The sequence below is a fragment of the Dasypus novemcinctus genome, chromosome 24 (assembly GCF_030445035.2).
Source record: "Dasypus novemcinctus isolate mDasNov1 chromosome 24, mDasNov1.1.hap2, whole genome shotgun sequence".
In the NCBI taxonomy this organism is placed as follows: Eukaryota; Metazoa; Chordata; class Mammalia; order Cingulata; family Dasypodidae; genus Dasypus; species Dasypus novemcinctus.
This window is the reverse complement of record NC_080696.1, coordinates 65390053-65510021: the sequence shown is the minus strand read 5'-3', so window position 1 is coordinate 65510021 and position 119969 is coordinate 65390053. Positions and strand designations below refer to the sequence as shown.

The following is a 119969-nucleotide window of genomic DNA, read 5'->3' as shown; positions in this document are numbered from 1 at the left end:
TTTATTTCTCTCCCCTTCCCCCCCTACCCCAGCTGTCTGTTCTCTGTGTCTATTTCCTGCATCTTCTTTGTCCGCTTCTGTTGTTGTCAGCAGCACGGGAATCTGTGTTTCTTTTTGTTGTGTCATCTTGTTGCGTCAGCTCTCTGTGTATGTGGCACAATTCCTGGGCAGGCTGCACTTTCTTTCAGGCTAGGTGGCTCTTCTTATGGGGTGCTCTCCTTGCATGTGGGGTTCCCCTACGCAGGGGACACCCCTGCATGGCATGGCACTCCTTGCACGCATCAGCACTGCGCATGGGCCAGCTCCACACGGGTCAAGGAGGCCCGGGGTTTGAACCACGGGCCTCCCATGTGGTAGGCGGACACCCTAACCACTGGGCCAAGTCCACCACCCAATAAGAAAGTCCTGGGAAACGGACTTTGGCCCAGTGGTTAGGGCGTCCGTCTACCACATGGGAGGTCTGCGGTTCAAGCCCCGGGCCTCCTTGACCCGTGTGGAGCTGGCCCATGGGCAGTGCTGATGCGCGCAAGGAGTGCCATGCTACAGAGGGGTGTCCCCCGCGTAGGGGAGCCCCATGTGCAAGGAGTGCACCCATAAGGAGAGCCGCCCAGCGTGAAGGAGGGAGCAGCCTGCCGAGGAATGGCGCCACCCACACTTCCCGTGCTGCTGACGACAACAGAAGCGGACAAAGAAACAAGACGCAGCAAGAAGACACAGAAAACAGACAACCAGGGGAGGGGAATTAAATAAATAAAAATAAATCTTTAAAAAAAAAAAAAAAAAAGAAAGTCTTAAGCAAGCAAGAACAAGGGGAATAGGTTCTGGGCCTCAGGCCTTCCAGAGCATTCAGGTTGATTACACTGAAACGCCCCCGATGGGTCGGCTAAAGCATGTTCTGGTTTTGTAGATCATCTGACAGAATGGGTGGAGGTCTATCCTCTGGCCTCGGCTACAGCATCAGGAACTTCTAGAATTGTCCTTGAACAAATCATTTCTCATTACAGTTAGTGGAAAAGATAGACGCAGACAACGGTAGCCACTTTACCTCCCGTGAGCTACAGAATGTTATATGAAGCCTGGGTGTCTCAGGAACTTCCATACACCTTGGCACCTGCCATCCTCAGGAAGAGTGGAGAGAATGAATCAGACTTTAAAGAAGCATCTTTCTAAGTTGGTCTTAGAAGCAAAGTTACCCTGGATTAAGTGCTTACCCATAGCCCTACTGAGGATTAGAACTGCCCCTAGGAAAGAGCCGGAATCTCTCCTTGCGAAATGCTTTCTGGCTTGCCTTTTCCTAGGAGGACTGGAGAACTCCCTTAGAGTCAAAGGCTCTCTTCCTTAAGATTATATACTGGCTTTGTCCTCTACTTTGTCATCCCTCAGGAATCATGGTTTGCTGGCCCAGACCCCGCCTCTTGGACTCATCAACACCAACTCAGTGGTTGGGAACTAATCGAGTCGTGGCAGGAGTCCACACTTCAGCCACCTGGGAAGGACCCTGTCCAGTTTTGTTGACAACTGAGGCTGCAGTCCAGACAGCACAAAGAGGCTGGACCCACTACACCAGAGTAGAAGGACCAGTGCCCGACCTGGACGATAAGTACCAACGACACCGCCAAGTCCCGGGAAGTAACTCCAACCTCGGATCCCTTAAGGATCACTCTGAGAAGGCGTAGCTGGGAGGGCACAGCAGAAAGGGGGAGGGACTGCGCGGACGCTGTATCAGTGGACTTTGTGGGAAGACGCCCCTCCACTTAGAGGGCAGGCTGTTACCCACAGCCACCTTGTCTAGTGTCTTGGGAGACTGACCGATGAAGGGTTAAAGCTCAGCCTGAGAGGGAGAATAATCATACTGGCTATGATGTTCCAGGCTCGCTGCAAGACAAGCCCCATCAAACTGGCAGGAAATGTAACCGAAGGCCTGGAGTCCCAGGACGTGCAGTTCGACGCTGGCCAAGTGATAAAACATGGGGATTTAGGACGTCAGCGGTGGCTGAGTGGGGAAAATAACTGTCTTTGCCCAGAGACACCGAGAGGTTATCTCAACATCCCCCCACCCCCGTGTCACTTGGTACCAAGGGGTGGATCACCAGGAACGGAAGAGGCCAAACTCACTGGAAATGATTGGGGGATAAAATATCCTTTTATAAAGGTAATACCCCACCAGACTGCAGAGACCTCCAGTGTCACACGGTGGTAATAACCACTAGAAAGGCAGACAAACTCAGCAACAACAACCGTTATCCTTGCCCTGACAGAGTCTAGGGGAGGGGGTGGACGTTACAGGTAAAGCTCCTCTGGGGAGGTTCCCTATTCAAATCCTTCCTCCCCCTGTGGATATGACGTCAGCAACATCCCCTCCAGCCAACCCTTCAGAGATGCCAAGGGAAAACCCTCCAAAGGCAAGTTCCCCAATGCAGAATGACCCCAAAGCAGTCAGGATACTTGAGGCAGAGGATTTAAAGCAGACCACAGAAACAGAGACAGGATATGGAGATGCAAATGCCTGGGTAAATGGGCCAAATATACAGTCCAGAGTCTGAACAAAAGCAGCTGTTATGCCTGTGCAACAGGCCGGCCCACTGCTCATGTCGTGCCCTTTCTGTTCAGTATGAAAGAGCATGAACGGGAGTGTAAGTGCATGGTGCTGCTCTTCCAGAATGCTACTGGTGAAAATTGTAGTGTGTTGTCCTCTCTCTTCCCTGCTGTCAAAAAGGGAAACATCAAAGCCATACCAGCTTCCTGCCTTGGTCCAGGAATTCCCTCTGCCTGTCTATCTAGATGGGGAAAGGGGATCCAGGACCTTGGGACCTTGGCCTTGGGTACACGAGTATGAAACTTGAGTGAGGACAGTACTGCAATTTCTCCAGTTTGGCCACACCCCGAGCAGATCTTTGGTGGTACTGGGGAAAGGGCGTCCTCTGACCAGTGTTACCTGAGAAGTGGGGAGCAACCTGTGCTCTGGTTCAAGTGGCCATTCCATAAACTCTGGCATTTGAAAAAGAGGAAGAGACAAAGCCAGGGAAAGAGAAAGGAAAGAAGTTTACCTGGTTTCTTTGATGACTGAATTTATCTAGACTGTACAGGAGTTCCCCGGGGAATCCCAAATGAGTTTAAACCTAGAAACCAGGTAGCTGCAGGATTTGAGTTATTCTTGCTCTGGTGGGTTACCATTAACAAAAATGTAAATTGGATTAATTATATATTATAATCAACAAAGATTTATCAGTTACAATAGGGATGCAGTTAAGGGAATAGCAGAGTGGTTGGATGCTACTGGCTGACTGGCCTGGGAAAATAGCATAGCCATTGTATTAATCAGCCAAAGGGGTCGTGATGCAAAATACCAGAAATTGGTTGGTTTTTATAAAGGGTATTTATGTGGAGAAGGAGCTTACAGATACCAGGCCATAAAGCCTAAGTTACTTCCCTCACCAAAGTCTATTTTCACATGTTGGAGCAGATGGCTGCTGATGTCTGCAAGGGTTCAGGCTCCTGGGTTCCTCTGGGCTCAGCTCCTCTGGTTCCTCCACAAGGGCAGCTGTGGACTAGGAGGCAAACGGCCCTGTCTCTTTCCCTGGGGCTCCAGCTTAAGACTTTAGCGTCAAACTCCAACATCAGAACTCCAACATTAAGAATCGTCAACTCTGTCCCTTGCCATGCCTTTTATCTGTGAGTCCCACCCACCAAGGGGCGGGGATTCAGCACCTTAATGATGTAGCCCAATGAAGCCCTAATCATGACTCAATCACGCCCAGGGACAGACCAGATTACTAACATAATCCAATATCTATTCTTGGAATTCATAACCATGTCAAACTGCTATCGTCATGGACATGATGCTGGCAGAGAAAGGAGGTGTATTATGATTGGAGGTAGTTGCTGTACCTTTATCCCCAATAATATGGCCCCAGATGGGACTATAGCTAAAGTCTTGCAAGGCTTAACAGCCTTATTTGAAGAGTTGGCAGAAAATTCTGACATTGACAATCCACTCATGGGATGGTTAGAGAGCTGGTTCGGAAAATGGAAAGGAGTGGCCCTGTCTGTCCTGACCTCCCTTATCATTGTGGCTGGGGTACCAACAGCAGTTGGATGTTGCATCATCCCATGTGCCTGACGGTTAGCTCAGAAATGCTTTGAAATGGCCCCAACCAACCAGAGGCTCAAAAAGTACAAGCAAAACCACGTGTACCCCTCAAAGAGGAAGATCTCTATGATGAAGAATGTGAGGAGGCTCTTAGGAGATTTGAGAAACTAAATTGCGAAAACTAAAAAGAATCTAAAAGAAAGAGGTAGGATTTGTAAGAGAAAGTGTTAGGTTTAGTTTTCACAAGAAGGTGAAGCCAAAGCTGGCTCTGCAGTTGAAGAAGGGAGGGAAAGGGGTGACTCAGAGTGGGAAACCACGTAAGTGAGTTAGATCTCTCAGATAGGGTGACCCCTGAAGTACTCAATCAATGGATAACGGGGAGGGGCCTGCGTGGTGGATTAGGGCATACATGCACTGTTTCTTATTGTTTGGCACGTCAGCCATTTTATCCAGGTTGTGCGCCCTTTCTTGCAAGATCATTAATAAAATTATTTTCTCCACAATTGGGTGAGCTTTTGTTCTCTTACAGGTACCGCTTTCTTTTTAAACTATATTAATATGATTATTTGTCAGAAGGTCTACCTTTGTACTACTGATTTTATGATCTGTTCCCTGTAAAATTTCCTCCTTTCCTTCCTTCTTTTAGATTACTTGAATATTTTTGGCATTGTTTTACCTGTACTTTTCTCTTTCATTCTTTCTTTCTCCTTCCTTCCCTCCCTCCTTCCTTCTTTTGTGGTTTTTTACTGATCGCAATATACATCCTTAACTTTTCAATCTTCTTAGAGTTAATATTTACCACTTCACTTAAAATACAGGAACCTTGCAATCTCATAAGTCCATTTACCTTCCCTCTCCCATTTATGCTAGAATTGTGCATGTTATAACTATTGCATCAAAACCCCACAATACAAAGTTACACATTTTGCTTTAAGTAGGCTTATGTATTTCAAAGAAAATAAGAGGAAAATAGTCTATATTTATCCAGGTATTTAACATTTCTGATGCTTTATATTCTTTCCTGCTGATGGAATTTCTCTCCCTGGTGTCATTTTCCTTTACTCTGAAGAGCTCCCTTTAGCATTTATTATTATTATAATACCAGTCTGCTGGTGATGAATTCTCTTAGTTTTCTCTTAGATGAACATGTCTTTATCTTCATTCTTGAAGGATATTTTTACATTCGACTGTAATGGGTTGCCAGGCTTTTCTCTCAATACTTTAAAGGTGTTGTTCTACTCTCTTATGGCTTCCATAGTCTCTGATGAGAAGTCAGCAATATCTCAACTCATTGTTCTCTGTGTTGGTTTTCTCTGGCTATGGGTAAGAGTTTTACCTTTGTACTTATTTTTCAGTAATTGGACTATGATGTGCTCAGGTGTGGCTTTCTTATTTATCCTGGTTGGGGAACATGGAACTCATTAAATATGTAAATTATGTCTCTCCAAATATTGAAAATTATAGCCATTATTTCTTCAAATGCTTTTTTTCTCCCTCCATTGCCTCTCTCCTCTTCTTTTGAGGTTTCATTTACACATATGTAGATATTTTTACTTTAGTCTCACAATTTCCTGAGGCTCTATTTTTTTCTCTCCCCTTCCTTCACCAGATTAGATAAATTTATTGATATAGCTTCATGTTCACTGATTTTTTCCTAACTCTGCTCTTATGTTCATTCGGTGAACTTTGTATTTAGGAGATTTTATTTTTCAGTTGTAGAATCTCCATTTTTAAAATATAGTTTGTAGTTCTCTATTGAGATTTCCTATCTTTTAATTCATTCAATGCATATTTTTCTTTACATTGCTGAGTATAATGATAACAGCTGCTTAACAATTCTCCTTTGCTAATTCCATCATCTGGGTCATATGGAGCTCAGTCTCCATTATTTACTTTTTTTGTTGAGATCGGTAACATTTCCCTGTTTCCTTGTCTGCTGAGTAACTTTGAATTGTCTCCTAGATATTGTGACTATTATTTTGTGGAGACATTGGATTCTCTTATAGTACCTCAAATAGTATTGATTTAAAAAAAAATTGTTTTAGCAGGCAGTTGACTTGGTTGGATTCAAACTGCAAATTCTCCCCCTAGGGTGACAGCTCAAACATCATTTCAGTGCTCTTAATCTTAGCGAAGCTGCTTGGAGTTAGCCCTATGAAAATGGTTTATCGGTCAGTCATAAATTTAGGCAAAATTTCTACATCGAATTTGGGTTCGTCCATCTCTAGCTCTCTCTTTTCTGGGATGTCCTCTCATTTTCTGGTATTTGTCATCGCCCCAACTCTACCTTCTACTTACTCAGGTCAGAAAGACTGCTTTTTTTTTTAAGGTTAATTAATTAATTTCTGCACCACCTCCCTTGTTGTTTGTGCTCGTCTTCTTCTAGGAGGCACTGAGAACTGAACCTGGGACCTCACATGTGGGAAGGAAGTGCCCAATTGCTTGTGCCACATCTGCTCTCTGCTTATTGTGTTTCCTTGTGTGTCTCCTCATTGGGTCATCTTCTTGGATCAGCTTATTATCTTGCTCGTCTTCTTTAGGAGGCACCAGGAACTAAACCTGGGACCTCCCATGTGCTAGGTGGGTGCCCAACTGCTTGAGTAACACCCACTTCCCAAGACTGCTGATTTTTTACGGTAGTTTTATCTGGCTTGCGTGGCATGGACTGTGGTGGGCCCTCAGTCAGAAGCTTCTCCCTCCTTCCAGATCCTAGATTCTCTCCAGAATCTGCCTGCTTGTGCTTCTTCTCTGGTGACTTCGGGTTGTTGTGGTTTTGTCTTTTGATCAGTTTATACTGCTATCTCTGGGAGGTAAACTCAAAAGACATGTACTACACTGGAAAAGGAAGCCCACCTTGTTTATTTCTGCAAAAATGTAACTCTGCTGGGATTTTTTTTTTTTTTAAAGATTTATTTTTATTTATTTAATTCCCCTCCCCTCCCCCGGTTGTCTGTTTTCTGTGTCTTTTTGCTGCGTCTTGTTTCTTTGTCCGCTTCTGTTGTCGTCAGCGGCACGGGAAGTGTGGGCGGCGCCATTCCTCGGCAGGCTGCTCCCTCCTTCGCGCTGGGCGGCTCTCCTTATGGGTGCACTCCTTGCGCGTGGGGTTCCCCTACGCAGGGGACACCCCTGTGTGGCACGGCACTCCTTGCGCGCATCAGCACTGCGCATGGGCCAGCTCCACACGGGTCAAGGAGGCCCGGGGCTTGAACCTCGGGCCTCCCATGTGGTAGACGGATGCCCTAACCACTGGGCCAAAGTCCGTTTCCCCGGATTTTTTTTTTTGAGGTACCTGGGACTGAGGATTGAACCCAGGACCTTGTGTGTGGGAAGCTGGCCCTCAACCACTGAGCTATATCAGCTTCCCCGAGTTGCTTTTATTGTTTGTTTTGCTTGTTATTTTTGTTTTATTCAGAAGGCACCAGGAACTGAAACTAGGGCCTCCCATGTGGTAGGTGGGTGCTCAACTGTTTGAGCCCCATTTGCTCCCCTGTGGGGATTTTAATACTCATTTTGCGTTAAATCTGTAGATCAGTTTGGGGAGAACTGACATTGAATCTTGTGGTTATTGATCTTGGTGTGGCCCTCCAATTATTTGTTTATTCTAATTTCTCTCAAAATCGTTTTACAATTTTCAGCTTAGTCTTGTACTTTTTATTAGCTTTATGTCAAAGAATTTGATTTTTTGATGTCTTGTAAATGGCCTCATTTTATGTTTCATTGTTTGCTTTTTAATTGACGTTTAATGGCCAGTCTCACAGCTTTATATATCCTGTTCAAGCAATTAACACTTACTAAACAACCTTTACTGAGGATGAAACTTAGGTTTGATGCGTCTTCCAAACCATCTGCAAGGAAGCCCAAGATCTGCAGGAAGGTGGGTTTTCCTGGATCGGGGCTTGGGCCTTATAAACCCAACGTGTGAGCTGAAGAGGGGCTAGTTATGTTAGGACTTAATGACAGCAACGAGCAGTTCTAAGAAACGACCCAATGGGCACTGTGCTTAGAGAGCAGAGGCCAGCCGGTGCACCTTCCAGGTAAGGGAGGGCAAGAGGCCCTCGGGTGCCTCTCCTTCGAGGCCATTCCTGGCTTGCTTTTGGGATGGAGAAGGAGACAGCATGGAAAGGTGGACCTGTCGGAGCACGGTCAGGCAGGGCAGCTCCTCTCCTGAACTCTGAAACAAGCTCTCCTCTGTGTTCAGCTGCTCAGGTCCTCTGCCCTGACTCTAGTTAGCCACTTGTGCGAGTTGGCCAACACAGTGTTGTGAGTCACCAGAGAGTGTGCAAACACCTACAGCCCCACCAAAGAGATGTCTGAGAGGGGCAAGCCTGCCTCGGGTGGGAATGCAGCGGGGACATCTCATCAGCAGGTCCTCCCATGCCTGGAGGGGCTGTGGACACAGGAGGAGGTCGGCCATCGCAGCCCGAAAGCACTTTAGAGTCTGAGTCCCTGCGTTTTTTCCCTCCTCAAAGATTTCTTTTACTTTATTTTTCTTTCTTTACCCCCCTCCCCCAGGTGGATCCTTTGTCTGGCTGCTCACTGTCTGCTCACCTCCTCCAGGAGGCACCGGAATCGAACCTGGGACCTCCCACACGAGAGGGGAGTGCCCAGCGGCCTGAGCCATGTCCACTCCCTCCCTGGGCTCTTCAAAGCCAGCTCTGCCCCACCAGGAATGAGCCCTTGGGCCATTTACTTCGCCTTTCCAAGCTCGGGTGCCTCACCTGTGGAACGCATGGGGAGTGTCCAGTGCCTTATTTTTGATTGTTATCACCAGCTGCCCAGGCACTGACCCTGGCCGAGGGGGTCTAGAACACACCGATTTGAGCATCGTCCCTTTCTTGGCAAGGCAGGACCAGGGGAGGGGCTTCCCGGGTCAGTGGCTCCACTCCGGGCTTCCCCTGCTTATGTTCCCGGTAAAAGGGCAGGCCAGGCCGACGGGTACCCTGTGATTTCGTTGGAAGGGCTTCTCTCCGCCGGTCTGGAGGTTTTGTCCGCTAGGGGTGAGGGCACAGCGTCCGTGCCCAGAGATGGTGACCAGATCAGAGGCAAACCTGTGGCGGAGGAGAGAATGCAGGCTGGAGGCAGCTTTCTGCAGTGTGCGCCTGAGGGCGAGTCCGGCCTGCCAGGCCTGGGACGGGCCCATACTGGAGGGTTCCTGGGGACCCTTTAGGCAATGTGGGGAGCCACACACTGACTTCTCTACTGCAGCCAATCCCTGGTGTAAATCTGGGGAGCAAGAGCCTTTGGCCTGGGGGCCTCAGCATCTGGGCCTGCCCCTCAGCATGCAGGGTCAAGCCTCGCGCGGCACAGCTGCTGGCGCTCCTCTACCCGAGGCCAGCCGGGGTGTTGTGGGTGTAGACGACTTTATCCACGCTCACAGTTCCTACACCAGATGTTGCAAACCGGCACGTAGGTGGCCTGTTGCTGATGGTTTTGCTTGGTCTGCTTAAAATTTTTCTAATTAGTTCTTAACGTGAGTTGAGAGATTTTACATAAATTCCAAATTCCTGCTATCTCTTGAAAAATCAGACCATGCAGGCACACTGAGCTACTTTGCGCAAGGCTGCCCCTTGAGACAGGGCACAGGCTTCTGAGCACCCAGTCCCTGCCGGGCTGACGCCTCCTAACACTTAGCTGGTTTTGTCTACTTTCCTACCTGTGCTTTTCACATTGGGGCTTCAAAATATTTAATGAATTAATCAGTGGGGGGGAAGGCTAAGATTTCAGTTTTCTTCCTTCTTTTTTTCAAGTGTCAGGCTAATTTCCACTATAGCTTCGCTCTCTGGGGGCCAAATTCAGGTATAAAATACAATGTTAATAGGATTTCCCCAAAATGCTCTTTTCTCTTAGGGGAGACACCTTCCTTGGTTCCAAACACCCCTGCTGATAATCTGCTTTTTCAAGAGGAAAAACCGTGTGTATGTGTGGGAGGGCACATATTCCAGTTATGAATAAGTGAAAGCTGGATGGGATAACACGCAGACACACAAAGGCCACTGAGGCGGCTTCTGAGAGCTGAGCAGTCTCTTTTGTTAAGCAGTTTAAAAAATAATTTACTATGTCAACAACTTCATTCACTTTGCTGAGATTTGTGCTTATTGTAGTGCTTTCTCTTCAGCATTAAAGATAACCCTGGGAGCTCATGTTGTGAGGTCTGAGAAGGGGTGCTGTTTCTCTACGGAAATTGTTTCTGGGCTTTTTCAAACAAAAATAAAAAAAAAGAGAAAGGAAACGATAAGGATATGATTAGCAATAGCCTGTAACACCATCCTTGGGTTAAAACAAAACAAGAAAACATCCAGAAAGAGGAAACCTTAAGTGAAATTTTCTACAAAGCAGGTGTTTGTCAACATCATTTTGGATAAATTACTTTGCCAAAAAAAAGTGGAAATAAACAACAGGAAACTACTTTTGGATGAGACTGCTTGGTACTCGTTTTATTTTGTCCTGACAGGCAGCGTCCACGTAGGTGAGAATTTATAAGCCCTTCTTGTCTAGCACGGCTGTCTAGAGCCAGACGACATGCCAAGTACCCTGGAGCCTGAGTTTTTTGGTATCTGAGAAAACTTCATCTACTGACCTAAAGTTGAGGCAAAAAGGCCCAAGGCCAGTTCGTCAAAATTACGGGGTAAACAGAGGTAACTGGGCCCAGCACTGGGCACTCGCCTGACGCGCGCCACCCCCGCCCCCAGCCACCTGCGGCCGGCGGCTCCAGCGTTTGCCACCAACCCGGGAAGGCGCAGAGGAATCCCGGGGGAAGCCGCGCGCGCCCGGGGTGCTCCCAATTTTAACGCGCAGGAAACACATCCCGAGGCCGCGCGACCCCTCCCCGCCGCGGGGTGACCGGCCGAGGCCTGGCGCCCCGCGCGCCTCCCCCAGCGCCGGGCTGCGTCCCCGAAGCCGCCACCGCGGCCTCCTCTGCGGCGCCCGCTGGCGGCGCGCCTGGGGGTCCGGGCCCTCCGGGCGGCGGCGGGCGAGCGGGGAGCCCGGGGACAACGGCAGCCCCGCGCCCGCGCGAGCCCGCCCCCGGCTCCTGCCGCCCGGGATCTCCCGACGCGGGGCGTTCCCCGGCCCGCAGGGGGGGCGGCCGCCGCCACCCCAGGCCCGGGGCTCCCCGGCCGCCGCCTCCCGCCGTGCCGCGCACAGGGCCGGGCGGCTGTGGCGGCCGGCACCGAGGGGGCCGCTCCCCGCCGCCCCGCGGACCTCGGCTCCCGCCCTTCCCGGGGGCGCGCGGCGGGGAAGGCGCCCTCGGTGCGGCCGGCGGCCTCCGCGGCCCTCGCCGCCCGCCCAGGTCGGCCCCGGCCGCAGCCATTTTGGAGCGCGCCGAGACAAAGAGCCCGCCGCCGCCGCCCCCGGCCGCCCGCGTCCCCCGTCCCCGGCCTCGCCCGGGCCCCGCGCCCGCCGCCGGCCGCCGCGCCCGCCGCCCGCCGCCCCGGCCGCCTCCCCGCGCCCGCGCCGCCGCGCTCCCCCGCGGCCCGGCCGCTCGCCCTCGCCCCGGCCTCTAGCGCTCGCAGCCATTTGCCGCGCCTTTTAAGCGCGCGCGGCAGCCAATGGCGCGGCGCCGGGCGCGCGGGCGCGCCTGCGCACTGGCGCCGCCGCCCGCCGCGCGCCGCCGCCCGCCGCGCCCCGCCCCCGCCGCGCGCCGCCCCCGCCCCGCCCGCCGCCCGCCCCGCGCAGAACCTCCTCCTCGCCCAGCGCCCTCGGCCGGAGCGGCGGCGGCGGCGGCGGCGGCCGAGGAGAGAAGATGGCGGCGGGCTCGGATCTGCTGGACGAGGTCTTCTTCAACAGCGAGGTGGACGAGAAAGTGGTGAGCGACCTGGTGGGCTCGCTCGAGTCGCAGCTGGCGGCCAGCGCGGCCCACCACCACCACCTCCCGGCGCGGCCGCCCGAGGCCCGGGCCGCGGCCGCCGCCGGCGCGCTCGGGAACCATGTTGTGAGCGGCAGCCCCGCGGCCGCCGCCGCCGCCCCGCCCGAGGGCGCCCCGCCGGGACCGGGACCCGCGCCGGAGCGGCCCCCCGCAGGTAGAGCGGCGCGCGGGCCGGGCCCCGGGCGGGCGCTGTCAGGCGGGCGGCGGGCGGCGGCGGGCGGGCGCGTCCTCACGCCGCGCTCTCGTTGTTCTTGCAGGGCCCGGAGCGGCGCCGGGGGCCGTGACCAACCACAGCGCGGCGCGGACGCCGCCCGAGGCCGCCGCCGCCCCCGCCCCGGGCGGCCCGGGCGCGGGCCCCGAGCCCCCCGCCCCCGCCGCCGCCGCCGCCGCCGCCGCCGCCGCCGCGCCGGGCAAGCCGGTGGTCCTCGGCTCCTCCATGGCAACCGCGCTGGCCGCGCGCAACGGCAAGCTGGGGCCGCCCGGCGCCGTGCAAACTTTGAATGGGAGCAGCGTGGTGGTGAACTCGCACCTGGCCGGGGGCGCCTTCGCCGCCGCGCCCGCCGCCGCCGCACCTGCCGTCGCCCTGCTCAACAACGGGCCCGCGTCCGTGCTGCTGCCGCTGGCCAAGGCGGGCGCCGGCCCCGCGCCCCCCGCCGCCGCCGGCACCGTCATCCAGAGCGCCGCCTTCCTGGGCGCCGCGGCCGCCCCCGCCGCCTCGGCGCCCACCGTCATCGCCGCCGCCCCCGCCGCCCCCGCCGCGGCGCCCGCGCGCCCGCCGGGCCCCCCGGCCGCCGCCCCCGGGCCGCCCGCCGCCGCGGCGCAGAACGGGAGCAGCCCGGTGGTCCACGCGCCGCCGGCCGCCGGGGGCCCCGGGGCGCCGCTCGCCGCGCCCGCCCCGCTGGTGAACAGTCAGCCGGCGCCCCCCGCGGCGCCCGCGGCCCCCGCGCCGGCCGGCAAGGCCGAGTCGCCCAAGACCGTGGCGCCGCCGCCGCCGCCGCCGCCACCCAGCCTGGCAGCCGGCTGCCCGGGGGGCGCGGGGCCCGGCGCGCCCGGGGGGCCCGCCCTGCCGGGGGCGCTGCCGCCGCCGCCCGCGCCCGGGACCCCCACGGGGCTGCCCAAGGGCCCGGCCAACGCCGCCACCCAGAGCCTGCCCCGGCCGCCCGCGGCGCCCTCCGCCGGGATCCGGGCCACCCTGACGCCCACCGTTCTGGCCCCCCGCCTGCCGCAGCCGCCTCCGAACCCCACCAACATCCAGAACTTTCAACTGCCCCCAGGTAAGCGGGGCGCGCGCGGGAGGAAGGGGCGGGCAGGGGTGCCTGGCGGGATTTCCAGGAAGTTGTCGCCACCCGCGGTGGCGCTCAGGTCACCGGGCCCGGGGCGTGTGCTGACCGGGGGGCGGGTCTCCAGCGGGTGGCACCGCGCCCAGGTGGTGTGGCCCGGAGCGGTGCGTGGGCACGTGTGTGTGCGTGCTTGTGTGTGTGCGTGTGTACGCGGAGCTACGCCCTCTGGAGCAGCGTGGGTTTTCCAGCCGTGACGTCACGGGCTTGTTACCTGGGGCGGCGCGGACTGGTCCTGCTGCCAGGGTGCTTCGTCAGGGCGCCCTCCCGCCTCGCCTGTGCCCGGGCGCCTGGCGCTGGCGGTGGACTTTGCGGGGGGGCACGGGCTCTCCTTGTGCCCTGTGCATGTACCTGACCCCGAGCCCACGTCTCGGGTGCCACCAGCTTTTCCTTGCCTGTCTCCTGGCCTTGGGCGTGTGGCCTGTCCTCGGCCGTGGTGGGTGTTCCGCAGCCCCTAAGGGTTCAGACCGCCCTTCTGAAGTGCACTCAAGGTGGGGCAGCGTCCCCTCTCTCAGAGTGGGCGGTTTCCCTCCCAGCACCTGCTGGCAGAGAGCACCCGGCCTGTGCAGGACCTTGGAGGGGTGGTCTCGGGTAGCATCCTCCATGGCCACCGTCCTGGCCTTAAGTGACCTTAGCACCCTCTGGCCTGGCGGGGTCCTCAGCACAGGACCACCGCCCGCGGCGCCCACGCGCTTGGTTTTTGCCTGACCTCCTGAGGAGGACAGCGGAGGGTCTCCCTGTGGCCCAGACCCTGTGGGTGGAACCTGGCCCTGCTGTGTCCGGACTTTGGATTTGCGACGCCGGCCTCTAGCCTGCCACCTCCGGGAGGCCCGGCCCTGGTGCGGCAGCGCGCCGGCCACGCTGGAGTCCCACGGGGAGGAAGGCTCGCCCCCCCGGCCACTCCCCTTGCGACCCCCACCTCGCCCTCCGGCCGCCTCTGGAGGGAAACCGGGAAGCCTTCCTGGCCGCGGGCCCACGTGCCCCACAGCTGCCCCGTAGCCTCAGGCGACCTGGGTGTCCTTTCGGGCTTTTGGAAAAGAGCGGTCGGTCCCTCCAAGGCTTTTCCACGGTGCGGAGAGGCCGGCTTTCCTGTCAGCGAGACCTCAGGAGTGGCCGTCGGCTCGTCAACAGCTTGGAAAGCTGTGTCGGGGTGCTGCGGGGCCACCGTGCTCCGAAGAGGGAAGGATAATGTAAGAGATGACCCGAGAGGTCCTGAGGTGCCGAGTTTCGGTGGTCCCGAGGCCTTGTGGGGCACTTTATCGGAAGCTCTGCTCTGCTCTTGCATGCACTGCGGTGGAAACGGGGTACCCTTTCTGATCTTCATTTACCCCGGAAAGGTCATCTGTGGGCACAGCAGATCATGTGAAACGTTGAAGTAACTCACCTCCTTGTAAAAGTCTCTTCAGGGGTCCTGCTGGTTCTAGCACTTTCCTTACACTTAGCCAGGACGTGCCCCCCATGCTGCACTTTCGTACTTAGAACCCGCGTGTGTCCTGTCGGGCGTGAAGTCTGCCAGGCCTGGAGCCGTGACCCCACTGGCAGCCTCCGCCCCGGGGTCCTCGAGGGTGGGCAGGCCACCTGGGGCGGGCGCGCCGCCTTATTTCTGGTGAGGAGGTGTCGGGGTCTTCGTCGTTTGCTCCTGTTCTAATGGCAGCTGTAGGGGTGTCTTTCTGATGAGTGGACAAGTCCTTGAGAAGAGCCTGTGGTTGCTTCTCCGTCAGAGTCCCCACCTGCTCGGGGGCAGGTGGCAAATGGGGGCTGTGCTTCCAGGGGGCCAGGTGCTTTCTAGAAGGTGGAAGGCTTCCATCCTCTTGCTCCCCTTCACTTGAGTTACCGATGAGGAATCCTGACCACTTCAGAGGGGAAAGAAGCAGAGCTCAGACCACCACCAGTGCCCCAAGCTGAAGTCCTTACTTTAAACAGAGTAGTTTAATTATGTAAATCAAAACGATACATAAAAAATTCCCTGGTTATATCTTATAACTGGGTGATTAGGGAATATTAAGTTCTCCTACCTGATGTTTTCTCTCTCTCGAACTCTTTGATCATAAAAACGTGTAAAACTGAAGTGGAAGTTACTTAAAAAAATTCTTGCTTGCTTGAGAACTCATTCTTGTGAGAGCTCAGTGCTGTCACTTCTGAGGGGACCCCAGAGCCTGCAGGCCCGGGAGGGGCAGGCGGGACGGGCCCCACAGTGACACGTGGCCGAGCCGCGGCTGGCCCGCGCGTCCTGCTCCCGGTGGAAGGCGAGCTCCTGAGGCGCCGTCCAGCGCGGCTCCCGCACCGCAGCCTCGGCGTTCGCTGGGCGTCCTGTCAGGATGGCCTTGAGAAGCGACCGTCTGTAGTCTCGTCTGTGCCTGCGTGAAGGTGACAGACTGAACTTCACCGCCTGTGGGACAAGAGCGCACGGGAGCCTCCAGAGAGGGCTGAGGCGTGGGAAGAGTGGTCAGCTGGGGTGACGCTGCGCCCGACCCCAGGGAGCCGCTGGACAAACGCCTCGACCCGTCCCCTCGGGCCCCTGCCGGTGCTCAGGCGGGCAGGCCCGCCCTTTCGCCAGGGACCGTCTCCTCTGCCGGTGGAGTACGCTCCTGGGGTGCTGTCGAGCATGGGCCAGGGTGTGGGTGCTCGTTCCGGGATGAAACTGCCCGCCGGCCTGGGCGCCTCGGCCCAGGAGGCGCTGGCGTGTTGCTCCCAAAAGCACGGTTTCCGAGGCATGTCTGGGGCTTGGCCCCCGCCGTGGCGTACTGGGGGGGACGGAAGACGGCAGCCCGCTGGCAGCCGAGCACGTGGGGTGCGGCTTGTGTGCCCGGCGCCGGGCGGGTCGGCGCTGCCGGTGCGTGAGTGCAGAGAGCTGGGCGCCGGCGGCCGGCTTGGGCGGCGAGTGCTCCGGCACCAGGGGCGTTCTTAGAAGGTCGGGTTTTGTTACCTGAAGGCCTTTTGCTGTTTGGCTTGTGACGCATTATGCTGTTCCTGGAGCCTCAGTTTCCCCAGCTGTGAAGAGGGGTTCTTCACCGTCAGGCACGGTGGCATCCCGCTGGGGTGAAGGGCGTGTTTTACTCACGACTTGTCCACACCGTCCGCCGTTTCCCGGGCATTTCGCTGCCTCAGGAGCAGCCGAGTCCTCTCAGGGTCGCGTTACGCCAACAAGCCGCCTCCAGGAGGGGCCCTGGCTCCCGGGTGGGATTCTGGCGAGGGTGCTGAGAAGGACGGCAGCGGGGCCGGCCTGCGGAGAAGGGGGCGCAGGAGATTGGGGGGGGGCGCGCAGCAGACTGGAGCCTTAACTGCGTTCACTCTTGACAGGCTTAGGTGATGGCGCCGCTGGAAAAGAACGGCGAAGTCCCTTTAAGCCGGGACGAGGGTAGCAGGGGCAGCTCCTGTAGCGTGGGGCAGCGGCCGCTTCTGTGCGTCTCCCTGGCACCCGGCCGGGGCCTGGGGGCTGTGCCCCCGTGAGCAGGCTGCTCCACCCTCCCTGTCCCTCTGTGCTGGGGTCGCCCGTGGGGCATCGCCACTCTGGGGCGCTCCGCCTGGGCGACTGGCGCTGGGCTGGGTGCTCCGGCAGCTGTGACCGGGTGTCCTTTGGAGCTGGCGGTGAGTCAGGGGAGGGCCCCCCTGGCCCAGGGAGTTGTCCCAGCGCCTGCCAGGCCTGGGGTGCCCAGTGCTGTCTTGGGCGGAATGGGCCGCGCCCCCCAGCCCTCTAGGTCCGCCCTGCGAGGGGTGGGGCCAGCTTTGCCAGGGAGGCCGTGCGGGACCCCGATGCAGCTGACCGGCGGCCGCCACCTCGTCCTCGTGGTGAGCAGCCCGGGCAGGCAGGGTGGCCAAGGCCTGGCGCCTCGCAGGACGGGTCTGAGCAGCGGGGCTCCCCCCGAAATCCTGCACAGGAGTCCTGGGGGGGTGCCGCCCGCCTCTGGCAGCCCTGACCCGGGTGAGACCCCGCCCTCGAATGAAGCTGCTTGCGGAATAGGGCATAGGGCGTGTGTGCGTGCCTGTGCATCCCCTTCTTCAAAATGAATCAGGGTGTTTCCTGGGATGCTTCTCAAGCTCTTTCAGCATGTAAACTTAAACTTTTCTTCGTTTAAATGGTGTATTTGAAAAAATCTTTTATAAATAGCTAGTTATATGTGAGTTGATCAAAACATAATTAACAACTGTTTTTGAAAATCTTGAAGTGGCGATTTTTACAGGGACCTGGGGGAACTTGCCTGAGATTTGGGGTAATTTGCATAGGTCAGAAGAAAAGCGGTTTTACCTTCCTTCATGTCCTTCATGTTCTTGACAAGCAGGCGTCTCGGGCGCTTTTGATTTCCTGGGAAATGGTTACTGTTGAGAGCTCTCACCTTTGGAACTTGTCTTGAGCTGGAGGTTGGGAGCCTTTTATTTAATCAGGCCACTGATAGTAATAAAACAGTTAAATTAAGTACAAAAAAAAAGAAGAGCTTTTTGCAGGAGGACCTTCTGCTCCGGGTGTGGTGCACCTGCTGCTTTTCTTTGCTGCCTGAGGTTGCTTGTGGCCTGTGGCGTTGTCAATTACAAACACGTATGCAGGAATTATTCCAGAATTTCTTACTTAGAATGATCTTTCTGTAACATCCCTGTGAAGAAGATCAAATGCCTTAAAGTTACGTTTGGAAACTGAGAACTTGATGTTTATATGATAGGACTGTGTGAGCCCGGAATTAAAAAAAGTTTGATTTATCTATTTATTTTTAAAGTTTTTATCTCTCTCCCCTTCCCCCGTTGTCTGCTCTCTCTCTCCATTTGCTGTGTTCTTCTGTGTCTGCTTGCATTATCAGGCGGCACCGGGAAACTGCAACTCTTTTTGTTGCGTCATCTTGCTGCGTCAGCTCTCTGTGTGTGCAGCACCACTCCTGGGCAGGTTGTGCTCTTTTCGCACTGGGCGGCTCTCCTTGCAGGGTGCACTCCTTGCGCGTGGGGCATCCCTGTGCGGGGGTGCCCGTGTGGCAGGGCACTCCTTGTGTGCGGCAGCACTGCACGTGGGCCAGCTCACCGCACAGGTCAGGAGGCCCTGGGGATCGAACCCTGGACCCTCCATATGGTAGGCGGATGCTCTATCGGTTGAGCCACGTCTACTTCCCTGACTTTTATGTCTTTGAATATCAGCATCAAGGGATTAAAACTTTTAATAAACAGAAGAGATAAGGACGTTGTTGACGACTTAGAAAACCCCGTGGACTTGCACAGAGCCTCGCCTCCTTCCCCATCCTGCGGGCTGTTCTGCCTCGCTCCTCGGCCTCGGCGCCACGCGGTGCCCGGCTGTGGCGAGCGGTGCTTGTGAGCCTGTTCGGCCCCGCTGAGTGCGCGTCGGTTGGTGAAGGCGAAGGGTCCGGCAGTGGGGGTGCACTTGAGGAGGGGGCGGGGCGCCCGCAGAGCTCGGCGCCGTCTGGTGGCCTTGCTGCCCGTGGGCCTCCGCCTGACCCTGGTTCTCCCGTCCTGAAGTTCGATTTTCCCTGGGACCTTCTGTCCTTGGCACGTTGTGCTGTTGGGAGGCGCGGTCTGCGAGGAAGGTGGGTGCTTCCTTCCTCTGGCTCAGGGTGCATGTTGGGGCCACGGGTGGGGGTCTGCCGCTCCCACGGCTAGAAGAGCCTCAGGTAGGTCTCGACGAGCGCCTCGAAGTGGGCGTTGGACTTCAGAGCCCGAGGGCCGGTGACCAGGGTGCTGCGGCCTGGTGGGCAGAGCACAGGGCTCATTGCCGCGGGAGGGGCCCCGGCCCGTGCCCACCCGACGCTCAGACAGGGACCCTCACCTGGACACGCGCCGCGGCGCGGGGCGTTCCGCGGTCCAGCCCACAAGCGCGTTTGCAGAGCGAGCGGAAGGGGCGGAGGAAGGCGTCGTTTCTCAGCTGTGAGACCTCGCGTTGGCTCAAGGCTGTGGGGCGGTTCGCGGAAAGAGAAATCCGCAGATGAGGTTATTAGTGTAATAACATATGCACAGATTTATTGCAGATAGAGCTCTGAATATTAGTCAACATACCTAATGAACAGGAACCTTCCTCGAATGAAACTTTGTGTAGAGATGCTACAAAATTTTCGTATCTTAAACAGGAAAGCATCCTTAAGTTTTTTTAGAAAAAACATGTTTATTAAATAATAAAGTGCTTATTTCATCAGACAGTGGTTTTTTTTGATTTTTGGTTTTTAGGAGGTATCGGGGATTGAACCCAGGACCTCATATGGGAAGTCGGCACTCAGCCACTGAGCTGCATCTGCCCCCCAGTGAGAGCTGATTTTCTCATTTGTTTTTAGGAGGTACCTGGGATTGAACCTAGGACCTTGTACGTGGAAAGCAGGCGCTCAACCACTCGAACTACATCTGCTCCCCTTGACTTGGTTTTTAAATATAACTATAAGTGTTTTAAAAATGAGGGCTTGAAAAGGATTTGTTTTCCACATTCTTTTTTGTGGAAAAAATTAATTCATATTCACGATAGGAAGTTTGGAAAGTAAACTATGAAAAAGTCACTTGTCATCTCAACCCCTGCGACTTGGCGCTGTGGGGTGTCGTTAAGCCTTGTTCCTTGCCTGTGTTCTTTTTTTTTGAAGGTACTGGGGGTTGAGCCCTGAGCCTCGTACTTGGGAAGCAGATGCTCAGCCACCGCGCTGTCCCGCTCCCTTTGTGTTCTCACGTCCCCATCAGGGCTGCCCCGTGCCCTGCCACGTGCGGCCTGCTGCTGCCCCGCACACCTCCTGAGTCCTGGTGCTTCCCTGCGTGCCCGGCTCCCCGGTGTGAGCTGCCACTTAACGGGCCTGTTACGGGGTGCCCGTGGTGACAGCCCTTCTCTGTGATAGGTACCCTTTCGGCGAATGCCATTTTATGGGCTGCCTGGGGGCTGGGAGCACCCTCGAGGCTGTGACGCAGACGCTTGCGGAGGCTCAGGCCCTTTGCGCTTTGAACAGCACGGGCTCCGGCCCCGGCCCCCAGGGGGGCGTCCAAGGAACCGTGACCCAGGCCTGCCTGCTGCCTCCGTGCTGAGCCGGCCCCGGCCGACGGAGCCCTGCTCTCAGGGAGCTCCTGTTCTGGTCGGGGAGCCGGGCATTTGCACCATACGGAGTGCGCGGTGCCCTGGGCAGGTGGTCAGGAGGCCTCGAGCGGTTGCTGGGTGAGAAGGGAGCCGGCCACGGGGCGGGGGTTAGAGCAAGGGCAGAGGCCCTGAGGGTGGCTGAGGCTGGGGGATCCCCACAGCTGGAACCACAGGGGTCCAGGTGGGTCCCCGTGTGCACGTGGCCACCTGGCGTGTCGGTGCCCAGCTGTTGGAATTTATTCCAGGTGTGTTGGGGAGCCGTGGGGGGGGCGGTAGGCTGTGCTTTGAGGGCACCCTGAGCCGTGACTCTGGAACGCAGGGGTGGTGGCGGCCAGGGCAGGACAGGGGACGGCGAGCTAGTTAGGTGACAGCTCCAGGCGGGAGGCGGGTGTCGTGGGGCCTGGCCAGAGGCGTGGACGGGCAGAGGTGCGGGCTTCTTCCTGGACTTGGGCTGGAGGGCAGTTGGGCGACTTGGGGTGGGGGCTGGGGTGCCGACGACGGTGGAGCCGTTCCCTGGGGGAGGGGGCGGGGTGCCCGATGCATCTGTCTGGACCTGCTGTGGTGGAGACACCGTTCCTGAGAGGAGGCCTCAGAGGGACTCGCTGCTGGGCAGGAGCTCCTGGTGGCCGTCAGAGCGTGTGGCAGCCGTGGTGCCCGCCGTGACGGTCGCGGGCCTGGCGAGATCCTGCGGCAGTGCCAGCGGGTGGAAGAGACGACAGGTGACGGCTGCCCCGGCTGCCCGGTGGTGCAGGGCCTGGCACGGGCGCTGTGGGGGCCGCGAGAGCCCAGCTTCCCGGGCAGCCGTGGCCCCTGCTGGGGGGTGCCAGGGAAAGGGGGCCCCTCTCGGGGGAGAGAGAGGGAGGCAGGGAGGAGGAGGGAGGAAGCCGAGGGGCTCGTTGGCGAGAGCTTTTCATCCTAGTGTTGGCCATTCACGTGGCAGGTATTTCTTGGCTTCTTTGCCTCTTTACATTATGGAAATGGCTCAGAACGAACATGATTACTTGCTGATTTGTTTATTTTTAATTGTGGTACAATATACATAAAATATTGTAACCGTTAAGTGGACGGCCCTTTGACGGTAAATTAAGGCGTCGTCAGGACGGCGTGGCGTCCGCCGCCGTGTCCTTCCAGGTTCTTCACCCTCGCCCCAGGCCGAGCCGCGCACTCCGCAGCAGAGCTGCGCGCAACCCCCGCGCCACCCCGGCCCCGCTGTCCTGCTTTCTGTCTTTACGAGATGTGCTGCTTCTAAGCATTGTGCGTCAGAAAAGTCATAAGATATTTGTCCTTCTGTGCCTGGCCTCGTTCACGCAGAAGTGCGCTCCGGCCCTTCCGCCTGCGACGATGAGTGTTCCACTGTACGGGCCCACCACGTTTCGTGTCCTCTTCTCCTGGTGGACCCCCTTGGGGTGCCTCCACCTTTCAACGATGGCCACACAGTGCCGTGCTAGCGCTGGCGTGCAGGCGTCTACCCGGGCCCCGGCTTTCAGGTCTTTTGTGCATGTCTACCTAGGAGTGGAGTTGCCAGCTCGTGTGGTAATTCTGATTTTAATTTTCTGAGGAACCACCAGACTGTTTTCCACATGACTGCACCATCTTAATTGCCGCCACCACTTTACAAGTGTTCCTTTTTCTCTGCATCCTCGTCAGTACTTCTTTTCAGTTTTTAAAAATAGCCATGTTAGTGGTTGCGAAGTGGTAGCTCAGTGTACTTTTAATTTGCATTTCTCTAATGGCTAATGATGTTGAGCATCTTTTCATGTACTTATTGGTTATTTGCATATCTTCTTTGGAGAAATGTCCGTTTGCCCATTTTTGAATTGGATTGTCTTTTTGTTGTTGAGTTGTACGAGTTCCTTATATATTTTGGATATTAAGTCTTTATCAGATATATGGTTTCCAAATATTTTCTCCCATTCTGTAAGTTGTCTTTTTTAAAAAAGATTTATTTTTATTTATTTCTCTCCCCTTGTCCCCCATTGTCTGCTCTGTGTCCATTTGCTGTGTGTTCTTTGGTGTCTGCTTGTTTTGTCTGGCGGTACGGGGAATCTGTGTCTCTTGGTTGTGTCAGCGCTCTGTGTATGCGGTGGCACTCCTGGGCAGGCTGCACTATTTTCGCACAGGGCGCACTCCTTGTGCATGGGGCACCCCTATGTGGGGGATACCCCTGCATGGGCCAGCTCACCACATGGGCCAGGAGGCCCTGGGTACCAGTCCCTGGACCTCCTATATGGGAGGCAGATGCTCTGTCAGTTGAGCCACATCCGCTTCCTGTAAATTGTCTTTTCACTCTCTTAATAATGCCCTTTGGTCTACAAAGTTCTTAATTTTGATGAAGTTCATTTTATTTCTTTCTCCCTTTTGTTTCTTTTGTTTTTGGTATAAAATCTAAAAATCCATTTTAAGGTACTGCAGCTATTTATTTCCCTGTGTTTTCTTATAATGGTTTTATAGTATTAGTACTTATAGTTAGGGTGTTAACCCATTTTTGAGTTAATTTTTGTTGATGGTCAGAGGTAGGGTCCACATTCATTTTTGTGCATGTGGATTTCTGTTGTCCCACGTGCTGAAAACTTTTCTTTCCCCATTGAATGAACTTGGGACCCTTGTGAAAAGTCAAGGGGCCATATATGTGTGGATTTAACTTTTTTTTTTAAAGACTTACTTTATTTATTTATTTCGTGCCCCCATCACTAGTTTGTGCTTGCTGCTCTCTGTGTCTATTTGCTGGTACTGCCTGGTCTGCTCGTCTTCTTTTTAGGAGGTACTGGGAACTGAACCCGAGACCTCCCATGTGCGAGGGAGGGATCCAGTGGCTTGAGCCACTTCTGCTCCATGCTTGTTGTGTCTCTCATTGTGTTTCCTTGTTGTGTCTCCTTGTTGTGTCATCTTGTTTTATCAGCTTACTGTCTTGCTTATCTTCTTTAGGAGGCACGGGGAACTAAACCTGGGACCTCCCTGTGGTAGGCGGGCACCCAACTGCTTGAGCCACTTCCACTTCCCTGACTTTAATCTTTATTCTCGGTTCTGTTCCGTTTGTCCATGTCTTTCCAGGATCCACGTAGCTTTAGCCATGTTGCTTTGTAGTAAGTTTCTAAATCAGGAAATATGAGTCCTCCAACTTTGTTTTTCTTTTTCAAGATTATTCTGGCTATTCATGGTGTGAGGATTGGCTTTTCCATTTCTGGAAAAAGGCTGCTGGGATTTTGGCGGGGATGGCATTGCATTTACCTGAGTCTGCTAAGGCTGCCCGATGCAAAGCACCAGAAGTGGGTTGGCTTTTATAAAGGGAACTTATTAGGGTAAAAGCTGGCAGTTCCGAAGCCATGAAAATGCCCAAGTCCAGGCATCAGAGCTGCTTCCTGCCAAAGGCCGGAGGGCAGGTGGGCTCTCCCGGTGTCTGTTTTCTCCCCCAGCCTCACCTTCTTCAGCCTCGAGCTCCTCCGTGCACCTAGCCCCGCGGGGCCTCTTGCTCCAGCCCCTCTCTCAGCCCCCCCCCCCCCCCCGGGTTCCTCTGTCTGTCTGCGGCTGCAGGCGTCCCGGCGTCCCGGCGTCCGTTCTAACTGGCAGGGTGGAAACGGCGGCTCTCTTTCTCTGTGCGCGTTTCTGCTTTCAGGCCTCAGTTTTCTTAGGACCCCACCAAGAGGGCGGAGACCTAACCTGGTGGGCGTCACGAGCATCGCACGGCCAGAGGCCTGCAGCGATCTAGTGCAGTGACCCAGTCCACAGGTCCCCTGACTGCATCGACCGCAGCAGGGAGCCCCTCGCGCACGGGAGGGTGGGTTCAGGAGCGCGCTCTTGTGGGAGTCTCACAACTTCAAACTGTCCCAGCATTTGTGGATCGTGCTGGGCAGTGCTCGGTGCCGACAGCCTCGCGGTACTGGGCTTCCAGTCCACAATCTCAGGACGTCTTGCCATCTGCTTAGGTCTCCTCTGCTTTCTTTCAGCCGTGTTTGGTCATTCTCAGTGTGCAGGTCTTTCCTTGGTTAAATGTATTCCCAGGTATTTTATTCTTTTAGTGCTAGTGTAAATGGAATTATTTTCTTGAGCTCCTTTTCACATTCTTCCTTACTGGCGTGTAGAAATCCATCTGACTTCCACACGGCTATCTTGCGTGCTGCGACTTTGCTGAATTAGATCTAGTAGCCTTCCTGTAGATTGTAAGGATTTCCTGTGCATGGGATCATGTCACCTGTGAGTCGGGATAATTTGACTCCCTCCTCTCCAGTTTGGACGCCTTTTCTCTTGCCCGATTGCTCGCGCCAGCCCGTGCAGTCTGGTGCTGCGTCGCAGCGCGCCGGCGGGGTTCCTTGTCTTGTTCCGTTTGCGGTGCTGCCCCGCTGAGTGTGGCGGTTGCTGAGGGTTTGTCCATAAATGCCCTTTACTACGTTGAGCAAGTTCCATTCTGTTTAGTTTCTGACTGTTTTTATCCTGGAAGGATGTTAGATTTTGTCAAATGTCTTTTCTGCCTTCACTGAGATGGCCATGTGAGTTTTTCCTTCATTCTGTTAGTTGGTCTGTTACGTTGATTGATTTTCCTATGTTGAGCCATTCTTGCATTCCTGGAATAAATCCCACTTGCTCATGGTGTCTAATTCTTTTAATATACTGTTGGGTTTGGTTTGCCAGTATTTTGTTGAGGATTTTTGCATCTATGTTCATCAGGGATATTGGCCTGTGATTTTCTCTTCTTGTGCCCTCTTTGTCTGGTTTTGGGATCAGGGTAATACTGACCTCGCAGAACGAGTTAGTAAGTGTTCCTTTCTTTTCTATTTTTCGGAGGGGTTTGAGAAGGATTGGTGTCAAATCTTTAAATGTTTGGGCAGAGTGGGTGTAGCTCAGTACTTAAGCATCTTCTTTGCATGTACAAGGTCCTGGGTTCAATCCCTGGTACCTCTTAAAATATAAAAAAAAACAAAAATCAAAATAAAATGCACGTTAAAAAAATGTTTGGTGGAATTCAGCAGTGTCATCTGGTCCTGGACTTTTCTTTTCGAGAGGTGTTTTGATGACTGACTCAATCTCTTTACTTTTAGGTCTGTTGAGATTTTCTATTTCTTCTTGTGTCAGATTAGGTAATTTGTATGTTTCTAGGAATTTGTCTATTTCTTGTGGGTGGTCTAATTTGTTCATAGTCTCTTCCTCCAATCCTTTCTGTTTCTGAAATCCAGTAGTGATGTCCCTGTTTCACTCCTGATTTTAGTTATGTGTCACCTTGCTCTTTCTTTGTCAGTCTGGCTAAGGGTTTGTTGATTTTATTAATCTTTTCAAATAACCAATTTTGGTTTTGTTGATTCTATTTTTCTGTTCTAGACTTCATTTATTTTCTTTTTAAAAAAGATTTATTTATTTCTCTCCCCTTACCCCCTCCCCCATGTTGTGTGTTCTTCTGCGTCCACTTGCATTCTTGTCAGCGGCACCAGGACTCTGTGTCTCTTTCCTGTTGCATGATCTTGCCGCGTCAGCTCTCCGTGTGCGCGGCGCCATTCCTGGGCAGGCTGTGCTTTTCTTACGCCGGGCAGCTCAGTGTGGGGCTCACTCCTTGTGTGTGGGGCTCCCCTATGCGGGAGCACCCCTGTGTGGCATGGCACTCTTTGCTGGTGGCAGCACCATGAGTGGGCCAGCTCACCACATGGGCCAGGAAGCCCTGGGTTTGAACCCTGGACCTCCCGTATGGTAGGTGGATGCCCTATCATTTGAGCCACATCTGCTTCCTGGTTTCATTTCTTTCTACTCTATACTGTTTCCTTCCTTCTACTAACTTTGGGTTTAGTTTGCTTTTCTTGTTCTAGATTCTGTAGGTGTGAAGTTAGGTTATTGGTTTGTGCCCTTTCTTCTCTTTTAATGTAGGCATTTAGAGCTATATATTTCCCTCTGAGCACTGCCTTTGTTGCACCCCATTAGTTTTGGTATGTTGTGTTTTTCTTTTCATTTGTCTCAAGATATTTCCTAATTTTCTTTGTGATTTCTACTTTGACTCAGTAGTTGTTTAGTAGCGTGGTGTTAAATTTCCACATATTTGTAAGTTTTTCAGTTTTCCTTCTGTTATTGATTTCCATTGTGGTCTGAGACAATGCTTGATATAACTTCAGTATTAAGGTTTGATTTGTGGGAGGATGGCTCAAGCAGTTGAGCATCTGCCCTCCCACGTGGAAGGTCTGGGGTTTGGTTACTGGTACCTCCTAGAGAAGACAAAGAAACAATGAGCAGACATTGAGCAAAAACAAGCAGACAATGAGCAGACAAGAAAAAGCAAAAACATATGAGCCAGGGAGTGGATGTGACTCAAGCAGTTGAGTGCCTGCCTCCCAAACGGGAGGCCCTGGGTTCGATTCTTGGTGCCTCCTAAAGACAAAATGAGCAAAAACAATGAGAGAAGAACAAGCAAATAGATGAGGGAGCCATCTGGGGATGGGAATGGGGATAAAAAGGAAAAAAAAAAGACTTGATTGGTGGCCTTACGTGGCCTGTCCTGGAAAGTGTCTCGCGTTCCCAGGAGAACGTGTGTTCTGCTCTGTAGGGCGGAGGGTCTCTGCGTCCATCAGGCCCAGGTGGTCAGACGTCAGGTCCGGTGTCCTTCTCTCAGCTAGTGACAAGCAGTGTGTGGACGTCTCCCGCGGGTAGCAGGGCTGCTCCTCCTTTAGTCCTGCCGGGTTGGTATTACGTGGGCCCTGCTGAGGCAGCTGTGGGTTTAGAACCCCTCTGTCCTCTGGCTGGGTCGCTCCTCTGTCCTCTGGCTGGGTCGCCCCTCTCGTCAGTTGTGAGACCCTTCTGTGTCCTGTGCCTTTTTGCTGAGTCTGCTTTGGCTGACGATGCTGTGGCCACGTGGCTCCCGTGATCGCTGCAGGCATGGGACATCTCTTTCCCCTCTGACTCAGCCTCTCTGTGTCTCTGCTCCTGGAGTGAGTTTCTTGGAGGCAGCATACAGGTGGGTCGTGCTCTTTAGGTCCTACTTCGCTGTAGTTTAGTAGATTAACCTGTTGATGTTTAAGGTCCTAACTGGGCAGGAAGGGTTGACTTCTGCCAGTTAGCCATTTGCTTTCCATGTGTTTTGTGTGTTTTTTGTTGCTCACTTACTGTTACTTTTTCCATATTTAGTTGCTTTTCATAGTGAACGATTTTGATTCTTTTCTATCCTTTCCTCTGTTTTTAAGTATTTTCTTAATGGTTATCTTTGTAATTACTGTGAACATTTTAAGCTAGTAACAACCTAGTTGCAGCAGTGCCCCTGTGTAGCCCCCTCCCTCCCCCATATGTTTTCATTGTCTCAGACACGTCTTTATACGTTGTATCCCCACTCATATATACTGATAAAGGTCTTTTACACATTTGCCTCTTGGTCCTATTTTGGGGGGGCAGTTAGAAACCCATAGTTAATTAATACAGGATTCTGTGTTTACACATGTTTGCCTTTGTCAGCATTCTTTATTGCTTCCTGTGGCTTTGAGTTACTGTCCAATGTCTTTTTCTTTTTTAACAAATTAGCTTTACTGATCCATATTAATAAAGCATATTAATAACGCATCCGTTTCATCCAGCATGTACAGTCAGTGGTACTTGGTATAGTCACATAGGTGTGTGTTCATCACTTTAGTCCTTGTTAGAGCATTTTCATCACTTCACTAATAAACCAGTGCTCTCTTCACCGCTCAGTCTGTCCCCTGCCCTGTGTCCTTTCACTTGAGCCTGGCATCATCCCAGCGCTGGGCCGAGCTGGTGAATTTAGGCGTGTCAGCCAGACCCAGCCCTGCACCGCCTGCGTCGAGTGCAGAGCCACGAGACTGTCGGAGACAGCGGGGGCTGCAGCCGAGGCCCCTGCTGTGCCTGGAGGCCGCCTCATGCTCACCTCTCAGGGGACGCTTTCCTTGGCAGTGCCTGGAAGAAAGGCAGGCCTCGACTTTGACACGTGCATGTGGGGGGAACACTCCGGAAGGCCGTGGGCTGTGCCCGGGGGGTGTCGGCCCCTGGAGCCCAGGCCGGTTGAGGAGGGGGAGCTGCCTCAGGGCACTGCCGGCTGGACTTGGGGCAGTGGTGGTCTGTGCTCGGCGCCTTCATTTTTAGTTCCTTCAGGTTTAAATGATGGTGGTTGAAAATTAAGGCAAATTGCTTGTGAAATCCAAATATGATTAATCTTTGAAAATGTAATTGAGGCACATTGATTTGGAAGTAGAATGGTCTTTGTTGAGTTTTTGGGGGGCTGAGTTACCAGATGTGCCCCAAAGACAAGGCAGAAACAGCAGACCTGTTTTATTATTATTTCTTAAATTTAAAATCTGTATGATTTCTTTAAAAGGTGCAGTTTTGTTTTCTCAAAGGAACAAGATATTGGGGTCTTGCTCTCCCAGTTCCACTTTGTAGATTGGAAGGCACCCTGGACAGAAAGAAACAAACTGTTGTGCAACAAGATCCCCGGCCCTTGGAGGGAAGCAGGCGGGCGCCGGGTGCTGGCCTCAGGGCTGGACGGGGCAGGGAGGAAGCACGGGGGCGGGCGGCTGGGTCAGACGTGCGTGCGGCTGGGTGCCGTGGTGGCCGTGCAGCTGGACGTGGGGTGGTGCAGGTGAGGGCATGCCCTGCCCTGGGTGGTCTCGAAGAGGCCCTGGAGCACAGTGTGAGGGGCGGTGCGGGGGGCGGGGGACTCACCCCCGAGGCCCCAGGGGAGAGCGCTGCGGGCTGAGGGGCAGCCCGGCCTGGCCGGGGCATGGGAGCCTGCTCGAGGGACAGGGTGGGCCAGGGCCTGGCGCCCAGGGAGCTGGGGGGTGGTCAGAAGCGGGGTCCGAGGTGGCAGGTGGCCGGGGGTGCTGCCTGGCAGCTGGGCGGAGGCCTGGGCTTGGGCCCGTGCCGGGTGCGGAGTTGGTGGGTGCATGACGCTGGTGCACCCTGGGCTGCCTCTTAACCTGTTGTCATTATTGCCTTTTAAAAATCTCCTTTAGGGTTTATTTGGATACAGTTGGTGCAGCTTCTAACGCGTCAAGGGGAACGGTTCGGTGGCATTTAATGCATTCACCGTGCTATGCTGCTTCCACCTCTGGCTAGTTCCAGAACCTTCCATCACTCCAGGAGACCCCAGACCCATGAAGAGATCGCTCCCCATTCCCCTTCCCCCACGCCGGGCACCTTGCGGTCGGCTCCCTGTGTGGAATTCCGCAGGCCTTGTGTGAAAGCGTGTTGTTCTGGGCCCCCGTGTCGCAGTGGCGGCTGCGCGTCTGCCTCTTCCTGGCCGAGCCGTACTCCGCTGAGTGGGTGTGCCCTGTGCTCTGTCCGTCTGTCTGCTGGAGGGTGCTTGGGTGCAGCTCCTGTCTCGTTCCTGTCTTCTGTCCCCCGGGTGGGCCTGGGAGGCTGGGACCCCGTGCTGGCTCCTCGGCTGCGCTTTCGGGCGGTCAGTGGGCAGATGCTGGCACCCGCGCCAGCCGGGACCTGGAGCCGAAGGCGCAGCCCGTGGAGTCATGCTTGGGGGGTGGGCTTGTTTACGGCGGTTTCCTGCCGGGCGTCGTTCGCCGCGCCCCTCCCCGGTGGGTTTCTCCAGCACCGGCGCCCGCAGTGCGTGCTCTGCGCAGGCAGGGCACCCGGGCCTCCCCTTTCGCGCAAGGCTGATCAGGCTTGATCAGCCTAGCGTCGGGTGTGTGGTGGAGGCTGTGCTGGCGGTGGTGCCCCCGTGGGCCCCGGCGTGCTGCCCGGCTGTGGCCGGCGCGAGGCCGGCATGCGGATGGCGCCCTCGCTGCCCACCCCCCCACGTGGGCAGTGCAGACTGCTGGGTGCGCCCTGGTCTGACCGAGCTGCTGGTCACGCTGCCCCCTCTGTCCTCGGCCGGCTCGGTGGCCCTGGCGCCCCCCCTCAGGCCTGGGCCTGGACGTGCACGGTGGGGAGCCCCGCTGGGGGACCCAGCCCTGGCCTCAGGTGGGGGGACTGGCCCTGCCTCGGGAGGCCGCGTGGTCGGGCGCTTGGGTTGGACTCACCAGTGGGGGCAGGAGGGGTCGGCGTGGCTGGGCCTCGGGTGCGCTCGTGGACAGGGCAGGCAGCCCGTGGCCCTGCGTGGTGGAGGCGCCCTCGGGGTGCCCCTCCCCCTGGCCCCACCCCAAGGACCCCCCTTCCTGGGCAGCGCTGCGCCTGGCCGTCAGGCCCTTCCATTGACCTGAATGTTTTACGTTTTAAAGGGACCGAAGTGATTGTGAAAGCATCTAACCATCGTTTATTCGGAGACGTGGATACTTAGGGTATTTATTTGTTCTTGTAACTGTCTGCATCTCAAAACTTTCATTTTTAAAGAAAACCTCACAGTTTGGAGGGTCAGTAGGTGCTCGGTCGTGTCTCTGCTATGTGGCGGGGGCACAGCCGGGCCTGGCTCCGGTGCGCAGGTCTCTTGGCGCCCCCCACCCTCATGCCGCCCGAGCTGCACCCTCGGCTCGAGCGTGCTCCCTCGAGGCCTCCCTGGGCCCCTGGCTCCCCCTCGGAGGCCTGCCCGCCCAGGCCCTGCACTCACGACTGCCCTGGGAACGGCTCCTGGCGCTGTGGGGCCGCCTCGTCGTCTTGTGGTGCCGGGGCTCGTCCTTGGGACCCGGCCACTGGTCTGGCCAGGCGCCCCCTCAGCCTTCCTGAGACCCTGCCCCTCGGGGCTTCTCCACCTTGACCGGGCGAGGACACCTGCGTGAGGCCCCAGGGCAGCCCCGTTCACCGCGAGCCCGAGGGCTTCCGGGCCTGCCTGGGGGCCTCCTGCAGCCCTGCGGATCCTGGGCTTCACGCTGGCCGGGAGCGTGGCGAGTGGAGACGCCCAGGCCGTGAACCAGGCTCCTGGCGCTTCTGCTGGCGGGCGGGCGGGGCGGGCTGCGGTGTTGGGGGCCACTGAGGACGGCAGGGGGCCGCGGCGGGCACGGCAGCGTGCTCTGAACCCCAGGCATAGAGCCGCCTGGTCGCAGCCCGGTCCTGCGCCGCCTGCCCTCCTTTGTGGACTCGGCTCGGGCAGTTTCTCAGCCCCTCCGCTGCGCAGGAGCAGCACTCCGCCCACAGCCCGCGGCTCCTGCCTGCCCCCCAGGCCTCCCCGCCGCTCCTTCGCCAGCCTTTTCTGGCCTTTTCCTGGGTGCTCATCTCCTCTTTCTATGCGTTCCAGAAAGTGTATGTCTTTTCTTTTGGCCTGAACTTCGTAAGGAGAGTGTCGTGCCCTGGTGATGCTTCAGGGCTTTGCCCACTTCAACGGGACACATCTCGGGGTTCTTGCACGTGGTGGCAGGTCCCTGGGCTGGTTTTTGTGGCCGGGCCTGTGTGTCCTGTCTCGCTGCTGGGCGTTCGGGTGTCTGTGGTTTTGCTGTGGGAAGGTGCTGCGGGCTCTGTGCCCCTCACCTGCCGGGTGTGGGCAGGGGCGGCTGCATCCTGTGCAGGACTTCATCTGTGGGAGATGGCACCAGCCTCTCCATCAGGGCACACGAATTTCCATTCCTTGGGCAGCCCTAGCTGGGGCCCTGAATGGCAGGTGATATTTCAGACTGCGGGGCTCGTGTCCACCTGGTTTGGGAGGGGAGAGACTGTAGCCGCAACCGAAGGCAGCCCCGTGACCTGCCATGGGGCACTCTGACACCTAGAGGCAGAGCAGAGGAGCAGCAGCCCGGAGGCAGGTGAGCACGCAGGGAGCTAGCGAGAGCTCAGGCGGGCATGCAGGGGAGTACACAGGTGAGCACGTGGTAGTGTGCCGGTGAGTGGATGGGAGTGTGCAAGTGAGGGTGCAGGCTGTGTGCAGGTGTGCATGCAGGGGAGTGCAGATGAGTGTGCAGGTAAGCATGGAGGTGAGCATGCAGGGGCGTGTGCAGGTGAGCGTGCAGGTAATTGCATAGGTGAGAACTTGAGTGTGCAAGTGAGTGCACAGGTAAGCAGAGTAGTGTGCAGGTGAGCCCAGGTGTGCAAGCAAAGTTGTCTGCAGGGGAGCGCGCAGGGGAGCATGCAGGTAAGCGCACAGGTGGGCACTTGGGAGTGTGCGGGTGGATGCAGAGGAGCATGCAGGGGAGTAGGGAGGGAATCACGCAGAGAAGTGTGTGTGGGTGCCCCACGCAGAGAGGGGTGTTCTGGGAGGAGGGCGTCCTCAGCCAGGCGGGTAGGGTTGAAGCAGGGTGTGAGGAGGGGCGGGGCTGGGCTGCGTGGGAAGCGGCCTGTTGCACGGGAGAGACCAGCCGCCTCTGGGTGTTCGTGGGCGTTTGTGTCAGAAGGGGACTAGGAAAACGGGGTTGCAGCTGAGCGGGGGCTGGGCGGTGGTGTCTGAGGACAGGGTCTCGGTAGATTTGAAAGAGCCCCGTCCTGTTGTCGGGCTGCAGGGCGGCCACACACGCAGAGCCTCCTGCCTCGGCCGTGCTCAAAAGTAGAGGGAGACAGGTGCGATGCACTTGAGGGATGTGTTTTATTTCCCCAGTGCAGCACAGGTCAGTTCAGCGTGCGTTAGTGTGAAAACCACGAGAGCCTCCAGGATCTGATGTGCTTTCACGGCCGTGGCCCGTCTGCTGGACTGGCCCGTGCCCAGAGCTTGGTGGCCACACGTGGCCTGGGGCTTGTGGAGTGGGTGGCCGGCGGTTGGTGTGCTGTGTGCTGATGGGACTGGCCGGCCGCGAGGAGGAGGGAGTGCAGCCCAGTGGGGATTGGCCGCCGTGGACGGCCGGTGTGCAGAGGCGGTGGGAGCAGCTGCAGCCAGGCTGCCGCTGGCAGGGGACAGAAGGGGGCCTCTGTCCCATCCTCTCTCCTTCGCAGCTGCTGGGGTCAGTGAGGCACCGCGCTGTCACCAGGGCGGGCAGCGGTGCTTCCTAGAGGATGCGGGGGGCGCTGGGTGCTGGGCACTGGTCAGCGCCTGCGGGCAGACCACTGGAGCCGTGCCCCACTGTGGACAGACAGGGTCTCGTCTGCCGCGTCCCCTGCTGGGAGCTGGGCCTGCGCCTGGTGGCTACTCGGCAGGTACGTGGGGGGCGAACAGCAATGGCCATGCAGGGCTGCGCAGGAGGAAGCGGCGCACAGAGCCTTCGGCCGTCAAGGACAGGGCCGGGTTTTCTGGGCCGCAAGGGGCAGCGTGGGTGCCTGAGGGCGAGCTCCAGGTGGGCAGCGCTGGGGTCAGGCCGAGCCCCCAGAGCAAGGGATCCTGGGACCTTGTGACCGGGGAGGGCACAGGACGGACGTCGTGAGCGGAGGGAGGGCGGGGCGGGTGAGGCCAGCCCAGGGGTGCGTCCTGGCTGGTGGGGGTGACGGCTGGGGCCTGGGGCGAGACAGTGGACGTCGGGGAGGAGGCCTGGGTGGCCGAGGCGGCCGGCATGGCCTGCGCGGAGCAGGCTCTTCTGGACAAGGGGTGCCTGTCTAAAGTGCGCACTTACGGTGCGGCCGCTGTGGGACCTCGAGGCTCGTCCTGAGCCCTGCGCTGCTGCCGCCCTGAGGGGCGCAGGGTCCCTGGAGCTTCTTCCCGGGCGACCGTCTGCTGACATGTCCGTCCTTCCGGGCGCCTGCAGCCTGGAGGCTTTCCTCGTGAGTCCCAGGCCTTGGCGGCCGTGGGCGCCGGGAGGTGGTGGTCTGGTTCCCAGCCCCCGAGGCCGCGCTGGGGGGTTTGGGGTGAGCACCAGCAAGAGCAGGTGCACCTCGCCGTGGGGAGGAGGGGGCGCGGGGGGGCAGCCTGTGCCGGGTGGGTCCGGGGTGCGGACGTCGGTCCTGAGTGTGGGGGAGGGGCTGGGGCGGGCGCGGGGCGCGGGGCGTGGACTTCCCTGTGCCCGCACGTCCCTGCAGGCGGTCGGCTGAGCTTTAGGTTTTACCTGGCGGGCGTACAGCGTACACTTCCCGCTCTGGCTCCTTCCGAGCGTGTGATTCAGCGGCATCGGCTCCGCTCCCCGCTGGGCCGGTGCTGTCCTGGGCGGTTTCTGTTGCTGAAGTCGTTTGGCCCTGACCCCCGTGCCCTGACCCCCGTGCTCTGACCCCCATGCCTCCTGCAGGGCTCCCGAGGCCTGTGTTGCAGCTTCCCCCCTTTTTGTGGTTGGGTGATACTCCCGTGGGGCTGCCCCTGCTGTTTATCCGTCCATCTGCTGGTGGACACCGGCTGCCTCGCCTTCGGGCTGTTGTGCTTCTGCAGCGGATGCCGGTGCCCAGGCCTTGGAGGTGTAGACCTAGGAGAGGGTGGCCGGTCGCGTGGTGGGGTGTTGCTGGGTCACGTGGTGGGGTGGCCGGTCGCGTGGTGAGGGGGGTGGCCAGTCACATGGTGGGGGGATGGCTGGGTCAAGTGGTGGGGTGGCTGGTTGCGTGGTTGGAGGTGGCTGGGTCACGTGGTGGGGGGTGGCCCATGTGGTGGGGGGTGGCCTGTCACGTGGTGCTCCTCTTTGACTTCCTAAGCACCTGCCAGATTATCCCCCTCAGGTGTTTGAGCTCCGTTTATGGACAGGCAGCCAGGGGCCTCGCCGCGGGGCGTGGAGCTGCGCTGTGGCCTGGCCCCGGCTCCTCCCACACCAGACCAGTCGTGGTGATGAGGGGGCTTGCCCGGGGGTCAGTGGCCATCCTGGCAGGGTCTGGCGGGGACGAGGCTGCCTCGCACCAGCAAACGGGCCCAGAAGGGGGCGGGAGCCCCTGGTGCCCCTGCCTGCCGGACTGCCTCTGCCGGGGGCCCAGGAGGGTGTCTCCGGTGCTCTCACTGCCGGTCGCAGGGTGGCACTGGGTGCGCCCGGCGTGGCGCTGGTGTTCGTAGCACCATCTTGGTGCAGCAGAGCCCTAGAGACACCCCTCACCTGGGTCAGCCCCTCCAACGGCAGGGGCCCTGGGGGTTTTTGGGGTGACCTTGACCGTACGACTCCCATCAGAGTGGCCCCCTGGGTGGGGCAGGCTGGGCGTGGTGCTGGGGTGATGTCGGGCCCATGGGGGTGCCGGGCAGGGTCTCGGCAGGAGTGCTGAGCTCCCTCCCCTGGGGAAGGCATGGACTCTGGGGGCAGGCGGCGCCGGCCATCCACACCGGCCGCGTCATCCTCGAGCCCGGGCTGGTTTGCTGGCCAGTCCCTGTCCTAGTGAAGGGACCGGGCACCACTCTGTAAAGAGCAGACTCTGTCTCCTTGGTGCTGTGGTTTCCGATGGGGTCCGTGCCAGGAGCGTGCACTTGAGTTCTGTCACGTTCTCGCTGTGGAGACCACGGGCAGCTTTTCCCGTGGCAGAGCCCACTGTGTGCACAGCGCACGGAGCTGCCTCGGCACCGGCCTCCCCGACGGCCAGGCGTGGCCACTGGGCCGAGGCGCGGCTCAGCGTCTTGTCAGGTGTCCCTCCTGAAGGGTTTCCCACCCTCGTAAGTTTAGCTTATTTAACGCGAGACGGTGCCTGGAGCTCTTGATGGGCGTAGTTTTCAGACGAAGGCTCTGCCAGGACGCTGCCCGCCTGGCTCCCGGTTGAGGTCTTCATTTTACTTGACTATGAACTTGTTCCTCACTGTTTCCTGTTCCCGTTTGGGGTTCCCTTTCAGTGAGAAGGGAAAACAGACTTTTGACCCGCGTAACACGGCAAGTCTGTGCGACGCTCTGGGGAGAGCGTCTCATTCCTTGTGAGTCGGCTGGCTAGTGCGCACCCGCTTGGAAAGCCCGTGATCAGGCCCGGAATCTCCACCCCACTCTTCCTCGAAAGCCCGGAGAACAGCGTTCCTAGAAGAGGGCTTTCCAGGGACGAGAGGGGAGGGTGGGGACGGCGGGGCGCCGGCCCGCTTTGGGGCTGTGGACACTGGCTGCTGGCGTGTCCTGGCGTGAGACTCTCTCTCATGGTGTTACTTAAGTCCCGTCCTCAGAAGCAGCAGTGATGGTGGAGAAGCAAACTGCTGAAAGCGCTGGCGTCCTAATGCGGGAGCCGCAGAGGGAAAGAGAAATTGGACGTCCTCAGAACCGAAATAAGATTTCTGCTACTGGAGAGACTGTTAGGAGAGCGACAAGGCAAGACGTGGAGGGAAAAGGTAATCTGCAGAGCGCGCATATCCAGAGGGCGTGAAGGGCTCTTCCAGGTCAGAGCAGGACGGCCGGCCCCGTGGAAATGTGGACAGATGCGAGTTTGCACAGGAAGCGCCGCATGTGCAGCAGACGCCTGAGGCTGCGCTCAGCACCACCGACTTGGTGAAACGGACATCTGGCTGCTCTGCGGAGCTGTGCAGCCCCTACCCCCGCCAGCGACCACCCTGCGCAGGCTGACCGGGCCCCGTGTGGCCGAGTGTGGCATGCCGGATTGTCACATGCAGCCAGTGGCTACAGAAGGACGGCCCTTTGGAAGATCTGGGCGGTTTCCTCGGCAGCTCAACCTTTACCAGCCTTCCCTGGCGATCCACCCCACGAGCGGCGAGGACGGCCACCCAGGCTTGCGTGGGCACGTGCCCTCCTGCCTCGCCTCTGACAGCCCAGCTTGTCCACCAGTGGCGAGGGGCTCAACAGGACGTGGCCTCTCCACGTGACGCGAGGCGGCTCAGCGTTAGAAGGAACACATGCAGCCACGGGGATGACGCACGTGACCTGGAGGAAGCCAGCCCCCCAAATCACTCCCTGTATGAGTGCATTTATGTCAAATTCTAGAAGCGGCTCAAATGTAACAACCGTGATCCCTGGACTGGCGTGACTGCAGCGTGGCATCGGGACTTGGGGTTGATGGCAATACTTTAAATCTTGATTGTGGCAGTGCTTACACATCTGTATACGTTTGCCTAGACTCATTGAATTGGACACTTGTGTGAGCCATACTTAAGTGAAATTGTACAGAACCAGAGGGCCTGTTTTTCCTCTTTGGTGTTGTGTAGGATTTCAGGAGAAAGAACGCTAGTTGGGTGTGGTTAGGTGGTAGTTTGCGTTCTCAGGTGTTGGAATGGATGTCGGCGCTCTGCTCTCCCCTGAGGCAGGGTGCAGGGCGGCCCGAGTTGGGCTGGGCTCTGCGGGGACGCCCTGGAACCAGCGACACGAGTCGCCTGCCTGCGGGGCTGCTGGGGCCGGGGCGTTCTGCTTGGTCCGGATGGGAGCGCGGGTCAGCCCCTGGCCGTGCGCCGGAACGCCGCGGGCCTGCTCCTTTCCCTCTGTGCGCCGTCACTTCACTAGTGACGCTTACAAAGGCATAATTTACAAAGCCACAAACTTGCAAATAATTAGAATAACATCTGAGGTTTGATAGTTATTTTCCTTCTGAGTAAATACATGTCCAGTGTAGAAATGACAAGACGTCTAGAAGAGAAATTGAAAAATATTCTGTATTCCTGTCACCGTGACATGATTATAAATTTTGGATCATCTGAATCCTTGTTTTCTAATTTTTAAATTTTCCCGAGCCGTTAATTCTTCTCTGGAGCATGTGATTTTTTTTTAAATTAAATATTCTTTTTAATTTTTTAAAAAAGATACTTGGATTACATAAATGTTACATAAAAAATATGGGGGATTCCCATATGCCCCGCTCCCAACCCTTCTCACATTTCCCACATAAACAACATCCTTCATTAGTGTGGTACATTCGTTACAATTGATGTACACATTTTGGAGCATTGCCACTAAACGTGGATTATAGTTTACATTGTACTTTATACTCTCTGCACAATTTTGTAAATTTGACAAGATATATAATGACCTGTATCTGTCATTACAGTGTCATTCAGGACAGTTCTCAAGTCCTGAAAATGCCCCCGTATTACACTTGTTTTCTCTCTCCCTCTGCTCAGAACCTCCAGTGACCACTGCGTCCACATCAGCTGTAAGTGGGATGACAGCAAGTCGCCCATTCCCCAGTCCTGGGGATTCTGGGATGGCGATGCCCACTCCACCTCTAATTGAGAGGGGCTTAGATCCCATGGGGCAGATGGATGTGACTCTCTTGTTTGCAGTTGCAGACTCTCTCTGTTCCTTGGGATTGTCGTTATCCGCCATCATCTTCTTGTTGATTGTCCTGGGTGAGTCCAGTGAACTGGAGAGTAGATGCTGCAGCCCTTTGAGGTTCGGGGCCTGCCTGGCACATGGACAGACCAAAGGTTTAAGTCTCTTGGGTGGACACACACCTGCCAACTCCAGCGCTATGGAACGTGTGCTCTTGAGGGACGTGTGGCCAAGTTCACATTTGCTTGCTTGTTCTGGAATGTTTGCTGAGTGCCAGCTGAGTGCCTCCCTGTCATAGGTTCTGGGGAGACTGTGGTAGGGGGAGATTGTGCTGGTGTGTGTCGTGTGTGTGCACATGCACACACATGTGCAAATGCACACACACACACGTGAAACATTTAAGTCCACGTGGGGAAGTACAGCAGGAGAGGGGTCGAGAGGAGAGGAGCTGCTGCTGGGGTGGGTGGCCAGGGACGGCCTCTCAGAGGAGGGGGCAAGGCAGCGAGCCTGTGAGCTCCTGGGGGCGGCCCCCAGACCCGGCTTCACTGTGTGGCTGGGGCAGGGGAGTGGGCTGTTCCCGGGACCCTGGAGGGTGTGGGCAGTGTAGCGATTTCCATGTCAGTGGGGCGCTCTGCAGGCACCTGGAGCTCACCGGTCATGGGCCCTCTGCTCCTCCCGCAGCACCGCGCCCTTCTGCTCCCGGGCCGGACAGCCCAGCCCGTCTTGCATTTCCCAAGGAGCTTTGCTTCCGCTTAGAGGGAATTGGTGTTTACAAACCCAGGGCTGGGTGCTGCAAGCTCCTCACTGCTCCATGTGTCACACGCTTCTTAGCGAATGGAGCTAGGAAATATGTTTAAGAAGTAGGAGTTCATACTGGTATTTTCAATTTAAACTTTTAACAAACCAAGTGTTTCCTACAAATTCATTGAAATTATATTTGTATCTGTTTTTTTTTCTCTTGGATAGAGAAAATTTTTGATCCCAATAATATGTATATACTCACTTGGTTTATCCTACCATGTTCTTAAACGTAGTTTCAAAATTATTGTATAGAGCCCACCCCAATCTAGATGATGGAGTGAGATGCATGAAGGCTCCGTTCCCCCACAGAAACCTTGAACCACCAGCAAGAACTGGCAGAAACATCTTCCTCAACTTCAAACACAGTTAAAAGACTCCAGTAAAGAGTGGGCACTGGATCAAGAACAAGTCCATTTAGAAGTGGTTCCCCCCCCCCCCCCCCCCCCGCGCCGTTCAGCGCAGAGCTGGCTTTTACTCCTGTGTGGACCTGGTCCTGGTTCTGGAGGGAGCAGAGTTGCCTTGAGCACATACTGGAAACAGGTGTCTGTCTGGTGGTGGCTCCTCATTGCGTGAAAGCCTTGAAGGAGAGGACTGGCACTGGACAATTTGAGAACACTAGGAAAAGGGGTTCCCTCCTGCCTCTTCTGTTGCAAGCTCTGTCTCAACGCTGGCTGAGTGGGCGCTTGGGGAACAGGTGCTTCAGTCTAAATCCCAGCAATAACATCCTAAAACATCAAATGTCCAAGTTCCAACAAAAAGTACAGAACATACCAAGACACAGCAAGTGATGGCCCAGGCATAGAAGGAAGGTTAAAGCATTTGAAACTATCAAAAGGAGGGACCAGATTCAGGATATGCCAGACAAAGACTTTAAAAAATGGATCTGGAAAGTGGATGTGGCCGAAGTGACGGAGTGTCCATCTACTATATGAAGGGTCCAGGGTTCGATCCCCAGGGCCTCTTGACCTATGTGGTAAGCTGGCCCACACGCAGTGCCGCTGTGTGCAAGGAGTGCCGTGTCACACAGGGGCATCCATATGCAAGGTGCAAGGAGTGCACCCTCTGAGGAGAGCCGCCCCGTGTGATAAAAGCTCAGCCCGCCCAGGAGTGGCACTCGATACATGGAGAGCTGACGCAGCAAAATGACTCAACAAAAAAGAGTTGCAGTTTCCCAGTGCCACCAGATAATGCAAGCAGATGCAGAAGAACACACAGCAAATGGACACAGAGATCAGACAATGGGTGGGGGAGACGGGGAGAGAAATAAATAAAATAAATCTTAAAAAAAAAATGGCCCTAAATGTCCTCAAGGAGCTAAAGGAAAACATGGACAGAGAACTAAAGGAAATTGGAAAAATAGTAGATGCACACAGGGAATGTTAGTAGAGATGGAAACTATGAAAAGGAGCCAAACAGAGCTGAAGACCAGGTAACAGAAACTGAAAATGCCCTCGAGGGTCTAACAGCAGATGGGAGCTGACAGAAGAAAGGATCAGTGAACTTGAAGATAGGGCAGTTGACCTCATCCAGTCTGAGGAGCAGATGGAAGAAAGAGCTGAGCAAGGGCTCACTGCCCAGTACCCATGGGGGCCAGTACTGTGACACTGGGATTTGGAGAAAAGGAAGAGTGTTTTGGAGCCAGGAGGCAAGGCCCCGGCCTGTCTCCCCGATCTGGGGACCAAGGGAAGATTTACAGGGGTGGGAGGTGGAGACCAAAGTGGGCAGTTTGACTTGGCCTCGTCTGGTGGGTTCTTCGTAGAGCTGCCCATGTGCGTGAGAGTGGATTTGAGATGATGGGTCCTTCTTGTCGAAGGGCCTCTTGGGCTTGATTTGCCTCCAGTGTCTCCTTGTCTTGGTATTCTTGGTTCCGAGGAGATGCCTTTTGTTCCTGGTGTTTCTCGACTAAAGGACAAGTGTCTTTTTTGCACATGCTCGAGTCATGGAGCGTTTGGTCAAGCTTGGCTGCCTGCAAAACAAGCTCTGAAGGAAAGGCTGTGAAAAGAGGAAGTCAAGACTGACCCATTTGGCTTGCCCGAGGTTTGAGTAGGACGGAGAAGAAGTGCACAGGACCTAAGGAGTCTGTGGGGCCTCCTCCCGCGTCCCCGTATATGCATGTGGGAGCCCCAGGAGGAGGAGAGAGGGAGGAGCAGAAGGAATAGTCAGAGAAATAACGGCTGAAAACCCCCCAATTTCAAGAGGGTCGTCAGTATACACAGCTGAGATGGCAACGAACTCCAAAGGGATAAACTCAAGTAGAATCACTGTTGAATGCCAGAGATACGGAGAGAATTCTGAAAGCTGCAAGAGAGAAGCAACGCGTCACATACAGGGGAGCCTCAAATAAAAAAGTGCTGATTTCTCATCAGAAACAGTGGAGGGAAGAGGGCAGTGGAGTGACGTAAAGGGCCGAAAGCAAAAGACTGCCCACCAAGTATTCTGTATTTCTTAAAATCGAGGCAGAGTCAAGTGCAATGAGTGTGCCACAATGATGGGGGAGGTTGTTGGTATGGGAGGAGTGGGGTGGGGAGATGGGGGGGCATAAGGGAACCTCTTATGTTTTTTATAATGTAACCTTTTTTGTGATGTATGTATCTTCAAAAAATACAATTTACAAAAATGATGGGGGTAGGGGGTTTATATGGGAACCTCATATTTTTTTTAATGTAATGTCCTATGTGATCCATTAACTTTAATAAAAAAAAGTGTTATTTAAAAAAGAAACTGAGGGAGAGATTTAGACATTCCCAGATGAATGAAAGTGGCGGCCATCACCGCTGGACCTGCCCTGCAAGAGGTGGAGGAGAGCTCTGCAGGTGAAAGGCCCAGACAGTGGACAGGAGCCACACGAAGAGTAAACTGCTCTAAAAACAGCAGTGGGTAAATAGAAGTGCCAGTGCATTTTTGGTTTGTAACTCCAGTTTTACTTCCTGCAGGATCTGAAAGGGAAATACATGCAATGTAAGGTTTGGGGCTCATAATATATGAACATGTAATTTGTGACAAAAACTACACAGAGGTGGGGGGACAGGGTACAGGAACATAGCTCATGTCTGCTGTTGAAGTTAAGCTGGCGTCAAAGCAAATGAGACTTTTGTCGATTTAAGTGTTAAATTTGAGCCCCATTGTAACCACAGAGAAAATCTTAGGAAATACTCAAACTCATACAGATAGAAAGTGGGTGCATGTTACAGGGGTGGGGGCAGGGGCAGAGTGGAGTGAATGCAAAATGTGGGGTTTCTGTTTGGGGTGAAAGGAAAATTCTGCTATTGGAAGTGGTGAGGGCGCTGCAACATTGTAACCTGGTCTCTCCCAGGAACCCTAGGCTTTGGGTTTGGGATGGGAAAACTGACATTGTGTATGTTTTCAAAGTTGAAAAAAAGCCACCAAAGAGAAAATAAAATGATAATTAAATGTAGTACATGATACTGGATGGGATCCAAGAATGGATCCAAGAAAATTCTTAAAAGGATGTTATTGAGACATAAGAAAGAAAATTAGAGTTTAGAATGTGATCTTTATGTCAGTTTTAAATTTCTTAGACTTGGTAACTGCACTTAGGGCAATTGCAGAGGCAGTGTACTTGTTAATAGGAAATGTCTGTGGAGCATCCTCTCAGATGTTCAGAAGACAGATGTGGCAAAGGTGAAATTTTTTGCCTCTGGGAATTTGGGGGTGGGGTATGTTGGCGTTCTCTGTGGGGTTTTTATTATTTTTGCACCCTCTGTATTCGAAATTGTTTCAAAATAAAAGGTTAAAAACTAATGTGATGTTTTAGGTTGCTTTGCAGTTGTTTGTCTTTAGAAAGTCTCCTGAAAGGATGTAAAACCAGAGTCCTGTTTTCAAGATTCCGCTGAAGTAATTGTTTATGCTTATGTTACCAGTTAGCTGTAGACTTTAGTTTTATTTGCTTTGGTTTGTTTATAGTTTTAATTTTTTTTTGTTTAATTTTATAATTTGAATACATAAAATATTTACATGGTTCACAAGTTTGTTTTTTAAAATCAGAAGTTATTCTCAGAAGCATTTCCATCTCTAATCCCTTCATCTCTACCTTTCCATTTTCATGGGTTTCTGGTTTGTCCTTTCATGTTTCTTTTTGTAAAAATAAGCACATGTGCACATCCCTATACCCTCTTCCCCTGCAGTTTTCTTGCATCAAAGGTAGCATTATTTGCACTGATTTGTACTGAGGTTCTTTCCCATAGCAGTTTCACCTGGAGATCACTTCCTGATGGAATTTTTTAAAATTGAAAATTGAAATTAAAATTTGGTATCTTGTACCCTCAAAGAATAAATTACTTTAAACACCTTTCTACATAATTTTAAGAACCAAAATTTAATAAATAATTTGATAAGGAAATGGCTCAAAATGTACTACAGTTTTCTCTGCCCTCGTGAAAAACATGTAATCAGCGTGATTTACTTGTCCTGGGAATACTGGTCTGGAGGCGGCAGAGGGTTGTCCTCCAGGGAAGCTCGGGCCGCCTGGGCCTCCCTCGGCAAGTCTGCCCCTACCTTCCTGCCGCTGGAGCGCCTCCGCCTGCTCTGGGCCGCGCACTAGAGCGGCTCACTGTCCTGGAGCGGCTCACCGTCCTGGAGCCACAAGCCGTGCTGGGGTAGCGGTGCTCCAGGATCCTCTCCTGTAGGCGTAGGTTAGCATTTTAAAAGTGTCCTTTGGAAGGGCATAATTTTTATACAATAAAATGTACCCATTTTATTTTATTTTATTTTATTTTAAAGATTTATTTATTTCTCTCCCCTTCCCCCCCACCCTGGTTGTCTGTTCTGTGTCTATTTGCTGCGTCTTCTTTGTCCACTTCTGTTGTTGTCAGCGGCACGGGAATCTGTGTCTCTTTTTGTTGCGTCATCTTGTATGTCAGTTCTCCGTCTGTGACGCACCATTCCCGGGCAGGCTGTACTTTCTTACGCACTGGGTGACTCTCCTTATGGGCGCCCTCCTTGCATGTGGGGCTCCCCTACGCGGGGACACCCCTGCGTGGCATGGCACTCCTTGTGTGCATCAGCGCTGCACACGGGCCAGCTCCACACAGATCAAGGAGGCCCTCGGGGTTTGAACCATGGACCTCCCATGTGGTAGACGGATGCCCTAACCACTGGGCAAAAGTCCACCGCCCCAAAATGTACCCATTTTAAACATACAGATTGAATTTTTTTTTTTTTTTTAGGTATTGGGACTGGGGATTGAACCCAGGACCTCATATGCAGGAGGCTGGTGCTCAACCACTGAGCCTCACTGGCTTCCCTGAGTTGGCGCCCTTGTCTGTTTTGCTCTTTGTTTGTTGTCTGTTTTGTAGGCAGCACCGGGAACCAAACCCAGGACCTTCCATGTGGGAGATGGGTGCTCAAATGCTCGAGCCACTTCCATTCCCATAGATTGAATAATTAAAAACAAAGTTTCTTTATTTCTTCTGCTCCTTGTTTGTGCTTGCTGTGCCTGTTCATTGTGTGCTTGTCTTTTTAGGAGACACTGGAACTGAACCAGGGACCTCTCACGTGGGAGGGAGGTGGCTCATTGCTTGAGCCACCTCTACTCCCTGCTTTGTTGTGCCTCTCATTGTAACTTTCCTCCTTGTGTCTCTGTTGCATCATCCTGTTGCTTCAGCTCGCTGTGCCAACCTGTCGTGTCAGTGCGCTGTGTTGTTTTCTTTAGGAGGAACCGGAAACTGAACCCAGGGCCTCCCATGTGGTAGGCAGGAGCTCAACCTCTTGAGCCACATCCATTCCCTGTGGATTGAATTTTGGCAAAGGTATGTGCCTGTGTAACCATCACAATCAAGGCATAGAGCATTTCATTCACCCCCAAAAGAGTTCCTCCTGCCCCGTGGCTGGTAGTCCGCACACCCCAGGATCTAGGCAAATGTGAGTTTTTTTTTGCCTTCTGCCACTGTAGTTACTTTTGGCTTTTCTAACATTTCACATACAATGGAATTGCTTTTAGTACTCTCTCGTGTCAGCTTTCTGCACTCTGTGTTGATTTGAGATTCCTCTCTGTTGCTGCCTGTGTCAGTAGTTTATGCCTTTTTTCCTTCCACTTACCAGCTGATGGGTATTGGGGCTCCCACTTTTTACTTACGATGAATAAAGTTTGTGTGAGTTTAGCAATCAAGTCTCTGTGAAGACATACGTTTTATTTCCCTTGGGTGAATGCTCAGTGGTAGAATTGCCGATCACTTGGAAAGGACACTGCTGGACTCTTCTCCCAGGTGCTGCGAGTTCCTCTCTGCCCGCGTGCGGGAGCCGTCCAGGCGCGCCTCACCCTCACCGGCGCTGGTGGGCAGGCGGCTCGGTGGGAGCCGTTCTGGAGCGTAGCGCTGCCTGAGTGTGCATTTTAAGAAAGGCTTGACTGAGCCGTAATTCATGCACAGGACAGTCGCCCTCCTTACTGTGCACTTCTGTGGGTTTTGCAAACACGGTCGTGTAACTGACTGCGTGGAGCAGTAGGACTGTTCCTCCTGGCCCACCCCAGCAGTTCCCCACGTGCCCTGAGTCCACACCTCCCTCGCCCAGCCCTGGCAACCAGGGACTTCCCTCTCTGTAGTTTTGCATTAAAAAAATTTTATGTATGAAATTATGCTGTAGTAGTTTTTTGTGTTTGGCTTCTTTGACTTAGAACACTTGAGTTTTAGCCAAGCTGCTGCATATATCAACCGCCCGTGGCCTTTTCTTGCATGCACTTGGCTTTTATTGTGTGGACATACCGCATTTTGTTTATCCATTTACCAGTTGATGGACATTTGGGGTGTGTCCAGCTTTTGGCTGGTAGTAATGGTGCTGCTGTGAAGATTCTCTTGTGTGGGCATAACTGTTTCCTTCTCTTGGATAAATATATAGGAATGGGATTGCTTTATACAGTACGTGAATGTTTAGCTTTTAAAGAAACTGCCAAGCTCTTTTCCAAAGCATCTGTACTATTTTTGCTTTTCCGACAACAGCATATAATGGTTGTTCCACAGCCTTGCCAAGTGTTGGTGTAGCCATTTCAATGGGTGTGAAATGGCCTTGCATCACAGTTTCAATTTGCATTTCCCTAATGACTAAGCATGCTGAGCATCTTCTCCCAAATTTGTCGTGTGTATAACTTTCTTTTGTGGTGCATGTATTAAAATAATTTGCCTGTGTGTTTTACTTGTTTTTTTTTTTGTTACTAGTTTGATAAGAGTTTTAAAAATATATCCTTGGTACAAGTCCTTTAGCAGATCTAATTGTTTTGCAAATCCTTTCTCTTGTTTGCCTTTTCATTTACTTAACTATTTCAGAGAGCAAAAGTTTCCAATTTTGATGCAGTCAAATTTTTCAATTTTTCTCTCCTCTGGTTCATGTTATTTGTATCTCATCAAAGAACTCTTTGCCTAATCCAGGGTCACAAGGATTATCTCCTGTGTTTTCTTCTGCATGTTTTATGGTTTTAGCTCTTGATACAGTTTGAGTTAATTTTAGGGTAAATGGAAGGCAGGCAGTTGAGAATCTTTTTTTTTTCCCCATAGGACCTCCATTTGTTGCAAAGACCTTCCTTTTTCTATTGAAAAAGGAAATCAGTTGACTGTGTAGGGGTGGACTTTATTTCTAAACTCTTCTCTTTCATTGATTTTTTTGTTTCTCCTTATGCCAATACAACACTGTCTTGTTATTACAGTCTCCTTTATGGTAAGTCTTGAAATCATGTGGTGTGAGTTCTCTAACTTTACTCTTGTATTTCAAAAAAATTTGGGATTTTTCTGGCTTTTTATATTTCCATATAAGTGTTAGAATCAGCATTTGAATTTCTATGAAAACGTGTTCTGATATTTTGCTTGGGGTTGTGTTGAATTTATAGAAAAGTTTTTAAGTTAATTGACATCTTCATAGTCTGATCCATGAACATGGTATACCTCTTCACTTATGTAGGTCTTTTAACATTTATCTCAGCATCGTTTTACCGTTTCAACTGTATATTTTCTTATCATATTTTACGGAATTTATCCCTAGTATTTCCTATTTTGCTACACTTTGTAAACATTACTTTTAAAAATGTCAATTTTCTAATTATTTGTTGCTAGTATTTAGAGATGCAATTGCTTTTTAAGTACTGATTTAAAACTCTCTGACCTTGCTTAATTTATTAGTTCTCAGAGCTGTTTTTGCAGATTCCTTAGGGTTTTCTATGAAGACAGTCATGTTGTCTGCAATAAAAAAATTACACTTCTTCCTTTCCAATACATGCCTTTTAATTTTTGTTCTAGCATATTGCAGTGGATAAAACTTCTCCAGTATAATGTTGAAAGGAAGTGCTGAGAAGGAACATGCTTTGCCTTGGTTCTGATCTTGCAGGGTGGAGTGCATCCAGCTTTCCCCCCATCGAGTGTGACGTTCCTGTACGTGTTTCACAGATGCCCTTAATTAGGTTGTGGAATTCCCTTCTATCCCCCATGTGTCGAAGTTTTTTTAAAAGATCATGAGTGCGTGTTGAATTTTGTCTGATGGCCTTTTCTTTGTGTGTGCGGAGATGATCGTGGTTGTTTTTCTAGTCTGTTAATGAGATGGATTGCACTGACTGATTTTTGGTTGTCCAGCCAAGCGTGCATTTCTGGGATAAGCCTCACTGGGTCGTGATTTGGTGCCTTTCTCTGTATCATTGTGTTTAGTTTGCTGATTTTTTGGGGGTGTTGGTCATTTGGTTTATCTTCGTGCAGGTGCCTGGCTTTGGGGTCAGAGCGACACCACCTGCAGCTGCTACTGCCGACGTGCCTGGTTGCGGCAGGCTTCCCGCGCTTGCACTTCCTTGACAGCACTCGGCATTGTCAGACTTTTCCGTCTTAATTTTTCAGAGCTAGTGGGTGTAAAGTGCTGTCGTAGTGTGGGGTTTTGATTTTTCATTTCCTTGCTATTGGGGAAGTTGACATAATCTTATGTTTGTTGCTGTTTGTGACTATTCTGTGAAATGTCTGTGTATCTTTTTGTCCATTTTTTTGGGAGGAGGCTGTTTCCCCCCAAAATTTGAGTTTTGGGAGTTTTCTATTTGAAGGAGCTCTGTTTATTTCTGGTTATTAGTTCTTTTACATCATATGCGTGGCCAGTGTCACCTTCGGTTTATGGTTGGCCTTTCACTTTCTTTATGTTATCTTTGGATGATTAGAAGTTCTTGAGTTTTATGTGGTGGAATTTATCTGTCTTTCCCTTTATAGTAAATAACTTTTTGAGTCACATTTAAGAAGTTCTTTTTAATCCAAGGTTTTAGGGATATTCTACTATATTTTCTTCTAAAGTTTTAGTTGTTTCTTCCACCTTTTTTTTTTAAGTAACTTTATTTCAGATTAAAAGAATATAACAGGTAGCTCAACAAGTTATGGAAGTACTCCTAAAATATTCTGTCCAGGCACCTTTATTTCATCCACTTCCAAATGCTAACTCAGTTCTTCTCCAGTGTTCAGAAGGATACACAGATGAACAGGTTAAATAAATGACATAGTTAAGATTTCCTTGTTAATGAAAAAATGAAGAAGAAAAAAATGCTTAATCATATTCATATCTCACAAAACCAAACCCTGTGTTCTCCCCCCACCCTTCTTTGGCATTAGTACAGTACCGACTTTGCTTTTGCTACAAAACCATTACAGTGTCGTTAACTATAGTCTGTAAATTACATTAGTGATATTTCTCCCTCCCCCTGTATCACCATGTTCTTAACACCTTATATTAGAGCCTTCCTGTATTTGTTATTAATTCTCATCTTTTCTCTTAAAAATACTTTAAAACTAACAGAACAGTTACAAAAACAATATAAACTCCATACAGAGAATTCCAGCCTACCCCTACCCTACCTGTTCTGAGATTCACCATTTTAAACATTTTGCCATCCTTCCTCCTTCCCTTTTTATCAGTCCATTTTCTGAACCCCTGAGTGAAGGTTGTACACACATCACGCTCCTTGAACTTAATACTGCCACGTCCATCTCCTAAGAACAAGGGTATTTACTTACGTGGCCACGTTAAGTGCCGTTATCAAATTCAAGGAATTTAGCATTGCTGTAAAGCTGGCCATCTATATTCCAGTTTTTTATCCGTCCTTTTGAGCCTTTTCTTCCCCCTTGCTAGATGCCCCCAGGATCACTTAAAGTCTTTATTTATTTATTTATTTTTAAAGATTTATTTATTTATTTCTCTCCCCCCCCCCCCCCGACCCTGGTTGTTTGTTCTCTGTGTCTATTTGCTGTGTGTTCTTCTTTGTCCGCTTCTGTTGTCGGCGGCACAGGAATCTGTGTCTCTTTTTGTTGCGTCATCTTGCTGTGTCAGCTCTCCGTGTGTGCGGCGCCACTCCTGGGCAGGCTACACTTTCTTTCGCGCTGGGTGGCTCTCCTTACGGGGCGCACTCCTTGCGCGTGGGGCTCCCCTACGTGGGGACATCCCTGTGTGGCACGGCACTCATTGCGCGCATCAGCACTGCGCTTGGGCCAGCTCCACACGGGTCCAGGAGGCCCGGGGCTTGAATCGTGGACCTCCCATGTGGTAGACGGACGCCCTAACCACTGGGCCAAGTTCGCCGCCACATGTAGTCTTTAGTTGTCACTGTCGCTGTAGTTGCTCTTTTCTAATTGTGGAAACATACAAGCTGCTTACGCTTCCCCGCCCCAGTCCCCGAGCACAGCACCCGGTGGGCTCCTCACGCTCACCTGGCTCATGGCTGTGGGCCCTCTCCACCCTCTTTACTAACTGAACCCTGCGTCCACTCTGCATTAACCCCTTTCCCCGCCCCCGCCCCGGCCACCTGCGCTCTAATTTCTATCTCTAAGAGTTTGCGTGGTCTCCAGTATTTTCTTTGTAGTTACTGTGGCTTAAACCTAACATCCTAAATCTGTGGCAGTCTCGTTTGCTTTGATGCCACCTTAACTTCAGTGGGGCACACAAACTGTGTTCCTGTAGCCCCGTCCCCCACCTCTGTGGAGTTCCTGTCGCAGATTACATTTATACACTATGAGTCCAAAAACACTGATTCTCATTCCATCTTATACATTTGCCTTTTAGATCCTGTGGGACGTAAAACGGGTTGAAAACCAAAAAACAATATGTTTATTACCCCTGTTGTTCTCTTTCCTGATTACCCTTATTTCTGTTCACTTTTCTTTTCCTTTTCTTTCCTTCTCAGACTGGATGGTTTCAGATGTCTGGCCTGTAGGTTCACTGGTTCTTTCTTCGGTCAGCTCCAATCTGCTGTTGGATTCCTCTAGGGAATTTTTAGTTTCTGTTTTTGTGGCCTTCAGCTCTGTTTGGTTCCTTTTCACAATTTCTGTATCTCTTAATAGTCTCTCTCTCTCTCTTTTTTTTTTTTAAGATTTATTCACTTATTTGTTTTCCCGCTTTCCCCTCCTCCTACCCTGCTGTTTTTGCTGTCTGTGTTGTCTTCTCTTCACATTTTCTCTCTCTTAGGATTCACTGGGATTTGATCCTGGAGACCTCTGATGGGGAGATAGGTTCCCTGTCGACTGTGCCACCGCAGTTCCTGGTCTCCTCTGCGCTTCACCTTGACTCTTCCCTTGTCTCTCTTTTGATGCGTCCTCATCTTGTTGCGTGACTCACTTGTGCAGGCACTGGCTCACCAGGCGGGCACTCAAGCGGGCACTGGCTCACCGTGTGGGCACTTGCGCAGGCACTGGCTTGCTGTGCAGGCATGCTTTTCTCTTTTTTTTTCTTTTCTTTTTCACCAGGAGGCCCCAGGGATTGAACCCAGGTCCTCCCATATGGTAAGTGGAAGCTCTATCAGTCGAGCCACATCTGCTTGCCTCCTGATATTCTCTTTATGTTCATCTGTTGTTTTCCTGGTTTCCTTTAGTTCTTTGGCCAAGGTTTTATTTTTTATTTTTTCTTATTTTTTGTTTTATGGCTCTTTGAGCATATCTAGGGCCATTTAAAAAATGTCTTTGTCTGCTGTAAGACAGAGGTCTTGCTCTCTTCGATGGTTTCAGATGCTTTACCTTCTTCTTTGCCTGGACCATCACTTCCTGTGTCTTGGTATGTTCTGTAACCTTTTGTTGGAACTTGGACGTTTGCAGTTTTAGCATGCTATTGCTGGGGTTTAGACTGCGAGGCACCTGTGCCCTGTCCTCTTACAGCCAAGCTTTCCTTGAATGCTGTATGCGATACTCAACAACAGAAGCAGCAAGCCCTGGGGACCGCCCCCCCAGTTTGGATTGCCCAGTGTGAGTGCTCTCCTTCGGGGCTTGTCCACGCGGTGAGGTTAGAGGCCAGCTGCAGGCCGGAGCTGGGGGCTCCCTGGCCCTTTCTGTGCCTGCCCCGGGTACCCGGGCACGGAGGCTCCCTCTTCCTGGGGAGACAGTGTCCTCACGGTTGGGGCACTGCTCCGAGTGTGCGCAGGAGCACGGCGTGGCTACTTCCCCCCCGTTCTGTAGGAGAGCTCTGCGAGCCGCCTTCTGAGCTGGCGAGTCCCCCAGGCCACCACCTGCGCTGCCAGTGTGTGCACGAGGCTGGGACCGGGACCGCGCTGGGACGAGGCGACGCCACGCAGAGCCGGCGGTGTGGGGGAGGGGCGGCCGGAGCGCCACGTGCTGCTGCCGCTTTTCAGTGGCCTTCGTCTTGATGCCACGCCTGCCCCGTTGCCGCGAGCCTCTGACTGTGCTGGAGCTTTGGGAAGGACATTTCTGGCACTTCCTGCTCGTTGTTCTGTGGGGAGTGAAGCCCGAAGCCTTTCCCTCCGCCGACGCGATTCGTTCCTTCCACCTTTAAATCTTGACTCCTCCTGGGACGGGGCTTGTGTCTGGTGGGCGCGCAGGAGCTCAGCGCCGTCGCCCTCCCCTTGGGCGCCCTACTCTCCCTGCAGTCCTTTCGTGTGGCCTCTGTCCACCCTCATCTGCGTGTCCCCTTGTATACTTCGTTTCATTTTCTGTACAGGTCTGATCTCGAGCTCTCAGTTCTTCCTCTTGGTTTGTCCCTTCATCAGTACCATCTTGTCCTTAAATAATACGTCTTCGTAGTAAGTCTTGAAATGTACGAGGTCTAGCGCCCTGTTTTGTTCTTGAGATTTTTATCTGTTTTTGGCACTGCGATGTTGCTTATAAATTTTAATCAACTCTTTGAGGCCCTTGAAAGTCCCTTTAGATGTCTTGATTAGAATTTTATTGAATCTGTGGATTAAATGGGGGAGAATTAGTATCTACAGTATAGTGTTTCCCTGTGTCCATGAGTATGGTACATGAGTCTCTTTATTTGGATCTTCTTTAGGATCTTCCAGTAAGTTTTGTTTTTCAATCCCACAAGACTTGAAAACATTTTGTTCAATTCGTTCAGGAACACTTACTGATTCATTTTGGGGCATTACTGTTGCTTACCATAAGCAGTATGTTTTAAAAATTACTTTTTCTAGTTATTTGTTGGTGATATGTTGATTGCAGTTGAATTTTGGATATTGTTTTTATTTTTAAATTTTTAAATTTTTATTTGTCTTTTTAGAAAAAGATACACAGATCACAAAAAAATGTTACATTAAAAAATATAAGCGGTTCCCCTATACCCCCCACCCCTACTGGATATTGTTTTTAGATAGCAAGCTTAGCAACCTTATTATTTTAAGAAATGTATGTTTGTGTGAATTTGGGGAATTGTTAATTGTAGAGGATCCTATTAAGTGCAATCGATGGCAATTTTGTTTCTTTCAAATACTTTTGCTTTCACCCTCCTGCCCGTGCTCTGGTTTATTGGGCTTGCCAGGAGTTTGATGCTGAGCTTGTTAGAAAGAAAGCTGCACCTGTAAGAAACAAAAGGTCACCTGATTGTGGAGGAGGGAAGAATTTTATTAACCGTCTTGCAATAATGGGCGCGTGACCTGGATAAAATGGACGGCGCGCCAAACAGCAAGAAACACTGACATTTGTACCCTGAGCCTCACACGCAGGCCCCTCCCCTGTTCCCCCTTGACTGGGTCCTTCAGGGGTTGCAGCCTGTCCGAGACGCCGTAACGTCCGTGCGTCCCGCTCTGAGCCGCCCGCCTGATCCCTGCGTTCCCCCGTGCCGGGTGGGCTTGGTGCCGCCTTCCCTCCACTCTTCAGATTTGGCGCCACTTCGCTTTGGGTTGCCCTTGTTTCTCACCATGGACCCCCCTTGCTTTGGCTTCGCCCTCGCTTGGCACCACTTTTCAAACTCTTGGCGCCAAAGCCACCAGAACCCCTTTCCCTCCCTCCTCCAGCTGCAGACCTGGCTCGCCTTCACCTTCATGTGAAGATTAAACGTAGCCTTTCCTCACAAGCGCGTCGCAGCGGTGACGGTGGGCATCCTTGAATTGCTGCTCCTTCTGCAGTACTGCTCCTGGGGATTTGCCTGGAGGGGGGTGGTAGGGTCACTGGGTTGCGGGCGCGGTTTCCCCCGCTGCTGACCTCCTACCTGTTTTGTAGTTTTATGAAATGCTCTTGACGGCTGTGTTTGCGTCCGCCCCTCAGCCCCTCTTGCTTGCTCCTCTGGCTCCTCCTGCTGTGGCCTCGCCCTGGGCACTGGGCCCCTTTACTCCGTGGAGAACAGTGAGGCTGTCAGCTGGGAACCCCGGCTTCTTCTTACCAGAGGCCCCCCGGGCCTTGCCCGTCGCCACCCCTTGCCAGGTCTCCCGTGTGCCCTTCCAGGCTGCTGCTTCCTGCAGGTGCTGGCCCTTCGGCAGCCGGTCCTCTCTGGGGCCACGGCGGGGCTGCTTCGTTTTGGGCACCAGGGTTGGCGCACGGGCATGGTCAGCGAGCGCGGATCACGGCTGGGACTGGTTATGGAGGGACTGTGGCCAGGGTCTGCCGTCCCTGCTGTGCAGGGAGCCCAGGAGGCGCGCAGGCACCCGGTTTTGTTCTCCACTGGGGCCAGCACCCAAGCCGGTGGCTGGCAGGGCATGTGTGGCCTCTGTGCGCGATGATCGAACTTGTGTGGCTGCGCGGGGCCCTCTCTTCTGCCTCCCCGCATAGTCAGGTCCTGCTGTGGGCGTTGCTAGGGCAGCAGCAGCCTTCCGGGGGCTGGAGGCCGGCTGGAGCCACTCAGATGCCATCACCTGCAGCACGCTGGCCTCATGTGCCTTGGCACCGTGCTTGGGGTTAGCCCTGGTGAGACATGTTCGAAAGCACAGAACACTCTGCATGTAGTGCTGCTAGAAAGGCCATTTCAGATGCTGCCCTCCCAGAGGGCAGGTGGGCCCCAGCCCTGTCCTGGGGAGTCCCGCCTTCGCCTGCTGTAAGCAGGACCACGTGTGTGTCTCTTCTGGGCTTCGAGGTGCTCAGAGCAGCCCCTCTTTTCTAGTTGTGAAGTGTCTTTCCCTCTTAGATGTGGAGGTGTGAAAGCGGAGACGCTCATCTCAACCAGACCGACTCATGGGTTTTAGAAGTTGCAGCAGGTGGTACTGACCTGTAGAAGGAGCAGATTTACAAGTGAGAAGAGGCCATGTGGCCATGGGAGGCCCAGGAAATCATCAAGGATAAGCCTGCGCTGACCCTTCTGTTTGAGAAAAGACGTAGCTTTTACAGCTGACATATAAGCACAGTTTAGGGGTAACTGTACAAATAGCTTGTTGTAGAAGTTGACAGACAAAATACCAAGATAGGTTGGGTTTTAAATAAAATGAAAATATGTAAGCCTCCTCTGCTAGCTTCAGGAAGGACAGAAGTCAGGGAAACTTGTGGGAAAAGAATGCTGGTATGGGCGTCTCTGTTCAAGGAGAGTTCTGTTCTGATTGTTTATTGATCTTGGAAATCATCCGGAGCTTTGGTCCAGAAGCCTGCTGTGCATTTCACACCTGGGCCCTCGGGCCCAGCTGCCGTCCTGCTTCCAGGGGCTCGGCCGGACCTGGGGCAGGAGCTCAGCTCTGCCACTGCGGGTGCCGCTGCCTGGTCGTCTGGCACCCAGCACCTGGCACTTTCCTGAGGTTTGAGCAGCAGCATTTGCTTGTCGTCGTCACTGTCATCATCTTTTTTTTTTTTTAAAGGTTCAACAATTTAGTGGGTCTAGATGATTCTATAATGCAGTTTTATACACTTTCACAAAAACACTTAGCAGCCTTTCTGGGAGCTGTAGAGAGTGTGGGGAACACATCCTTGTGGAGGTGCTTCTTGGAGTCAGCTGGAGGTGAGTAACTTGCTCTTTTGACTGCAGCCCCATCGGTGTCCATCTTCTTCCTTTTCCCAGCGATGGCACTAGTCTTCCCGTCAGCCACGCTCTGCCTCGTCGCTCTGCTCTTCACCCTGCAGACACTGCGACGCCATGCAGGGATGCAGCTGGGGCAAAGCCTCCTTGCTCACATACTTGCTGTGCCGCTCCTGGTTATCGAGTCCCAGCAGCCCGAGGGGCCCTTCTTGCTACCCTGACCCTTTTCGCTGTGTCCACTTCCTCATCACTGTCCACAGCCATGACACGTTGTGGCTGGAGGCACTCTGCAAAGCTGTCGGACATGCCAAAGAAATCTCCCCACTGTGCTTGTCCTCAGGCTTCTCCAGGGATTCAGTGCCTCCCGGCCAGCGTCCTGGCCCGCTGCTCCTCTACGGACTCGATCACCTCTGTTAGAAAGAGAGCTGCACCTGTAGGAGAACCACGCTCACCCGACCGTGGAGGAGACGAGAATTTTATTAGCGATCTTGCAAGGATGGGTGTGTGACCTGGACAGAATGGCTGGAACACCAAAGAACAAGAAATGTGGACATTTATACCCTTAACCTAACACGCAGGCCCCTCCCCCGTTGCCCATTGATTGGGCACTTCAGGGGTCCCAGCCTGTCCGAGAAATTTAACGTATGTGGTTCTCTTCTGAGTGACACTCCTATTCCCTATGTTCCGGCAGGCTCCAGAGCTGCTTTGACTCCTGGGCTGCTTTTCAAATACCGCGCCACTCCTGACCTTTGGCCACGCCCTCGCTTTGGCCCACCCCGCTTTGGCCCCGCCCTTGCTTTGCCCCGCCCCGCTTTGGCCCCGCCCCCGCTTCAGCCCCACCCTCACTTTGCCCCGCCCCACTTCGGCCCCGCCCTGCTTTGGCCCCGCCCTCACTTCGGCCCCGCCCTCACTTTGCCCCCCCCTCACTTTGGCCCACCCCACTTTGGCCCCGCCCTCACTTTGGCACTACTTTTCAAGTTATTGACGCCAAAGCCTCCAGAACCCCTTTCCCTCTCTCCTCCAACTGCAGATCCCTTTTGGCTTCACCTTCATGTGAAAACTAAACTTAACCCTTTCTCTTACAAATCCCACCTCTTTCTTTTAGACTCTCTTTAGTTTTCGCAATTTAGTTTCTCAAGTCTGCTGAGAGCCTCCTCACGTTCTTCATCATAGAGATCTTCCTCTGTAAGGAGGTGCGAGTGGTTTTGCTTGTACCGTGTGGGCATGTTTGGTGAGGGCCGTTTCAGTGAGTTTCTGAGCTGACCCTCGGGCATGTGGCATGATGCAACATCCAGCTGCTGTGGGTCCCCCAGCCCTGATGGTAAGGGAGGGCAGGACAGACAGGGCCACCCCTTTCATCTCCCAGACCAGCTCTCTAACCATCCCGAGAGTGGGGTGTCAGTGCCAGAATTTTCTGCCAGCTCTTCAGATAAGGCTGGTAAGCCTGCAGGGCCTTGGTGACAGCCCCGCCTGGGGCCTGTTCCTGGGGTGAAGGTACAGCCGCTCCCTCCAGCCGTAACACAGACGCCTCTTTCTCTGCTGCCTCAGGTCCAGGGTGAGCCTGCTTTCCCAGGCCATTCGGGTAATAACATCCAAGTGTTCCGCTGTTCCCTTAACTGCATCACTAGTATAATTGATAAATATTTGTTGATTATAATATATATAATTAATCCAACCCACATTTTTGTTAATGGTAACCCATCCAAATAAGAATGACTCAAATCCTGCAGCTACCTGATTTCTAGGTTTAAACTCATTTGGGACTTCTTGGGGAACTCCTGTACTATCTAGATAAATTCAGTCATCAAAGAAACCAGGTAAACTTCTTTCCTTTCTCTTTCCCTGGTTTTGTTTCTTCCTCTTTTTCAAATGCCAGGGTTTATGGAGTGGCCACTTGAACCAGAGCACACGTTCCTGCCCACTTCTCAGGTAACACTGGTCAGAGGACGCCCTTTCTGCATTACCACCACAGGTCTGCTCGGGGTGTGGCCAAACTGGAGAAACTGCCAGTACTGTCCTCACTCATGTTTTATACTCGTGTACCTAAGGTCAAGGTCCCAAGTTCCTGGATCCCCTTTCCCCATCTAGAGAGACAGGCAGAGGGACTTCCTGGACCAAGGCAGGAAGCTGGTATGGCTTTGATGTTTCCCTTTTTGACAGCAGGAAAGAGAGAGGACAACACACTACAATTTTCACCAGTAGCATTCTGGAAGAGCAGCACCATGCACTTACACTCCCGTTCATGCTCTTTCATACTGAACAGAAAGGGCACGACATGAGCAGTGGGCCGGCCTGTTGCACAGGCATAACAGCTGCTTTTGTTCAGACTCTGGACTGTATATTTGGCCCATTTACCCAGGCATTTGCATCTCCATATCCTGTCTCTGTTTCTGTGGTCTGCTTTAAATCCTCTGCCTCAAGTATCCTGACTGCTTTGGGGTCATTCTGCACTGGGGAACTTGCCTTTGGAGGGTTTTCCCTTGGCATCTCTGAAGGGTTGGCTGGAGGGGATGTTGCTGACATCATATCCACAGGGGGAGGAAGGATTTGAATAGGGAACCTCCCCAGAGGAGCTTTACCTGTAACGTCCACCCCCTCCCCTAGACTCTGTCAGGGCAAGGATAACGGTTGTTGTTGCTGAGTTTGTCTGCCTTTCTAGTGGTTATTACCACCGTGTGACACTGGAGGTCTCTGCAGTCTGCTGGGGTATTACCTTTATAAAAGGATATTTTATCCCCCAATCATTTCCAGTGAGTTTGGCCTCTTCCGTTCCTGGTGATCCACCCCTTGGTACCAAGTGACACGGGGGTGGGGGGATGTTGAGATAACCTCTCGGTGTCTCTGGGCAAAGACAGTTATTTTCCCCACTCAGCCACCGCTGACGTCCTAAATCCCCACATTTTATCACTTGGCCGGCGTCGAACTGCACGTCCTGGGACTCCAGGCCTTCGGTTACATTTCCTGCCAGTTTGATGGGGCTTGTCTCGCAGCGAGCCTGGAACATCATAGCCAGTATGATTATTCTCCCTCTCAGGCTGAGCTTTAACCCTTCATCGGTCAGTCTCCCAAGACACTAGACAAGGTGGCTGTGGGTAACAGCCTGCCTTCTAGGCGGAGGGGCGTCTTCCCGCAAAGTCCACTGATACAGCGTCCGCGCAGTCCCTCCCCCTTTCTGCTATGCCCTCCCAGCTACGCCTTCTCAGAGTGATCCTTAAGGGATCCGAGGTTGGAGTTACTTCCCGGGACTTGGTGGTGTTGTTGGTACTTATCGTCCAGGTCGGGCACTGGTCCTTCTACTCTGGTGTAGTGGGTCCAGCCTCTTTGTGCTGTCTGGACTGCAGTCTCAGTTGTCAACAAAACTGGACAGGGTCCTTCCCAGGTGGCTGAAGTGTGGACTCCTGCCACGACTCGATTAGTTCCCAACCACTGGGTTGGTGTTGATGAGTCCAAGAGGCGGGGTACAATTGGTAACAACTAAGGCTCCTCCGACAGTTAGCTGCCGCAGCTTGAACACATCCGGGCCGGCCCCTGGAGGCCGGATACAGGATTTTGGAAAGGAAGGCAACAGGCCTCCTCTGACCTCCCCAGATTTGGGTCAGAGCCCCCGATGCTGTCCCTGTAGCTGCTGTTACAAAGAGGCGGAAAGGCTTCTTGGAGGAAGAGAGGGCCGGGCAGGTTTGCACCAGTGCCTGTTGAGCCCTGCTGAGGCCTCTCTGTCCCCGAGAGCCCACACCTTCATTCTCAAAGGGCTGCTGAAGGATGATGGTCACTCTCTTGTAACTGCTCCCTGCTGGTTAGGGCCAGGAGGCCTTACCTGACAAGGTGTAAAACCCTCCTGTTCTTCCATAGCGGTTGGAGGAAGATGACTGTGGCACCCTGGATGAAACTGGGTGAAATCCCTATATGGGTAACAAGATGAAGGAATTAGAATTTTGAGGATACAGGGTTCACTGAAAGGATACTGGGCCACAAAAATAGAAAAGGCCGGGTTCCTGAAGGCTCATCTTCCTAAAGCTGGGGGCTTTATTTTGCAGGTTTTCATCAGAAGTTGTTTCCAGGTCCGGGGTGAGGAAAGGTACCCGTAGACTCTCTTGAAGGGGTTAAGCTGAAGCGGATGCCAGCCACCTCGTTCACTGTTTCCTCCCTGGTGGGACAATGCTTAGCCCTGGCAGGACGGCATGTGGGTTTGCCAGTCCTCCCCAGGACAGGAGTGGGACAGGTTTTAGAGTAAGGGCTAGGCGGGAGACCTGGATTAAGCACGTTCTTTAACCACTTAGAAAATGAAGTTACCAATTTGATCTAGAAAAGATATCACCATAATTATCAAGCATGTATCTAGAATTGGCGATATAGATACAGTACTTAATACCAGTCAATGCACTAATGAATGTGTACGTTTCTTTTTGAGTTGCAATTAATAGATCTAAGCTCCAGATTTGCAACACCACACACGTCTCTACATGGGAGCAGGCATGATGCCAATTGTGTTTTAAGTTCTCCTCACAGCACTCTGGTAATCACTGCTCCACCTCGCAGATCCATCACACAGCCCGCACGCTGCAGCACCGTTGACCCTAGAGAGAAGCTGGAAGGTTGGCTCCATTATCCCACTGGCCTGGTGCAGTACACCCTTGAGCATCGTGGAGGTTTTTACTTCTGCACCCTCACCATGGGGACGGTAATTAACAAGTATTTCACTTCACAGTGTAGATGCCTGATGGAATCAAGGTTATCTTCCTTTACCACCACTTTAATATGCAGGTTGAGGTAGCCCCTAACAATTTTTCCTGTTATGAGCCTGCTTTTTGTTACTAAAATCAATTCAGTTTCTGTTTAATAATGACTTACTGGAATTAGCCATTTAAATATTTTGGTTTAAACATTGCTTCTACAAATGTTTTATAACTATCCATAACCACATAGACAATTCCACCTTCATCTCAAGACATCTTCATCTCAAGACATTCCACCTTCATAAAACACATTCCCTGCCTAAATGCTTCCTTCTATAATACCTTCTACAAATTGCCATATGCATTCAAGTTTTGTCCTATGAACTTCTGTTCTGATTTTATGAAAATCAGCTACCTTATCTTATCTTAGGGAAAAAACACATTCCTTTAAGCAAACTTACCAATTTTGGTCAGCACTCCCACAAACCTTTTATGTCTTTCTATATTTACTTAAGTCTCATATCCCTCATTCTGTTCTGTGAAAAAAGAATAAACTGCTCATCTCATTTTAGGCATTTCAGAGGTTTCCATACTTTATCAATGTAAGTTCTTAATTGATTTTTAGCCATTTGAGTAGAGCTCTTAAGAATTTTCCTTTGTCAGTTTACTGTTACCACCCAGAGGTAGTAAAACATACACTGAAGAAACAGACAGACACAGAAAGAATTATGAGAGCAAGGTGGGCACAGAGCCAAGCCCTACCTACCCTGTATTTTCGCCAGAATACGTGGGGTGGTCATTTCCTTTCCCTTGTTCCAATCATTATCGGTCCAGTGTTCCAACACTCTCCCTCACGGACTGTCCGGAGCAATGTCCCCGGGGGTCTTACAGATACCCCTCCCCGGTCGGCCGACTGCCTCTGCTGCCCATTCTGAGTCTTGTCTGGGTTTCCTTCAAGCCCAGACTCATCGGAACTTCTCCCCCACCAGGCAACACCTAATGGTCCCTTTTCTTACCTCGGCCTGTGCACAGGTTTGCCTGGTCAACGAGAGGCAGGTTTTCCCTTCCCCTTTTCTCATCTGCAGTAGGCAGATGAAAGTGTCTCGTCTTGGGTCCTTCCAGCTGTCAAAGGGGGTCCCCAACGGCGGATCCTGAGACTGCTCAGTCAGCGGGGCGCACCTTCCCCTCGTCCACCCCAGGTTCTCTGAAGCTTGGGATCCTGGACGAGCCCCCAAAGTTGTTAGAAAGAAAGCTGTACCTGTAAGAGAACAAAAGCTCACTCGATTGTGGAGGAGAAAAGAATTTTATTAACGATCTTGCAAGAATGGGTGCACAACCTGGATAAAATGGCCTTCACGCCAAACAACAAGAAAACACATTTATACCCTAAACGTAACGTGCAGGGCCTCCCCTGCTCCCTGCTGATTGAGTGCTTTAGGGGTTACAGCCTGTCCAAAAGGTCTAAGGTACCCAGTTCCCGCTGAGTCGCAGCTCCCCACTCCCTACATTCCGGTGGCTTGGTGCTGCTTTCACTCCTGGCGCTCCTTTTCAAATTTGGCCCTGCTTCTCGCCATCGGCCCCACTCTCACTTTGGTGCCACTTTTCAAATTCTTGGCACCAAAGCTGCTAGAACCCCTTTCTCTCCCTCTTCTAACTGCAGAGCCTGATTTGGCTTCACCTTCATGTGAAAACTAAACTTAACCCTTTCCTTACGACTCCCTTGTCAGACCCAGGCCCTTTTTCACCCTCCCTCGGCTCCTTGCCACTTGGGGCCTGTTCCCCTCTGCTCTCTCCCGCTCCCGGTCTCGAACTCGCCCCCACTGTCTGTCATGACCTCTCTTCCACTTCCGATCCCGCTCCTGTCCCGACGCCTCTCCTGCTCCTGGTCCCGGGGTGTTTTGGTCGTGGAAGGCATGTGTCTTCAGGAGGTTTCCTCTCCCCGGCTTCCCACTGTCTGTCTTCCTGCACTGCTTCTGTGGGTACCATACCTGTGTTAAGTGGGAAAGGATCGCGGTTGGCTTACCGATAGCAGTGTCCGAGTGGTTGGCGTGGCCTGGGCTCTGTGGTGGGGCAGTCAGCCTGGCTGAGTGGAGTGGTGGGCTGCCTGTGGCAGCAGACTCACTGCCCAAGTCCACCATGGCGACCGTGCGTCCAGCAGGAAGGTGCCTTCCGCTCGTACGTGCCGTCCTTGAAGAGCACACGACGGACGTGCCGCCCGGACGTGCTTTAAGTGCCGTCTTGTTCTCGGGACCTCGTCTTTCTTCTTTTATTCTGTGGCTTTTCCCGAGCTCTTCTCCTCTCTCTTCTGGCAGAAGCCAAGCCTTTCACCAGGCGGCTGTTCCTCACTGCCACCCCTGCATTTGGATCTGCATGTCCCCTGTCTTCTCTTCCCTGCAGCTGGCCTGTCCGCCCCAGCGTGGGCCCATCTCTGTGCCTGGCTGTGCTGCTGCTCAGCTCGGCTTCCTCCTCCTCTTTGCTCGCCATCCCTCCATTCCTCAGGAGGTCCCTGTACTTCTCTGCTTGCTCCTGTGCGCTCTGAATTGGTTGGTGTAGCTCAGCATAATGACTTTTCTTTTTTAAGAAAGATTTGTTTATTTATTCCCCCGCCCTCCCCCCCTGTTGTCTGCTCTCTGTGTCCATTCGCTTTGTGTTCTTCTGTGTCTGCTTGTATTCTTGTCAGCGGCACGGGAATCTCTCTCTTTTTGTTGCGTCATCTTGTGTCAGCTCTCCTTGTGTGTGGCGCCATTCCTGGGCAGGATAGACTTTCTTTCACGCTGGGCGGCTCTCCTTATGGGGCGCACTCCTTGCGCGTGGGGCTCCCCTAAGCGGGGACACCTCTGTGTGGCAGGGCACTCCTTGCGTGCATCAGCAGTATGCATGGGCCAGCTCCACACGGGTCAAGGAGGCCCGGGGTTTGAACTGCGGACCTCCCATGGGGTAGGTGGACACACTAACCACTGGGCCAAGTCCACTTCCCGAATTTTCTTTTTCCTTTGTGCAGGTGGATGCTCGTCCTTGTACTCCCTTTTATCTCAGGGTGACGGGACTCAGGGTGGTGTGGAAGTGGGTGTACCTCGGGGTCACGAGGAGCCTCTTGCAGTCCTCCTTGGTGAGTCTGGGTTGGTGGAAGTCGTGAGGATCGTCCACACCGTGGCCCTCTGGGGCCACAGGCTTGGGGAGCGGCTCACGCTCTTGTTCTGGCAGCTCGCCCACGCTCTTTTAGCGCCAGCAAGGTCCGAGGATCTGACCACCACCCAGCAGCGGCAGCCTTTCCCTCAGTGCAAGTCAGAAATCCGCCATCATCTTTTTCTTGTTCTTTTTTTGTTAACCTTTTTATTTTGAAATTATTCCAAGCTTACAGGACATTTGCAAAAAGCTCAAAACCCACCCAGAAAGCTCTACCAGATACCCAGGCCCACCGTCCTTAACGTTGTGCCTCGTTTGCTGCTGTGTCCTCCCTGCCTCCCTCTCTCGAGTGGCGCTTGTATGCCTCAGGCTCCTTGAACGCTCTCAGTCCTTCTGGGTATATTTCCTAAGATCAGGGATACTCACTCTGCAGCCACCGCACGTGGTTACCCAGTTCCAGAACTTGAACCTGGCCGTCAGCTGCCAGTCGATTTCTCAGGTCCCAGTAACGTCCCCATGGGCCTTTTCGCCTCCCTTTTTGGATCTCATCCAGGATCACAAATTGCATTTAATTGTCATCATCTGTTTAGCTGCCCTCCTTTTTTAAGTTGTGAAAATATACATACAACATGAACATTCTGTCTCAACCACTCCCATTTGCCTGTGGCATTCTTATTTACACACTCCTTTATTCTAGAAAACAAAGTGAATGCTAAAATTACTCATAATACAAGAAGAGAATATTAACGAGAAAGAGGAAATGAAAGGAAGATGAGCAGAAAGCAGCATGGGGCCGGCATGGTGACCTTCGCTGCGGTTAACCTGACCCCGACCCTGACCCTGAGCCCTGACCGAACCTGACTGTGCAGGTGGGCAGTGGTGCCTTCGCTGGTGGCGGCGACACCTGTCCATCAAGGGAACGCCTCAGGTATCATCTGAAGAAATGCAAAATCCACAGACAGAAGAGCACGTATTAAAATGGTGCATACTGAAGGGTTCCCTTTCAGTGCAGAATGTCCAGGCTCCTGGACGGAAGAGTAGAGTCGACTGTGCTCGGATCCATCTTCAGAGGTCGGGGGTGTGTGAGGGAGACGTCACGAGGATGCCCTCACTGGCCACGCGGCCTGATCTGCCAGCTTTGGGCCCCGCAGTTTTGGTGCTGTCAGGTGCGTGCCCGTCGGGGAGGACGAGGCTTCGGACGTCCAGCCTGGAGTGGTCTCGCCACTAGGCTCCCGCTCGGGGCTCTGAAATGTAGCGGCACCTCGGGCGGCCTGTGGAGTCCAGGGATTTTGAAGACGTGAGAAAATTAGAAATCACAGCGGCCGAGTAGAGCTCAGGACAGAGAGGATGGCGTCCAGAAGGCAGAGGGGTCAGGTGCCTGGGGTGCTCGCCACTGACGCAGGGCACCTGGAGGCGCGGAGAGCCTCGCCGGGAACCAGGAGAAGGTCAGCCGGGGGACCTGGCGAGGCCGAGCGTGGCACGAGGTTTGCGGACGAAGGAGGCGCGAAGGAACAGGGCGCTAGCCTGTCGCCGGGAGAGCTGAGCTTGCTCGGGGGCTGCCTTCCCCGGCCAGCCCCGTGTGGGGTGCTGAGCCGTGCGGGTCTCCGGCTGCGCCAGCTGGCCAGGGTCCCTCCAAGGTGCCCAAGCTCTTGCCGACGTGGCCCGAGCTGTCTCCTGCCACTGCCCCGGGACACGAGGCACAGCCGACTCTCCAGAGCGGAGGGCTTGGCCCAATTTGTTCCACGAACCCCTTTGCCAGTTGGGTGAAAAGAGCACGACTGTAATTTGCTTATTGCATGCATTCATAGGTGGAGGAAATGAAGTGCTAGATTTCAGTTAGGGGTCAGAGAAAATAAAGATAAGTTGATTTTTTAAAAATTCAAGCTCACGGACCCCCTGAAATCTTTCCATGGACCCCTTGGGGGGCCCTGCTACAGGGCCTCGGTGCCATGGGTCTGTGCCCAGCTGGTGACGGGGTCTCGGGGCACAGGACTGGGCATGCAAGAGGTCTCATCTGAGTGGACTTGGAGGCAAGACATGGAGACCCTCCTGCAGCCCGCCATCTCCAGCACTTGTTGCACCCCCTTTTTTAAAATTTTGTTTAAATTGCAAAATGATTTTAGTGCTGATTTTAAGAAATGTAAATAGTTATAAACAAGCGAAACAAAAGGTGTAAGTCCCTCGAGCACCCTGCCTGCTGCGGCCCCTCCGTGTGGACACCGCTGTGTGGGCAGCGTGCAGGCTCACGCACAGCCCACGACGCCGGTGCCCGCGCGTGCCCTGGCCCTCACACCAGGCCCGCGCCGCCCTGCTCGCGGGTGTGCGGCAGCCCCTGTGGGCCTGGCGGTGGCGTGCTGCCGTGCGCTGTCGGTGGCCTGCCTGGCCTCTCCGAGGCGGGGGCTTCTGCCCGGCACTGCTGGGCAGGGGCTGGCTAGGAGTTCTGACACCGCCACGTTTGACCTCGTGAGACCCTCCCAAGAGCACGCTGTACCCCTTCTACTGTCGGTGTTGGGTGTTGTAAATGGAATAAAGGAACTGATTTCTGCTCGTCTGGTAGGTAGAAAACAGCTTGTTCCACTCTGCTTTTCTTTGCTGATTGGTGAGGTTGGCCCTTTGTGCTGCTCTGGTGGATTGCCTGGTAAACTTTTGTGGCCAATTTTTAAAGTAGATTAAGTAAGGAGACTGCTTAGTGAAGTCTTTGGGCAACAGTTTGCTTTCAAAAAACTGTTGTTCTAAACTTGCTTATTGCAAAATTTCAACCTTTATAGAAGTCACAAAGTAAGGAAAGACCCCGGTTCCCGTTCTCACCCCCCGCCGCGGGGCCGTGCTCGGGGTGCCCTGCAGCGAGCGTCCTGAGCCGGGCGCGGGGACGCGCTCCTTAGGGCCTCCTGTCGCACCTCACTGGGAGTTTGCACGTATCCCAGGCACCGAGCAGATTTGAAAACCCAGCGCGGGGGTTCACGCGCCGTGGACTGTCCTCCGCTGCCGGCTCCGGGGTGGCGCCTGCCTGTGGCTGTCCAGGCGTCGGGGGCGACCCCGTGCAGCCTCCCCGGAGGTGAGGAGGGGTCTGCGTGGCCCCTGTGGCTTTTAAGAACACGCCCCGGCAGCGCAGGAGCAGCGCAGCGCGCCTCTTCCCTCGTCCTCGGCCCCTCGCCCTCGGCCCCTCGCCGCGCCTGGCTGGTGGCGCAGGCCATGGGGCCCAGGAGGTGGTTCCACGTTGATCTTCGCTGCGCGCCGGGAGGGGGCGGCTGTGGCCCTGGAGGGTCTGGGGGCTTCTCTGGGAGGCAGCAGCAGGGCGTTGGGGCGGCCCAGTGCTCCCCACCAGCCGAGCCCCAGGGAGCGGCGCTTCCGGGTGGACCTAGAGGCTGGGCCAAGGTGTAAAGGCCACAGTTATGGTGACTTTGAGAAAAAGGCTCAGCGGGCACTGCCAGGCCGCGGCAGTGTTTGTGACTCATGTTTTTGGGCGACAGAAGGTGATTTTCATGTGTGAACAGCAGCCAGGTTACGCGCGGGTTGGACAGTGACGCATGTCCACAGCGCTGCTCAGTTTTCACTGTGGTCTCGATGGGCCGCTTGGGTCGTCCTCAGCTTCCTGGTGGCCGGCTCGGCAGGTACGTGGACAGACACCTGCGGGCACCCCGAGCTGTGCACACGCAGGGCTGGTCGCTCACCTTTGCTGGCACTCAGGAGCGGTGGGCGTGACTGCGCTCAGGGTCATTGTGGCCGCAGAAGCCCCCGCCCGCCCTGCGGGGACCCTGCGGGCCGAGCGTGTGCGTGCGGGGGGGGGGGGGGGGGGGGCGCCCCGTTCAGCTTCGCGCTTCTCAGGGCCTCAGCGGGCCCGACGCTGCGCTGGCAGCAGGGAGCGGCCGGAGGGGTGTGCGTCTGCGCCAGGGGGCACCGCGCCGGCCCGGCATGCCCTGGGCGCCACGTGGAGCGGCCGGTGCTGGGCGGAGGGCCCGAGAAGGAGCCCGCGTGGAGGCACGTGGTCTGGGCCCTCGGAGCCGCTCGGCTGTTGGCGAACGTTGGTGAGCAGCTGGGGTTGTAGGGGCGACGTGGTGGCGGCCTGCGCGTCCCTCGCCGGTCTTTCCTACCCCTCGGGGCTGTTCCGCAGAGAGGAGGTGCTGGCAGCCAAGGGCCGAGCGGGCGCCCCCCCACGCCCCTCCCTGTGGCTCGCCCACTTGCTTGGCGTTTCAGAGCCCCAGGGGCGGAGCCGTGGGGGGTGGGCCCGCGCCAGGCCCTGAGCCCCCTGTGGGCCGAGCTAAAGAGCTGCTCACCTGGGCCCGGGGCCTGGAACCTTCCCAGAGTTGGGGGCTTGTGGGGCTCAGCGGCCACGATGGGGGGCTTCACCTTTCTCTTCAAAAGACGCTGCAGACGAGGACGGGCGGGGCCGGTTGTCCCCGCGCAGCGGGAGCTGGGTGGCTTGGGCCGTGGGCCGGTGCGGAGAAGCGGGGGACCTAGGAGCACCCGGGCCTCGGGGTGTGGGGGTGTGCGGGCGGGGATCAGAAGGGCTGGGGGACTGGGCACCCGCGGGAGGGCAGGGGCGGGATGGAGGAGGCCCCGGGAGGGAGTGCGCGGGGAGGCGGAGAGGCCAGGCTGTGCGTTCCCTCAGGCGTGCCGGAGCCCGCAGCGTGGGCACGTGAGCTGCGTTTGTCCCCAGCCAGGCAGCGCTTTAGGAGAAGGGGTCCAGGCCGCCAGAGCCGAGAGGCGCAGGGGCCGCGTCAGCCGCGGCCTTGGGCGTGGTGCTCCGCCTGCTCCTGGTGCTGCAGCCCCGAGTCGGGGACGGGGGCGGGGGTGGGGACGACGACGGGATGGGGGGACGGGAGGACACGAGGCCGCTGCGTCCCAGACTTGGTGTGGCTCTGGGCTGTGTTCAGGACCATCCATCTCCTCGGCGGTCGCTTCCTCCAGATTTAGGGAAGGGGGTGGGTGTGCTCAGTGGTTTAAGCGCCTGCTTCCACATACGAGGTCCCGTGTTCAACCCCCCGTGCCTCCTTAAGAAAATAAACTTACGGTGACCCTTTAGACTCGGATTCCCGCCTCGTACGCTGTTTGTTGTGCTGTGGGTTAGCACGCTGCTCCTTTTGCACACAGGCTTCGAGACGAAGCCTCCTGCCGCGTGGAGACCAGGTAACGAGCGCAGCCGAGCAGGACATCCTGGGCGAAGGCCCCGTGTGTGTTGCTGTCCCGCTCGGCCGGCATCGGGGCTGCAGCTGGCTTTGCGGGCGCTCGAGGGGCGGGACGAACTCCAGCCCTGAAGCCGGTGGGCAGGCGTCGGGGACCTGGGTGGCTTGGGATGCTCGGCCCCTGGGGCGACTCTGGCCCAAGTCCAGGCCTGGCCAGACAGAGCGGCCGGGAGGGGGCAGGGGCGTGAGGACGTGGCCTTCCCACCGGCATCGTGTCGGGTGCTGGCCCCGTGCAGCCTGCTTCTGGCGCCTGCTGCGCGCTTCTGCGGGTGTTTTCTCATCCCGCTTTTCCCAGCAGTTGTATGAGGTCCCAGGTGCTCGTGGGGCTCCGTCCTGGCTTGATAATAAAAAGAATCGTTTCACTTTCAGCCGAGCTGTTTAATAAACTGTTAGACGGAACGTGCCGTGAGCAGTCCCTTGGTGTTGCGGCCTGCAGCGTGCCAGAGCCGCCTGGCCTGCCGGAGGTCAGCGCGGATTAAGAGGAGTTGCACAAGTCCGCGTCTGCGTGTGCAGCGAATGGAATGTCTAGTACTAACACGACGCTTGCACGCGGCGGGCCGGGAAGACGCGGGCTGCCTGGAAAAGGGGGTGGAGGGAAGCCTGGTCTCTAAGGCGCTGCTTCCCTTGGTGCTGGAGCTGTGCCTTCCCTTGCCGCCTGAGGGCTGCGGGCTAACTGAGGCGCTGCGGGCTGCGCACGTGGAGAGCAGACGCGCGGGTAGGTGTGGCGCGTCCTCTGCCGTGGCAGCCCCAGGGTGTCGGGGTCCCGCCGCCCTTCCCCGGCTCCCGACAGCGGGGCTCTGCGCCCGGCTCCGCAGCCTCGCGAGCACGGCTGGAGCTGGCCTCGGTGGAGTCAGGCCCGTGGCCGCCTCGGCCTGCTGGCCGGCTGAGACTCGCCCACGTGGTCGTGTGGGTCAGCGCTCGGCTGCTGTTTTCCACGCGGGGCTCCACCACGACCTACCTGTTCACTTGGTGGTGGGCTTTTGGTGGCTTCCAGGCTTTTGCTCTTCCAGGTAAAGTTGCTGTGAATGATTTGTGTACAGACCTTGGGAAGGACGTAGTCTTTCTTTTCTCTTGGGAAAATACCTTGCGGTGGAATGGCTGGGTTCTGTGGTAAGTGTCTGTTTGAATTTCTAAGAGCTGCAGGACTGTTTTCCGGAGGGTTGTACCGTTCTGCCTTCCCACCCTCGGTGCCTCCACGCCTTGCCCACAGCCGCTCATCTTCATTTCAGCCTTTTGATTACAGGGGTGCTGTCATCTCGCCTTGGGGTTGATTTCCATTTCCCTAGTAACTAATGACGTTGAGCATCTTCTTGTGTGCTTCTTTGCCATCCACGTGTCTTTTTTGGTGAAGCGTTCAAATCTGTTGCCAATTTTTTTATTAGTGTGTTTTCTTACTATTCTTGAGAATTTGGTGTGTATTCTGGATACAAGTCCTTTTTAAACATATGCTTCTCAAAGGTTCTCTCCCATTCTGTGGCTGGTCTTTTCCTTCTCTTAACGTCTTTTTTAAGGAGGTATCGGGGGTTGACCCAGAACCTCGTGAGTGTAAGGCAGGTGCTCAACCACTGAGCTGCGCCCACTCCCCAGCGTTTTCTTTGGAGAACAGAGTTTTTAATTCTGATGAAGTTCAGTGTATCAACTTGTCGTTCTATGTATTGTTCTTCTGATGTTGTGTCTAGAATATCTTTGCCTAACCCAAGACCACAGAGACTTTCTTGTGTGTTTCCTCTAGACGTTTTAGAATTTTGGGTTTTGCATTTAGGCCTTGGCTCCGTGTTGAGTTGGTTGTGCCGTGGGTGCAGGGCGGTGCCTGGCATTTGTTGTGTGCTGTGGACATCTTGTTGTTGCACCTTCCTCCAGAAGGCCACGCCCGGGCATGCTTCTGGACTGTGTGGTCTGCTAACGGGGGCTGCTGGCCTCGTGCTCGTTGGAACTCGGCTGTCGGCCTCGCTGCTCCTCCCTGAGGTGCGGGGCCTCGGCGTATCTGGGGAATCAGCGTGCCAGTTCCTGCACGCCGCGCAGCGTTGGGAGTCCTCGTGCCTGCGGTGTCCTTTGGGGAGCACTGGCGTCTCCACCCTAGTGTTTCCTGACCCGCAGCCTGAGGTCTCCCATTGTTCTCTGCTCTTCTCAGCAGTGTTTCGTGGTTCCCAGCGTGACCCATCGAGATTTTCTGGCCACGAGGGAGCCTCTGGCATGAGCCGGCCCACTGCCGCCTCCGCCTCCGCCGCGCTCGGGGGCCCCTGGCCGTCCCTCAGGTTGTCTGTGGTGATGGGAGGGGCTCGTTTGGCTTTGGCACGTTTCAGAGAAAGACGTCCTGTCCACGTCCTGTGGAAGCGCGAGGCCGGGAGGCGCCGGCCTGTCCCCGCCCCGAGGCCCCGTGTCCCCCCCGAGGCCCCGTCCCCACGCGCTCCTGCCCGCAGCACGGCGCACGCACAGGCTGGGATTCGGGCCCTGGGGCTCGCCAGGCTCAGCCGCTGTTTCGCACACAGAGGAAAGGCCCTTCCCTGTAGGCTGGTGGCCGGCTGCCTGGGGCTGCGTGTGCGCTCTGCGTGACCGGGCGCCGTTCGGCAGAGCCTCCGTGACACAGCCCCTTCTGGCAGCGTGGGAGGAGAACTGGGGAGCAGGGCGGTAGTCCTCCGTTCATTTCCCGGAAGCCCGGGACTGGAATCGGGGATTCTGGCCGGGGTTCACGTCAGGCTGGAGTTGTGCGGTGGCCGCGGTGAGGACTCGGGCCGGACCCCAGGACCCCGCACCCACCCTGGCTGAGGCCTGGTGTGCCGGGGCTCGGGACGCTGGAAGGCAGGTGTGGGTTTACGGGAGAGCCCGGGGGAGCCCGGCCAGGCCAGGGGACCCCGCCTCTGGCTCCGTGGAGGTGGGCAGTGGGGGAGGGGGAGGCAGAGAGGACCCCCGAGCCCTCGGACCCCCACGGGCAGCGCGGTGTCAGGACGCGCACCTGTGGCGGTGGCCCCGCGCCCTGCCAGGCCCCCGGCGTGGGCGGCCCTTCAACCCGACCCTCTCCCGGCCCCCAGCTGAATGTGCGCTCTGCGTCTGCGGGCTCCCCCAGGCCTGCTGCGGGCCCGCTGCCGTGTTCCTCCCAGGCAGAGATCGGCACGTGCACCCCTGTCCGTCCCTCGCGGCTCGCGGCTCCGGCGCGGGGCTTGCCCGCAGGTGCCAGGTGGTCACAGCCGCTCGGTACCCGGCTGGTGTCCCCAGGCAGCTCTCCTCCAGGGTGAGGGGCACACACTGCCCGGCAGGCGGGTGGGCCCAGCGCCCCCTCTGCGGCCGTCCTGCGCTGGCCCGGTGTCCTGAGAGTGCTGGGAGAGGAGGGGGCACCCCGTGCCCCTCCATTGCACACTGAGGGCAACAGTTTGCCTCTTTTAAGCATTTGAAAGCTTTAAACTTGATTTTAACTTACATCGTGTACCGTTTAGAGAGCCGAGGTCGTAGCATGGTGCTGGCCCTCGCCTCTCCCGCTTCAGCTTCCAGAGGCTGCGTCCACCTGCTCACGTACCTGGGAGAAGGAAGCGTGCGCGTCCTCGCCGCTCTCCAGGCGCCCGGCCCATGCCACGCTACACCGGCGTGCAGGGCTGCTGTGGACACCGCGCACGTGCCCCTCAAGCCCAGCAGTGCGCCCGCTGGCAGCTCGGTTCTGCGAGGTGACTCCTGGCCCCCGGGCGCCTGGACCGCGGATCCCTGGCTGTTCCGCTGCCCAGGGGCCCCGACGGAGCCCCCCTGGGAGTGCAGCCCCCGAAGGCCATGCTGCAGCTGCCCAGGAGGGCCGGCCGCACCCCGCGGACGCCGCCCCTGGCCCCTCCAAGCTCCCTATGGGAGCTGCTGTCCTTCGCTGCCATCACGCACTCCTTTGTTTCAGGGGCTTCTCTCCTCCTGGAGACACCTGTATTAAGACAGCACGTCTGAAGGGTCTTTCTTTAGTCCTGACCCTTGATGGCGTCTGGCTCGGCGCCGGTCCACGCGGAGGCCCGTTTTCCCGCAGCACTGGAGGCGCTGGGCCGGGCGTTCCCGTCCCCTGGGTGGCACAGGGGTCCGCTGGCGCCGGGCCTTCCCTCTGCCTGGAGCAGGTGGACCCCTCTTCTCCCGGTGCCATGAGCCCTGCAGCGAGCCCAGGGTGGGTGGAGCCCACCCAGCCCTGCGCCCAGAGGCGTCACCGCCACTCGGGATGTGCTGCCTCCAACGCTCGCCCCGGCCCACCCCTTCCAGAACTTCCTTTAAGCACGGGTGGGATCTGGAGTGACTCCAGGTGTCCTGACCTCTTTCTCCCATTTCCCACCTCTAGTTCTTTTTCCTACTGCTTTCTGGGAGGTTGCTTCAGCTCTCATCCAGCCGTTGTGAGTTTTTATTTTGACTGCTGTAGTGGATATGCTTTATAGTTTCAGAGAGTGTTTCTTATTTATTTTGTTTACTACAGAGTAACTCTCATCACTTCGTTGTTCTGGTTTCTGCGTTTACGTTGGAGGCTTCTTTGCAGTCGTCGGTGTCCTTAGGTGTCTGTGCACTTGAGAGTACGCAGTTACTTGTGTTGTGATTCTGGCAATAACTTAGAATGAGGTATCCTGAAAACCTTCCACCAAAACACCCCAGAGGCTGGATAGACAAGACAAACACTGTTTTAAATGAAAAGCTTAGCTTTCTAGGAAAAAAAGAACACCTCCAGGGACCAGAAATGAGGAGGGGGCGCTGGTGACGTGTCCTTGGCGCGTGTTTCCGCCCAGTGGGCCCGAGACCGAGCCTGGCGCCCTTGAAAGGGGAGCAGGCGCTCAGGAGGCCCTGCGCCTAGCCGCGAGCCGCAGGACTGACCCGCAGCAAGAGCGGGTGGGGGGGGCACCTGCGCAGCCTCCCCCGCGGTGCCAAGGAAGGAGCGCCGCCCCCCGCCTGAGGATCCCCGGGGTGGTCCGCCCTCCCTGGACCGGCGTTTGAGTGGCCTGTGCCCCCGAGACCGCCAGACCCTGGGGCGTGGGCAGAGGGGAGTGGGCGAGCTCCCCGAGGGGCCCCTCGAGTGACAGGAAGAGCCCAGCGAGAGCCCTGGAGCTGTGCCCAGGTGCCCGAGCATGCGGGAGGGTGTGCGCCACGAAGGAGACCCGGCAGGCGCTGCAGAGGTCCTGGGCGTGTGCAGGCGTCACAGTGGGTGTTGCCCGGATAGTCAGGTGCCAGCAGGAATCCAGCAGAGCCCGCGGGACATGGGGGGCCAGGCGCCCGGGCAGCACCCACGGAGGGGGGCTGGGTGAGGCTGCGGGAGGGCGTGCTTGTGGGCGGGCACGGGCCGAGGTGCAGTGGGTGGCGGCGAAGTTTCCAGAAGTTGTGAAAGAAGTGAGCCTGAGGCTCAGAATACGCAGACCTGGATGTGTCTTGGTGCCGCCGTGAGGCGGGGAGGCCGGGGAGCCCCTTGGAGCGGCCACTGCGAGCGCGCTCTGTGGGGCAGGCGCCAGGCGGGAGCACAGGCCAGCCAGCAGTGATGGCCCCGTGACCTGTGTCCAGAGCCCGGGGCCGCGCCGGGCGCCAGCCTCTGCCCAGCGCAGCCGGTGGAGGCGCCTCGCCCAGCCTGGAGTTGGGGGCTGGTGGTGCCGCGGCCCCTGGCACAGTCGAGCCCCCAGTATTGGCACGCTGCAGGGGGTCCCCATGAGGCTGGGGCTTCCCGGGAAGGACCCCCCCGCGTGCTTGCAGGGCTGGCGCTGCTGGGTCCTGGCGCGCCGCCCCCACCTCAGCGCCGCCTTGCCGTGTGTGGTGCCCTGTGGTGGGGACCTCGCAGAGTCGGTTGTGCTCGTTGATTCACTGATTCATTCATTCATTCATCCCACCCTCCCTCCCCCACTTGATGGATGCTCGTGTGTGCCCCCTCGCTGCGTCGGGGTGCAGCTGGGACCCCCGAGGAGCTGCTCTCGAGGAGGTGCAGGCTGTCCTGGGCAGGAAAGGCCTTTCGTGGCAGGTTCGCACAGGGCCGTGGGCGGGTGACACTGCGCAGGTCCTAGGTGCGCGCTGTCCCGGCCGAGGGGTCCCCCGGCATCTTGGCTGCCGTCGGCCGGCCTGCCCGCCGCCGTGGTGCTGGAGCCCCCGGCTCATGCTGTCCAGGGCGAGAGGACAGAAGGGGCCAGAGCGGCCGCTTGGTCCTTCGGGCTTGGAGAGCCAGCTTGGTCAGAATTGTCCAGAGCAGGGTCCCGGGGGCTTCGGGGTGTCCTGGGGGGCCTCGGGTGGCAGCACTGGACTGGGCAGGGGCCGCCTGGCCGCCGCAGCGCAGCTCGGGAGGGTGGACGAGCCCCTCACCCCCGCGCAGCCCACCCCCTCCAGCTTCCTTGCTTAGGGCTCCGCTGTTTTAGAAAGCATTTCCCCTGAAATTTAAAAGACAAGAAGCACGTTCACAAAGACCACTCCCCTCGCCCCCCCCAGAGGCCGGAGCCCTCGGGCCGTGGGAGTGCTCAGCAGGCCCTGGGGTGTGGTGTCCCCCAGCCGGCGCTCTGCTCTTGGAGTTGGGGCTCCTCCCTGGGGGCAGCCTTGGGGGGCCCCTGCCTGGGCACAGAGCACAGCCTTGACACGGCCCTTTCTTGGCGCATTGCTTTGCCTTTGGGTGGAGTTAACCAGTTAGTTACGCGTGTGAAAGGAGCGGCAGTAACCGGTGTGCCCATGGTTGAGCTGCGTGGTCACGAAGCGTGGCGCTCACCGGGGCGTCCTCGCGCCCCGCGGGGCAGAGGCGCTGCCTGGGGCAGGGTCCCCCTTCTGTCGCAGGCGTGGCGCGGTCGTCTGCTGCTAATTTAGGCTCCAGTTACAGCTGCCTAATTGGTTTTCACAGTGGTCGGGGCGCCGTGTCCAGTTGCCTCTGTCGTTCCCTGGCTTGTCCGTTTATACACTTGGTTGGAGATATTTTTACCACCTGGGAGAGGTTCAGTTGCCTTCTTAGAGCCACACGGTCACTTGGCAGGACTTCTGTTGTAAACTTCAACTGAAAACCGCCTTGGACAAGCAGGACCGGCTTCCTTAGTTAACACTTGCATTCCAAGTCCCGTCTACTTCGCTAACTTTAACCACGCAGCTGCTTCCTGAATGCTTGCTTTTTAAGTATTCTGTTAAATTTCTGTAGATGTCAATCTTTTAAGCAAAAAAGTTGCTGGTAAGTAAAGCATACGTGACCTGTCAGAGTAACACGCTTGAGATGGCAGCGGGCCCCCTTTGCCCCGCCCTGCCCTAGGGTGCTGTGTCCTTCCGCCCTCGCTGGCGTCTCAGGCTCCAAAGAGGAGGGCAGGGTCCCTAACGCAGTGAGCGCACGGCGGGGGCACCCATGCTCCGGGCGCCCGTCGGGCGTCTCCACGGCGGGTGGGCAGTGCCCGTGGGCTGAGCCCCCAGCCGCCCAGAGCCTCTCCTGACCCCCGCTTAGAGCTGGCGGCGCAGCGCGGGCGGGAGGCTGGGTGTCCGTGCCTGCGCCCCTGGGGTCGTGCTGCCGCCCTGGCAGGGGCCTGGGGCTCCGGTGCGGGGAGCCCGTGCGGCCCGGCTGCTGCCCTGCCCTGTCGCTGCCCTGCCCGGCCGCTGCCCTGCCCTGGCGGCTTCTACAGCTCGGCGTCTTTGGAGGGAGGCGCTCCTAACGGGCATCTGAGGCTCCCGTGGGCCTGGAGGCGCCATGGTGGGTTTGAGCGCGCCGGGACCCAGCCCCTTCGGACGGCCGCACCCCCGCCGAGCGCGGGACGACCACCGGCAGGTCTGTGGCCCCACTGTGGGGCGGTGCTGTGGGCAGGCCTGTCATGTGAAGGGCCGGGCCCCGTCACCCACGCTGTTGTTGCGCGGCCCGCCCGACAGGGCCTGCCCCCGCGCTGGAGCTCCAGGCGCACCGGGTGCCCGGCCTGCTCTGGTCTGTGGTGTCTCCGTCCCCCTGGAGGGAGGCGCTGCCTGCTGCCCGCGTCCCTCAGGGCTGCCCGGCACTCGCACTCGCTCCCGTGTTTGGGTTCCACAGACGCCTGGTCCAGGAGGCCTGAGGCTGTGGCTGCAGGGGCGGCTGGGAGGGCGCGGCTGAGGTGCGCAGGCCTCGGCGGCTCCCGTGGACGTGGGCAGTGGTGCTGGGCGCCCTCGATGGGGGCCACGCTGCTGGCTTCCTGCAACCGCCTGTGCCCGGCTGGCGTCCTTGGGGGGACAGGCCAGAGCCAGGTGCAGCCCGGCCGCGGTGGCTTCGTGGCTGCGGGCGAGGGCGTGGCGTGCGGCCTGCAGCAGAAGAGCTGGGCCCCCTTTCCCCTGTGGAGTTGCGCCGCCCCTGAGGGCCCTCCCGGGTTTGCGCCCTGCCTCCCGGCCGTGCGGGCGAGGGTCCAGAGTGGCGCGGGCCCGACCGCTCCTGACCCGCCCTGTCCCGCAGGTATGGTCCTCGTACGCAGCGAGAACGGGCAGCTGCTCATGATCCCCCAGCAGGCCTTGGCGCAGATGCAGGCCCAGGCCCACGCTGCCCCGCCCCAGACCGCCATGGCACCCCGGCCCGCGACCCCGACCAGCGCCCCCCCTGTGCAGATCTCTACCGTGCAGGTGAGTGCCTGCGGCTGTCTGGGCTTTGCGCTGGGCGCGTCCAGGGGCCAAGAGGGCCGGCAGGGCGGGACCAGAGCCACAGACTGTCACGGTGACCGCTGGCCGCTCCCGTCACCTCTGCGCCTCGACACGAGGGAGGCCCGAGCTGTGCCAGGATCACGGGGGCCCTGGGCCAGCGCTGGCTGCCACCGGGGGTGTGCGAGAGCCTCACAGGGTTGTATGTGCCCCCAGGCCGCCTTGCAGCTCGGAGGGGTTGCGGAGCCCCTCTCCCTGGGGGCGATTCTGCTGCTGAAGGGAAGTGCGTGGCTCCCCTGTTCCAGGTGGTTGCATCCTCGCAGCATCGTCACTGTAGTTGGACGAGCACCTGCGCGTCCCCTGTGGAGCTGGCCATGGCCCCTGTGCAGGAAGCAGAGGGGTGCGTGTGCGCTGGGGACGCACGCCGCCCGCCCCGCCCGGAGCTGCTCCGCACGTGTCCTCGGGCCGTGCTGGGGCTCGGGCCACCCGCCGGGTGCGGGCGTCAGGCCGCTGGACGGCCGCGTCTCCTGCCGTGGGCGCTCTGCCAGCCCCGGAGGCACATCACGGCCGCTGCCACTCCGTTGGTGTTTGTTAGCACAAGAATCCAGCCAAGGACTGATTTTCCAAACATAGGCATTCCTTAGGATTCGTTTTGTGGCCCTCGTTAGGAAGTCTAACCGTGTTTTTATTACAGTATGCAAACATGTCGCTCATACACTTTTTCCTTGCTAAGAAAACTTCAGAATTACGTGCCCTTGTTGGAAATAGCAAACAACCTCGCAGGCAGCGGTTGTGCCCCTGGGGTGGGATTTTGTGTTCTGCGGGTGGGTGGGGAGTGACTTTTCATTAGAGTTCACTTTAGGCCATTGCTGCTTCCTCCTCAGGCGCCGGGGACGCCCATTATTGCCCGGCAGGTGACCCCAACCACCATCATCAAGCAGGTGTCTCAGGCCCAGACAACGGTGCAGCCCAGCGCGGCCCTGCAGCGCTCACCTGGAGTGCAGGTGAGATGGGCGGCGCCGGGGGGGGGGGGGGGGGGGGCGCGGCTTCCTTGCGTGCACACGCTAGGCCCAGGAGTTTTGCCCCGGGCGCCAGGTTGGGTGGGGGAGGAAGGGCTGCAGAAGGGACGTCTTCTCTGAGCCAGCGCAGGGGGGGCCGGCGCTGCTTCAGCACAGCTCGGGGCTCAGTGCCAGCACAGCCCCGGCCAGCGGCCGCTCAGCACGCGGGGCCCCTCGGGGCGTGCCGGCCACCAGCGCTTGTGGCGGGAGCTGTTTGCGCTCGCTGGCCGGGCACGTCTCTGTTCAGTCGTGTGTGGCAAGGGCATTTGCAGGTGAGGCGGCCAGTGCACAGCTGCTCCCACCTCGGCCATGCAGCCCGCCCGCCGCCCCGCGGGTGTGCAGGCAGAAGCCCCGAGGCTTTGTGCAGCGAGAAGGGAAGGGGCGCTGGCCGAGCAGGTGCTGACCTCCTCCCTCTTGTGCAGCTGGAGCTCCTGACCCTCGAGCTCTGGCCGGTGCAGCTGGGAGGGACAGGGACAGCAGCCGGGGGTCTGAGGGGCTCCTGCCCGGTGACCTGGCTGGAAGCAGCGGGGAAGAGCAGCGGAGGCAGAGTGGGGCCGTCTGTGGTGGGTGGGTTTTGTGGCGCTCCTCACTGTTAGGCGCCTGTTTTGTGCCTGCCTGTGCGGGCAGCTGCTGCTCTGCCTCCTGCTGCAGGGCCGCGAGCGGGAGCTGCTCCCCTTCCCGAGAGGAGGCCGAGGCCAAGTGCGGCCGGGCAGGCACACGGCAGGCGCTAGGTCGGAGCACGGCTCTTCTGGCCACCTGTGCTGCGTCCTTGGCCTTGTGGGGTCTGCCGTGGACAGAGAAGTTCTTTAGGATGGGTTGACGAGCGCTGCAGGGCCCCGCATGCAGGTGCTGGGCAGGGGTCTGTGTCCGCAGGAGTGGGCACGGCCGGCGAGGCGCCTCCTGCCTCCGCTTGCGGCTGCCTTCCTTCCCGCGGTGCGGCTCGGCTCTCACCGTGAGCGGTGGCTTCAGGAGCCGGGGGCGGCGGTGCGCTCACGCCTGAGTGGGTGGAGCATGAGGCTCCACAGGTGGGCGGGCGGGGGGCCTCGCGTGGTCGGAGGAGGTGGGGGTAGGAGGCGGGGGGCCTCACGTGGTCGCAGCGAGGCGGGGGTAGGATCGGGCAGGAGGCAGCTGGGTGGGGTTCAGAAGCACCGGGAGCACCCACCGTGACTTCGGATACTTGGGGAGTTTGGGGCTTTTCTTCTACATTTTCGGCAAGAGGTGCTGTTTTTGTTAGCTGTTTTCTAGTTACAGTAGTAGTATTTGCTTGTTGTTACATGCTGAAGAATGCAAAGACTTAAAAAGAAAAGGCGTCCCCTCCGCACCGCCCACCCCTCGCCCAGGCCTCCTGGTGAGACCTGCGAGCTGCCTTGGTCAGAGCGGGCGCAGGGGAGAGGCGGGAGTGCATTGCTGGGCAGCGGGCAGCCCGAGTGCCTGGCCTGCGCTGCCCCCTCCTCGGGAGCCCTGGACAGTGTGAAAGCCGAGGGCGGTGGGTCGACGGCGGGTTTCCTCGTGGAGGCGCCTTTTAAACAAGTCCGTGGCTGTTTGCTCCATGATGAGCCATGTGAGCGGGGACCCTGGGAGGAGCGTCTGCGGGGCTGGTGGCGCCCGGCCGCAGCCCCTCCCTGCTGCCGTCCTCCGGCCCAGGCCTGCCCGCCCAGTCTCAATTGCTCGGAAAAGACCCCTCTTGCCGTGACGCTCTTTGAGGAGGTTTGCTTCGGCTTGGGTGGCTGGAGGGGAGGCCGCTGGCCCCGGGCTGGTTGCCGGCCGCCTGGAGGGTTGGACCCTGGGCTGCCCACACCCTCGCAGCTCTGCAAGGGGAGACCGCATCCTCCGAAGTCCTCCAGCTCTTGGAGCCCGCCCCTTTCCGCGCGACGGAGGGAATTTCAAGAGGAGGTGACAGCAGTCTTTCTGAAGTGCCGAGATCTGATTTGCTTATGTCATTCTGAAAATCAGGGTCTCTCTGGCAATTAGTTTTGTCCCCGTCAGTCTTGATGCAGGCGTGGGACACTTGCTCCTCGGGAGCACAGCCCCAGGGCCTTGGAGGCCGCAGTCATGGGGGGCTCGAGGCCCGGCTGCCCGTGCCCAGCGTCAGCGCGCGCCCCCTGATGTGTCCGGGCCCCGGGCAGGTGTGCAGGGGCCTGGCGGACCACCTGGTCGTCTTGGACGCGGGCTCTGCTGCCACCCGGCGGCAGGCGCCGGCACTGCGGGCTGAGGGTCTTCCTTTCTCAGGCCAGCGGGGAAGGCAGGCCTCCACGCAGCCTTCCAGCGGCCGGAGGTGCATTTCCTCGTGTTTGGATTCTTTGTAGTCTCAGCTTGTTCTCGGTGGCACCGCACAGACGGCCTCTCTGGGGACGGCGACAGCTGTGCAGGCCGGAACAGCGCCGCGAACCGTGCAGGGAGCCGCCGCCTCCTCCACCGCTGCCACGGTAAGGCCCGTCCCCTCGGCCAGCGCCAGGGACAGCCTGGTGGAGGGTCTGAGCTGTGGGGTCGTGGGTGTCTCGCCGCCGGGCTCAGAAGGAAACTGCAGCCCCCGAAATGTGAGTCCATGGGAGTCCCTCATTCCCCGGGCCAGGTGGGCTCCGGTACCTGGCTCTGTGGGCCAGGAGGGCTCGGGGCTCTCAGACCTGGCGTGAAAGCCACGGCGCTTTTGAAAAGTGGCCTGTGTGTGGGACAAAATGTTCAGTCTGGAAAACTGCACTCTCGTGTTTTTTGTTTTTTGTTTTTTCTCATTTTTAAAGTATTTTTAATTGCTTTTTTCTGAAGATACATAGATCACAAAAAGTGTTACATTAAAATCTCTTTTAATCTGTATGTCCAGTAGTTTTTATACATAAATTCTTAAAATAGGTTCATACTTTTATGACTTGTTTTTTTTTTGCCAGATATTTTTTGCAATTTCCAGTAGCTTTATAATTTACTTTTTTTATTGTTCGTTTATATAGATGCCAGTGCTTTTTAATGATAAACGCACGGGGCAGGTATCTTTGTAGCTGAACTTCCTCACACCGTGGTCAGTTGCTCAGTCCCCGTTCCTAAAAGTAGCAGCTGCTGGTGGTAGCGCAGGGACGTGCCCTCGGGCCCCTGGACTGGCTGGCGGAGGCGCCTTTCTGGGCTCGGCCCGGCCTCTACCCCCACCTGCAGGCCGTGGGGGAAATTACAGCCTCCCGAAGGCTGGAGGAGATAGCGCACATCCTGGTTGAACCAAGGCGTAACGCAGACCTTCTTTTCACTTTAACCCAGGAAACCATGGAAAACGTGAAGAAATGTAAAAATTTCCTGTCGACATTAATAAAGCTGGCGTCATCTGGTAAGCAGTCTACGGAGACGGCAGCCAACGTGAAGGAGCTAGTGCAGAACTTGCTGGTAAGGAAGCGCTTGGCTCTGCCCCTGCGCCAGCAAGCCCCCGAGTGCCCCCGCGAGCACGGCCAGGAGCCGCGGGCGGGAGGCCTGGGGGCCAGGGAGGGAGCTCGCGGGCTCGGCTCGGGGGCTGCGCTCAGGCCCTTCTGCCCGCCTCTGCCTGGAGCGCACGGCGCCCCGGCCTGTGAGGAGCCTTGCCTGCGTCCGAGGAGTAGCGTGGCATCTGCTTTTCCGCACCGGTTGTGGCCACTTGAAGCTTTTGTCTTGGCATCCCAGAGCAGTTGTACATGCATCTGAGAGGGTGTTTTCAAGGTTTTAACCTTGGCTCTCTCCCTCTCCCCATTCATTTTACCTCCTTTAAATGGAAAATTTCAAACGTGCATAAAAGCGGGAAGCACATCCTGACCCGTGTGCCCATCCCCAGGCCTCAACAACGAGCAGCTCCAGGCCTACCCACTGCCCCCCCCCTCCCCCAGTTCCATAGTTCTTTCTGTGTGGGTCTCCAAAAGGGGCAGGCACTGCCGGAAACAGCAGACAGCCTGCAGGGCCCTTCCCCACCAGAGCACCCAGCACGACTGTTCCGGCCTGTCCAGATCAGGGAAGGGCCACTGGCTGCAGCTGAGCTGTTTGTCTCTTTAAGTCTAGCCCCCCCGCCCCCCCGCCATTCCTGTTCACTTTATCTGTTGAGGAAACCTGGGCAGGTGGCTCCTAGCAGCCTCGGAGAGCCACGTGCTCTCTCTCTGGCCGCTGGTGGACTTTGCCCAGCCCTGACCAGCTCCGCCCAGGACACCCAGGCTTTAGCCCCTCGTGAGCTCTCCAGCGCCCCAGAGCGTGCATGGCAGGGAGGGCAGAGGGGCTCATACGCCCCCCGAGCCCCAACACGACAGGCCCCGGGAGCTCCTCGGGGCCCTTTCCTCCTTGCTCCCCACAGCATTCGCCCGCTGACCACCTAGGCTTTAGCCTCGAGGAAGAGCAGCTGGTGCAGGGCTGAGGTCTGCGCAGGTCTGTGTTCACTGTGTGGGCACGGGTAGGCCCGGCGGGCACGGCATCGGCCCCGAGGGCCTGTCCTCAGGCGCGTGCTGGCCATTGCCACGCCTGTGTTCCAGCTGCAGAGCCCACCCCTGCCTTCTCTGCACAAACCCCCCTGTGCTCCGACCCCTGCCAGAGTGTCTGCCAGCTAACCCCTCCTCCTCATCCGCAGCCACAGGTCCCGGCTCTTCCCCAGCAGCCCCTGGTCCCGCCCAAGCACAGCCCCCCTCACCCTTCCCCACTCAGGGCAGTTCCTCCAGATTGGGGGCGCAGCCATGCAGCCTGAGCGCCTGCGTGTGGCGAGACGGCCTTTCTTGCCTTCCTGCCCTTAGCCCTTCTGGTTTCCAGGACAGTCGTGCCCTGCCTCGCCTCCAGGTCCTCGTTCGGCTCGCCTGGGCTGGTCCCCACCCCACCCTGCTCCGGGGTTACGCCCGGGCTCTGCCAGTTCCTGCTCAGGTGCCCTCCCCTCACTGTCCCAGAAACGTGCCTGGCCTCCCCCATGGGGTCGGACGCGGCTTTCCGGGGTGCCCTGGGCGCCCTGTGCTTTCAGCACTGCCTTCGATAATGAGGGCACCTCTGAGCTAGGCGGTCTCTGGGGAAGGTTTGGTAAACGCCGAGGCCACGACCATTTTTGAAGATGAGTTGAGTGGCAGAGCTAAGCCGTGGAAGGGCCGATGACCCAGGTGGTGACGTCCCGTGGCCCCCAACCAAGGGAACCTCTGTTGAAAACGGAGGGCGCTGCCTTGCCTGTCACCAGAGAGCAGGACTGGCCGAGAGAGCGACTGAAACCAAGAGCGCCGTGACGTCGAGCGGGGGCGCGTGTCACACATTACGCGCTCACGCTTTTCATGTGAATTTTATTTTTAAGGATGGAAAAATCGAAGCAGAAGATTTTACTAGTAGGTTATACCGAGAACTGAATTCTTCACCTCAACCGTACCTTGTGCCTTTCCTGAAGGTAATTTTAAGATTCTCGAGGTGGACCCTGTTTGGCACCCGTGTGCTGCGAGCGCCGGAAGCCGGGCTGCATCGAGGGGCGGGCGGGTTAAGAGGAAGCTTTCTGTGCATTTTCAGAGTCTCCCAAACTGGCGGTCTGCTTTGCCTCGCTAGAGGGAGAGAGAGGCACTGCGCCCTGCACACGGGCCCTCTGCGGGACTCTGCCAGTCCAGGCTGTCGAGCTGGGGGGCCGAGCCCACCTGGATCTGGGCCGAGGGCGCTGCCCCCGGGGCCGGCCTTCATGGGCATCAGAACGTTTCAGAAGTTCTGACTCTTTCTTTTGGGGTTTGTTTCTAGAACGCCTTCTGAGCAGTTCCCCAGGCTGGTACTAGAATGACGGGAGGTTGTCGGGCCGCCCCGGGCTAAGTCTCTGGTGTCAGGAGAGGAGGAGCGGGTGCTGGCGCCTGGCATCCGGAGGGGGCCCTCGCTGGAAGGCGCCTCTTTCCAAACGCGTGCCTTTCCTGGGTGTTCGGGGAAGCGAAGGCGGGGCAGCCCCTGAGCCCCGTGTCGTCTCTCCCCCAGAGGAGCTTACCCGCCTTGCGACAGCTGACCCCGGACTCCGCGGCCTTCATCCATCAGAGCCAGCAGCAGCCGCCGGCCGCCGCACAGGCCACCACGGCCCTCACGGCGGTGGTGCTGAGCAGCTCGGTGCAGCGCTCGGCCGGGAAGGCGGCCGCGGCCGTGACCAGCGCGCTCCAGTCCCCCGTCATCAGCCTCACGCAGCCCGCACAGGTCGGCGTCAGCAAGCAGGGGCAGCCTACCCCGCTGGTACGGAAGCCGCGAGCCCCGCTCCCGCTCCCTCCCGCCCTGCGCCTGGCTGCTGCCCGGCAGACCCTCCTCAGACCCTCCTCAGCCCCGCGAGGAGAGCTGGAAGGCTCCTGAGTCGGACCGAGATAAGCCCCTTGGCCGTGGCCGCCAGCACCCGCTGCCTGGGTGTCTGAGGTGCTGCTGGTTTAAGCGAGGGGAGTACGTTCCTGTGGCTTGCAGTTGGGTGCTCCACCGGGAGAGGAGCAGAGGCCCGGGTGCAGAGCCAGAGACGGACGCCGGGCCTGCGACGCATGGGGGGCGCTGGGAGCCCCTGGCCCACGGGAACGCCTGTCGAGGCGGTTCTGGGCCAGTGGCACCCGCCGGTTCGAGGTGCGGGCCGGTGATCTGGGTGTGAGTCCTGCGGCTTCCTGCCCGCTGGAGAGAGGTGCGTCCTCTGCTGGGCCGCCCACGCCCTCCGCGGCAGAGGGGCTGCCCGTAGCAGGGTTGTGAGAGGGTGTGCGCGTGCTCCATCCCGGGGGCTTTTTCTTCGCCGGGCGGCGTAGCAGATGAAGCCGTCACTTTGTGGAGAGCCGGCAGTGTCTTGGGAAGGTGCTCAGGTAACATGCGTGGGCGACTGAAACCCGTCACGAGCTGCTCTTATCTGCCGGGTTGGAACTTGGATTTGGTTTACCTTGACCGGTAGTGGGTGCAGGTGGCCGTCTCCGTGGCTGGCGTCCTCCGTGGCTGAGGCGGCGGGCCGGCGTGCTATGCTCAGGGCTGCGTGGGAGCCTTAGACTCCCGTGGACCCCGAGGGTTGGAGGCCGGGGGCCCTTGGCGCCACTGCAGCACGGTCGCAGGGTCCTGTCTGTTGGCGGCCTGGGGCTCGTTTGTGCTGACGGCAATTTTTGTCGGAGACCCCGGATGGGTGCACTTTTTAAATAGACAGACTTTTTGGTACTAAGTTAAATAAGTTATACCACTATTCTTTGGTTCATAAGCGTGTCTATATTAAATGGCAGGTCCGCTTTTGCATTCTGCTTTTCAAGATTCTGTTTCAGTTTGTGTGTGTGAAGGCAGTGGAGCATCATCAGGCAGACCTGAGCCGAGGCTGCTCTGTGCCCTTCGAAAACTTGAAAGTTGTGAAAACTGGGTGTCTTTTCCCCCCGTAAGTTTGTGGCAAAGCTCTTAAGTGGCAAAGCCTGACGGGAACGGTCTTGAGGCAAGCAGAGGCTTTGTGTTCTTACAGCGGGAGCGTTGCTCTTACGCTACTGAGGTCGTTAGAGGCTGCCTGTTCCCTCCTGGGAGCGGCTGTGATAAATGGCATTTTCATTGGACTCTCAGTGAAATTCAGAAACTGAGTGTGAAACGTGGTCCCTGAGATTTTGGGTCAGGTGTGTGGACTTGAGCTGTGTGGCTTCGGGCAAGGAGTTCCGCCTCTCTGGGCCCCAGGAAGCTCTCCCTGCCTCGTACCTGAGACGGGCGCAGCTCCCTCCTGCGCAGAGGGGAAGCCCTGCAGGCACAGGGCCCGTGGGCAGAGTGAGGGGAGCCTGGCCGGGGCCTCCGGGGCGCCGAGGGGGGCAGCTACGCGTGGGGCTCCACAGGCAGAGCCTTGAGAGACAGTCTCAGCACAGGACTTAGGAAACCCGCCCTCTGCTCCAGCTTTAAGGCCGCGCAGCTTTTCGATAGAAAATTTGGAAGGAAAAAACTGCCCCACGCCCAGCGGGCCAGGCACCCTGTGGCTTGCTGCGCTCAACGGACATCCGGGGCCACTAGCGCGAGTGCAGGCAGCTGGCCCAGGGCTGGCAGCACCGCCAGGAGGCAGGCCACTCCCAGCATGCACCTGCGAGCTCCCCTCGCCGCCTGGGCCCCCGGCGCGGGGTCGGCCCCTCGGGGCGGGGATTCTGCCCTGGCCTGGGCCACAACGGGAGCAGCTCCCTGGGGTTCCCGGTCAGGCGGGAGGGGGGTGGCGTCGGCGGGGGGGGACGTGCGCTGACGGTCGCTGGCGGCCTCTTGCCCCAGGTCAGGCGGGAGGGGGGTGGCGTCGGCGGGGGGGATGCGCGCTGACCATCGCTGGCGGCCTCTTGCCCCAGGTCAGGCGGGAGGGGGGGTGGCGTCGGCGGGGGGGATGCGCGCTGACCATCGCTGGCGGCCTCTTGCCCCAGGTCAGGCGGGAGGGGGGGTGGCGTCGGCGGGGGGGACGTGCGCTGACCATCGCTGGCGGCCTCTTGCCCCAGGTCAGGCGGGAGGGGGGTGGTGTCGGCGGGGGGGGGGGGGACGTGCGCTGACCGTCGCTGGCGGCCTCTTGCCCCAGGTCAGGCGGGGAGGGGGGGTGGCGTCGGCGGGGGGGACGCGCTGACCGTCGCTGGCGGCCTCTTGCCCCAGGTCCTCCAGCAGCCGCAGAAGCCAGGTGCCCTCATCCGCCCCCCGCAGGTCACGCTCACGCAGACGCCCATGGTCGCCCTGCGGCCGCCGCACAGCCGCATCATGCTCACCGCGCCGCAGCCGATCCAGCTGAACCAGCTGCAGCCAGGTGAGGGGCCTCAGCCCGCCCCGCGCCGCGCCGGCCGGCCTCCCGCTGCCCGCTGGCCCACGGGCCTGGCAGTTTCACGAGCCAGGGGGACGTGTGTGTTTGGTGGACAGGCCCGCACCTGGCCCCTCGAAGTTAGAGCGACTCGCCCCAAGCTTTCCGAGCCCCCTTGCGCGCCCGAGGAGGGTGACAGGTTCCCTGGGGCTCCCAAAGCACCAGGGCCGGTGGATCATCTCTTGCAAGCTGAGTGTCGCTCTCTGTTTCGCAGTCCCTGTGGTCAAGCCTGCTGTCCTCCCTGGAACCAAAGCTCTCTCCGCCGTCTCGGCACAAGCAGCTGCTGCACAGAAAGCCAAGCTCAAGGAGCCCGGGGGAGGCTCGTTTCGGTAAGGAATGCGCGCACGCGCCCTGGGGCGGGCAGCTGGAGCGGCGGCGGGGGCGCCTGTGGGAGCCTGCCGCTTGGTTTCCCCGAGGGCGTGTGCTGTCCCTCCTCGGTTTGACCTCTGCGTCCACGCGAGGGGGTGCTTTTCTGCGGTCAGGAGTTGGCGCAGGGGCGTTTGCGTCATGCACGTAGTAGGAGCGCAGACCAGCTGCGTTTCTTTATGAATTAACGCAAGGTTCATTTTTTAAATAGAGTAACGTAGCACTAGGTGTCCTTCACCATTTGCAGTACAGAAGAACCCGCTTCCCGTTCTTTAGCTGAGGAACCGCGGGAAACTGCAGATTGCCCGGCCTGTTGACAGCCGCCCGCACAAACCGGCCCGAGGCTCTGCTGGCGATGAGGCTCGTACCCGGGCGGGTGGGTGGGCGCACGTTTCGCAGAGCCCTTGCGCAGACCTCGCCCTTCCCGACCGTTCGCTCCTGAAGCCGATGGGTGGGCAGAACAGGGCTGGAGCTGGCGGCAGCGGTGCTGGGGGCCAGCGGGGCCAGGTGGGTGGCAGAGCCAAGCAGGGTGAGGGGCGGACGCCCCTGGGCAGCTTGGCATGGAGGGTCCACCCCCAGGTGGGTGGTGCTGGCGGAGCGCCCACACGAACGGACGGCACAGGAAAACCAGGGAGGGGGACTGCAAAGGGGCGAAGACATGAGCAAATCCGGCGGTGCAGGACGAGAGGCAGATGTGGTGCCCCTGCGCGGACCTCGGTGCCCGCAGCCCCGCTGGGGTGCTTGGGCATGCGTTCCAGTGCCCTCCCCTGGGGAGCGCGGGCAGCCAGGCCGGGTGCACACCCGGTGCCGGGGGCTTGTCTTCTGAGAGACGCTGGGCTCCTTGGAGAAGGTTCGGTGGCAGCGCCGGGGCCGAGAAGACACAAGAAGGGCTGGACACCTTTTTAGGCCCCAAAGCAGGGGCTGCTGGGAGGTTGTTGGACGCACACCAGAGGCGGACAGCTGCCGGCGTGGACGGGCCCCCGGCCGCATCTGACAACGTGGCGATCGCAGCGGCTTTCGAACCATGACGAGCGTGGCAGAGCGTGAGCCCACGTGGGCGGCTTGGCTCGGGCGCCTGGTCCAGCCCATCTGCACGTCAGTGACGGACAGACCTGCTGGGATGTGGCCTCCAGGGTGGCGCTGCCGCGTGGAACTCCTGCCCCAGGCGCACAGGCTGCGTCTTGTCGCCAGCAGGACACGTCGTCAGGCGCGAGTGCCAAGGACAGGCCCACGGCTCCTGCAGCCCGAGGGCGGCCACAGCCACGAGGGGCCTCAGGCTGTGAGAGGTGGGGGGGGGGTTGGCCGGACCCAAGAGGGTTCTGGGGGCTGTGTGCAGCAGGGGCCGCCGCGCCCCACCTGGTGTTGGGGTCGCCCTCGTGGGCGGGAGGCACTCACGAAGCGTTCATCACGTGGAGGCGACTTACTTGCAAGTGGTTTGGGAAGAGCAAAGGTCTTGGCGCCTTTGGAAGGATTTTGTGATGGTTTAAAAAGAATTTAATGCTGGCTGTGGTTTTTCTTGACGTTGTCACTTGGAACAAATTCCATAAAGCAACAAGTGAGGCGTCCACCTGCTGAGCGCAGTGTCGCGTGTGCCCGGCTCTCTGCACACTTGTGGCCATGACCCGGACCCCTCGCCCCACCGCCCTCTGAGGTGGTGGGTCCATCGCTAAGTCGTGCAGGTGGGCCTCTCGCCAGGGAGCCCAGGACTTGCTGGCCACACTGCCTGCGGGCGGGTTCAGCTGCCCCCGCTGCCCACTAAATAGAGTCCCCGCCCCTCCTGACGAGGTCCTCGTTCAGTCCAGCAGCCTCCTCTCCCCTTCTATCCCCTCCTCTCCCCTCCTCTTTCCTCTTCTTCCCTCCTCCAGGGATGATGACGACATTAATGACGTCGCGTCGATGGCTGGGGTCAACTTGTCAGAAGAAAGTGCACGAATACTGGCCACAAATTCTGAATTAGTGGGCACGTTAACGAGGTCTTGTAAAGACGAAACCTTCCTCCTCCCGGCTCCTTTACAAAGAAGAATATTAGAAATAGGTAAGTGTGGGTCTTGGGACCCTGCACGGGGGCCTGGGTGGACACGACTCCCGTGAAGGCACGATGTGTGGTTGTCCTCGGGCAGCGCCCGGTTAGGGCGCCTCGCTCCACATTTCCAGGTTGACAGCGGCGGCTCTTAGGCAGTCGAGGCCCGTGTCGACCCCGCCTGCCTCCGTGGGGGCCTGCCCGGGCTGCCTCCAGGGTGCGGAAAGCTCTCGCTGGTGCTGAGAGGACAGCCAGTGACGCGGCGCGGCAAGGGAGCGTGTGGGATTGGAACGCTCCTTTTCATTGCTTCCCCTTTAACCCTAGGTAAAAAGCACGGCATAACGGAGTTACACCCCGACGTAGTAAGTTATGTGTCCCACGCCACGCAACAGAGGCTACAGAATCTTGTAGAGAAAATATCGGAAACGGCTCAGCAGAAGAACTTCTCGTATAAGGTAGCGCTCGCCCCGAGGGCTGCCCGGGTGTTGTGTCCGGGTCTGGTGGGCTCGGGCCTCCTTCCCCGCCGCGGCCGAGGCGCTCAGTGGCCGAGGCGCTCAGTGCCCGGGGCGCTCAGTGCCCGGGGCCTCTTGAGCCCGTCCTGGACTTGGCACAAAAACGGGTTCCAGGCAGTTTCCCCTCCCCTTGGCTGCCTGGTGTCCCCGCTGCCCTGGATGCCGGGCTGGGCAGGCAGATTGCAAAGAGCCGTGGGTGCTTCCTGGGCCAGGGCGAGGATGGACGTGAGCCTCGTCCAGCCCCGGGGAGGGGAGCCACGGGGAACAAGGCTGCCGGCTGTGCCTGAGAGCCGTGCCTGGGGGTGCTCCTGTGACTCGGGACGCGGCCTGCTCCACGGAGGGTCCCCTCGTCCCAGGGCTGTGGCCTCGGCAGGAGATGCCTTTCTCCTCGCCGTCCTGTGAAGGCCAGTCTGGAGGGCGCTGTGGGGCGCCCGCAGCTGGGGTGGGCCCCTGTGTGTGGCTGGCACAGCTCCTGTAGCGGACAGCGCCTCGGAGTGCCCGGGAAATAAGAGCGGTTTGATTGTGTTCACCGCCATGCAGGCCTTCCAGACCTCTCAGGGTAATCTCAGAGCTGGGCTCTCATCACTGCAACTCCAGAACACTTTCATTGCCTCCAAAATAGAAACCTCACACCCCTTTATCCCCCGATTTTTGACGCTTGGCGTTGGTGTGTTACCTCTGTTATAGCTGATGAAGATACTGGAGTGATCCTGTACCTAGAGGCCAGGGCTCAACTTAGGGGGTATTTCCCCGTATCCCACTCTTGTAGCAACACCTTGTGATTAGCTGCTATTTTTAGGAAGTATTTATGTTTTATGTAAACAGAGTGAAACGTGTAGTTCGTTGTGTCTGGTTTCTTTCACTTGGCATGATTTGCTGCTGTTGCGTGTCTTTTAGAGTTGATGGAAGAATGTTAATAGATTACTATTCATTACAACCCGTGGTCTGCAGTAGGTGTATTTTTGCCCGTGCACCACTGTTATTAACACCCTGCAGTAGTAACGACCGTTGTTCTCACTCACGGAGGAGAGTTCTTGACCACTTGGTCGTCCACAGCAGGGCGCCCTGTGCTGGACAGTCCCGGGCTGCCTCCTCAGCTTTCCTTCTATCGACGTTCGTGACCTTGACCTTGCCCTTCCGCCCACAGTCACGCCACGTGCCAGCCCTGTTCCTCCCTCACCCGGTGTGCTGCCGTCACCACCAGCCATTTCCAAACACTGACAGTCAACCTCATTGCAAGTTCTGCACAAGCTGGCCTCGGCTCCCCGTTCTCTACCCTCCCTCTGTCTGGTGCCATTTTCCAGCTCTGAACTCTGTGCATTTGCTCGTTGTATTTAGTTCATGTTAGTGAGGTCATCCAGTGTTTGTCCTTCAGTGCTGGCTTACTTCACTCAACGTAACGTCCTCAGAGTTCACCCGTGTTGTTGCTGCATCGAGACGGCAGTTCTTCTTGAAGCTGAGTGATGTTCCACCGTGTGTTTGCTCCATGTTCTGTGACTCCATTCATCGGTTGACAGACAGACACTTGGGTTGTTTCCATCTTTGGTCATTGTGAATAATGCAGCCGTGAACACGGGTGTGTAAGTGCCCGTGATTCTGTGTTCAGTTCTTCTGAGTGTATTCCTAGGAGTGGGATGCCGGATCCTGTGGCAGTTCTAAGTTTAGCTTGCTGAGGAACTGCCCGCCTGTCTCCCACTGTGGCTGTAGCATTTTACGTCTCACCAGCAGTGAATAAGTGTTCCTATTTCTCCACCTTCTCTCCAGCACTTTTAGTTTTCTGTGTGTGTGTTTTTTTTAAAAACAATGACTATCTAGTAGGTATGAAATGATATCTCGTTGTAGTTTTGATTTGCATTTCCCTAATAGCTAGTAACGTTGGACATCTTTTCATGTTCCTTTTTGGAAAAACGCTTACTCAAATCTTTTGCCCATTTTTTAATTGGGTGGGTTTTTTTTTTATTGTTGAGATATAAGATCTTTTTCTATATCCTGGATATTAAGCTTTTATCAGATATGTAGTCTCCAAATATTTCCTCCCATTGAGTTGAGTAGGCTGCCTTTTCACTTTGACGGTCCTTTTAAGCGCCAAAGTGTTCACTCTGAGGAGGTCCTGTTAGTCTGTTTTTTCTTCTCTTGCCCGTGCTTTGGACGTCAGGTCTAAGAAACCACCTCCTACCACAGGGTCTTTAAGATGCTTTCCAACATTTTCTTCTAGGAGTTTTATGGTTTTGGCCCTTATGTTTAGGTTTTTGAGGCATTTTGAGTTGACTTTTGTGTAAGGTGTGAGCTAGGGGTCCTCTTGCTTTCTTTTGGATGTGGATGTCCAGTTCTCCCAGCACCATTTTGGAAGAGACTGCACGGTCCAGCTGGATGGACTTGGCAGCCTCGTCAAATGTCCTTTCACCGTAGACGTGAGGGTCTGTTTCTGAACTCCAGGTTCAGTTTTCATTGGTCACTATGTCTGTCTTTATGCCAGTACTGTACTGTTTTTACCATGGTAGCTTTGTAATATGCCTTAAAGTCAGCAAGTGAGAGTTCTTCAACTTCATTCTTCTTTTTCAAAATGCTTTTGGCTGCTTGGGGCCCCTTAGTCTTCCAAATAAATTTGGTAATTGGCTTATCCATTTCTGCAAAGTAGACTTTTAGCATTTGGATTGGGATTGGGTTGAATCTGCAAAGCATTTAGGTAGAATTTACATCTTAGTAGTGCATGTTCCTGAATATGTGGTCTGTCCATGCACATGGACCCCTCTTCTGTTTACTTATTTAGGCCTTTGTTAGTTATTTTTAGCAATGTTTTGTAGTTTTCTGAATACAGGTCCATTATGTCCTTGGTTAAGTTTCATCCTGGATATTTGATTTTTAGTTGCTATTGTAAATGCAAATTTTCCCCGATTTCCTCTACGTATAGCTCATTACTAGTGTATAGAAACACTGCTGATATTTGTGGGTTTTTTTTTTGGGGGGGTACTGGGGGCTGGGGATTGAACTGGGACCTCATCTGTGGAAAGCTGGCACTCAACCACTGAGCCACATTGGCTTTCCTGAGTTGGTTTTTTCATTTGTTTTTAGGAGCCACCGGGAACCGAACCCGGAACCTCCCATGTGGAAAGCTTGAGCCCATCTGATCTCTGCCTGTTAATCTCGTATCCCACTTACTTGCTGAACTCGTTTATTAGCTCTCGTAGCTTTGTTATACATTTTTCGGGACTTTCTAGGTGTAGGATCATGTTGTCTTTAAATACTGAAAGTTTTGTTTTTTCCTTTCCAATTTGGATGCTTTTTATTTCTTTTCTTGCCTAACTGCTCTAGTAAGAACTTCTGATACAATGTTCAGTAACAGTTGGTGACAGTGGGCATCCTTGTCTTGTTCCAGATCGTACAGGGAAGCTTTCAGTCTCTCACTGTGGACTACGATGTTGGCTGTGGGTTTTTCATATATGCCTTTTATCATATTGAGGAACTTTCTTTCTATTCCTATCATTCGCAGGGTTTTTATCAAGAAAGGATGCTGGAGTTTGTCAGATGCCTTTTCCGCATCGATTGAGATGATCATGTGGCTCCCTGTTTGTTTTGTTAATGTGGTATATTCCGTTAATAGATTTTCTTGTGTTGAACCACACTTGCTTACCTGGAATAGAGTCCACTTGATTGTGGTGTATAATTTTTCTAATGTCCTGTTGGATTCGATTTGCAAGTGTTTTGTTGAGGATTTTTGCATCCGTGTTCATAGAGAGATTGGGCTGTAATTTTCTTTTCTTGTATCTTTATCTGGCTTTGGTATTTAGGTGATTTTGGCTTCATCGAATAAGGTAGTAGTTTGCCCTCTTAAATTTTTTGAGAATAGTTTGAGCAGGATTGGTATTAATTCTCGGAATAACTGGTAAACGGAGGGGCGAGGGTTTGTGTGCAGACTGTTCAGCTGTGCTGTGCAAATGTTGACTTGCTCAGGTACCAGATTTATGGTGAACTGAATTTTTACCTTTTTTTGCAGGATGATGACAGATATGAGCAGGCAAGCGATGTCCGGGCTCAGCTCAAATTTTTTGAACAGCTCGACCAGATTGAAAAACAGAGGAAAGATGAACAGGAAAGAGAAATCCTAATGAGAGCTGCGAAGGCAAGTGCTGGTGCCAGAGGTCAGCTGCCCAGGGCCACCCCCACCCCACCGGGAGGAACGCGGCCCTGCGGGGGAGCCGCTGTCCCAGCTCCTAGCTCCTCCGACTCCTTGGGGGCCGCTGCCCTCCTGCGCCGAGGTTCTTGGGGCGTGCTCCCTGTGGCCCCTCGTCAGGCGCCACGTGCCTTTCGCACGCTGTCCCTGGAGCCGGGCGTGCCCGCCTCCTGCCAGCAGGTCAGCCCTGCGGGGAGCCGGGCCACCTCGGGCCTCAGACCCGGTTCCCGACGGAACCAGAGGCCACGTCCACTCCGGTGACTTTCTTCAGAGTCATGCCTTTTTCATAATGTGCACCCCACGTTGTATCTTTTGGCTGTAAAAATTAGAAAATCATGTGTTCTTTCCCCTCGACGTAGGTTCTGACATCCAACAAGCAAACTGCCGTATTCGTTAGATGATAAGCATTTTGGTCATAACTTACTTTTCTTCTCTTTTTCTTCCAAAAATAGTCTCGGTCCAGACAAGAAGATCCAGAACAGTTAAGGCTGAAACAGAAGGCAAAAGAAGTAAGCTTTTCCATCATAGAGTCTGTATTTGAGAATAGGTTCATTTCAATGGAAATACCCCGTAAGAGAGAGGCTGAAAGAGACGATGCTGTTTCCGTATGTTGAACGTTTATTTACTTGGCCACCTAGCGTGTTCGTAAAGTTTAAATAACAGCATCAGACCCCTCCATTGGGAAAGTGGCCCAATAAACTTCCTGCCTGCCAAAAAAAAAGGGTGTTTCCCTGTGCATAGGGCTTGTGTTCTGCTTTTACGATTCACGGAAAAATTTCTCTTTGGGTGGCATTCAGTTGCTATGCTTTTAACTTGTCCATGTTTCTGGGCTTCTGTGGGCACTTACTGCTTTTTAAAAAGTTCCTAATTTTTCTGATTATAAAATTAATATGCTTACTGTTTAGAAAGTCAAAACATTAAAGGAATTGTAACTTAGAAAATGTCAGAAAACGTCTAGGTGTGTGTGTAAGAATAACAAATGCATGAGATGATGTCTCACCGTTTCCTTTTCCAACCAAGATGCAGCAACAGGAGCTTGCACAGATGAGGCAGCGAGACGCCAACTTGACAGCACTGGCCGCGATCGGGCCGCGCAAGAAGCGGAGAGTGGATTCTCCAGGGCCGGGCTCGGGGCCAGAGGTGCGGCAGCGTCCCGGGTCTCGGTCTGGGGGGCCTTGGGGAGTACCCCACCGCTCCCTCTTCATGGAGACAGGCCCATTCCTTTCTGCAATGTCTCACCTTCACGGAGTATTCGTTTTACATTTGATTCTTTAAATTCAAAGGAACTTACTTGTAGATCTCAGCTCTGCTAAAAGAGCTTTCCAGGAGGAATTTTGATCACTGTAGTTGATGTGGTTTACACTGACTGTGAAAAGAATATGGGGAAAATATCACATCAGAAGAAACGCTTTAGTGGAGGTGGCAGTTCCTGCCGAGAGGTGCGCGTGCGCGGAGCCTAGAGCAGAGCCCGGGGACCGGCAGGACGAGCAGGCGCTTCAGAGCACGGCTTGGTAGTCTCTCGTTGTGTCGTCATTTCTCTTCTGTAATAGCTATAAACCCAACCGTAAAGTGTTGTTACGTTTTGCTGTAAGCTGTCAGTTGTCTTTCAAGTAAATTCCGCGAGGAAAGAACCTTGTCTTTGGTGTTTCCAACTGCTTTGGGCATTTCTGGGGCTCTTCCTATCTGAGCGCCCGCCACCTGCGAAGGGCAGCCCGTAGCACCTCAGAGTGGAGGCTGGTGGTGACGGGCTCTCCGCCCTGTTCACCTGGAAAAGGTTGTATTTCACCCTCTTTTTTTTTTTTTTTTAAAGATTTTATTTATTTCTCTCCCCCCCCCCCTTTGTTGTGTGTTCTTCTGTGTCCACTTGTATTCCTGGCGGCCCTGGGAATCTGTGTCTCTTTTTGCTGCGTCAGCTCTCTGTGTGTGCAGCACCCCTCCTGGGCGGGCTGCGCTTTTCTTGTGCCAGGCGGCTCAGTGCGGGGCGCACTCCTGCGTGTGGGGCTCCCCTATGTGGGGTTTGATCCCTGGACCCCCCATATGACAGGTGGACGCTCTATCAGTTGAGCCGTGTTTGCTTTCCTCATCCTTATTTTTGAAAGACATTTTAACTCGATACAAAACCCAGCTTGCCAGGTGTTTTTTTCCTTTCTTCATCCTAACAACGTTCCATTGTCCTTTTGGGGTTCAGCCATAATTTTTAACCTTGTTCCTTGTATGTAATGTGTCTCTCTTTGTTTTACGATTTTTCTTTTCTATTTGTCTCATTTTTTTAGCAGTTTTCCTGTGTTATGTTTAGTTGTGGTTCTTATTATACTTATTTTGCTTGTAGTTTGCTGAGCTTCTTCGATTTGTAGGTTTTAAAAAAAATTTTTTTTAATTTCACTTTTTTCTGCGGGGATTCCCATTCTTTCGACTTTCTGGTGCTGCTGTGTAGGTCTCTGACACTGTTTTTCTTGGATGTTTTTTCTGTGTGGTTTCGTCTTAGGCTTTCCTAGGACAGGTCTTTCTCTAAGGGGTGGTCCTTGCTCCTGGGAAGAGGCCACTCTGGCCCCTCAGCTGGGTGCTGGGTGCTGGGTGCTGGGTGCTGGCGGGGCCTCCGTGCTCGCAGGGCAGGTCCGTCAGCAGCTCAGGCACTGCTTGGCTGTGCCAGGCCCCCCCCCACTGCCGCTGCACACTCTGGTGGTCCAGCCTCGCGCCTGTCTCACTGCTCTGCCCCCCGCCTCCTGTGCCAGGCGGTCCTGGGCCTGAGAGCTTCCTTCTCGGGTCCCACAGCCCGGTGCTGCCCGGGTTCTCGTCTTGAGCACAGTTGCCTCATGTGCTCTGTCCTGTTTCATTGTTATCGAGGAAGGGGGCCAGATCTGCAGCAGCAGAAATACCCATCGTCTTCTCTTAGAGCGACCGTGTGCGGCGTGGGAGTTGGGCAGATCTGGGCTGGAGTTTCCTTGCCCGCCTGACCTCGAACGAGGCGCCTCTTGGAGCCCTGGTCGACATGAAGCGAGGCTCCCAGCACCGTCCTGGGGGCTTCTGTGGGCAGTGGGTTGACGCAGAGGGTGTTTGCTGAGGCTGCAGGAGTTGGCCTCCGGCGGAGAGTGGACGTCAGGGAGAGGCCTCCACAGACAAACTGGACCGAGGGCCGGAGCCCTGCTCCAGTGAGGCAGAGAGGCCTCCTGTGGAGGCGAGACCTGAGGGTGCAGTGGTGCCCGGCCGCAGGCACGGCTTCCAGGGGCCGCTGTTGGGGGCCCTGAGGAGGGGCTGGGACCGCCTCCGAGCGCGGAGAGCGGGGAGCGTGCCCAGCGGTCCCGGTCCCGGGGGCACGGCGGGCAGGGGCCTGTCCTGAGTCCCGTGGTCGGAGCGGAGCTGTGAAGGCCCGGCGGAGGCGGGGGTGTACAGGGAGGACTTCAGAGGCGAGCGACGGTGGGCGGACTGCACGGAGGGCGGAGGAAGACGCCTCCTGGGTTCTCGTTTGGGGGCTGGTGTGCGATGGTCTATACTGGGTGGGAAGGACGCGAGGTGGACTTAGAATGACTCGTCGCGCGGCTCCTCTGGTGCTGTGAGCATGCTCGCAGGACCAGGACTGGTGGTGGGATCGTGGGAGGCGCCCTGGTGCCGCCCACCCGGGGCTCCTGGGAGTGTGCCTGCCCAAATGCCAGCCAGGACTCCCTGAACAGTGCTCTCGGGGTGACGAGAGGAGGTGGTGAGGGCGGACGGAGACCTGGGCTCTTGGTGAGAGCACCTGCTGGGGGCTCAGGGAAATTCCTCCTTGCAGGATTTAGGTAAAAATGCTGGATACCACGTATCATGAAACCCTGCAGAGCCGTTTTTTAATGCCTGCCTCAGCTCTCGGCAAAGTGGGGGAATTCCTCGATGGGCTGGAGAGGAGAAGAAAGTGCCAGTGCTGGGCACAGCAGGCACGGCCTCAGGCAGGAACCCGGGCCCTGCGGGCCCAAGCCTGAATGGGTGCCAGCGCTGAGGCCTGAGAAGCCCTTGCCGGGAAAGAACCATGACCAGGACAAACCGAGGAGGGTGACGAGAGTCGGTGTTCTCAGACCTTTATTTTGGGGAGGGGGCTAGGTACTGACTTTGTGTGTGGATTTTTTTGTTGGTTTGGTATGAATTACCATGAGGTGGAGGCCCCTTTATCCACCACCAGTTCAAGAAATAGCGCTTTGCCAGCTGCCCGGGACCACCATGTGCCCCACCACGCCACAGCCCCATACCTCCTCCAAAAGCAACTACTTAAACCACTTCTATCTTTTAAGATTTACTCATTTATCCCCCCCACCCCTGTTGTCTGCAGTCACTGTCTGTGCTCTGTGTCCATTTGCTGTGTGCTCTCTGTGTCCGCTCGTCTTCTCTTTAGGAGGCACCGGGAACTGAACCCAGGACCTCCCATGTGGGAGAGAGTTGCTCAATCGCTTGAGCCACCTCCACTCCTTGCTTTGTTGTGTCTCTCATTGTGTTTCTTCTGTGTCTCCTTGTTGCATCATCTTGTGTCAGCTCGCTGTGCCAGCCCATTGCTTCAGTTCACTGTCTTGCTTGTCCTCTTTGGGAGGCACTGGGAACCGACCCTGGGACCTCTCGTGTGATAGGCGGGAGCCCAGTCGCTTGAGCCACGTCCACATCCTGAATGGGTTTTACAGTGAAGCCAGAAATGAATGCGGGAAAGTGATGCTCTCCCTCCCGTGCTGGCCTGGGCACTAGGGGTTGTCTTTGCCTGGTTTTAAAAACTTGACTCAGGAAGCAGACAACTTCTCTGCCTCTTCTAATCTACAAGCCCACCCTGTGAGCTCTCTCTTTCCCGTACAATTTGTTGCGTTGTGCTTCACGCACTCTGCACCTGCCGGCTGCGTGCCAGGGGCGCCTCTGTCTTGTGAGCTCCTGTGAGCGGCAGCTGCGTCCAGAGGCCTCCCCTGACGCCGGTTCCGGGCGCTGTCATGCGCGTCCACTGGGGGGCCCGGGCCTGGGGACGGCGCTCCTGTGACCGGAGCAGCCACGGTGCTCAGCGCCGGATCCATGGACACCACGCGGGCGCCAAGAGGCGACGCTCGAATTCTGCTGGTCTATTGTCGTTTGTGAGGAGACACTTCACCTCCTCTGTTTGATTACTTGGTGGGTGTAAGTCTTAAAGGCAAGGAGAAGAAAAATGTTTATTTCCTTTTATTCACCCAGTTTACAGTGGTGAACTGGCTGTCATCCTCAGAAGGTGACCAATGTTTTTTTTGGTGGTGTTATTTACGTTTTTTTTTAGGAGGTACCGGGGATTGAACTTGGACCTCATTCTTGGGAGGCTGGCGCTCAACCACTGAGCTACACCTGCTCCCGGCTCCTGGTTTCTTTTCACCTGACCCTACAGGTCTTTGATGGCACCCATGCCATCAGGACCAGTCAGGTATTTCTGGCTCGTCTTACACGTGTCCTGCTTCATACCTGGAAACAGTCATTTTTCCAAGAACTGGTTTCATTTAGTGGGAAATAAGTTAAGACTGCAAAGTGGGACTGGGGCTACTCATTGCCTCGGGGCAGGTGAATTTCTGGGCCTTTCCGATGACCAGAGCTGGGAAATGCGCACCTCCAGCTCGGCTCATGCTCGGGGGTAGGTTTTACTCACTGACTTTGATAAGACGCCTCTCTCTTCCACGTCAAGGACGTGGGCTCTCGTGGACACAAAGGGTAGGAGTCATGGTAGCGCAGTAACAGCTGATGCCACCACACCAACCCTGGAAACAGTTAGGGTGGGTTTTACGCTTGCTTTCTCTCTTCCCCCAGTTTTTGTTTTGTGCTCTCTTTCCACTGTCAAATCATGTAGCCATCACATACCATAATCTCTCCCTTTAGCCTTCTTTTAATCTGAGATTGGTAAATTCCTGGGTGCCTAAAGCTCACGGCTGGTCTGTAAGAGGAGCCGCCTTAGCCGTTTTGCCTGCGTGTCCCCCCTGCTCGTGCTTGGGGAGCGCGCACGGCACTGCAGGTTCCGGGTCTGGGTAACAGCCGCGCCCTTGCACTTGTAGGCCAGGTAAGAGCTGCCGGGTCCTTGGGACACAGCTTCTTTCCTGGAGTATCTTGAATGAGGTTACCCTGGGTGGTTTTTGTGTTTCTTTCCCCCCGTCTCCCAGGATGAAGCGTTGCTTGCTGCCCAGGTCTCAGGAGAGCGTAACTTCGTTTCCCCTGCGAGTCTCGTGTTCTTTTTGCCTAGATTCCCAAAGGCTTTAAAATTTTTTAAGAAATCTAGTAATTTCGCTAGAATGTATTTTGCGATTGGTTATATGGGATTGGTGGGCTCAGGTATAGCTTGTTCTCTTTCAACTGGAAATTTCAAATCCTTTTTTATTTAGGAATTTTTTTAATGATAGTTTTGTAGTATTCTGTTCTCTTATTTTTCTTCTTAGAAATTTCTCTTTTTTTTTTTTTGCTTTATCTTCTTTGCCTGTTTTCAATATTTTTTACTTTGTCTTGAATCCTTTTAACAGCTCTCTCTTACTCTTTTATGTTTGTATGTACGTATTTATTTCTCCAGTACTGGGGATTGAACCTGGACCTCGTACATGAGAAGCAGGTGCTCAGCACGCAGCCGCACCTGCTCCCCAGTAGCTTCTCTAAAAAATTTTATACTTCCATTCTTCTTCCCCTCTGTCTCTTAAGGCATTATTTGTTGTGTTGACCTGCTCTGGTGTTCTGAAGTTTTAATTTAGTCTTCATTTCTCAAATGAAGTTTCACTTGTGGTTTTCTCTTGGCTCTGGCGCTCTGCCCTGGGCTGGGCCGAGTCCGGGGCCTGGAGGGCCCTCTGCCGCTGCGCTTCCTGCTGCCTCCTTCGAAGTGGGCCGCGCCCTTGTCCCGTGAAGGCGCCTGCCTTCTCCCTGGCAACTCGTGTGGGGTTTGGTCTGGACGCTTTTCTGATGCTCATTTTTGTGAATTTGGTTGTCCTGAGCCTGTAGGAGGAGGTGTGGCCTGAGGGAGCCGCTGATGACCTCACAGAGCGGGTCATCACTGTTCTCGTGTGTGCAGATATGCTCCTCGCTTTCGATGTCACGGGTGTCCCTTGCCGCTGCGCCCTGCGTCTCCTCTGCCCTGTCCGGCTCCACTTGTGTCTCCTCTGTGGGGCCCGTGCTGGAGGCAGCCCTGGCACTGCCACGTCCTTCCCAGCCAGGCTGCCCTGCCCGGGGCTCACCCTGCTTCCCCTGCCAGGTGAGGGGACAGCGCGGCCGCGGCCCCGGCGGGTGCCCGCCGCTCCCCTCCTCCTCGGGCTTGGCCGACACCCGCTCGGCTCGGAGCTGTCTGCAGGTTTCCGTGCTGTGCCTGGTGTGTGGGGCCTCGAGGGGACCCCGCGGTGACGGCCCCCCAGAATATACGGGTGATCTTTTTTCCAAATGTTTTTCTTTTCTTTTGAAATAGTTTCAAACCTAGAGAGAAGTTGTAAGAACCATACAGACAGATCAACCCTTTCAGATTTTCTGACCAAATCTAGAATTTTGCTAACATTTCATCACGTTTGTTTCAGCACCCGTGCTTCACACACACGCTTACACACGTGTGTGTTTGTGCTTGGCTGTCCGTCTGCGTGACGTCCAGTCTTTCTGTCCAGTGCCCATCACCCCTGAGCGCTCACGTACTCACACGAACGCGCCCCAGGTCCTTTACGTCCGCAGCCCTTCTGGGCAGGAAGCCACCACGGACACCCATTCCCGGGCTCCCACGGCCCGCAGCGTCACCCTTTCCAGCTTGGTCCCAGGCCCCTCGGGGAGTGCAGCCGCCTCTCGGCCTGTCCCTGCTCCGACCAGGCTTCCCTTCTGCCGACGACCCTCGCCTCGGTCCGGCCCCGGCCCCGGGCTTGGTGCTGCGCGCCTCCCGGGGCTCGCGCGTTGTCCCCTCTTGCTCCGGTGCAGGTGACCGGGACTGTCGCGGGCGGTGGCGAGCCTGCAGGATCCTCCCACCGCGCTCTCACCGCCTTCCCTCTGCGCCGCGAGTGTCTTACGGGGCCGAGCCGTGTTAAGCCCACGCCCGTCCCTCGTCGACCACCCTTGGCCTCAGCCTCTGGGAGCCGTGGCCGCCGCATCGGGTGCCACCATGGCATGTGCCGGAGGACGATGCTGTGCCCGCTCTGCAGGGAAGAGCTTTCCCGCCCTCCTCGGGCGTTTGTTCGTTGAGCATGTGTGTGTGGGCTCGTGGGTTCTGACTACTCAGTGGGTTGTAAATACTAATTTATGTCCCCGAAGTCGCGGTTTGGTCCGAGGCGGCCTCTCCCAGCAGCCTCTGTGTTCCCCATCCTTTGAGCACCTTGTTTTCCTGGCGCTAGATGTTCCGGGCTCTTCCATGCTTCCCCTGCCCTTGCCAGCTGTTCCCCCGGGAGCCGGGTCCCCCCAGGGGAAGGTGGTCACGGGAGTCCAGACGCGGGAGTGGGGTGTGCCGGTGGCTCCGCAGCCAGAGCAGGCGTGGGCAGGGGCCCCAGCGGGCAGGCGCGGACGGCGAGCTCTGCGGCGACAGTCCTGACCTCGGGCCAGTGCTAGAGTTCTCCCTGGACCCTCGGGGGTCTTTCTCGCCATACCCCTTTCCATTCTTAGAAATCTTTTTTCAGACAGTGAGAAATCTGATTCCCTTTATTCTCAGTGTGTTTCTTTTTCTGCTCAATATGACCAGTTTCCCAGCGCTTTGGCCAGGGTGGTTCCTGAGCTAGGAGGGCAGGTAGCGCTGAGCGCGCACTGGTCAGCTTCGACTTTGGTGTGCGCAAGGCCAGTGGCCTCTGTCCAACATGGAGCGGGGGGAGACCCCCAGACCAAGGGGAGGGTGCTGGGAGAGCGGGGGACGAGCCTGACCGCCACGCAGGAGAGTGGGGGGGGATGAGCCTGACCGCCACGCGGGAGAGCAGGGGGGACGAGCCTGACCGCCACGCGGGAGAGCAGGGGGGGACGAGCCTGACCGCCACGCGGGAGAGCAGCGGGGACGAGCCTGACCACAAGGCGGAGAGGTGGGGGGACGAGCCTGACCGCCACGCGGGGGGATGGGCCTGACGGCCACACGGGGGAGCGGGGAGACGAACCTGACCGTGAGGCGGGGGAGGGGGGGACGAGGCTGACCGCCACGCGGGGGAGGGGGGGACGAACCTGACTGCCATGCGGGGAGGGGGGGGACGAGACTGACTGCCACGCGGGGAGGGGGGGGACGAGCCTGACCGCCATGCGGGGGAGGGGGGGACGAGCCTGACCGCCACGCGGGGGGGAGGAGGGGACGAGCCTGACCGCCACGCAGGGGAGGGGGGTACGAGCCTGACCGCCACGCGGGGGGGTGGGGGTACGAGCCTGACCGCCACGCGGGGGGGAGGGGGGGACGAGCCTGACCGCCATGCGGGGGAGGGGGGGACGAGCCTGACCGCAAGGCGGGGGGGTGGGAGAACGAGCCTGACCGCCACGCGGGAAAGCAGATGGGGAAGTTGTCACTGAGAGAATGAAGCGTGTCAGAGACCTTAATATGAGAGGTTTTTTCACGTTTGCTCTTGCTTGTTTTTGGACTTTAGGGATATTTGCATTTTTTAATATGTAATGAACACAAAATTCAGGGTCTTTGAAGGCCTCCATATACTTTCTTCATTGGGGAAAATGCTCAATTTCTTATTTTTTTTTCCTTTTAAATTTAAGATTATGTCCTTAGGGTAGGTCTTTATTTTCTTTTTCTATTTTGAACTACTTTTAGATTAAAAGAAAATCTCCAAAAATAATAGTGCAGAGAGTTTTCCACGTGTCCTTATCCTACCTCCCCAGTGCTGTTAGCAAAAGACCTCCTTTGAAGTTTCCCCGTTTCTCCACTAAGGTTCTTTTTCCTTCTCACTTTTATTTATTCACTCAGTCTTCTTTTTTATCAGAATGAACTCACGGATATTTTATTCCGTGGGTTACAGTCGAAGGCTATACCTTTTTTTTTTTTAAGGAGATTCAGGGGATTGAACCCAGGACCTCGTGCAGGAAGCAGGTGCTCGAGCACTGGTGGCTCCACTGCCGTGTTTTATTTTGTTGCTCACATGGCCGAGTCACCGTCACGGGACGCTCCTTCCATTGGCTGCACCCCTTTTATACGCCTCCCCGTCATTGTCGACTTTCTCATCACTCATCACAAAATGTTCCAGGCTTTTCTTATATTTTCCTGTCAGACTGTGGAATCTGCCCTTTCTCCAGGGTTCCCTTGATTGGAGAATGGTCTTGAGGAACGGGGCTGGGGCCGGGGCGGAGCTGGCATCGTGCCCTGTCGCGCCGCACCTGCTTGTGTGCTGCTCCATCTGGTTCTGGGTGACTTCTGCCCTGGACCTCGGCTTCCAGCCAGCACCCCGGCCCGTCCCAGCCCCGCGCCTTGGAGGAGCCTGGCCCTCCACCCACAGCCGCTCCTGACGTGCTCTAGCCGGGGACACGGCAGTCTCCAGGGGCGTCCTGCACGCCGTGGGACTCGAGGGGGTCTCGCCCACGCCCATCGGGGCGGCTCTGTGACGTGCGCATGGTGCAGCTCGGCTCACCGGAGCCGCTCGTCTCCCTGTAGGGGCTCCCTGAGGTTAAGTTAAGTGTCCATTTTTGGGGACGGAAGGTGCGGTGCTTCTAAGAGCCGTGCGGAAGTGCGCCCCGCCCCAGCCCTCTCTGTCCTCTGCCCCTTCGGGCGCCTTCTTACCCCCACGCCTGAAGCTGGCCCTACTGTAGGCCAGCGCACACCGTTCATGGCTGGACCCCACGTGCCACCCCCTTGCTCCGGCACGGACGGGCAGCGCCGCCTTGACTGCCGGGTGCCTGCGTCCTCATGCTGTGGGGCGGCTCCGGGCCATGTTTGCTTGCGGGAAGGGAGGAAGGTCAGGGCCTGGCCAGGATTGCGTTTCCCGCCGCAGTCGCCGGGCAGCGAGCGGGCGTTTCCGGACAGCCTCGTGCCCCTGGGTGCGTGCAGGGCTTGGGCAGGGCTTGGGGAGCGCGGGGCTGCCCTCCCGGGCTCTGGCCGCCCTCCTCACCTGTGGCCTTGGCTGCATGTGCCGGGGTCTCTGTGCATCTGCGGCCACCATGCCTCCTGCCGCAGTGCCGGGCAAGTACCCTGGGGGTTTCTCCTCCCGAGCACTGTGGCCTCGGCCTGGAGGGGCTTCGGGCTGGCATCCCACCTTTTCTGAGCCCGGGTTCTCTGCCCCTGCTCTCGCTCTCTGCCGTTAGCCCGGAGCACCTTTGCTTTCCACTTTCTGAATCACTTTGTTTTCGGATTGTCTCGCATACAGCATGCACTGGGTCCTGTTTTGTGTCCCAAATTGAAAATCTTTTTCTTTTAATGAGTGAGTTAGCCCTAAGTTCACCAATATTGACAGGACTGACACATTCAATCTTGACTTGATTATAATGTTTTATATGTGTGCAATTTTATATTTGTTATGTTTTTCTATGGAATGCATATTTTAAAAAAATCTCTATCACTGTGGTTTTAGATATGTATGTATTTTACATGAGTGTCACATACATGTGTCTAATGAATCTTTCCATTTGTGCTATGAAATTTTTTTACTACAATGGATGAAATATATTATTAGCCATAGTCCCTAGTTACATTAGGGTGCACGCTTTGTGGCGTACAGTTCCATGGGTTTTTTGGTTTGTTTTGGTAACATATAGACAATCTAAAAATCCTCTTTACCTCTTGCACTTACACAGCTCAGTGCTCTTAGATACATTTAGAGTTGTGCCGCTATCACCACCTTCCTGGACCAAACTTCCCATCACGAAGCAGGCACCCTGCGTCCATGAAGCAGGGGCCCCCACCCAGCCCTGCCCACCTCTCATCTCTTTCTCTCTCTGGAATTTGCTGTTCTTGTTACTCCGTGGAGGTGGACTCCTACCATGTCTGTCCCTCTCTGTCTGTTAGTCTCAGCGCCGTGTCGTCAGGACTTGTCTGTGTTGGCCCGGGTGTCAGAACCCCGTCCCTCCTTAGGGCTGAAGAGTCCATCACGTGGATGGACACGTGCTGCTTACCCTCCACCTACTGATGGACACATGGGCACTGCCACCTTTGGCGCTTGTGAAGAGCGTCCTTTGCTCCCTGCTCTGCGTTCCTGGAGTCTGTGCGTGGAAGTGGGACTGCCCAGCCGACGGTAGTTCTCTTTAACTTCCAAGGACCTGCCACGCGGTCGTCCACGCAGCCGCACCATTGCCCATTGCCACCAGCAGCGCACAGGAGTTTGAATTTCTGCACATCCTTTCCAAAACTCGTTATTTTCTTTTTATTTAAATAAGTAATAACCATCCTGTCTGGAGGTAAAGCATAGTGGATAAGGGTGTGAGCTCAGGAGGCAGGAAGACAGTAGCCGTTCTCGTGGGCATGAAGTAGTGTCTCACTGCGGTTTGGATTTGCATTTCCCTAATGACCTGTGACGTTGAGGATTCTTTCATGTGTTGGCAATTTGTATATCTGTGGAAAAATGTCTTTCCAAGTCTGTTGCCCATTTTATAATTGGGTTGTTTCTCCTTTTGGTGTGGAGTTGTAGGAATTCTTATCTTCTGCATATTAAACCCTTATTAGATAAGTGACTTCCAAAGCTCTTCCCCCATTCTGTAAGTTGCTTTTTCACTTCCTTGATCAAGTCATTTGCACTAAAGTTTTAAAGTTTTATGAAGTTCAGTTTATGTAAGTTTTCTTTCCTTGCATGTGCTTTTGGTGTCCTCTCTGAAGAACCAGTGCCAAGTACAGGTCCTGACAATTTTCACCTCTATTTCTTCCAAGTGTTTATGATTTTAGCTCATGTATTTACATTGTCAATCCATTTTGAGTTAATTTTTATATACTATGTGAGGTGGAGGGTCCAATCTCAGTTCTTTCACATGTGGAAATCCTGTTTTCCCAGGACCATTTGTTGGAGAGATTTTCTCCTCATTGCATCCACTCAGCACCCTTGTTGTTGGGTATCTCTGGACCCTCATTTCTAGTCCGTTGGTCTACTTGTCTGTCCTTAGGCCAGTTCCACACTGTTTCGATTAGTGTGGCTTTGTAGTAAGTTTTGAAATGGAGAAGTGTGTGGGTCCTCCCAACTTTGTTTTTCCTTTCCCGTTTGTTCTGGCTGTTCAGGGCCCCTTGAGAGTCCACATGGATGTGAGGATTGGCTTTTCCATTTCTGCCAGAAAAGGCTGCTGGAGTTTTGGTGGGGACGGGCGTTGCATCCGTTGCCCTCTGTGGGTGGTACTGACAGCCCAGCGGTATTAAGCTTCCCATCCGTGAACACGCATGTCTTGCCATTTATCTAGGTCTCCTTTAGTTTCTTTCAGACAGTGTTTTGTGGTTTTCAGTGTACAGGTCTTTCATATCCTGGCTTTGTTTTTTTCTAGATATTTTTGTTCTCTTAGATGCTATTGTAAATTGAATTGTTGTTTTGATTTCCAAGTTCTATTTTGCTGGTATGTAAAAACATCTGATTTTTGTGTAGTTGTCTTGTACCTTGCAGCTTTCCTAAATTCATTGATTAGCTCTAGTAGTTTTCATGTAGAATCTTTGGGAATTTCTTTGTATAGGATATGTCATCTGCAAATTAGATATAGTTTTACTTCTCCCTTTCCAAACTGGATACCTTTTCTTTTTTTTTTTTAATCCACCCCCCCCCCCGTGACTTTTTGCATACTGTCTGCTCTCTGTGTCCATTTGCTGTACATTCTTCTGTGTCTGTTTGTATTCATTTCCCCTCCCCACTTGTGGCTTGCTGTCTGCTCTCTATGTCCATTCACTGAGGGCTCTTTTGTGTTTCTCGCTTGTCTCTCTTCTTCTTGTTGCATCACCTTGCTGAGTCGGCTCGCCACGGCGTCTGCAGGCCGGGTGGCTCTCCGCAGCGTGCGGGCAAGCCCGCCTTCACAAGGAGGCCCCGGGACATGAACTGAGGGCCTCCCATATGGTAGACGGGAGCCCAACTGATTGAGCCACAGCCGCTTCCTGTTTTATTTCTTTTTCTTGCCCAATTAGTCTGACTGCAACTTCCAATACAATGTTGAGTAGCATTGGTGACAGTTGGCATCCTTGGCTTGTTCCTGATCTTAGGGGAAAGCTTTCAATCTTTCACTATCGAATATGATGTCAACTATAGCTTGTTCATCTATACCTTTTATCATGTTGAGGAAACTCCCTTCTATTCCTAGTTTTCTGAGTGTTTTTACCAAGAAAGGATAAATTCTACATCAGTTGAGGTAATCGTGTTTTTTCCTGTGGTTATGTTACATTGATTGATTTCCTTATGTTGATGCACCCTTGCCTTCTGAGATAAATCCCATTTGGTCATGGAATGTAATCCCTTTAATGTGCCATTGGATTGGATTTGCTAGTAGTTTGTTGATTTTTGCATCTATATTCATAAGGGCTATTTTCTGTAATTTTCTTTTCTTGTAACTTTTTTTTGCTAACTTTGTTATCAAGGTGGTGCTGGCTTCATAGAATAAGTTCTCTCTTTTTTTTTTTTTGGAAGAGTTTGAGAAGGATTGTTGTTCTTTAAATTAGTTGACTTTACCAGTGAAATCATCTGATCCTGCACTTTGCTTTGTTGGGAAGTTTTTGATGACTGATTCAATCCCATGTGTGTCATTGGTCTTTTATTGGTCAGATAAAGTAACATGTATTTCTAGGAATTTGTGTGTTACTTCTATTTTATCTAATTTCTTGGCATATTCTCTTATAATCCTTTTAACTTTCAGAAATATAAACTGTTCCCATTTTCATTTCTGATTTTAGTTATTTGTATCTTCTTTTTCCTTTCTCTAGCTAGAGGTTTGTCAGTTTTATTGTTGATCTTTTCTAAGTACCAACTACAGTTTCATTGATTTTCTCTATTTTTCTGTTTTCTCTTACATTTAGCTCTGCTCTAATCTTTATTGTATCCTTCTTTCTGCCCCTTTTGGGTTTAGTTTGCTCTTTTTTTTTTTTCTAGTTCTTCAAGGTGTGGAGTTAGGTTATTGGTTTTAGATCTTTCTTCTTTTTTTATGTGGGCATTTACAGCCGTAGATTTCTCTCCTAGCACTGCCTTTGATTCATTCCTTAAGTTATGGTATGTTGTGTTTTCATTTTCATTTATCTCAAGGTATTTCTTAATTTCCCTTGTCTTTTCTCCTTTGACTTATTGGTTGTTTGTGTTAATTTCCACATATGTATGAATTTTGCAGTTTTCCTTATGTTACTGAGTTTTGGCTTCATTCCATTGTGGTTGTATTACTTCAATCTTTTAAAATTTTAGACTTGTTTTGTGACCTAACATATGGCATATCCTTGAGCAGAAAGTGTACTCTGCCTTTTTTAGGTGGAGTGTTCTGTGTAGGTGTGCTGTTTCTTGTTAGTTTATAACCTTGTTTAAATTCTCTGTTTCCTTTTTAACCTTCTGTGTAGATGGTTTATCCATTATTGATAAAGTAGGCATTGAAGTCTCCTATTCTTGTACATCTTGATTCTTTCCTCCTGCAGTTCTGTTTGCTTCATGTGTTTTGGGGTTCTGTTTGTAAGTACACGTTTGGAATTGTAATATCTTCTTGATATATTGACCCTTTTGTCAGTACATAATGCCTTTGTCTCTTTTAACAGTTTCTGACTTAAAGACTGTTTTATCTGATATTTCTAGCCACCCAGCTTTCATTTGGTTACTATTTATGTGAAATACTTCTTTCCATCCTTTCACTTTTGACCTACTTGTGTCTTTGAATTGGAGGTATTTTGTAAAAAGCATATAGTGGATCTTACTTTTTTTATCTGTTCTGCTAATCTCTGCCTTTTACCTGGAGAGTTTTACCCATTTGCATTTAAAGTAATGATGGATAATGCAGGACTTTCTTCTGCCGTTCCAGTATTTGTTTTTTTGTATGTTTCCTTTTTTCACTTTGTATGTATTTTCTAGGTATTTTCTTTGTGGTTACCATAGGGCTTAAATTTAACATCCTAAATCTGTAACTTCAGTAGACTACACAAGCTGTTTTCTCATAGCCCTCTGTCTTCTTTATGTTGTTCTTATTACAAGTTACATCTTTATATAAAGTTATATGTGCCCCAGACACAGATTTATATTTATCTTATGTATTTGCATATTAAGTCATGTCAGAAAAACGTAGTAGTCTTTATTTGTATTTACTCACGGTAGTTACCTTTCCCAGACATCTTGATTTCTTTGTACGGTTTCGAGCTACTGTCTAGTGTCCTTCCCCTTTGGTTGGAAGGACTCCCTTTAGCGTTTCATGTGGGGCAAGTCTAGTGGCGACGAGTTCCCTTGGCTTTTGTTTTTTTGGAATATTTTCATTTATCCCTTGTTTTTGAAGGACAGTTTTATTGCATATAGAATTCTTGGTTGACAGTTTTTTCTTTCAGCACTTTAAATATGCTGTCCCATTTCCTTCTTGCCTCCATGGTTTCCGATGAGAAACTGGTCTTTGATCTTCTTGATTATCTCCTGAATGTGACCATTTGTTCTTTCTGGATTCTTTGTTGTTGGCATTTGGCAGTTTTGTTACAATCTGTCTCGGTGGATCTCTTTGAGTTTATCCTGTTTAGAGTCATTGAGCATGTACTTTGGTTTTTGACAAGTTTGGAAAGTTTTCACCTGTATTTCTTCAAACATTCTCTCTGCCCCTGCCCATCCTTTGGACTTTCACTTTCATATATTGGTATTCTTGACAGTGTCTCGCAGGTCCTTTAGGCCTTGCTCATTTTTCTTCATGCTCTTTTTCTTTCCGCTCCTCCAATGGGATAATTTCAAGTGTCCTGTCTTCATATTTGCTGATTCTTTATTCTGCCAGCTTACATCTACTTTTGAACCTGTCTATGGAATTTTAAATTTCAGTTATTATGCTTTTCTGCTCCAGAATATATGTTCGATTAGTTTTTATAATTTGTCTCTTTATTGAAATTCCCATTTTGTATGTATATTTTCCCCCTGATTTTCCTTAGTTTTGTCCATGTTTTCCTTTAGCTCTTGGGCCATATTTAGGAGTTGTTTTAAAGTCTGTCTGTTATGTCCAGTGTCGGGGCCATCTTGTCCTTTTTCTTGGAATGCCTTGTGACTTTTTGGTTGCAGTGTGTGGAAATTGGATCCTTCCCCTTCCCTGGGGTTGCTGCTTTGCTTTCCTTTTCCTTGCTGTTAGGCTTGCAGGGGTGTTTGTGCAGTCTTCCTGCAAGCCCCGCACTTCTGCCCGTGTGCCGTCACTCCGGGGCGTGCACTCAGCTAGAGCTGGAGGCTCCCTCACAGGTGGGGAGCACTGCACTAGCAGTGAACGCGGCAGCTGCGCAGCCTCCAGTCTCCGCAGCAGCCTTCAGCGGCCCAGAGGGTGGCTCAGGGTGAACACACACGCGTGTGGCCTTGGGAGCCCTCCGCAGGCGTGGCCTGTCCGGGCCCCCCTTTCCCCAGGAAGTTCCCGCAGCCTCTCCGCCCAGGTGCCGTGCCGTGTCTCAGCGCCGTCTTGGCCCAGGTGACCGACTTGGTGGTCCTTGCGCCGTGTCCTTGCCCTGCTCCTGCCGCCGTCCTGTCCCGAGGAAGTTTAGGACAGGAAGGCAGAGAAGGGTGCTGGGGTCAAGCCGCCAGGCTGCTGCCCGGAGGGTCAGGACAGACACCCCACCTGTCACCAGGGTGTGCCCGGCTCTCCAGCCCCGGGAGCTTGGACCTGCGCCGCGAGAGCGAGCCGTCGCCGCGCCAAGCCCGGCGCACCATGAGGCTCTCCTGCCGCTTCCAAGTCGCCTTTTTTTGATGGGCGTTTCACTTGGTTTCTCGTGACTCTGTTGGGGGTCAGGACTTTGGATTTGGGATTCTCTTGCTTTGCCATCTTGCTAATGCAAGGTGCATTTTTGCTCTTTAATATAGAAAAATAATCTAGCTTTTAGGAAGGCTTGCATGTTTTATTCAGGCGGTGGTTAGTTTTGTGTGCGCTTTTTAAAGACCTGCGTCCCCTGTGCAGCTTCACCTCTTCTTAGGGCAGTCCTCATCTCCCACCTCTCAGCCGTGGCGTCTGCGCTCAGCCTGCCTTCCTCCTCCCACTCCCTTCTCAGCATCGCTTCCTCCTTGTACCACCTGGCGGTGTTGGATGTCCACTCCTGCTGCTCTGTGCCCACCGTCAGCCTCGGTGCTGGAGATGCGTCTCGGTGGGCCGACCCCATCCTCTAGTAGGTGCCTCGAGAAGGGCCCGTGGGTGCCCAGGGCCCTGGGGTCTGTATGCTGGGAACGGCGCCTCGGTGACTTTGGAAGGACAGTTGGACTGGATGTAGAATCAGTGGCTGGTGCCCCGGAAGGCCTGATGCCTGTCCAATTGTTTTGCCTTTGTGCTCCTTCATTGGCCCGCTGTCCAGCACAGGACTGGATCTTGGCCGGGACATGGCCAGGCATGGCTGTCCAGCCACACTGCAAGCGCCTCGCTGTCGTGCCGTTTCTGAGATAGCTGTTCTCCTTGCCGTTTCTTTCTTGTGTTCAGTTAACTTTTGTTTCTTTCTCTTTTTTGTGTTTCTTTCCTGATTTTCATATCCTAAGTGCTTGCTGAAGTATAACTGCTTTCCTTTGCAGTGTTGTCAGACAGTGCTCTTTTTCCCAGGTGGGTTTATCTCAGCTGATGTGCGTGGATTCGGTGATGTTTTGCCCCTGGCTCCTTGTGGATGGGCTCAGACGGGCGTTTTACGAGATCCGTAGCTTGGGGCCGTCCTCTCCTGGCAGGAGCTTGGCAGGTTGGGTTTGTTCTATGGTTTGGGGGGGAGTAGGAGCCGGATTCTGAGCGGCACGTGGCTTCAGGCCCTGAGCTCCCATTGCTTTTCTCCCTTCTCTGCCCTCCCTGCCCCCGTGGCCCCCTCCCTGGCTGGGGGCCTTGTCGGTTCTTCGCGATTCTTCTCTCACTGCAGCCGCTGGCACGTCTGGACACCCCCTGGGCGTCTCTGCAGGTGGCAGGGCTGTGGGGTGGGGCTCTGTGGGCGGGGCTCTGTGGGCGGGGCTGTGGGGCAGGGGCTCTGGGCGGGGCTGTGGGGCGGGGCTCTGTGGGCGGGGCTGTGGGGCAAAGCTCTGTAGGGTGGGGCTGTGGGGCGGGGCTCTGTGGGTGGGGCTGTGGGCAGGGCTGTGGGGCGGGCTCGGGGTGGGGCTCTGTGGGCAGCGCTCTGGGGTGGGGCTGTGGGGGAGGGGCTCTGGGCGGGGCTCTGGGCGGGGCTCTGTGGGCGGGGCGGTGGGGCAGGGGCTCTGGGCAGGGCTCTGTGGGCGGGGCTCGGGTGGGGCTCTGTGGGCGGGGCTGTGGGGCAGGGGCTCTGGATGGGCTGTGGGGCGGGCTCTGGGCGGGGCTCTGTGGGCGGGGCTCTGGGGTGGGGTTCTGTGGGCGGGGCTGTGGGGCGGGCGCTGGATGGGCTGTGGGGCGGGCTCTGGGCGGGGCTCTGTGGGCGGGGCTCTGGGGTGGGGTTCTGTGGGCGGGGCTGTGGGGCGGGCGCTGGATGGGCTGTGGGGCGGGCTCTGGGCGGGGCTCTGTGGGCTGGGCTGTGGGGGAGGGGCTCTGGGCGGGGCTGTGGGGCAGGGCCTCTGGATGGGCTGTGGGGGAGGGGCTCTGGGCGGGGCTCTGGGGTGGGGCTCTGTGGGCGGGGCTCTGTGGGCGGGGCTCTGTGGGCGGGGCTCTGTGGGCGGGGCTCTGGGGTGGTTCTCCTTTTGTCCCCTGTCCAGTCGTTTCCTGGGTGTGTGAACGGTGCTCACTCTCTGAAGTGCACCGTCACCTCCCTGTGTACAGGGAGGAGGGAAGTAGAGGGTCTCGCGTGGGGCCACGCCCCACAGAAGGCGTTCCGTCCTGGTGTGTGGGTGGAGCCCTTTGTCCCTCGGGCCTCAAGGGTGTCACCTGGTCAGTCCTGGTGAAGGAGGGTGGCGTTACCACACAGGGCCAATGGCCCAGGGCAAAGGGAATGCCACCCAGGAGAAGCCAGAAGCCGGAGGTCGGTGGGAGGTCGGTGGGACACGGGGAGGAGGTGCCGTGTGATGGAAAAGCCAAGCATCACCGACAGCAGGGCCAGAGCGCCACGTCTTCCCTTGATGGCACCTAGATTCTGGATTTCTCGAGTCAAACCAAGAGCCGGTCACTTCCTGCTGCTGGTGGCAGGCAGAGCCAGCATGCTGGTGCCCTCAGTGCAGCCCTGACTCGGTGGCCCTGCAGGGACGCTCTGACCAGCTGCTTGTCAGCCACGGGGACCGCGGCCACACTCAAGAGCCTGCTGCGCGCGGGGCCCCCCGCCTGCCCGCGGCAGGGTTTGCTCCGGCCCCCGCCGTGCCGCCCTCGCCCTGACCTCCCTGGCCCTGGTCCTGGCGTGCAGGGGCGGCACGTGGCGAGGCCGGGGCTCTGCTCCGTCCAGCAGGGGCCACGGAGCACTGCTGCCTTCTGCAGAGAAGAGGCGATGCTGTCCACAGCGGGCAGGGCTCCCGAGGAGGCGCTTAGCGTCGGAAAGCGATTTTTCCACTGGGCTTCTACGTCAAGGGTGTGTCGCCTGTCAGATAATTGTAGCACTTTTTATTTTAAATCCTTTTGTTGTTCTTTGTTACTCCACAACCCTTCCCCACTGTTGTGGCACTATTGATCAGCCTTCAAAGAAAGCAGCGGGCGCCTTTTGGGTAACCCTGTCAGCAGCTCGGGGCAGAGGCTGGATGAGGAGGCTGATTTGTTCAGTCACTTGAAAAGCCCCGAAATGCTGTGGTTGACGTTTGAGTCATCCCTCCAGGCACGTCTTCCTAACCCAGCCCCCTGCGTCCACCGAGAGACAGGCGCGCTGCTGGCGCCCGGGGCGCGGGGCTGCCCTGAGGAGCGCCACAGCCCAGCGCCTCCTGTCCTGGGCCTGGATTTCCACTTGCCCCCACGTGTGGTTTATGCCTTGCATAGCTCAGTGATCAGGGACCCCGGAGGCTAGTCCTTGGGGGAAGTGGAAAAGAGCAGTAGTGCTCCCCAAATATCGAGTTGGATATATTTGAATATAGGCTTGCTTTTTTTTTTTTTTTTAAGATTTAAGAAAAATTAAGTAAATTTTATTTTTAAGAATCCACAGACCCATGAAAAATTATGGTTTCTTACTCCAGTGAAACAAGATTGTTCACGCTAGAGCTTTGGGCACAAGTCCCTGGAACAGCCTGGGGAGGGCACGTGGAGCCGCGCCTGCCACCCTCATGGTGCCGAGGCTGGGTTTCCTTTGGGGTTCTGGCGTCCGTCTGATTCTGACCTTTCACACCTAAGGCTCGAGGGCATCGGCTCAGCCACCTTGCACGGCCCTGTCCTCTGGGTGGGCACGCGGGGTTGTGTGGATGCTGGAGGGGACGATGGTGGGGACGCCGACCCCTCCGCCCGTGTTGGTAAAACAGACCCTAGAAGGCAAAGGCTGAAGCTGACCCAGCGAGTGCCGTCCTGGGGGCTCTGCCCGCCAGACCCAGAGCAGTTAGCGGCGGCATCCTTCACTCCCCTGCCCACGGCAGCCGGCCCAGCAGCCAGGGGTGCAGGGACCCAGCCAGCAGGGGCCCCGAGAAAAGCGGCTGCTGCCGGGAGCTCCCTGGGAGCGCGGACCCGTTTTTCCTCCTTGTTCTCCCAGCAGTTTACTTTTCGCAGCACTTAAGGAGTGCTCGCTTTGTCTCTTACATGGACTCTTCCTTGGCGACTGTGAGGAAGGCCCCAGGAACCCCAGTGGATGCCACCCAACTCGCCCCCCTGCTGGGAGGACCCCCTCTGCAGAGGGACTGGCTCACAGAGGACCGACGGGGGCAAAGGCCCCGGCCGCCGTAATGCACGTGTGATGAGGTGGCTCTGCCCCAGGGCCCGCGTACGGCGGCGCTGGTGGAGGAGCGCAGCGAGGCTGCCGCGCCCGCTGGCCCTCGCCGGTGCCCCAGCATTCACGGGGGGCGCCCCACCCTTTAGAAGGCTGTGGAGAGCGTGCTGTGAAAGCCCCAGTGCCGTTTTCACACGAACCTCCAGGGGGCAGAGACTCCGTGTCCAGGGTCAGGCACAGATGCTGCCTTCTGAGTAGGAGAGCAGAATCTGTCCAGCTGGGAGTTCAGGGCAGGGCCCAGCGCACGCTACTGCTCGGGTGCCTTCCAGAAAAACCCCTGCGCCCTGGGCCGCAAGCCTGCTTGTCAGCCCCAGAGAGGGGCGCGTTGTGCCCAGGTCAGCAGAGGGGCACGGGGGAAGCCCCTCTTGGCCACGGGGTAGTTGCCGTAACCACGGGCGATGGGCCCTAGGAGCCGCCAGCTCACCCCGGCTGGTGCCAGGCGTTCCCGGCCTGGGGGTGTGGGTGTGCCTGTCTGCAGATCGGGGTCACAGCACCGCCAGGCACGGGGGGTCGGGCCGCCGGGCGTGCCCAGCCCTTCTCCTTTTCCCTCCTCGGCCCCGGGGGGCCGGAGCGTGCCGTGTGGAGAGCGTGGGCCTCCCAGCCTGGGCCTGGGCCGAGCATAGTGGGAGGCTCCACGCCCCTCCCCGCGGGGGCCTCCAGCACATCGGCTGCTGCTCGGTGCCCCCGGGGGTGGCCCAGGCCCTGCCCCCCCCAGCGCCCGGGTCCCTGTAGCCCACCGCCTCTGAGCACCACTAACGCGCGTGTCTCCCTCTCTCGCTCTAGGGATCGGGCGCCGGCACGGCAGTCCCAGGCAGCTCTGGCGTCGGAGCCCCCAGACAGTTCACGCGACAAAGGATCACACGGGTCAACCTCAGGGACCTCATATTTTGTTTAGAAAACGAGCGCGAGACAAGCCATTCACTATTGCTCTACAAAGCATTCCTTAAGTGACACGGGGGCGAGCTCGGTATTTTTGATGGAGACGCCTGGGGACGTTTTTATATATTTGCAGATTACGCTTTTTTGTAACAAGCAAATGGGATATTGTTTAAAAGACAGCCACCTCTTTACAATGGAACAGTTTTATATTCCTGTTTATAAATCAGCCCTTCAGTATGAAAGAAAACACGTTTCTGTAACAGAACACAGAGGCCTGTGGGTACTCCTAAAGGACAATGAAATCTCAACTCATCTTGATTGAGTGGCCTTCTTGCCAAACAAGCCATATATAAAGACTGATGGAATCGTTTAGCAAATAATTCGCTGCCCTCTGTCAGCTCGTAGCAGTTTTCACATTATTTGTGCATTTTGGTTTCGTTCAACCCAACTACTCCATAGGTGTATGTCTCTAGCAGATGACCTCATTTCGTCTATTTTATTTTTGTACTAGTCAGTTGGCAAAGCAAACTGATGTTTTTAGACTATTTATCTCCCCCCTCCGGTCCGTTGGGAATTCCTGAGGAATCCACAATCCATTGTAGAGCGGCCGCCTGGGGCTCACCTCTGCCCGCAGAGGCCAGCGGGCAGGCTCTTCTGAATGTGTTATCAGCATCTGTACAAACGCATTTATTTGCTAGAGTTTGTAAAGCTGTAAAGTTAAAAGAAATGAAAACCTTTTCAGCATAAATATATTTTACTTGCACTGTGTTTTTTAGCTAAAAGTGAAAGCTTAGATTAAATAAAATCAAAGTTGAGAAGAATCATCAAAAGAGACTGTTTCTCAGTGTGAATCAAGTGTTGAAAAATGGTTGGTGTATTTTGTCGGTAATTGTACATAATTTTTGGCACATAACGTAAGAATGGCTATGGACAGGATAATTATTTTGCTAAGAGACCGTGTGCAGGCTGTGGGCCGCCTTCACAGATGCCTGAGCAGAGCCCCTGCTTTGTACCTATTTTTTTATTACAAATATACTAATTGGTTCTTTATATTTTCAGAGGTTATTGTATTAAATTGTCTATTGATAGTACTTTTATGATGTAAATACTCTGGCTTTCTCCGTGTGAATTCTCACGTTAGACTTTAATTCGCGCGCGTGTGAACTGAATGCTGATCAGTATTTTTTATCAACACCTGAAAACTGTTACACCTTTTATTTTGTCTTTTAGGAAATCCCTGTCTTTCCATTTTTTCATGTAAATTTTGCACAGTTACTTGTTCATATGTAAATATTTTACTTTCAGAAATGAAGTTTTTAATTGCTATTGTTTTATATAGGATTGAAAGAAAATTAACTCCTTTATTAAAAACAAATTTATCTGTATTTGTTTTGCCTATTTTTCCCAGCTTTCCAGTTTTACATCCTGCTGCCAGAGACTCGGCCCCGGTTCTGCTGGGGCGGCCCTTTGCGAGCTGCCTGTCAGGATCAGGAACTAAATAGTGGATCACGTGGAGTAACTGCGCCTTCAGGGTGCAGCATAGGACGTGGTCTGTGAGGCCGGGCCCCCGCCTGGGCCCAGGCCTCCTGCTCTCTCTGCCCGTGCTCACCGGGCTCCGCTTGCTTCCTGCTGCAGGGCCAGCCTGTCGGGCACAGGGGAGGCGGCCGTGTGCGCCGGGGAGAGGCGGGGAGGCCCGGGGCGGGCGGGCTTAGGCAGCTGGACGCCCGTCCCAGTCGGCAGTGACCGTGAGCGGCCGGCGGGGCCCAGCTCCCGACGCGCTCGCTTAGCGCGTGCCTTCCAGTGCTGTGACAGCCTGTCGTTGGCAGTCTCCGCTCTTCTTTCACGTTTGCTTTTACCACTGAAACAGATCTGCAGAAAGAGGTGGGTTTATTTACAGCCCAGCAGAAGACTCAGCTTTCGTCTGGGTACCGGTGATCTTGGACCCTGAAAACACTCAGGTAAGTCAGAGAGGCCGGGTGGGTGCTGCCACGGCGCCGTTTCCACCTCCCTCCGTCTGAATGCGTCCTGGGCAACTTCCTTACCACCCTGGGTAGGTCGTTTCACTGCACTTTTGGCCTGAAATTAATTAGTTCTTTCAGTAAAGACAGTTGTACTTAACTTTCTGCAAGTGCGATTGATGTAATTGCAGCGTTTCTTCATTTCCTGCTGGGTTCATCCTTCTGCCCACGGGCCATGCGTGGCACCGGCTGGTGGCTAAGGTGAGCCCACCGCCCTCTGCCCTACCCTCGAGCCACAGGCTTGTTCGCTGGCTTTTGTTGGTGCTATGGCGTCTCGGGCCTCCGCACACCGTTAGCTGCTCTAAGTCCGTCTGGACCTTGGGCGTGGAGGCAGTGTCGTGTTTCCCCTCGAGGGGCTGGATGGGAAGCCGTGGAGGAGGGCTGCGCTCACCACTTGCTTTCAGTAGCATGCCTGGTGTTCCAGTCGGGGAAGAAGTGGGAAGACGCAGGGCATGAAGTTTGGAAAGGAAGAAGGTAAAAATTAAAACTCACACATGACCCAACTGTTTACACAGGAAGTCCGAAAGAAACTGATGAGTGAACTTGACAAGGTGACCCTCAAAAGTCAGTCATGATTCTATATACTTAGCAAGAAACAACTAGAAAATGAAAGAAAGATGCCGTTAACAGTGGCACCGAAAATACAGACGGTCTGGAATTAACTTAAAGAGCTGGGTGAGGCCCCCACGCTGAGATGAAAGGAACGAGAGAAGACGGGGAGGAGGAGAAGCACACAGTATTCTGTCCAAAGCGATACGTGGACTTGATGATGTCCCTGCTAAAACCTAGTAGGTGTTTCATAGAAGTTGACAGATGCCAAGAATTTATATGGAAATGCAGAGGACTTGGATAGTCCATCAAGAGCAGTACTGGAGGGCCTTACTCCCAGATTTCAAGACTTGCTCTCACTCTCCGGGGATCAAGGCAGCATGGTATTGGCATAAGGAGAGATTTAAGAGCAACAGAGGGAAGTGGATTTGGCTCAACTGATAGAGCGTCCGCCTGCCACATGGGAGGTCCAAGGTTCAAATGCAGGGCCTCCTGACCCGTGTGGTGAGCTGGCCCACGTGCACTGGGGTGTCCCCCGCATAGGGGAGCCCCACGCACAAGGAGTGCGCCCTGCATGGAGAGCCACCCTGCATGAAAGAAGTGCAGCCTGCCCAGGAGTGGTGCCGCACACACAGAGAGCTGACGCAGCAAGATGACGTAACAAAAGAGACACATTCCCGGTGCCGCTGACAAGAATGCAAGCAGACACAGAAGTGAATGGACACAGAGAGCAGACAAGTGGGGGGGGGGGGGTGGGTGACGGAGATAGAACTAAATAAAAAATAAATCTTTAAAAAAAAAGTAAGAGCAACAGAGCAGGAGAGGGTCTGCAGCCAGATACCCATGGGGTTAAAATGAGCCTTGACTCACACTGTATGCAGAACTTAATTTGAGATGGCTCGTATACCTAAAACTAGATGCTAAAACCATAAAACTTCTAGAAGGAAACAAGATCTTCATGACCTTTGAATGGGCAAGGTTTTCTAAGGACACCAAGTACAAACCATTAAGAAAACATTGCTAAATTTGCTTCTTACTTGAACTTCTCTTCATCAGAAGATTACCCTTATTAAAGTGGAAAGGTAAGCCAAAGAGTGGGAGAAGATGTTTCCAATATATGTACTAACAGAGGATTTGTGTCAAGAATATATAAAGAAGTCCATAACTTTATAATAACAGGACAAAGCAACCCAGTAAAAAATGTGCAAAAAAACTGAAGTTACTTTATAAAAGATACATGAATGGTCAGTAAGCAAATGAGAAGGTATTCATTGTTACTAGCCAGAGAAATCCAAATTTAAAACCATAGATTCTAGTACATTAAGGAGACTGACAGGGGAAGTGAATGTGGCTCAAGCGATTGGGCGCCTGTCGTCTGGGCGGCCTGGGGTTCAATT

The 119969-nt window shown here is 55.4% G+C and overlaps 1 protein-coding gene across 1 annotated transcript; it reads left to right on the top strand.

Annotated features, from left to right (window-relative positions):
• Positions 1-11792: 11792 nt before the first annotated feature.
• TAF4 (TATA-box binding protein associated factor 4) lies at positions 11793-117390 on the top strand. The gene is made up of 16 exons (XM_058287277.2): positions 11793-12108; positions 12212-13228; positions 76363-76526; positions 77426-77545; positions 79906-80025; positions 80840-80962; positions 82854-82943; positions 83504-83749; positions 86111-86258; positions 86524-86638; positions 88541-88710; positions 89020-89150; positions 93202-93327; positions 93831-93887; positions 94399-94518; positions 115910-117390. The coding sequence occupies exons 1-16, from the start codon at positions 11832-11834 to the stop codon at positions 116075-116077; spliced, it is 3192 nt and encodes a 1063-aa protein (XP_058143260.1). The 5' UTR covers positions 11793-11831; the 3' UTR covers positions 116078-117390.
• Positions 117391-119969: the final 2579 nt, after the last annotated feature.

Coding starts and splice junctions, on each gene's coding strand:
- TAF4 (XM_058287277.2), top strand. CDS start 11,832: ATGGCGGCGGGCTCGGATCTGCTGGACGAGGTCTTCTTCAACAGCGAG. Junction 80,026..80,839: donor CCTCCTCCACCGCTGCCACG/GTAAGGCCCGTC, acceptor ACTTTAACCCAG/GAAACCATGGAAAACGTGAA. Junction 80,963..82,853: donor AGCTAGTGCAGAACTTGCTG/GTAAGGAAGCGC, acceptor TTTATTTTTAAG/GATGGAAAAATCGAAGCAGA.